Below are 144,179 nucleotides of genomic sequence, written 5' to 3'. Positions count from 1 at the left end.
ATTGCCTTGCTGCTCAGGCCTCATATCTAACTTCATCATGTTCAGGTTCGCATTACCAAAGGGAAGTTCTGATTCTGGTACTTCAATCGCGAGAATTTGGGCATTGAACCGCAAAGCAAGGGAAGTCATAAGGAATGTAAAAGGAATGGAACCATGATGAGGATGAAAAAGATATTGAATGATCAAATACGATATCAAAGATGAAAGATAAATGCGAATATCGGATGCAATAGAATGCATAATACGCATCATGAAGGGAGTAAGATCGGTCTTATTCCCAACCCTTGGATAGATATTAGATGTAAAGATGTGATAAAGAATACGATATTTTGAAAGTAAATTATAAGTGGGGAGAGAGTTACCAGACTTCCATTTTGCATTAAATCCACATAGCACCCTGTGTAATAGTAGTTCTTTCTGAAGTGTACATATCTTCAAAAAGAGGTGCTATGGGTAACCCGTCATCCGCCATCTCAATGTCTATAATGGATACTATGATGGAGGGTGTGACAGTGATAGTTTCTTCCAGAAATTGAATATTAAATGATAAATTTTTTGTAGAAACTTCATTAATGGATGCGTACATCCCTTGTGCAATGGACCGGTAAGTCACCCCACCCCATTTAAAAATCTTCTCCTATCCTACCTCGGAGAGTAATTCAACAAGACTGATCGCCCAATAATAATGCTCTGAGAGCAAAAATCTCATACATTCTCCGGATCATCCTCCGGTGTGTGTATGAACCACACAACCCGAGGAGTGGAGAGAGATGAGGAATTAGAATGCGTTCTACGAATCATACGTTTAATTCGATGTTACATGGAAGAAAATCAACAAGGAATAGTAAAGTGGGTGAAGGGTTTGAGTAGATCATATTTTTAAAGAAAACCCACCAAAATAAGAGTTCAAGATTCAAAGAAAATGTAAGATTTACAAAAAAAAAAAAAACACAACTAAGATCTTAAATCTGGAAGAAAATAACAAATAAATCAATTATAAGAGGACTATGGAGATGGGTTGGCCGAAGGAAGCACCAGTGAGCCGAAGAAGAAGAAGTGAAAATGAGCAATTTGGGGTTTTTCCCCCTTTTTGTTCAATCCACACCCGATTCGGCTAGCCCGAGTGGGTGCTCAGCTAGCTGAATCGGTCAGTCAGCTATGGGTTGGCTGAAAAATCCCAAAAAATTAATTTTTATTATGTTATTCTTTTTATGCATATATATATAAAAGAACCATGAAAAAAATAAAAATAATAAATAAGATGCAATTAATTAATGTAGCATAATCTAATATCATTTTTCAAATTCGAGAATTTGACACTGTTAGCAGTTTAGTCAGAATGTCTGCAAGCTATTTCTCAGTATTATTATATTCTAGCATGATAGTCTTTTTTTCAACTAATTCTCGAATATAATGATATCGTATGTTGATGTGTTTTGTGCGAGAATGTTGAATAGGATTTTTGGATATATTTATAGCACTGGTATTTTCATAGTATAAATTCGTAGTAACTTGATCGATACCATAATCTGCTAACATACGTTTCATTCACATCAGTTGCGTGCATGCATTCCTTGTCGCAATATATTTAGCTTCTATAGTGGATAATGATACTGAGTTTTGCTTCTTGGTCATTCAAGAAACTAGGCAATTTCTAATGTAAAAGCATCAACCACTTGTGGATTTTCTGTCATCCACATTACCTGCCCAATCAGCATCAGTATATCCAACAATTTGTAATCATGTATCATGAGGATAACATAATCCTAAATTAGTTGTACTAGCAACATATCTAATTATTCTCAGACAAATGAGATTCTTTAAGATTAGATTGATATCTAACACATAAGCCAATGTTGAAAGAAATATCAAGTCTATTGGTAGTTAAATCTAATAGGCTACCAATCATGTTATGAAAAAGACGGGGATCAACACTTTTAGCTAAACCATCTTTAGAGAGTTTAAGTGTTGTACACATGGGTGTCTAAAAGTTTTTACCATCCTCAAAACCAAATCTTTTTACTAGATTCATAACATATTTGGTTTGAGAGATAATTATCCCGTCTTTAAGTTGTTTTACTTGAAGACTGAGGAAATAATTTAGCTCATCAACCATACTCATTTTGAATTCTGACATCATTAAATCTACAAATTTAGAGGAAATGTTAGTACAAGTTGATCTATAAATAATATCTATCATCTACATATATCTAAACAATCAACATGTCATCATTACATTTTTTGATAAATAGAGTTTTATCGACACTTCCTATTTTAAATTTTTGACTAAGAAGAAATTTAGTCAGTTTTCATACTATGCTCTTGGGGCTTGTTTTAAACCATACAGAGCCTCTTTAAGATGGAATACATTATTAGGAAGTTTGGGATCTTCAAAGCCCTTAGGTTGTTCAACATATACTTCCTCATTTAAGTCACCATTTAAGAAGGCACTTTTGACATCCATTTGATATATTTTGAAATTTTTATGGCATGCAATGAAAATAAATAATCTGATAGACTCAAGGCGAGCAATTGGAGCAAAGGTCTCATCATAGTCAATTCTTTCAATCTGCGTGAAACCTTGCACAACTAGTCATGCCTTATTTCTAATAATATTTCCTAGTTCATCAGTTTTATTTTTAAAAAACCATTTAGTTCCAATAACATGTTTGTTAAAAGGTCTAGGAACCAAATAACACATATCGTTTCTTACAAACTAATTTAATTCATCTTGCATTATTATAATCCAACTTTCATCTACTAAGGCTTCATTTACATTAATCAGTTCTATCTAGGAAGTGAAGCAAACATAATTACATATGTTTTCCAACTGTCTCCTGGTTTGAACACTACTATAAGGGTTACCAAGTATTTGATTAGTTGAATGATCCTTAATTAATCTTAAGTCAGTTAAATCTGACTTTGATGATTGTTTAGATTGATTAATAATAGTTATTTCATCATCTTGATCAAGTTTGGGTGTGATAGTTTGATCATCAATAACAACATTTATAGATTCTTGTATCACACCAATTCTTTTATTTATAACACGAAATGTTCGACTGTTTAGAGCGTATCCTAAAAATATTCCCTCATCACTTTTAACTTCAAAATTTTTCAGATTTTTTCGGTCTCGTAAAATGAAGCATTTGCTTCCAAAAAAGAGAAAATATTTAACAAAAGGTTTTTTTTTATCAAACTAAAGTTCATAAGCTGTTTTATTTTTGTCCGCTCTTATGTAAACACGATTAAAAGTATAGAAAACAGTATTAACAACTTTACCCCATAAATTTTTAGCTAATTTTAAACTATTTAGCATAACACTAGCCATCTCTTGAAGGACTTTGTTTTTCCTCTTAGCAATGCCATTTTACTGAGGAGTTTTAGGATCAGAAATCTCATGTAATATTCCATGGTCATTACAGTATTTCTCAAAATTGATATTTTTAAATTCAGTACCATGGTCACTTCTTATTTTAATTACAAATAGTCCTTTTTTCAATCTGGATGCGTTTAATTAACTTTTTGACTTCGTCAAAAGCATTTGACTTTTCTCTTAAGAATGCTACCCATGAATATCTAGTATAGTCATCTAATACAACTAGAAAATATTTCTTTCTGCCTCTACTCTCCGTTTAAGTTGGTCCAACTAAGTTCATATGGAGTAGTTCAAGAGGTTTAGTAGTGGCTAAGGAGTTCATCTTTTTGTGACTACTCCTAATTTATTTACCTATTTGACAGACACCACATACTTTATGTTCTACCTTTTTTAATTTGAGTAGATCAGGTAGATGATCTCTCTTGCTTAATTTATGTAAGTCTTTATAGTTTACATGTCTAAGACATTGATGCCAAAGTTTAGTTTTGTTTGTTTGGACCATTTAACAAGAGTGATTTGTAAAGCGAGAGTCATCAATGATATATTAATTTTCAGAGGTTCTTCGACCATTTAATATCATATACCTTGATTATTGATTATCTCACATCTGTGATTTGAAAATTTTACACTATGCCTATTATTACAGATTTGAGATATGCTCAGCAAATTATATTTTAAATCTTCAACATATAGTACATCTTTAAAGATTAGTAGATTTGGAAGTTTTACCTTACCTCTTTTGATAATCTTGCAGTTGCTACCATCTCCAAATGTAACTAAGATGTCATCGATTTGGTTGATGTCTGATAGAATCACCTTATCACCTATCATGTGTCTCGAACATCTACTATCTAGGTACCATCTTAAATGGTTACTTACTTTAAAAGCTGTGTGGATAACAAGACACTTATCTTTCAGAACCCATTTCATTATAATTTTGGGTTTAGGAGGATCTCATAATATTCACTGTGTTTAGGAGTAAGAGTTTTTCTTATTTCTACTTACTCTTTTATTTTCAAAGTTGGATTTCAAGAACTCTTTTAGTAGGTCCACAATCTTATCTACTAGAGGCCAATTATTATTTCTCCTTTGATTTTTATGTAGTTGGCATTAGGTTCTGAATTAGAAGACTTTTGAAAGGATTTTTCATTCTTCTTTACTTCCTTTATATTTTTTCCTTTAGACTTTGAAGATCCACCTTTTACAAATATGGGAGCAAAATTTTTAGATTTTTCTGTGCGACCTTTGATACATCCCAAACCAGATTTGTCACTACTTCTACAAGATGCAGTTAATAATTTTTCAAGTTTTTGGTTTCCTTGTGTGTATATCCAAGTATCTTTTAAAGTCTTAAGGGAAGTAAGTTCTAATTTTAAATTCTCATTTTCAGTTTTGAGATTTTGAATTTTAGAAAATTTTAAACTTAAATCTAGTTTAATTTTCTCAAAACAATAAGAAAATCAAGAAAATGAGATTTTTCCAAAACTAAATTTTCAAGTTCTAATTTCCTCGCTTTCATCCACTGTCTCGGGAGCCTTACTGCGCCTCTTCTTCTCCAATGTATGATGCAGGTCAGAGGCAGCTGGCATGGCTATTCTCGAGGCATGGGAAGGTGTGTAGTTCGGCACCTCATGAGTCTATTTGTTCCTCTGGGAGCCGACGCGTGCTGAGATGGCGCAGAGACTTCAGCAGGTATCCGAGCAACAGCCTCCTCAGCTCCCTCGTTGGGAGGAGGGTTTTGTCTCTCCAACATGTACCTTATCTGATCAATATTACTGGTCAGTGCTTCAACTTGATGCTCCAGAGAGACAAGCCAACCTTCTCGGCTTCGGGACCGCTGCACTAGACCTACGGGTGCAGAATCAGTCTGAAGTTGGGAGGATGAGTCCTGATGGTCCACAAACTATTCTGCTAGCGTAGGATTGGGTGCAGCAGTAGTGGTATGGGCCTTCTTTCACCCTTTCACCATTCTAAAATCACTGTAAAAGATGGAAATGGCTTTGATGTCACTTCCTATAGACGGTGCCCAACTGTTGATGCAGAAATCTGGATGTCCTCCTTAGACCACTAGATACCTGCAAGAGAAGACAAAGATGGAGACCCTGACTACAGCAGGGTACCCTTCGATGCCAAAGTCAGACAGGAAAATTGGATCTAGTAGAAAATAGGATTTTTTTTGAAGTGAATTGTGCGTACCTTTTACTATAGAGGAAGCCTTATTTATAGCCTTTGGTCTCAAGGATATTTATAGTAATGCCTCTTGGGTGGTGATTGCATATCACAGAAGAGAACTTTGTCCGGACGTGTCATGATTAATCTCCCAAGATCTTCGACGGAGATTCTGGACAAATCTTTTTGATGAGATCTCCAAGTGGTCAGAATTAGTAGAAACATGCAGTAGGAGACTGAGGTCGAGCATCCGAGCTGACCTTCATAGTCATGTTAAATAGTATTTTACTGACTTGGATTATCTGATGGGCCATGGTCGAGCTTTCCCTTAACATTAGGTAGATTGCCGACCTTGTCGAAAGCTTCAGCGAAGAGGATGTCAGCCGAGTTGCCAGTGTCCACCAATATCCGAAATACATTTCGGTTGGCTATTATTATGGTCACCACCAATGCATCATCGTGGGGGTGGTAGACACCTTGGGTGTCCTGTTCGGTGAAGGTCAGCTCATAGGATGCTATTTTTTGTTCTTTCGGAGGTTACTGGTGACGTGGACCTGATGCTCTGAGTTGCTGTGGTTGATACTTCGAGCATGAGCTCTTCGTTCTCGGTTCGAGTCTCCACCTCCGACAGGTCTGCCAAGATGGTGCAAATTTTCTCAGTAGCTTCATTATTGATGGGCTGCTCATCCTTCTACTTTATCCTTTCTTCTTTTTTGCTGAGGTATTCTCACAAGTGTCCATTGTGAATGAGGGCTTCGATCTCTTCTTTTAAATTGAAGCAGTCGTTGGTTTAATGACTGTGGTCGCGATGGAAGTGACAGTACTTTTGCTTGTCCTACTTGTTGGCATCAGATTTAATTTTGTTCAGCCATTTGAGGATTCATTTGTCCTAAATTTTCATGACCTGCTCAAGCGTCGTATTGAGGGGGGTGTATGAACTGAACCTACTCTCAGGTCGCCTAGTAGTTCGCTAACTTCTGGTCTACTTGTCATCTTTCCTTCTCTTATTGTTGGTTGAGGTTGGCTCCTCCTTAAGTCGCCTCTCTCTGGCTGAGCTTCCCTTCTTCTGAGCGGCCTTTCACAAGTTAAAAAGTTCTTCAGTGTTGGAGTATTTCTGGGCCCGATTTAGGAGGTCAGTCATTGTCGTTGGAGGGTTTTTGTCGAGCGAGAAGAGGAATCTTCCTTCCCTTAGGCCTCCCATCATGGCAGTTAGAGCGATTTCTTCCGAATGTCCCTGTACTTGCATTATTTTCAGGTTGAAACGTTTGATATAATCTTTTAGCAGCTCGTCTTCTCTCTGAACAATATTGAGGAGATAAGAAGCCGGGTTGAGCCTCTCCCTTCCTCCGATGAAGTTGGTGCTAAATGCCTTGTTAAGCTGCGTGAAAGAGCTGATCGATTCTAACTTCAATTGCCAGAAGCACTTTCGAGTGCTCCTGTCAGGGTTAAGGAGAATGCTTGACACATGACTGCAGTTGATGTGCCATGGAGTTCCATCTAAGCCCTAAAGAATTCCAGTTGCTCAGCTGGGTCAGTGGTCTCGGAGTATGGGGCGATCTGGGGCATTCAGAACCTCCGTGGAAGCTGGGCATGCATGATGTTGGCAGTAAATAGTGGTTCAGTTTCTTCCAGTATTGCCTCCATTGAAGTCGGAGCATTTGTACAGTAAGCTTGTCGTATGTCGCCAATCTGGCCCCACAGGTCATTAAGATCGACTTCCCAGGGATCTTCGCTTTTGGTCATCACCTCTATTACCGTCTTGGGAGCTTTGTCACGCCTCTTTTTTCTCCAACTTATAATGTAAGTCGGAGGTAGCCAGTGCGGTGGTGCCCGAGACATGGATGGGTGCCGGCTTAGAGATTTTGATATGCTTACTTTGAGAGTCGGCGTGCTCCTCGGATGACTCAAGGACCTCTGTAGCTACTCGACTTATTGCCTGCCTGGTCCCCTGGACAGGAGAAGGTCGTAATTGCTCCAACATTCACTTCATAGAGTTCATGTTGCTATTTAGTGCCTCAACTTGTAGTTTGAGGGATACAAGTCATCCCCCCAAAAAAATAAAAAATAAAAAATAAAATAAAAATAAAAATAAAAATAAATTTCGAGAACGCTGCATCGGTCCTATGGGTGCAGAGTCAGCCTGGAGTTTGGTAGAGGAATCCTAATGGCTGACAGACTACTTTGGCTGTGGGAGATCGGGTGCAGCGGTGGAGGCTGGAACTTTCCTTTTCCCTTTTGCCATTGCAAAACCTTGATGAGATGGTAATGGCTTTGACGTCGTTCCCACAGATGGCGCCAAATTGTTAATGCAAAATTGTGCATACCTTTCACCATTAGAGATGCTTCAATTTATAGTCAAGGAGAGGCGGTGATATAGAGATATCCCTATTTAGTAGGGACATAATGTAGAGGGACTCAGATCTCGTTCTTATCACAGGGATCCCCCGAGATCCTCGGCTAGGATCTTGGGCGGATTCCGTCTTGAGACAGATAACTAGATTTTTGGCTAGGACTTCGAGTGGATAACGTCGTCATCAGGTCAGACCTTTCAAGGGTGAGATCATGCCGACCTAGGGTAGCGCTCTCCTGGGGTGATGCCGTTTCGAGGTTATGCTGATCTGAGGCTATGTTGACCTAGGGTCATGTCGACTTGGATTCTTGGTGAATGGTGGCCAAGGCCAGTGGCCTTGGGTTTTCTGATTTGCCTTTAAGAGTGGTCGTGGAGTCGAGTCCGAACTAGTTTTCTGTTTGGAAGTAATGTCTTAAACCGCATTGGCTTTTGATCGAGCTCTCTTAGCCCATGATCTTCCAATCTGACCTAATCTTCATTGGCTGATCCATTTTCCCCATAAAAAAAAATCTATAAATAGCAAGAAATTCAATAAAGAAAGTCGTCTCATATAAATCCAACAAACCAATCAAATTATCTTTATCTTTCCTTATTTTAGCTCTATCCTAAGAGTAGCAATAATCTAGTAGTGGTAATCTTTAGCTACAATTCAAGTCTAAGCTTTTGCGCTGGACTATTGCCATTCTCATTCTGAAATGCAGTTGTTCCCTATGACTAACTGTAAGTATTTCCTTTTTTGTTTGATTGCATTTATATATTAAAGCCCTTTTGTATGAAAGGCAAGAAGCAACCCATCATCAGAGGAAGAACCCCACCCTCCGAATATTACCTGATCACCTTACAATTCTATCATAAGTAGCCAAATAGGTGACTGATCTTCTCATATCTCGGTCATATATGCCCACATTCGATGTATCCGACTCTCTTGGCATATGGGATCAAGTTGTTCGGTTTGAATTGAGTCGTACAATTAGTTCTACCATGCCCACACTTGGCACTTGGAGTCAAGTTGTTCAGTTTGAATTGAGCTGCATAATTGATTTTGGCATGCCCGCACACACCACACATGACCAAAACCAAACTGAGTGCCAACATGGATGCCATACCAAAGTGACAAGTTGTTGCTATGTAAGGAGCATGCTCATGTGAAAGTTCATATGCAAGATTACTAAACAGGAGTTGACCATTGCGCCAACTCTCAGTGCTACTAATAGGCGCGGTTTGGGTGGATCTCAGGTGGTGGAAGCCTAATTGTGGGGCCTAATGTGATGTATGTGCCCTATATCCACACTATCGATTCATTTTGACAACTCATTTTCGAGCATGATCCCAAAAACAAAAAAGATCCAAATCTTAGGTGGACTATACCATAGTAAATAGTAGTGATTAAATTCCCACCATTAAAAAGTTCATTGTGTTCATCCCTATTTCTACCCATTCCTACGAGAGCCAATCAGGAAAGGTTACGTGTAATCAACAGGGAGTTGCATGGTGTATTTGAAGATCTTAAGAGATATACGGAGAGGATTTTGTGGCAATACAGTTGGTGTTTATCGAGCAACACCATGTCATCTATTAAGAGAAAGTGGGTAAACGAAGAGTGGTCATGCTGAAGCAGTTATCATGACATATGACAGGTTTAGAAGCAAGAAAAATAAATAGTGTTAAGCAGTTATAGCAACCGTTAGAATGTGGGAAGTGTCTATATGAGCGATCTAATGTTACAAATAATGAAGGAAGTCAGTAGAAGAAATTGTCTCATACCAACCAACCCAAATCTATCTTTCAATTATCAGTCAATTATATTTCTTAGTGTAATATTTTGAAAAGGCGAGCTTAAGAAATCCTACAGGGGGGGGGGGGGGGGGGTGAATAGGACTATGCCAAATAAAAATTAAAGTGCCAAAATATTAAATAAATTAGAAACCTTAATCGCACTGGTATTGAAAAATTGATTCAAATTAATTATAGTGGTTCGGTGTGTACAACAACTGTTCTCAAACAGTCACACCTACTCCACTCCCAATAATCACTATCTACGTGATATTGGCTTTCACTATAAATAAGGTTTTCACGGAGTCACCTTAAAACCTGATACAATTGTGATTTTAAAGGGTTATCACAAACAAAAATCCCTCATTGAGATTTTCTGGCTATCTCAGAAAAACCAACAAATGAGATTTTCTGACTATCTCAATAAAACCAAACAAATAAATGTAAAGAATATTTATCTTCTCCTTTGAAGATATATCAGTCGATGTAGCCGTAGAACCGCTTCTCTTGTAGTAGATTGTTCAATGTTCAGTCATATAGACAATGGTTCAAGGTTCTAGATTGATTTCAAATAGATTCAAACTAAAAGCTACTTGTTTGAATTCCTTTAGATCTCAAATAAGAGTATTTACTCTCTTTATAAAATAAAATTCAAAGCATAAGAGATTAATGAATTAAAACAAATAAGCTATTAAAAATTTATGAATACTGTGTAATAGTTTAAGTATAATAGGGACTTCTCTCTCTCTTGATGAAGGATTTCATGTACTTGAATTATTAATTTTAGATTGAGAGAATGCCTCTATTTATAGGTAGAAAAGTTATTGCTTTGACTCGTCTAAGACATTCTTTGACTCATCTAAGAACTGGATTCCGTTCCAACAAATTTTCAAATTTGAGCGTGATAAGATAAAATAAAATTTCGACTGGTCAAAGGCCCTGCTCAACTAGTCGAGGGCCCTGTTTGACTGGTTGAGCAAGGTCCTCGACTGGTCGAGGGTGCCTAAAATCCAAACTAATTCAGTTATTGGACTTCAAGTTGAGCGACCCTCGACTAGTCGAAGGCCCCTCTTCAACTGGTCGAAGAAGTAACAGAAAAATCTATTTTTCTGCAATTTAAACTTGGACTGGTCAAAGATTCCTTAGACTGGTTGAGCCACAACTTAGATTACTCGAACCTAAGTTTAGACTAGTCGAACTTTAGCCTAACATAAGTATAGAAACCCATTTAAGTTATGTTTTGAAAGAACCTAAGCCTAAGGTCTTTTTAGGGTCTGTTATATCTAAAAAGACTGAACTTTGAAGTAGATTGAATGCTTAAACATTCTGGAACTTGTTCTTCTCCTTGATTCAATAGAGCTTGTAGTTGAAGATGGAGCTTGATCTTCTACTTGAACTTTAGTAGAACTTGAACTTAATCATCTTGAAATCAGTAGAACTTGAACTTTCCATCTTAATCCACTTCTTGACTTGAACTTCGGTAGAGTCTTGAACTTTCCATCTTGATCTACTACTTGACTTGAAGTAAAGTCTTGAACTTTCCATCGTAGTTTCTTGAACTTTCCATCTTGATCCACATTAGACGAACCACTTCATAAGCTGTTTTGTCTAAATGAAATTTGACAAACAATGGAGTGCTTTATACAACACACCACTTACATCTTTACTTTTACCTACTATTACATTCCTTAGTTGTCATGCCCCAAACCCGGAAATCGGATTCATAGGAATCTCGATTGCCGAATCCAGTGCCAACAGCCTCTGTAGTACCCCATTCTCGGCTCCTAATATTCATACGCCAGATTCCGATCCTGGGATCCCACAAGGAGGATTTATTTTTAATTTTTTAATTTTTTTTTATACACTTAACTCGTAATGAGCATAACCACAAGTATACCCAAATCATAAAGGCAACATCATCATCTCATATCCATTAATATAATAATTTGAATACAATGCTGAAAGGGAAATACATATATCGAACTCAAAGCTCTAGAAGACAGCTACACGCTCCAAGTTCAACACTGCTGCAACCTAATGCCACCTACACGCATCTATCGTGCATAAGCTTATAGAAAGCTTGGAGGGTGGTGAAAGTGTGTGCACAAGATAAGTGCTAAGTAAGCAATATCAGAGAAATCAGAGTAAGCGGAAATATACTGATAGGCTCATAAACTATACAATATTAGAAATACTGGCAAATTCATAAAAATCATACAAAATCAGAGTAATACGAAAACATACTGATAGGCCCATAAATACCATTAGCCTTATCCAGGCTATGCGATGCATAAGTATAATAAAAACAATATCATAAACTGATGAAGCAATGCAGATCAGATATGCAATGCGGAGACAGCAAGCCAAATATTAGATGCCGATGATGCAATGCAATATACAAATCCTGATGAGTCTATGAATATCGTCAGTTGTATCTAGGCCGTATAAATGAAGAAACATAGTAGCCCAAAATGTCATATGCTGCAGATGTAATGCAATATATGGTGCGAATGAAATGACTAAGCTGGAGTGAAGTCGGGATGATAGTACGTAGTATCGCAGGCTATGGGGTTCATCACAAGGGACTTCTATCTAAACCAGTCCCATACCTAAATTTGAATAGTCAGACTCAATGTGGTAAACTCTTGATCTCAGGTTAGTCGCGCGCCCAACCGAAATCCTGGCCATGCGAAGGTAGATAACAATTAGTTGCACACCATCAGCCCGAGTGGATAGTGAATGAAACAAATGCACGAGTATGCAACTCCTACTCAATAAGTCCACATATCAGTACGGTTCCTCTTTGGAAAATCACCGGGGTCTATTACACTCCAAACCAGATTGCCGCCCCATCGCACGCAACAAGGTGAGTGGAAGAGACCTCACTATCCGCCTGCCAATATCGGGCTCCACTTGTCGATAGCGGACCCATTCCTTGAGTTGGTCAGACTCAGCCTAGCATTGCCCCCTCCTCTCGGGCAGGTAAGGCCATACCCCCTTCTAACCGACCACGACACAGTGGGAGACGCTGCCTAATGGTATACGACCCTCATGCGCTCATGCATCCACTCGGTCTAGACATTAGAGCAACCTCTTGAACCAAGAGGGTTTCGAGACTTTCACCCAAGGATATCTATCGCACCCCATGTAGAACAGATTTTCTGTGTCCCATCTGGCCATCCACGAAATACCTGTGGAGGCTACAGCCCTGATGTCGCTAAGGCGTACGATGGCCATGTCACACAAATGCGAGATGCATGAGTCACACAATCCAATCATGCATCAATCCTATACATGTCATGCTCTCATGTGGAGAAACTCCGCCTATCAGGGAGCCCCATAAACAACCTGCCCTATGGTATATGCAATGGTCAATCACATCTCATAACAAATATGCAGATGATGCATATGGGCATGTATTATGATGCTATGCTGTCACATACTCATAATCGATATCAATAACTGGCATCAACAATCGGCCTCGACAATGTAGACATTTAACCAACATTGCCCCTAAGGAATGGCCATATAGAGCCAAACATATAATAGGCCCACGGCCTCACACAAAGGCCTAATATATAACACAATAGGCCTTACTCTAGGGCCACATATACACAACAGGTGGACCCTGCTCATGGGCCTAATACATATCACAATGGGCCTTGCCCATAGGCCATGAATACATCACAATAAGCCTTACCCATGGGCCATGAATACACCATAATGGGCCTTACCCGTGGGCCATGCAACACGGGCCTAATACATGTCACAATGGGCCTTGCCTATAGGCCATGAATACATCACAATGGGCCTTGCCTATAGGCCATGAATACATCACAATAGGCCTTGCCCATGGGCCTCAAATACATCACAATGTGCCTCAACTACAGGTCGCATATACATTATATAGGTCTCAACAATCGGCCTTGACAATCGAAATCGGCCTCAACAATCGAAATCGACACTTGGAATCAGCCTCGATACTCGGCCTCGACAATCGGAATCGGCCTCGATAATTAGTACCGATAATCAACATCAATAATCAGCACCGATGATCGGCACCGACAACCAGGATATATAAATAAGGCGGGGTTCATAGATGGACAACCAATCAACCATAATGTAAGGATCAACTTTCGGCCGTGGTTATATCAAATCTAATAGCACGGAGCCATCCGTCTATGGTGAATGGGGTCCACTTATTTGAGTTAACCCACGAAGGGAATGGGCTTAACAAGGCCTAAGGGAAGGTCACAATGAGGACATCTAACCGTCATTGCCCATCAATGTGGACATCTAACCAACATTGCTCCCAAGGAGTGACCTACATAGGGCCAGACATATAGTGGGCCCATGGCCTCACGCAATCACGATGGGCCTCATTTATGTCCCATCGGCTTCGTCATATGGGCCAACATACATCACATTGGACCTCGAATACTCAATAGGTGGCCTTGCACCTGGGCCTCAGATATATCATATGAGCCTCATCGCATGGGCCTTAATACTAGGCCTCATATATTGAGTGGACCTCATTACATGGGCCTAACAATACAAATGAGCGGACCCCGCCCATTGGCCAAAATACATCATGATGGATCACACCAATGGGCTTCATGTATATCAAATTGGGCCGCACCAATGGGCCTCATGTATATCAAATCGGGCCTCAATGGACGGGCCACAAATACATCAAGATGGGCCTCAACAACAGACCTTATAATACACATCAAGGTGGGCCTCAACAATGGGCCCTATAAATTCTCAAAAAAATGAGTTAAGGATCATTTGGACCATATCACAAATAGCAATGGAGAAAATGATTTTTACCATTATAAAAATTTCAGGGCCCACCATCAAGTTCATTTTCCATCCAGTCTGCTAGTAAGGTCATAAAGACCTGGTTGGGAGGAAAAACAAATATCAATTTAGTCTAAGACTGCTGTGGTCCAAAAAGGACTCCAATGGTAGGTGTTCATCTCTCCACTATTTTCTGTGGTGTGGTCCACCTGATAATTCTGCTTCATTTTTAGTCTTAAGCCTAAGACGGGCTTGCCAATAGGATGGACAGTGTGGGTCACCCAAAAGATGGACGGTTTGGATGGAACACAACCATCAGGTGGGGCTGTAAATGGCACCGTCCAAATGGATGGTGCAGATGAAATACATACACTACGATGAGTCCCACGAGAACTTGCTAATGTCAACTTCACAGCTGCGAGCTGTGTGAAATATGCCAACCAAACCGTTCATCAGGTGGGTCCCACGTATGTGGCCCACCATAAAGTATTATTAATACAATAAACATTAGTTAATATAATATTATATATTATATACTGCATAATGGCAGTTATGTTGATTTCTCCATTCTACTCTAAACTGTAACTCTGAAAGATAATATATATATATATATATATATATATATATATATATATATATATATATATTAAAGGTGGGTCCCACATAGGAGTGGCCCGCCATTCATTTATACATATAAAATATATAAAGTATATAATAATATAACTGCTGCAAGTGCAGCTTTCCTGCATTTAAAGGTAGAGGTGGGTCCCACGTAGGGCCCACCACAACATTTAATATATATATATATATATATATGATATTATATTATATTATAATATAATACATAAGATATCATATTATATATCATATCATATACTATAATATATTAATATTATATTTAACATTTACAATGTCCAGGCCATGCATCATTCGTAGCCCCACACGTGAGGTGGGTCCCATCGTCTAGTGGTGTGGACGGTAGAATAAAACACATGCATCATGGTACGGCCCACCGCCCGTGGATGGTGTGGAATACAGTACATACATCAGTGGGTCCTACGTGGGGCCCACCATCATGTTTATTTACCGTCCAATCTGTTGATAAGGTAACACAGACCTGAATGAAGAAGAACAACAAATTTCATATCTGATCTAAAACTTCTGCGTCACCCAAAAGGGTTTCAAGGGCAGACGTCCAATTAACACTATTTCTTGCCGGGTGGGCCACCTGAGTTCCACAGATGGTTGATTTTTGGAGGGCTCACTTCCCTAAGGATCCCCATCAAAATGCACGGTGTTGATGTTTTACATACATCACGGTGGGGCCCACGGCTGGGACCCAATGGTCCCTGCCCATCTCGCCTACGCAGGAGCGCAGCAGGCAGGCAGCAGGACGCTGCGCAGCGTCCTCTGGCGCCAGCAGCAGCACCTGCTGCCTTCCTTTTATATTTTTTTTTTGAAAAGGAGTTTTTCTGCAGTTTAGCTTAGTTAGAGCCCACATTAGGGGAATCCAACCTAGCTATTGATTTTTATGGCCCAAGACAGACCCATCGAGACCAATATTCGACATATGTTGAGGTACAGAAACATCATAGGAAATTTCAACGTTAGACAACACTATCTTCTATTCTATAGCCCACTAGAGAGTTGGATTAGCTTCATTTTTTGGCTCAAAGCCTAAAATGATCTGGAGAATGGAATGAATGGCGTGGATTAAATTAATGCATTAAGGTGGGGCCTATATGAGTGGCCCACCCAAAAATCTAAAAACCAACTGACGTTATATTTATATATGTATTTTTTTAGCTTGTTAGTACACACCCATGTCAGTACACGCACTCCATGTTAGCCATAGCCTACTTCACGCCCAGTGTCCAGGGACGCTGGACGGCATGGGTAAACACAGCATCACGGTGGGTCCCACATTTACGTGGCCCATGTTTTATCCAGGTGGGCCCACATGAACGTGCCCCACCTAATGGGTCTGATATTTGTGTTTTCTCATACTCTATAAGGTAGGGTCCACATGATTTGGACGGTTTGGATAAGACATACATCAAGGTGGGGTCCATCCGAGTGGGCCACACATCACACAAAAAAATGAGAGAGAGAGATAAGCACCCACCTCTAAATCGACTCCTTCCTCAATTCCTCGGGTCCTCAAGCCTTTTAGGATTTTTTTCAACGGTGGAGATGAGCTTCTAATAGCAGGATTGAGGGGGATCTAAGGTGAATATGGCTGAAAATGGGGGGGCTGCCATGGACGTTTTCAGCTTCTCTCTTGCTAGGGGAGAAAAGGAAGAAGAAGAGAGAGAGAGAGAGAAAGAGACAGAATAATTAATTCATGTAAGGCCATAAATGCTATGGTTGACTCATGGGGAAAATAAATGTCATAATTGCTTGTAAGCATTTATTACTTAGCATGGGGTGATGACATCACCCCATGATAACCTAGGAAATGGTGCTATTGTGATATGTGGGCCCCGTAAATGTATGGTCCATAGCTATTACAATGCGCGAGCTACAACTCATGATCTAAGCATCGCATTGATGAACGAGATGTGGCGTTGAATCGCGGCGTCGGCACGGTCGCAATGGCATAGGTCTCGGGTTGAGCGGACTTAGATCAACAGGATGTGACTCAATATTGCACGCAAACGCCGATAATAGACCGTGGGTCGCTGAAATTCGATCGGGAGGACCGCGGAAGGCTATGAAATGGTACAGGCTAGGATACGGGTCTTACATTAGTGAAATTCATAATAGTAATTAAGTAGTTGTTAACTTTAGCTATAATTCGAGTCTACGCTCATATGCTGGATTCAGTTCAAGTGATAAGCAAAGTTCTCCATCTAGAGAGGTGTTTAGTTATTGTTCTCTGTAACCAATTGTTCGCTTGTACCCCAAGTGCAGAGTTGCAATGTAGTAATAATCTTAGTGAGACTGAGGTCAAACCCATAGGGACTAAATATGTGTAAATTTCTGAACTAATTAAGAATTTGAACTATAGGTTAAATTAAATCTGAAAATTGAAAGCGATTGTTATGAAGTAATATTATCGATAAAAGAAACACTAGAGCGTTAAATATCCACTTGTAATTATCTTAATGCCATCTTACTTGATCCAATCAATACTTCAACTGGAATCGAAGTCCTAATCTATCTAGTTGGATGATAGAGCGGTTAAAACTTCATAATTAATTCCAATATAAATCTGGACATTCATAGTATTGGTTTAACATATAACCGTCTTATTGAATTGATTGTAGGGAGTTCAAAGTATCTACCATACCTGTAGTTAATGGTAGATCAAAGAATTTTATGGATTAAACAATCACAAATAGAGAAGAAAGCATTCAGAGAGTTCCCAAGCATCCACTGTGCCCAGAGTTGATGATAAATCAAAGTAATAATCAAAATACTTCTTAATTTCAAAACCATGACTATAAATTATCGAACATGAAGATCATAACTTGAATCAAAGTATGAAATACATTAAAATAAACTATAAGCTTCACCTCTTAGCTCTAGCTAAGAGATTAGCCAACTAAAGACATGATTAAGCTAAAAACTCTTAAGAAAAACATGTAAAAGTAATTAGAGAAGAAGAAAGAACTCCTTGGAAGTTGCTACACCCCTTGCTCTACTCCTTTAACCCTAATTCGTACTTAGAATGCCTCAGAGAACTCCTTTAAATAGGTTTTTTCGTTCGACTTTGCAAACCACCTCAAATTTATACACTCTGCGCAGCTTTGATGACACTTTCGATGGGACTTCGATGTCATCGAAGGATCGGAGCTGAGTTGGATTCAAATTCAGAAATTGCACGTCGTAAGTCTTCAATGTCACACCCAGCCTTCGATGTCATTAAACTAGCTTCGATGACATCGAAGAAGTGTTTGATGGAATCGTAAATTGTCCAGAAGTGTCTAACGAGTTGAGTCCAAAATTCAGAAATTATTGATGCCTTCGAATTGGCTTCGATGCCATCGAACAACTTTGATGGGTTCGAAGGGTCTTCGATGAAATCAAGAATTGTTGTCAATTGTCCAGAGACAAAACTTGATTTTCTCCTAAAATTCTTATGTGATCGAGGCTCCTTCAATGGCATCGAACACTTTCGTCGATGTCATTGAAGTGTGTTCAATGTCATCAAACAGTCAAGTTCAGTAGCTCTTGAATTATGCACTTTACAAATTTGATTTTTTTCCTTCTTCACTTTGTTTCCTTGGATCTTGGACTCTTGAAATCTTCATTCTTGGCCTCCAAAGATCCATCCTTGCCATAGTAATTCTTGAGCACCAAATTCCATGCGTTTAACATCATTTTCACCTTGAGTTGTAGAAATCACCTCGCAAGACAAAACATGCATAAATAGATCGATTAAATGCTATCATGTTCATAAAACCAAGGTATAAATAAGGAAAAATATGCAATATTTCTCACTCAACACCGATCGTATGATTTTTTTTTTGTTTGTACTGAAGAGAAAAGGTCCTTTTGTATGGAAGGTAGAGGTGTGACTCATTTTCAGAGGAGGAACCTCACCCTTTGACTATTGTCTGATCATCTTAAATAATGTTGTGTAAGTGGCTAAATAATTAGCCAATTTTATTAGAACTCCGTCATATATGGTTGATTTTCGATATATTAATATATCTTGGTGCTTGGGGCCATAATTATTCAGTTTGAATTGAATCGTACATTTAATTTTGACATGCTCACATTTATCACGTGACCACATTTAAAATTAATCTATGTTCACAACACCAAGTGCAGGGTCGCGATGTAGTACTAACTTGGTGAGACAGAGGTTGAATCCATATAGAATGGGGAACACAGTTTCAAACTAATATAAATCTAACTTGGTTATCTAGGTTTTTAATCTAGTGATGAAGAAAAATGTTTTAATTGATAAAGACAAAAAACTAAGGATTCAGGAATCCACATATAACAATCTCAATATTCAATCTACTTGATTCAATGATAACTCAATTGGAATCGAAGTCCTATCCTATCCAATCAGATGATGGAGAATTTAAAATATAATGGAATTATGAACTTTTAATTAATTTACTTCCCAAATATCTGTCTAATTATAATTATCTAAGGGAATTCAATCATTCCCCATGCCCATAGATGATGGTGTACAATGACTTTTACATATCACACAATTTTAAAGCCAATAAGATCATATCAAAAGCTTTCACAACATCTATTGTAATTTTAGTTATAATAAATCACACAAAACTAGAAATATATCTTTATGTAAACTAAAACTTGATGGAAGTTCAACATATACTTGAATAAAAGCAAACTAAACATCAAAATAAACTACAAGTTTCATCCCTTAACCATAACTAAGAGATTAGCTTGAGAAGACCAACATCCTAGAAGAAAAATAAAAAGATCAACTAGAATCCGTGAAGAAATCGAAGTGGAAAAACGTTGTCGGTGCTCCACCTAGGCCTTCTCTCCCTTTCCAAACCCTATAAGATGATTTAGAATAGCCTAGGGACTCCTTTAAATAGTTTTACAACTCAAATTTTCACACTACCTTAGAAACGTTTGCAAACTGCATCTAATTTACGCACCCTGTGCATCTTTGATGACACCTTCAATTGCACCTTCGATTGCATCGAAAATCGTTCAGAACTGTCCAGAGAGTTGAGCCCAAGATTCCTAAATTGTCTATGCCATCGAAGTGACTTTGACGCCATTGAAGTCTATTTTTGAAATTATTTTAGAAATTCTCTTTTTAAACTCAGAGTTTTAGAATATGATTTTTCTGGCCAATTTTTAGGATTCCTTTTATTCACTTTAAATCTTCGATTCTCTTCATTCCTCACTTGGTTTCTCTGGATCTTTTGCATGTGAATTCTTCATTAATGAATTCCAAATATGTAATTCTTTATTATCTTCTTTTGAGCTATAAATCATCATTTTAAGTACATATTCATCATAGGTTGCCGAATCAACTCGCATGACAAAAATGTATATAATTAAATCGAATTAACACTTAAATGCCAAGATAACAAATGTAATTAAATGGTTAAATATGCAATATTTGAGTCTCAACAATCCACAACACATGGGGCGTTGAGAATGTTTATTTGCCATCCAACTAATTGATAAGGTCAGAAGGACCTAAATTAAGAGATCACACAAATACAAGCTTGATTCAAAACTTTTATTACCCAGTAAAAGTTTTTAATACTCAATTACCAATTATTATTATTATTATTATTATTATTATTATTATTATTATTATTATTATTATTATAGTGCTTAGTTTTTAAATCTTCCACTAAAATGAGTCTTCAAAACATATGGACGACCTGGTTATAAGGCACATACATCAAGGTGGGCCTCACCAATCAGGGATCGCACCTACCTAGGTGGATCCGAGGGGAAGCAGATTGGATGGTGTACCACACATCACAGACCTAGCTGGTATGTGTAAGTGTGGTGCGAAGACTAGCAGTGATGCTCTTTCAAGTCAGGATGTACAAACGGTTTAAAGATATGGCGCCACAATGATATATTTATTTTATCCACACCAGTTATCCATTTTTGTGATCATTTTAGAGTATGAGCCCAAAAATGAGTCATATCCAAAGCTCAAGTGGACCAGACCACAAATAGCAATGGAGACATTGATTAGCACCATTAGGGCCCACCATAATGTTTATTTTCCATCCAATCCGTTTATAAGGTTACAAAGACATGGATGAAGAGGAAAAGCAAATATCATATTGATTCAAAAATTTTATGAGCCAAAATGGTTTTAATGGTAGACATTCAATCCCCCACTACTTTTTGAAATGTGGTCCACCTGATTTTTGGATCTGTCTTATTTTCTAGCTTAAGCCTCAAAACTCTAGGTGGGACGCAGATTAGCTATTGACAAGTTGAGTAGAGAGACTCGCTACTGAAGTGACGTCACCAAGTTCTGTGGGACGCGCAGTGATGTATGTGTTGTATCCACATCGTCCATCCATTTAGAGATATCAATTTAGGGCATGATCTAAAGAATGAGTCATATCGAGAGCTTGAGTGGACTTCACCACAGAAAACAGTGGAGAGAGTGACGCCCACCATTAAAATTTTCTAAGGACCACAAAAGTTTTCAATCAAGCTAAAATTTGTGTTTTCCCTTCTTTCATGCCTGTCTTAACTTCTAAACACGTTGGATCTCAAATAAACATCATAGTGGACCTTAGGAAGGTTTCAACAGTGGACGTCACTCTTCCTACTGTTTTCTATGGTGGGGTGTACTCCAGATTTAGATCTGACTCATTCTTTGTCTCATGCCCTAAAATGATCTCTCCAAATGGATGGATGGTGTGGATACAACACATACATCATGGCGGGTCCCAAAGAACTTGGTGATGTTACTTCAGTAGCGACTCTCGCTACTCAACCTGTCAGTATCTAATCCGTGTCCAACGCAATGTGAAGTTTGTGAGAAATCCAATCCGTACATCCGTTTTTCAAGATCATTTTAGGACATGCTACCAAAAATAATGTGCATCCAAAAATCAAATGGGCCACATGGGATTTAGTAACAACAGTTGAAATATTTATATGGCCATAAAGGTTTTGTATTGGTCTAAGTTTTAGGTGTTTTCACTTCATCCCAGTAAAAATGACCTTATAAATGATTTAGATGTCATATAAACATCAAGGTGGAGCCTAGGAAGATATCAACTATAGGAATTCTTTTCCCCACTATTTCATCTTGTGCGGCCTAGTTGAGTTTTGTATACTCCTCACTTTTAGTCTTTATCCTTAAATGAGCTTGAAAAATGGATGGACGGGTTGAATTTCTCATAAACATGATAGTGGACCCAACTTGCATCCCAGCGCAGGAACTTCCTGCGAAAGGCTTTCGCAGGAAATCCACGTCCGGGAAGCAGGGATCCTTAGATTCTTTTTTGGGCACACCATCGATGCTTGCTAGTAGCGGGGGCGGCTTTGGTGGATCCTCGGATAGGAAGCGGATTGGCTGGTGTACCACACACCACTAACCTTGCTGGTGTGTTGACGTCACCAAGTTCTATGGGTCCCATCATGAGTTATGTGTTATATCCAAACCATCCGCCAAATTGGCAAGGTCATTTTGAGTAGGCCTGTACATAAGCCAAACTAGTTCAGCTCAACTCGATCTCGCTCGACTTGAACGGAGATTCGAGGCGAGCCAAGCTTCATATGACCTAGCTCATTTAAAAAACAAGCCGAGTTCGATCATAGTGGATCTTGACTCAACTCGACTCAAAGCTCGAGCTCAAGCTCGTCTCGATTCGAATATATATATATATATTATATTTAAATTTTTTTTTAAAAAGAGTTAAAACTTAAACACTACTCCACCTGTCTGTCCCTTTCTTACCCATTGCCTTCCTTAATCCAACTTATCGCTAGCTTCACAGTCTCTCTCTCTCTCTCTCTCTCTCTCTCTCTCTTTCTCTCTCTCACTGGGCTACTCGCTTGAGCTGGACCTAGTGTCTGCCTGACTCATCTTAGCCATACGACATGCACTCAGCCACTCGCTTGAGCTCTTTCTCTCTTAGCACCAACAACAAGGTACTTATATGGCTTTATCTAATATTATATATTATTATTATTATTAATTAAATAAATATTTGATTTGGGAGTTGGGTTGGGAGCGGGTTGGGTCAGATGGGTTGGGTGGCTAGGTTGAATTGGGTGTGGGTTGGGTCAGGTTGCTGGGTTGAGTCGGGTACAAGTTGGGTCGGGTTGGGAGCTGGCTCAACTCGACTCGAGGTAAGCTCGCCTTGACTCGATCCACCAGCTTGCCTCGAGCTTGACTCGATCCACCAGCTTGCCTCGAGCTTGACTCGAAAGGTTTAGCAAACAAGCTAAGCTTCAATGGTAAGCTTGCGGAGAGCACGAATGAGTTAAGCTAAGCTTGGCCCACCTCGACTCGACTTGGCTGAATGTACAGCCCTACGGATACATTCCTAGCATTGGTTGGACGAGAAGAAGGTGGACCGTAAATTGCCCATAACTTTTCATCTGAGTATCATTACTGGGCGCGCAACCTGTCAATCTTTACTAAAACGGGTCATCCAAGGTGAATTGACCAACAGAGTGGGTCGCATCTGTCTATTTCGCCAGAAAACGCATGCTTTTAGCTCAAAAATGAAAATTTTAAAAAATAATATATACTATTTTTAGTAATTTCGATTTTCGTAATATTTTTTAATTTTAGAGTTTTAGATTTTCTTCTTTTTTAGAAATAACTTTTAATCATAATATGACTCTTTTAGCATAAGTTTATTTGGAAATTTTATTTTTAGAAATTAGGTTTTAGAAGACTTTTATTAGAATTAAGATTTTTATTAGATTTAGAATTTTTCTATTTTTGATAATTATGAATTTTGATATTTTTTTCTATATTAATGGTGTGATAGAGACATACATATCAGACAATTATCAATCAAAATTTAAATTTTTAAAATTTATTTCTATTTTCTTATTTTTCCTCATGGATTCGAGGTATCTCTATGAGGAGCCCAGAGAAGCTCCATGGATTTGAAGTAGTTATCCTTGAGGAAGACGGTGATCGACCTCATCACGCCCATCCCTACGTCAATTGGTATCAGAGCGAGGACTCCCCTCGGACCAATGACAAATAACGAAGGTATGGACCAAAATCCTATGGGCAGTGATCTAGAGATTCATTATCTTTTGGAAAGAATGAAAGCTTTCCACTGGGAGAGTTAGTTGACCATGCTAGAGCTACAGAAAACTCTCGACCGTATTGCGGATGTGCTAATTTTGCCCCGAGCCCAAGGCGATGCTCAATCGCCCGTGATCACTGTACGACATAACTCCAATTTTCACGGAGCACCATCCGATGATGGTGAATCACAGGCCACCACTTTGATCGTGAAGAAGCCGTTGTACATGCCAAAGATAGAGATAAATTTACAGCAATAAAACATCTTTTGAACGAGGTGCATTGTAAACCAAAAAGTTTGTAATGTGATCATTGATGTTAGGAGCAGTGAGAATCTCGTGTCGAAAATAATGGTGGAAAAGCTGCAACTGAAGATAGAAAGGCACCCATCTCCATACATGATTGGATGGATTAAGGAGGTCAACAAAATAGAAGTAACTGAACAATGCACTGTCTCATTTTCAATTGATAAAATTTATAAAGATTAAGTACTGTGTGACGTGGTTGACATGGAAGCTTGTCACATGTTACTTGGTCGACCATGTCAATATAATGTTAATGCTACACATATAGGCTGAGATAACATATTTATATTTATTAAAGATGGTAGAAAGTTTATCCTCGTCCCTATGGGAATAGAGAACCAACCTAAGACTTCTAAAGTTGAAGAGCAATCTCTCATAACCAAACATGATTTCGTTAAACAATATGAGGAGAAGGGAGATATAGATACATTAGTTGAAAAGGAAAATTATATGGAGCCTGTGAACATCCCAGAGGATTTGAAAGCAGTGTTACAGGAGTTCAAGGCGATTGTGCTCGATGAACTCCGTAATAAATTGCCTCTCAGATGGGATATACATAACCACATTAATCTTATCTTAGGAGCAAGTCTACCTAATTGTCCACATTATCAGAAGGGATGCGAGATTTTACAAACAAAAGTAAAGGAACTGATCCATATTAGTCAAGTCAAAGAGATCATACGTACATGTATTATGTCAGCTCAAGAGCCTAATGCAAAGTACAAGAAAAAGGCTAAAAAATATCGGCGTTAGAAATTATTTGAGTACCATAAGTGAAGTCCCTTGAGTAACTCAAGGACGAGTTTTTCCCAAGTGGAGGGGTCTGATGTAGAACATGGTACCAATACATTTCTAGCATGGTTGGACCAAAAGAAGGTGGTCCTAGCATGGTTAGACCAAAAGAAGGTGGTTCGTAAATTGATCATAACTTTTGATCTGAGTATCGTTACTGGGCACACAACCTATTAATCCATACTGAAGTGGGCCATCTGAGGTGAATTGACCCATAATTTGGGTCAAATCTGTCCATTTCGCCAGAAAACACACTTTCAGCTCAAAAATGAAAGTTAAAAAAAATTACTATTTTTAGTAATTTCAATTTTTGTAATATTTTTTTAATTTTAGAGTTTTAGATTTTCTTCTTTTTTAGAAATAACTTTTAATCATACTAGGACTCTTCTAGCAAAATTTTATTTGGAATTTTTATTTTTAGAAATTAGGTTTTAGAAGAGTTTTATTAGAATTAGGATTTTTATTAGAGTTTTTGCTATTTTTGGTAATTACAAATTTTGAATTTTTTCTATATTAATGGTGTAATAGGGACATACATATCAAATAATTATCAATTAAATTTCAAATTTTTTAGAATTTATTTCTATTTTCTTATTTTCCCTCGTGGATTCAAGGTATCTCTATTAGGAGTCTAGAGAAGCTCCGTGGATTTGGAGTAGTTATCCTTGAGGAAGATGGTGATCGACCTCATCACGTCCATCCCTACATTAAATACTCCAGGTATATGAGTGTGCATCTTAGTATGCGTTCCAACTAGAAATTGTACCTTTGGGATAATAACGCTTAGACTTAAGCCCACGAACATACACTTAGACCCATGTAAATCATTTTTGCGATCATAGAAACTTAATATACCTTCGTATAATCAACTAGTTACCAAACCACCCATTGTGGTAGCTACCCATCACAAGGCTTAGACATCAGACTCTCCACTTCACTATTAAGTGCTTGATCATGGTAAACCAACTTCAAATCATCACATCGTTCCATAAATCTAGCCCGTCCACCTCTTGTCATTCCAAGCTTACATATCATCATCCATTTGATCTATTATTAATCTATTTTCTAGGATGACATAATTGGTTTGACTATATTGCTACATAATAGGAGGCTTCTTGGAAAGAGATCAGGATGAAAGTGTTCCATGACAAGAACATCATTTGGAAAAACTTTTTACAACATAACAAAGTTCTTTTGTATAATTCGAGATTGCATCTTTTTTCTAAAAAATTGAAACCTCGTTGGACTAGCTCATTTAAAGTTAAAATGGTTTATCCTCAAGGGGCTGTTGAGATAGAGAATCTAGCGAAAGGAAACATTTTAAAAGTGAATGGTCACTGCCTTGAACCATTTGTTGAGAACTTTGATTTAGAGGATATGTCCATCCCTCTGAGAGATCTTATCCACCTGGACTGAACTTCTAGTATGATGGATGTCCCTAAATCCATTTCCTACTTTCTTAGGTTAAGTTAGAATAGTTTAGGTATACTTATGTTAGTTTGTTTTTGTTTAGTGACTTGGATACCCCCTTATATGATGAAGAATTCATGCCATTCCTTTGAACTTTCTCAAGTACTCCTTCTTACTCGCTCCTCTTTTATTTTCATTTTCTTGTGTTATGATGCATCGCATATCTTTTTTACATTGAGGAAAATGTATATTTTAGGTTGGGGGTGCAATTCGATAGAATCATCAATATTCCTTAGTTTTTTAACAAAAAATTTTAATTTTTAGATTTCAAAACTCTTTTTGAAGATTGATTTCCTGTGTAATTGAGTATGTGTAAGTATAGGATGATGAAATATTAAGTAATCTTTGTAAGTATAGAGTCTAGTTGATTAGTAAATTTTTGAACAAGTTCTTTTAATGAATTGATTAATATGAATACTTAAACATTGATTGAGTCTAGTTCACAATTCACATCTGACTCATATTCTTTAAGGTTAACTTGAACTCCTAGTGTTTAGCTTGATGATTACTAAAAAAGTGTTAGGAACCAAGCCTAGAGATCCTTATCTACGTTGATATAAAATGAAGAAAAGGGCAAACTGAAAAAGAGAGCGGAATTGAAATGGGTACCTATTGCATGTGCCTAAATGACAAATGAAAAAAAAAATGAAGGAAAGAAAAAAGAAGAAGAGGTGATAATGTGAAAGCCATCAATAAAAAATTAAAAAGATGGAAAAATAAATGAAAAGGAAGATGGGTTTGGAATCAGTTACTTGTGTTGATCTGATCATTCTGAAGTAATCGTAATAGTTAACATTATGGTAGGAAGGCTGATTTTCATGAATTATAAGTTGGAATTCTTTGAGCACACTAGGAACTTGATGTTTGAATGCCTTCTATTGATTGATTGATGAAAGAGAATCTAGTTTAATGGTTTACTGGTGATATTGGGTTTTAGACTAATGAAATTTTGTCCTTATATCTCTGAATTCTATTGACATGTGCATTAGATCACATAGAATGTAGTTTTTCTGAGAGAGGTTTGAAGGTAGGTTTTGAAGTTAGTTTTTCACATGTTTTGTTCGAGACTAGTAAAATGCTGGTTGGGGGTGTCTCGAGACTTAAATATTGCATATTTATTCTCTCAACTGCATTTATTTTCCATGAATTTAAGTATTAATTTGATATACTTATATGTGTTTCATGCATGCGAGGAGATTCGGGACCCAAGGATGAAAATATGCTTAAAGTAATAGAGTTAGAGCTCAAAAGAAGACATAATGAAGAATTAAAGATTCCAAGGTCATGAAGAAGGATTTAAAGTGCTAAAGGAATAAGGGAATCAAATTAAAAAAATGAAGAAAATCGAAGATTCAAAGTAAAATTGCAAACAGAAGTTCAGAAACCTTCCATCTCATATAGTGATATTCAATGACATTGAGTGGACTTCGATGAGAGATTGATGCATCTAACATAAATGGAGAAATTTTAGATAGTTGCTGGATAAAAATCTATGTTCCTACTTAATGCCATCGAAGGAGCTTTAATGTCATTAACAAACTTTCGAAATTCAAAAAACTATTGTTGGCCAGTTTTTATCTTCTTACTTGATCCCTCATTTAATCTTCGATGCCATTGACAAGTGGTCGAGGGTAGTTCGATGGCACCGAAGATCCATCAACTATGCATGCAACTGGGTAAATTCAAAGTCAATTCAAAGTCAGTGTGAATCAAGTATATTTAAGGAGGTCATTTAGGCTATTCTAAGTACGATTTCGGGTTTGGGAGAGAGAGCAAGGAGTTGTGGAGTATCTACTTAGCCGTTCTTCTTCGCCAATCCTACGGTTCTAAGTTCTTTTTTCATATTTTTTTTAAGAGTTTAGTTCATTCATGTCTATGGTTCGCCAAATCTCTTAGCTAGGGCTAAGAGGTGAAGCTTGTAGTGGTTTTTAATATTGTAGTATACTTTAATTCAAGTATTTGGTTTGAATGTTGAACAATTCATTGATATTAGATTGAATGAAGTTTATTTTTAATTTACTTTGATCCATTGTTGACTCCTGACACTTTTAATACTTACTAAGGATAAGATTGATTGCTTATCTATTTTGCAAGGGATTGATTTGAAAATTCATTGATCTATCATACACTACGGGCACAATAGATGCTTTGAATTTCGCGTGATCAATACTTTTGTACCTTATGTGGAAACTAAATCAATTGAAGTTTAAATCTATTTTGGTTTGTAAATAATGAATTAATCGCTCTATTATTGTGAGACCTGTATCTTAGTCCATACCATTCTGTACACTCCCGTGATCCTCCCTGTCGAATTTCGGCAACCCTCGGCCTGTAATCGGTATTTGCATGCAACCCTGAGTCGCATCCCGTAAATCTGAGTCGACTACTCAAAACTTGTACCTTAACGACCGCGTCATCGCCGCGGTTCCAATTTTGCGTCTCATGCGTCAATGTAATGCTTAGATCATAAGTTGTGGCCCGCGCATTATAATGGCTATGGACTGCACATTTCGGGACCTACCTACCCCTATGGCACTTTCCCTAGGTGGGTGATGTCATGTCCTTACACAAGTAATGATGACCCCTCTTCTTAAGTCAATACCTCCCCTTACCTAGACATTTATGATGGCCTTACATCATCATGTCAAGCCATAACTTCTCTCTCTCTCTCTCTCTCTCTCTCTCTCTCTCTCTCTCTTATCTCTCTTTCCTTGCCTCTTTCTTCCTCAATCTCCATTGCAAGAGCCATGGACGTCCAACCCATCCTAAAAATCCAGCCCTCTTCCGCCTTAGATTCTCACCAATCCAACCTTTATATCATCATCTCCACCGTTGAGGAAGCTTCGTAAGGACATTAGAGCATAAGGGTAGAAGTTGAAGGGGAAGATCTTAATGTGGGTGCTCCTCTTTCTCTCTTTCTCTCTTCCCTTCTCTCTTTCTACTCCTCTCTCTCTTTTTCTTTGATGGATGTGGCCCACCTGATGGTGTATATTGATCCATGCTGCGCATCCAGTGGGCCCACACGCTGTCCAACAGTGGGACACCCACTGTTCAGTAGCTGGGCCACCTGTTGCCCGTTTTGGGTTCGGGTGAAGGGGAAAACATAGATATCAGCCTGGTCCCGGGACTGTGTGGTCCACCCTGGTGGACCCCACCTTGATGTAGGTGATCTATATCCTCACTGTCCAGCAATTGCCCGTCCAATGCATGGCCAGGATGGGGCGAGATCAACTGGGCCTCTTGCTGTCCAGTAGCAGGCGCTGATGAAAGGCAACACAAATATCAGTTTGCTGTAAACCTTGTGGCCCACCACATGGCCATCACCATGATGTATGCGTCATGTCCCCACCATCCCTATGGTGGGACCACGTTAGATGCAGGCCAGATGGGCCAGGTGCACCGTCAAGCCTGTTGTCCGGCAGCAAGCTTGGACACAGGCAGAATACAAATATCAGCTTGATTCAACTCAAGTAGGCCACGTGTACGTGGACCCCACCTATGATGTATAAGATCTGCATCTACACCGTCCATCTACAGCAAAGTTCTGTGAGCTGCACCGTACTAACAGTAGAGGCGTCCATCTTCCACCGTTTGAGCTGCTGTTCGTTTGAATGAGAAGAAAACACAAATAGTCACTTGATTTCCAAGCTAGTGGGCCACCTGATGTATGAGCCTCATCCACGCTGTCCGTCCATCTGGACGTGATTGTGGACCCCACCATGATGCAATATCCAGGCCGTCCAAGGCTTGGACGTTGCTGTCCTCTAAAAAAAATAAAAAAAAATACATAAAATAATATATAATATAATACATATATATTATTATATGGTGGGCCCCACGTGGGACTCACCTCCCTGAAATTTGATTGGCCGGTGTATCTCACACCAGCTAATACATACCTGATGTATTGACGCTATCAAGTTCTGTGGGGCTCACCATGACGTAATATGTATCCAGACCGTCCATGGGACGGTGGGCCCTAACAGCTTGAGCTGCTGTCGACATCGGTAAGTTCCGTGGCTCCATCACGAGGCATGTATTACATCTACACCATTCGTCCACATGGGCAAGGGCCCACATGCCGCATGTGTTTTATCAATGCTATCCATCTATGTGTACCCCACCCCCTAGCTGATGTGTTAACGTCAGTTCTGTGGGTTCCAGCAGCATGTAGCTGCTGTGATGATGTCAACAAGTTCTGTGGGTCCCACCTTGGTTGTATGTATTGTATATCCACTACCCATCCATTTTGATGTGGCCCACCTTTGCTGGATTTGATCCACACTGTCCGTCCAGATGGTGGGCCACCACGTGGACCCATCTGGGAATCGGATTGACTAGTATACCTCACACCAGTAGCTGACTGCTGCTGTACCACGTCAGCAAGTGGTGTGGGACCACCTCAATGTATGTATTTCATCCCTGCTGAGGGATCCACATGAGATGTAAGTGTTTTATCCCAGCCGTCCATCTGTTCTGGACGGTGGGACACTATAGTGATGCATCAGTTTTGATCCACACCATTTAGTCCAGCATGGATAGTGGGCCCCATCATAATGCATGCGTTTTATATTCATGCCGTCTGTCTAGCTGGGGCCCTGATGTATGTATTCTAGCCACGCCGTCCATCTGTATGTGGGACCGGCCATGATGTAAGTGTTTCATCCACGTCGTCCCATCCATGTGTTGGATGTGGACCCTATACATGTGGTCCAACTTGATGTATGATTTAATCCACATCGTCCATCAGGTTGGGATGGTGGGGACTCCACCATGATATGTGTTATATCCTAACCGTCTAGATCATATAGGGCCTGCCTCGATGTATGTTTTATCCACGTTGTCCGTGGGACGTGTGACCCACCTGATGTATGCATTCTGTATCCACGCCGACCATCTGGTGGGGCCCATTTGCTGCATGTGCAGGGCCCACCTATTGTGCATTGGTGTGGCCCATTGATGCGGCCCACTTGATGTATATGAGGCCCATTTGTGTGGCCCACTGATGTAGCCCACTTGATATATACGAGGCCCATTGGTGCGGCCCATTGTGATACATGTTAGGCCCATGTCATGCGGCCCATTGAGCGGCCCATTGTGATATATGTTAGGCCCATGTCATGTAGCCCATTGTGATGTGTATTAGGCCCATATCATGCGGCCCATCGTGATGTGTATTAGGCCTATGTGATGCGGCCCACTTGATGTATAAGACCATTGTGTAAGGCCCATTGAGATTGTATATGGCCCATTATGTTGTGTATGAGGCCCTTATGTGAGGCCATGGGCCCATTATATGTTTGATTCTATGTGGGCCACCCCTTGGGAGCAATGATGGTTAAAAGTCCATAATGATGGGCAATGATGGTTAAATGTCCACATTGTGACCTTCCCTTAGGCCCTTTATTAGGCCGATTGTCGAGGCCGACTCTGATCGTCGAGGCCAATTCTGATTGCCGAGGTCGATTATTGGGGTCGATTCTGGTTGCCGAGGCCAATTCCGATTGTTGAGGCCGATTATCGGGGTCGATTCCAATTGTCGAGGCCGATTCCGATTGCCGAGGCCGATTTTAATTATTGAGGCCGATTCCGATTTTGATTGTCGAGGTCGATTCCGATTGTTGTGGCCGATTATTGATGCCGATTCCGATTGTTGTGGCCGATTCCGATTGTTGAGGCTGATTTCGATTGTCAAGGCTGATTCCGATTATCGAGGCCAATTCCGATTATCAAGGTCGATTCCGATTGTCAAGGCCTATTCCGATTATCAAGGCCGATTGTTGAGGTCGATTATTAAGCCGATTGTATAGGCCGATTATCGAGGCCAATTATCGATGCCGATTGTCGATACCGATTATGAGTATGTGACAGCGTAACATCATGTATATGCTCATACGCATCATCTGCATGTTTATTATGAGATGTGGTTGGCCATTGCATATGTCATTGGGCAGGTTGTTATGAGACTCCCTGATAGGTGGAGATTGTCTCACATGAGCACACGGTATGCGCAGGATTGATGCATGACTGAATTGTATGACTCATGTATTGTGTGTTGTGATTACTATACGCCCTAGCGACATTAGGGCCGTAGCCTTCACAGGCATGTCGTGGATGGCTAGATGGGATACCAGAAATGTTTGGTTCGAGCATCTGGGCACTTTGGATGTACGTGAGTGAAAGTCCCTAAACCTCCGTGGCCAGGAGATGCCCCAACGTCTAGACCAAGTGGATACATGAGTGCCCGAGTGCCGAATACAAGTAGGCTGCGTCTCCCACTGTGTCGTGGTCAGTTAGGAGGGGGTGTGGCCTTATCCGCCCGATTCGTAGTGGGAAAAACTAGGCTGAGTTTGACCAGTTCATACATGAATTTGCTATCGACGGGCCGGGTAGGTATTGACTGACTACTGGCCAGGCGGATAATGAGATCTCTTCCACTCACCTAGATGCGCGATGGGGCGACAATTTGGTTTGAAGTGTACTAGATCCCGGTGATGATCTTAGAGATGTATAGTACTGATTTATGGAGCAAGAGTTGCATACTCAACATTTTACTCATCATTCATTCATTCACTGTCCACTCGGGCTGGTGGTGCGCAACTATTTGTTACGCGTACCTTCACAATGGCCAGGATTTCGGTTAGGGCGCGCAACTAACCTGAGATCAGGAGTTTACCACATTGTGTCCGACTATCCAAATTTAGGTATGGGACTGGTTTAGATAGAAGTCCCTTGTGATGGACCCCGTAGCCTGCGATACTATGTACTATTATCCCGACTTCACACTCTAGCTTGGTCATTTCATTCACACCATATATTGCATTACATCTGCGGCATATGGTATTCTGGGTTGTTACGTTTTTGCATTTATATGGATTAGATGAGGTTGACAGCATTCATGGACTCGCCAGGATTTGCATATTGTATTGCATCCTCGGTATCTGATATTTGTCTTATTATGTCTCCGCATTGCATAGCTGATCTACATTGCTTCCTTAGTATGTGATATTGGTTTATGTTTTTGTATTGTATAGTTTGGATAAGGCTGATAATATTTATGGACTGCCAGTATTTCTGCTTACTTTGATATCTATATGCTTGGCACGTGCATTACACACACTTACACCACCCTCTAAGCTTTCTATAAGCTTATGCACGACAGATGCGTGTAGGTGGTGTTAAGTTGCAGCAGTGTTAATTGGAGCGTGCAACAGTCTTCTAGAGCTTAATTTTTGATATATGTATTTCCCTTTCAGCACTGTATTCAATATTTATATTAGTGGATATGTGATGATGATGTTGTTTTTGTGATTTGGGTAAACTTGTGGTTATGCTTCTTATGAGATAAATGTATGTTGAAAAATCCTCCTTATAGGATCCTAGATCGGAATCTGGTTTATGCACGCTGGGAGACGAGAATGGGGTATTATGGAGGCTGTCGATATCGGATTTGGCAATCGAGAATTTTGTGAGCCCGGTTTCCGAGTTTGGGGCGTGATAATTATCTGGCTTGATAGGATAGGACTTTGATTCCCATTGAGTTATCTAATTGAATCAAGTGAAATGGAAATTGGGAATGGTTATAAGTAGATCCTTAGTGCTATAATGTTTTACTTTATTTATTTTCCATTAAAATGCTAAATTTTAATTATTACTTCTTAAAATTCAATTCCACAGTTAATTTTAATTCTAGTTCTAGTTATAAAGTGTTTTGGAGAACGTCCACGTATAAGTCCCCATGGATTTAATTTTGGTCTTACTAAGTTAAAACTACAACGCAGCCCTACATTTGGGGTTCTCATCCTTTTGGATAAATTAGTACCCTAATTTGTTTATATGTTACTAGTATGTAGTAGATATCACTAGGTTATTTGGTTAATACTCATGAAAATTTAGAAATGGTTTGTTTAATTTATACACATTTTATTATAAGTTAGTTGGATGATGAAATTGTACCTGCCGTTGTGTATGAATTTATTTTAGTATAGCACAATTGGTTGCCCATTTAAGGATTTCTATGTAGCTAGGCATAGATATAATGTGCTTTTGGAGGGAAAGAAATTCTCAAATTGTCCCGTTTAGACAGTTCGAGATAAGATAGATTGCAGTGTTTTCGGTTCCTTGTTTTAAATGCATATGCTTGTTTTGCGCTATATCTCTCCTTTTCTCTCTTTAGATATGTTTCTTAAATTTATTTTCATTGTTAAATATCCTCACTTTATGTGGATACTTGAAGTGGGAATTAAATACAAGATCAACATATCTTGAGAGACATGGGAGATACTGCCGGAATTTCAGCATGGGCATTTAAATGGGAATATGAAAGCATTACAGTCTATCCATTCTTGAATGGGTGACTGATTTAGTTAGCTAGGTAGACATACCATTAAGGAATTTTATAGAATGCCTATTTTTTTTTCCCGTGAGCTCCAATTTGTAACTTCTCAGATCATGCTATGTTGTAAGACATTACAGTGCTTGACGAATCCCAGCGGGTTAAGTTGCAAGTTAGTTGATTGACAATCCCAAGTGTAGGACTATGATGTAGTAATAATTCAGTGAGACTTGTTTGACGTTGTTTTTCTCCCACAAAGTATGGGCATGCCAGATTAGATTTGTGGCTCCAATTCGAATCGAACAATAATGACCCTGAGTGCCAAGATAAGTAGAGACGTAGTGTATGACCGAGATCTGAGGAGATCGATCGCCTATTCGGCCACTTACTCAATGTATAAATTGGATCAGGTGATATTTAGAGGGTGGGGTTTGTCCTCTAATGATGGGTTACTCTTTTGTCTTCGATACGAAAGGACTTTTCGATACAGATTAAATGAAATGAGAAAGAAATTCTTACAGTCAGCCGCTATGAACTGCTGAAGGACACCTCTCCAATGATTGAACGAAGTTCAGTGGAAGAGCATAAACTCTAATTACAACTAAAGGTTATTAACTAATTGATTATCTGTAACACCTGGGTTCCCGAAACCTGAGTACACTACTTGTTTTCCAAAAACCTAAGTGTTAACCTTTAACTGTAACTCAAATTTCACGTACAGTTTTTTTCTTTTTATCAGAGTTGGTAAACTAGCGGGATAGAAGCATCAAGTATAAGAGTGAGTTCAAATATTCGAGTGGTTACCCATAAACTTAAACAAACCAATGTCTTAACCTTTACAAACATAACATCATAAATTAAATACAAATAAAGTAAGGAATGGAGAGTCACAAGATCATCTGGCTCCTCCCATTCCACATGAACACTAGCATATGCATTATCTACGTCTCCTACACACTGAATATGGTTCGATAGTGTCAATGGCTATTCAGTGAGGTATAACCCCCAACATTTATCGTATCATCAAGATAATTAAGCATAGTTATCAGATACAGTATACAACAATTATTACACAATGATTATCATGGGAATCAGATAAGGTTCATCAGATACACATTCATTAAATAAATCACACAAGATAGTCATGTTTAAATGTATAGATGCATGCACATGCCCACAGACCTGGGGATACACATTCAGCTGGTAGAAAGTCGCTCAAGGAGAATTAGTCACCCGAAAAAGTACTCAAAGGTACACCCAAGGAGAACTAGCCACCTGAAAAAGACTATAATATATAAATCGCTCAAGGAGGACTAGTCACCCAAAAAAGTACACAAAGGTACGTCAAAGGAGAACTAACCACTTGGAAAAGACCAAAATAATATATAGATCACCCAAGGAGGACTAGTCATCCGGAAGAGTACAAAAAGGTACGCTCAAGGAGAACTAACCACCTGAAAAAGATCAAAATAATATATAGATCGCCCATAGAGGACTAGTCACCCGAAAAAGTATACAAAGGTATGCCCAAGGAGAACTATCCACCTAGAAAAGACCATAATATATGCCATGAAAATGCATGATTAGCCCAATCATTATTATTCCAATTTTAAACAATCATTTTAAGAAAGCTCAAAGGTCACTGTGGGGGGTTTGTTACTTAGCATAGGTCGACAGCTCAGGCATGGTGTCCCATTCCACCATCCCTGGCTCATGAGACTAACAAATAAGATGTTTTAAGGTAACCTACTCAACTAATGGCCAATTGTAGTCCAACGAGTGGAACTTACCATCGCAAAGTTATACAGAGACAATCAATTAAATCCACATGAGGCAATTGTTCCATAAAAGCTGCAAGGGCCAAATATTCCATTTAATGGTACGATAAGAAGGGGTTATTCCCCACAAGCCACATAAGCATAAATGATCCATTTCAAGATACAGTGAAAAGTGTTGACCTGAAAAGCCACAAAGGCGTAACGATACGTTAGATGATAAGTCCACCACAAATAAATTTCATTTAATCTATTAGATAGAATGACCACTAGTTTAAGGGTTTCCAAAAACACCAATAAATAACCGCAAGTGGCAAAGCAAGCCACGCACAATATTAAAAGCATATACACATATAAAGTGAGATATTTGAGACCATCACATATCTATGTTTGAATGTAAATCCAACGATCAATCATTATGAAGAATTACACAAATAAAACTAGCATTTATTATCAATTTCACTATGAATCATGTTAGGTAATAGATGAAATAAACAACTACGCTAACTATCAAGATGTAGACAAGCTTGAAGGGTGATCCTCACTTTAGAGTCGGCTTCACTTTTCAACACTTGTTGGAATTCGTGCACACAGTTTAGGATCGGATCCTATGTTGTCTCAGTTCGACCAAAAAGCTTGACTTTCTCCAATCCGAGTTAGATTCAAACTCACCACGAACTTGATTGAAACTAGTTACACATGAAATGAAATAGGCCCCACGAATTAGCCATAACACGACCCTAACTCGGTTGAGTCAACTTGTTCCAATGCTACAACCACACAATCTCATCTTCTTTCCTCCCTCATTCTTTCTTTCACTTTCTTCTTCTTTCTTTCTTATTCATTACATGCCCAACGGGGTTGTTGCACATGATGCAACTCAGTGAAAGCCCATCACTGATTCGATGAGTTGACTCACCGAGTCGACACATCATCACCCATTCCTCTTCTTCTACTCTTCTTCATTCTACCTCCCCTGAACTCACCATGCTAGGAACGAATTCAACCTAGCTCAACTCATTAAGTTAGTGAGCTGCTTGAACCCAACTAGTCGGTGCGACTCCACAACTTGGCAAATGCAAACACTGCCCCATTCTCAATCTCCTTCTCTATTTTCTTCCCTTTCTTCCTTCTGTCAAATATGTCCAATAGGTCTTTGAATCTAACCAATCAATGAGTCAGTGACCTGACTCTGTTTGAAATGAGTCAACTCAATGACTCACCTCCCTTCCTCTTCTTCTTCCTTTTCATTTCTTTTTCTTCCTTCTATTTTCTTTTTTGTTGAAACATCCGGCAGCATTTCTGATGCAAGCCAGACCCGGACAGAGTTGTCTTGACACAGTGCGGCACCACGATAGCGGCCAGATGGGTTGCTCAGGTCAGACCTCTCTTTCTCTGTACCTTCTTCTTCTCTACCTCCTCCTCTTTTTCGGTTAGGAAAGCCGCAGAGGTGCTGGACTCGAGCATACATAATCCACAACTTGCCCTGAACCCGGCAGACGCGGTGGAGAATAAGGCGGCTCCAATGGTGGATCAAAGTTCGATGGACTTTTCCTCATTCTACCCATGTGGACGACTCTGAATCGATCTTACGATGCTTTTGGACTATGGATTTCAAAGCTCTAGATCCCTTTCCTTGTTGGGTTCGAGCCTTGAAGGTATTGGGCGATATCCTCTTGCGGCTGCCATAAAAGGGAGAAGAATAACTCTCCTCTCGTAGCTTAGGGTTTCCGCCCTTAAACGTATAGGTTTTGAACATCTAGGATGCCCTACAATGGACGGTTCGGATGAAGTTTGCCTAAAACAGTTTCGGAAAGTGCTAGAAACCAAATCTTTCCATTTTTGGAATGGTTATGCTAGCTGGCTTGTTGTTGGAAATGGATGAACGGTCAGTAATCCCCCTTATCAATGGCTGGGATGAGAGAAGATTCTCTCACGGATTGCCAGCGTGGCAATGAGAAATGGGATTTTCATTTTGGAAACGACCGTCCGCCCGCACCTGTTTGTGGGGGAAGTTGTGTGTATGACCATGTATTCTGAAGTCTAAAACTGGGTGGGATTTGTTCAGGGTTAATCCAGATATGAGATGAACGGCTTGGATCATCCAAACATAAGGAGATGGTGGTCTTATTCGATCAGGAATATACGTTATCCTTTTAGATTCCGCTCATGTTCATGTACATGTACATGCGAACATGCCACTAGGCAAGATATAGGTTGGGTTTTGGTAGAAACTCTCGTCCTCACCTGATGGACGGTCCAGATTGGTCAGATCGACCATGGTGGTGGTCCACTGCCAAGACAACGAACTTCATCCGTTCGTGCATCGTTGGACGGAAAACAATAGAAAGAGAGGGAAATCTCTCTCTCTCTCTCTCTTTTTTTTCCAAAATACATCAGGTCAACACTTCGATGACCTAACCATTGGTCGGGTGCACGCTATTCGTGTACACAAGCAACTCAAGACTGGGGTCCACCATGATTTTTGGTGAAATCTACTTTGTCCATTCCGCTCTACCACACCTGGTAAGGCCATCAGACTATTTCTCCAGTAGATCCAACTGTTAGATGGGCCATAAATTCAGGTTTTAGGTCCTTTAATTGTGGATTTTCGTCGATCCGATGGCCATGTTGGATTTAATCTGATCATTCATGGTTGTAATGGTCCTAGGGTCTACTTAGATGGGATTCAATGATTAACTTAGTGGTTTAATGGCCTAGGTGTGATGATTAAATGACGAACCTTTAAGTTAGACTCAGATGAATGAATGATCGCGAGTTACACTAAGATCTAGGTCTATTGACCAACTATTTGTATGATTTAGATTGTCACGAATGTCTTCATTTGATTGATATGACTTAGGCGCACTAGATTTGTTTTAATTCAGGGTTAGCGATTGTCACGCCCCAAACTCAGAAACCGGGCTCACAAAATTCCCAATCACCGAATCCGGTGCCGACAGCCTCCGTGGTACGCCATTCTCGGCTCCTAGCATCCATACGCCAAATTCCGATCCTAGGATCCTATAAGGAGGATTTTCCAATGTACATTTACTCGTAATAAGCATAATCACAAGTTTACCTAAATCACAAAGGTAACTTCATCATCACATATCCACTAATATAAACATTTGAATACAATGCTGAAAGGGAAATATATATGTCAAAATCAAAGCTCCATAAGTCAACTACATGCTCCAAGCTCCATGCTGCTGCAACCTAACATCACCTACATGCATCTATCGTACATAAGCTTATAGAAAGCTTAGAGGGTGGTGTAAGTGTGTGCATTAGGTAAGTGCCAAGTATTCAATATAATGCCATAATCATACAATATCAGAAATACTAGTAAGATCATGAATCATACGATATCAGAGTATGCAATACAGATCAGCTATGCAAGAGAGGAGTCATAAAGAGTCAAATATCAGATGCTGAGGATGCAATGCAATATATAATTCCTGATGAGTTCACGAATACTGTTAGCTGTATCTAGACCATATAAATGCAAAAACACAGTAATCCAAAATGTCATATGTCGTGGATGTAATGCAATATGCGGTGTGAATGGAATGACCATGCTGGAGTGTGAAGTCGGGATGATGGTATGTAGTATCGCAAGCTATGGGGTCCATCACAAGGGACTTCTATCCAAACCAGTCCCATACTTGAATTTGGATAATCAGACTCAATGTGGTAAACTCCCGATCTCTGGTTACCCCAACCGAAATCCTGGCCATTGCGAAGGTCCATGTAACAAATAGTTGCGCACCACCAGCCTGAGTAAATAGTGAATGAATGAATGAGTATGTAACTCTACTTCACAAATTAGTACTGTACATCTCTGGGATCATCACCAGGGTTTAGTACACTCTACATGCAAATCGTTGCCCACTGACGTGCGACCATGTAAGTGAAAGAGACCTCACTATCTGCCTGGCCAGTAGTCAGCCAATATCTACCCGGCACGTCGATAGCGGACCCATTCACAAGCTGGTCAAACTCAGCCTAGCTATGCCCCCTACTCTCAGGTGGGTAAGGCCACACCCCCTCCCAATGGACCACGACACAGTGGGAGACGCGGCCTCCTGGTATTCGGTACTCGGACGCTCATGTATCCAGTCGGTCTCGACATTAGGGCATCTCCTATCCTCGGAGGTTTAGGGACTTTCACTTACGGATATCCAAAGTGCCTAGATGCTCGAATCAAACATTTCTAGTGTCCCATGTAGTCATCCATGACATGCTTGTGGAGGTCACAGCCCTGATGTCGCTAGGGCGTATAGTAATCACTATCACACAATGCAAGATGTATGAGTCATGTAGTCCAGTCATGCATCAATCCTGCGCATACCCACTACACTAAAATAGTAAAAAAGGGACTATTGAAAATTGTCTCAAATGACCAAAAAGGACGGTCATGGACCGTCGCATGGGTTGTCATATTTTGAGGCGTCGTATTACTTAAAGGATGGTCATGAACCATCATTCTTATTGACATTTAAAGGACGGTCATGGACCATCCTTAAAAAGGACTCATGAACCGTCTCTTATGAGCTTTAAAAGGCAGTCATGGACCATCTGTAAAAATGACGGTCATGGACCGTCCTTAAAAAGGACTGTCATGAACCGTCTCTTATGACCCTTAAAAGGACGTGTAAGTGCTATGGATTTATGCTCTTTTGGTTGTCAAATTTTGTGGTGCCAAAACATCAATCTATATCTTGTGTAGCTCATTAGAATATATGATCAAGACATTGCATCACCGCTCTAAACACTTTGCTTCAAGTCAAGAATGAAGAACTACTTCAATCCATTTCAAGAAATACAAGTACAAGCTACAAAGAAGTGATCTTGTTCAAGACCCAAGTCAAGTGAAATTTAAGCTACAGGAAGTACAACTCAAGATTAAGTTTAATAAAAGCCCTAGAAGATCTCAAGCTCAATGTTAAATCAAGAATAGAGATCTCAAGCTTCACAATCTTCTAAGGTCATCTATCATCTGAAGAAATGGTATTTCGATGTCCATACTTCATGTTCCAGGTATGAAAGACCATAGATTGACCTTAAGGTAGGTCATTTTGAATACATAATTCAAATTGAATCACTTTATAAGTATTTGGTCTGTTCTAAGACTAGTCCTGGACCTTGTTCGACTAGTCCTAGCACTGGCTCGACTAGTCCTAGAAAATCCAGGACCAGTCCTAAGTTTGTTGCAATTGTTCAAAATTTTCTGTTCATCTACGACCAGTCCTGGACTCTGTTCGACCGGTCGTGTGAACAATGTCGACTAGTCATTCGACCAGTCTTAGTTCTTCGACTCAAACTACAGTAACCAATCTTTGAGTCCTACGACCAGTCATGGGTATTCTACGACCAGTCGTAGACACCCTACGACCGGTCGTGTAACTGTCTGATTCAATCCCGCTTAAAAATTTAAAAATCCGTTTCATTTATGACCAGTTGAAGGGTTCCCAAGACCAGTCGTAGATGTGATTTTTGCATCGATAAATAGACGACGAATTTCAGAGTTTGATAATTCAATTCAAGGAAAATCAAGGCATCACTCTGAGATAAGTTTGTATTTACTTTAAGCTACATTGTGCATATTTAAAATTCTCTTTTGTTAGCTTATTAAAAAGATGAATTGTTGTATTCCTTCTTCTTGGAATCAAAATTAAATATAGCTAGCCCCACTGGTTTAATTTAAAATCAATTAGAACCTAGAACCATTTCAAAGTGAGTATTGGACATTGAACTTCTACATTTGAACTTCTACTCCGATTGGTTCTTCTGGGCTGCTATAAAGGAGAAATCCAGGTATTTTACATTTATTGTAAATTCCATTATTTTGGTTTTGTTTGAGGTTAAGCTAGAAAAATCTCATTGTGTTGGTTATGTGAGGAGAGCCAGAAAACTCAGAAAGTGGAGTTTTTGGATTGTGTAAGCCCAAGTTAAAAAGATACAATTGTGAATGTTTTAGGTGAACCTGTGAAGCCTATTTTGATAGTGAACGATGATATCCCCTGTGTGAGGATATTAGGAGTGGAGTAGCTATGTGGCTATTGTTTAACAGTTGGTGTACACACAGATGAACCACTATAATTTTTTGTGTCTTGTGGTTTGAGTGTTCGTTTAATTTTTCCTATCTTTTATCATTCAAAATTGTGGAATATTTGTGTAGATGTGAATGTTGTAATATTTACTTTTCAAGTACAGTGGGGAATGTTATAATAATTTAGATTTAAATTGTTACAATTTATTTCAATTCATTGCTATTTATTCATTCCTTTCTGTTTGATTTCTTGATACAAAGAACGTTCTAGAAATAAGGTTGTCCTGCCATAAACCCTTGGTTTTTATGGTGTAAGGTTGTCATTAGAACACATTTGTATCAACCCTTCAATTCTTGATTATTGAGGTTGCTTTTCATTTTTAGCATTGTGAATTGATTTCTTTTAATTGGTTATCATATTCTTTTATTCCACTGTTAAAGCTTAAATTTGGCATAGTCCTATTCACCCCCCTTTAAGGATATATAGCTTGACTTTTTTAGGACGGTCATGGACCGTCCTTTAAAAGGACCGCTATGAACCATCTCTTATGAGTCTTAAAAGGACGGTCATGAACTGTCCTTTAAAAGGATGGTTATGGACCATCCTTAAAAAGGACTGCTATGAACCGTCTCTTATGACCCTTAAAAGGACGGTCTTTGACCATCTCATATTTGAATATTTAGAAAAATATGGATGGCCTAGAGCCGTCAGAAATTTTCAAATATGAGATAGTCGATATACACCTGTTACAATATATTTCGTCGTATTCTTCCTGATATACCCCTGTTATATAATATATTTCATCATATTCACATTCACATACATCAAAACCCAAACAATATAAATCCATCCAAACATAAACTACATTCATCCAAACATAAACTACATCCATCCAAGCACAAACAATCTTATCTACATTACATTCATCCACGCATAAATATATATATGTTTAACATCATAAATAAAAAAAGGAAAAAAATCGGCAAAAATTTTCTTTTTGTGTCTTTCATCTAATAAAAAAATATTCAACCAACAAAACATTATAATTCAGAATCATGAAGAATTGCAGAAACTTCTTCCAAAAAAGTGGGCACACTTTTTTAAAATAAAAATGATCATTAAAATAAAACTAATGCAAGCAAATAATGCAAAAAAGTGTTTAAATTCAAGTTAATAGAAACAACAACAAAAATTAAAGCTTTGTAAAAAGGGGCATGTTTTAAAAGGGATACATTTTTGTTTGTTGCCATGTGATTGGGCTACATTATTACAGCAATCGGGTTCCGGTTCGGGATCGGGTTTAAGTTTGGGTTTTAAAGTTTAGGTTTAGGTTAGGGAGTTGAGATTAGGATTAGGTGTAGGTTTAGGTTTAGGGATTTGAGAATACATTTAAGTTTTAGGTTTAGTTTTAGGTTATAGGTTATAGGTTAAGGTTAAGGTTTTAGGTTTAGGTTAAGGTTAGGTTATAGGTTATAAGTTTAGGTTATAGGTTATAAGTTAAGGTTTTAGGCCATAGTTTTAGGTTTAGGTTTAGGTTTAGGTTTAGGTTATAAGCTATAGGTTTAGGGAATTGAGAATAGGTTAAGGTTTAGGTTTAGGAAATCGGGTTTGGGTTCGGGATCAGGTTTAGGTTTGCGTTTTCAAGTTTAGGTTTAGGTTTAGGTTAGAGAGTTGAGATTAGGATTAGGTGTAGGTTTAGGTTTAGGGATTTGAGAATACATTTAGGTTTTAGGTTTAGGTTTAGATTATAGGTTATAGGTTTAAGTTTAGGTTAAGGTTAAGGTTTAGGTTTAGGTTAAGGTTTAGGTTTAGGTTTAGGTTAAGGTTTTGGTTTAAGTTATAAGCTATAGGTTTAGGGAATTAAGAATAGGTTAAGGTTTAGGTTTAGGAAATCGGGTTCGGGCTCGGGATCGGGTTTATGTTTGGGTTTTCAAGTTTAGGTTTAGGTTTAGGTTAGGGAGTTGAGATTAGGTTTAGGTGTAGGTTTAGGTTTAGGGATTTGAGAATACATTTAGGTTTTAGGTTTAGGTTTAGGTTTTAGGTTATAGGTTAACGTTTAGGTTTTAGGTTTAGGTTAAGGTTAGGTTATAAGTTATAAGCTTAGGTTATAGGTTATAGATTAAGGTTTTAGGTCATAGGTTTTGGTTTAGGTTAAGGTTATAGGTTTAGGTTTAGGTTTAGGTTAAGGTTTAGGTTAAAGTTATAAGCTATAGGTTTAGGGAATTGAGAATAGGTTAAGGTTTAGGTTTAGGAAATTGGGTTCGGGTTCGGGATCGGGTTTAGGTTTGGGTTTTCAAGTTTAGGTTTAGGTTTAGGTTAGGGAGTTGAGATTAGGATTAAGTGTAGGTTTAGGTTTAGGGATTTGAGAATACATTTGGGTTTTAGGTTTAAGTTTAGGTTTTAGGTTATAGGTTAAGGTTTAGGTTTTAGGTTTAGGTTAAGGTTAGGTTATAGGTTATAAGTTTAGGTTATAGGTTAAGGTTTTAGGTCATAGGTTTTGGTTTAGGTTAAGGTTAAGGTTATAGGTTTAGGTTAAGGTTATAGGTTTTGGTTAAGGTTTAGGTTTAGGTTAGGTTAGGCTAAGGTTTAGGGAAGTAAGTTTAGGTTATAGGTTAAGGTTTAGGTTATAGGTTTTGGGATTTGAGAATAGGTTTCGGTTAAGGTTATAAGTTTAGGTTTAGGAAATCGGGATCGGGTTCGGGTTCGGGTTTAGATTTGGGTTTTTAAGTTTAGGTTTAGGTTTAGGTTAGGGAGTTAAGATTAAGATTAGGTGTAGGTTTAGGTTTAAGGATTTGAGAATACGTTAAGGTTTAGATTTAGGAAATTGGGTTCGGGTTCGAGATCGGGTTTATGTTTGGGATTTAGGTTTAGGTTTAGGTTATAGGTTTAGGTTATAGGTTATAAGTGTAGGTTTAGGTTTAGGTTTTAGGTTTAGGTTTAGGTTAAGGTTTAGGTTTAGGTTATAGGTTTTGGGATTTGAGAATAGGTTTAGGTTATAAGTATAGGTTTAGGTTTAGGTTTTATGTTTAGGTTAAGGTTTTAGGTTTAGGTTTAGGTTTAGGTTAGGTTATATGTTAAGGTTTAGGGAATTAAGTTTAGGTTATAGGTTATATAGGTTGTAGGTTTAGGTTATAGGTTTTAGGATTTGAGAATAGGTTTAGGTTATAAGAATAGGTTTAGGTTATGGAGTTGAGATTAGGATTAGGTGTAGGTTTAGGTTTAGGGATTTGAGAATACATTTAGGTTTTAGGTTTAGGTTTAGGTTTTAGGTTATAGGTTAAGGTTTAGGTTTTAGGTTTTAGGTTAAGGTTTAGGTTTTAGGTTTAGGTTAAGGTTATGTTATAGGTTATAAGTTTAGGTTGTAGGTTATAGGTTAAGGTTTTAGGTCATAGGTTTTGGTTTAGGTTAAGGTTATAGGTTTAGGTTTAGGTTTAGGTTAAGGTTTAAGTTTAGGTTTAGGTTTAGGTTTAGGTTATAAGCTATAGGTTTAGAGAATTGAGAATAAGTTAATGTTTAAGTTTAGGAAATTGGGTTCGGGTTCGGGATTGGGTTTAGGTTTGGATTTTCAAGTTTAGGTTTAGGTTTAGGTTAGGGAGTTGAGATTAAGATTAGGTGTAGGTTTAGGTTTAGGGATTTGATAATACATTTAGGTTTTAGGTTTAGGTTTAGGTTTTAGGTTATAGGTTAAGGTTTAAGTTAAGGTTAGGTTATAGGTTATAAGTTTTGGTTATAGGTTATAGGTTAAGGTTTTAGGTCATAGGTTTTGGTTTAGGTTAAGGTTATCGGTTTAGGTTAAGGTTTAGGTTTAGGTTATAAGCTATAGGTTTAGGGAATTAAGAATAGGTTAAGGTTTAGTTTTAGGAAATCGGGTTCGAGTTCGGGATTGGGTTTAGGTTTGGGTTTTTAAGTTTAGGTTTAGGTTTAGGTTAGGGAGTTAAGATTAGGATTTGGTGTAGGTTTTTAAAACTGCCTAGCTATACGTCCTAGGGGGGGGGGGGGTGAATAGCACGATGCCATATTATAATTATAACAGCGGAATAAAATAAATAGATAACCAAATAAAATAAATCAATTCACAATGCTGAAGAAAATCAACCTTAATAAATAAGTATTGAGAGGTTGATACCAATTCAGTTTTAAGGACAACCTTACACCATAAAAACCATGGGTTTATGGCAGGACAACCTTATTTCTAAAATGTCCTTTGTATCAAAAACTCAATCTGAAGAGAAATAAATAAATAACATGGAATTGAAATAAATTGCAGGAATTTAAATCTAAATTAGTACAACATTCCACACACTTGTTTGAAATGTAAATTTTACAACATTCACATCCACACATACATCCCATAAACTTGAATGATAAAAGATATTAAACTTAAGCAAGCATTCAAACCACAAGACAGAATCATAGTGGTTCGCCTGTGTGTACATCAACTGTTTCACAACAGCCACACAAAATGCTTCTCCACTCCTAATATCCTTACACAGGGGATATTAGCATTCACTAACAAAATAGGTTTCACAGGTTCACTTAAAACCTTCACAATTGTGTCTTTTTAACTTGGGCTTACACAATCCATAAACCCACACTTTCTGAGTTTTCTGGCTCTCCTCAGATAACCACATAATTAGATTTTTCTGGTGAATCTCAAATAAAAACCAAAAGAATAGAAATTTTACATAAACGTAAAATACCTGGATTTCTCCTTTTGCAGCAGCTCGGAAAAACCAATCGGAGTAGAAGTTCGAATCAATGTTCAATGTCCAATACTCACTTAAAATAGTTTTAAGTTCTAATTGATTTTAAATTAAATCAAATGGGCTAGCTCTATTTGATTTTGATTCCAAGAAGAAGGAATTACAGAATTTTTCCTTTTCAAATCAGATTGGAATGTAGATCAAAATCAAATAAAAATAAGCTAACAAAAGGAAATATTAATTATGCACAAAGTAGCTTAAAAGGAACACTAACTTATCTCAGAGTGGACCCTTGAATTTCTTTGAATTGAGTTAATAAATTCTGAGATTCGTGCTCAATTTATAGAAGCAGAAATCACGTCTACGACTGGTCTTAGGGAAACTTCGACTGGTCGTAACTTCAACTGCATTTTGAATTTTTTAGCGATCTTTGAAAACCGTTCTACGACTAATCGTGGACCACCTACGACCAGTCGTAGATGACCCAGGACTGGTTATAGACCGCATGAGTTGGTATTGTAGTTTGAGTCGAGGACCCACGACTGGTTGAAGTTCGAGTCGTGAACACACCTACGACCGGTCGAAAGACCTCCAAGACTGGTCGTGGGTTAACCAAAAAAGTCTGAAAATCTTCAACAACTTAGGACTAGTCGAGAAATTTCTTGGACTGGTCAAACCAGTGCTAGGACTAGTCGAACAAAGTCCAAGACTAGTCTTAGAACAGACCAAATTCATATATAAATATACAGTATAAATTATGTATCCGAAATGACTTACCCTAAGGTCAACCATACCTGGGACATGAAGTATAGACATTGAAACTCCATTCTATCAAATGATTGTTGACCTTTGAACTTTACAAAACTTGAGATCTCTACTTGATGTAGCTTGATCTTGAGATCTTCGAAAGCTTGACATCAAACTTCAACTTGAGTTGCTCTTGAGTCTTGAAATGTACTTGAGTCTTGTACTCTTTATTGAGGTAGCTCTGAACATTGATGTTTATAGTACATGGCTTGACTTGGCTTGAAGTCGATCATTGTACTTAACTTGAAGCACTTGTGAAGCAGTGCTTGAAACATATATAACAACATACAAACACAAGACACAAATAGAGTTTTGGCACAACAAAATTTGACAACCAAAGGAGCATTAGACCATAACACTTATAGGTTTAGGTTTAGGGATTTGAGAATACATTTAGGTTTTAGGTTTTGGTTTAGGTTTTAGGTTATAGGTTAAGGTTTAGGTTTTAGGTTTAGGTTAAGGTTAGGTTATAGGTTATAAGTTTAGGTTATAGGTTATAGGTTACGGTTTTAGATCATAGGTTTGGGTTTAGGTTAAGGTTATAGGTTTAGGTTAAGTTTTAGGTTTAGGTTTAGGTTTAGGTTATAAGCTATAGGTTTAGGGAATTGAGAATAGGTTAAGGTTTAGGTTTAGGAAATCGGGTTCAGGTTTCAGATCGGGTTTAGGTTTGGGTTTTCAAGTTTAGGTTTAGGTTTAGGTTAGGGAGTTGAGATTAGGATTAGGTGTAGGTTTAGGTTTAGGGATTTGAGAAAATATTTAGGTTTTAGGTTTAGGTTTAGGTTATAAGTTATAGGTTTAGGTTTAGGTTTAGGTTAAGGTTTAGGTTTAGGTTATAAGCTATAGGTTTAGGGAATTGAGAATAGGTTAAGGTTTAGGTTTAGGAAATCGGGTTCGGGTTCGGGATCGGGTTTATGTTTGGGTTCTCAAGTTTAGGTTTAGGTTTAGGTTAGGGAGTTGAGATTAGGATTAGGTGTAGGTTTAGGTTTAGGGATTTGAGAATACATTTAGGTTTTAGGTTTAGGTTTAGGTTTTGGGTTATCGGTTAAGGTTTAGGTTTTAGGTTTAGGTTAAGGTTAGGTTATAGGTTGTAAGTTTAGGTTATAGGTTATAGGTTAAGGTTTTAGGTCATAGGTTTAGGTTTAGGTTTAGGTTAAGTTTTAGGTTTAGGTTTAGGTTAAGGTTTAGGTTTAGGTTACAAAGCTATAGGTTTAGGGAATTGAGAATAGGTTAAGGTTTAGGTTTAGGAAATCGGGTTCGGGTTCGGGATCGGGATCGGGTTTAGGTTTGGGTTTTTAAGTTTAGGTTTAGGTTTAGGTTAGGGAGTTGAGATTAGGATTAGGTGTAGGTTTAGGTTTAGGGATTTGAGAATACATTTAGGTTTTAGGTTTAGGTTTAGGTTTTGGGTTATCGGTTAAGGTTTAGGTTTTAGGTTTAGGTTAAGGTTAGGTTATAGGTTATAAGTTTAGGTTATAGGTTATAGGTTATAGGTTAAGGTTTTAGGTCATAGGTTTTGGTTTTGGTTAAGGTTATAGGTTTAGGTTTAGGTTTAAGTTAAGGTTTAGGTTTAGGTTTTGGTTTAGGTTAAGGTTTAGGTTTAGGTTAAGGTTTAGGTTTAGGTTATAAGATATAGGTTTAGGGAATTGAGAATAGGTTAAGGCGGGTTCGGGTTCAGGATCAGTTTAGGTTTGGGTTTTTAAGTTTAGGTTTAGGTTTAGGTTAGGGAGTTGAGATTAGGATTAGGTGTAGGTTTAGGTTTAGAGATTTGAGAATACATTTAGGTTTTAGGTTTAGGTTTAGGTTATAGGTTATAGGTTTAGGTTTAGGTTTAGGTTTCGGTTTAGGTTTACATTTAGGTTAAAGTTTTGGTTTAGGTTATAAGCTATAGGTTTAGGGAATTGAGAATAGGTTAAGGTTTAGGTTTAGGAAATCGGGTTCAGGATCGGGTTTAGGTTTGGGTTTTCATGTTTAGGTTTAGGTTTAGGTTAGGGAGTTGAGATTAGGATTAGGTGTAAGTTTAGGTTTAGGGATTTGAGAATACATTTAGGTTTTAGGTTTAGGTTTAGGTTTTAGGTTATAGGTTAAGGTTTAGGTTTTAGGTTTAGGTAAAGGTTAGGTTATAGGTTATAGGTTAGGGTTTTAGGTCATAGCTTTTGGTTTAGGTTAGGTTATAGGTTTAGGTTTAGGTTTATGTTACAGTTTAGGTTTAGGTTTAGGTTAAGGTTATAAGCTATAGGTTTAGGGAATTGAGAATAGGTTAAGGTTTAGGTTTAGAAAATTGGGTTGGGGTTCGGGATCGGGTTTAGGTTTAGGTTTTCAAGTTTAGGTTCAGGTTTAGGTTAGGGAGTTGAGATTAGGATTAGGTTTAGGGATTTGAGAATACATTTTGGTTTTAGATTTAGGTTTAGGTTTTAGGTTATAGGTTAAGGTTTAGGTTATAGGTTATAGGTTATAAGTTTAGGTTATAGGTTATAAGCTAAGGTTTTAGGTCATAGGTTTTAGTTTAGGTTAAGGTTATAGGTTTAGGTTAAGGTTATAGGTTTAGGCTAAGGTTTAGGTTTAGGTTAGGTTAGGTTAAGGTTTAGGGAATTAAGTTTAGGTTATAAGTTAAGGTTTAGGTTTAGGTTATAGGTTTTGGGATTTGAGAATAGGTTTCGGTTAAGGTTATAAGTTTAGGTTTAGGAAATCAGGATCGGGTTCGGGTTCGGGTTTAGGTTTGGGTTTTCAAGTTTAGGTTTAGGTTAGGTTAGGGACTTAAGATTAGGATTAGGTGTAGGTTTAGGTTTAGGGATTTGAGAATACGTTAAGGTTTAGGTTAAGGAAATTTGGTTCGGGTTCGAGATCGGGTTTATGTTTGGGATTTTAGGTTTAGGTTTAGGTTATAGGTTTAGGTCATAGGTTATAAGTGTAGGTTATGGTTTAGGTTTTAGGTTTAGGTTATAGGTTTAGGTCATAGGTTATAAGTGTAGGTTATGGTTTAGGTTTTAGGTTTAGGTTATAGGTTTAGGTTTAGGTTAAGGTTTAGGTTTAGGTTATAGGTTTTGGGATTTGAGAATAGGTTTATGTTATAAGTATAGGTTTAGGTTTAGGTTTTATGTTTAGGTTAAGGTTTTAGGTTTAAGTTTAGGTTTAGGTTAGGTTATAGGCCAAGGTTTAGGAAATTGAGTTTAGGTAAAAGGTTATAGGTTATAGGTTATAGGTTTAGGTTAAAGTTTAGGTTATATGTTTTGGGATTTGAGAATAGGTTTAGGTTATAAAAATAGGTTTAGGTTAGGGAGTTGAGATTAGGATTAGGTGTAGGTTTAGGTTTAGGGATTTGAGAATACATTTAGGTTTTAGGTTTAGGTTTAGGTTTTAGGTTATAGGTTAAGGTTTAGGTTTTAGGTTTAGGTTAAGGTTAGGTTAGAGGTTACAAGTTTAGGTTGTAGGTTATAGGTTAAGGTTTTAGGTCATAGGTTTTGGTTTAGGTTAAGGTTATAGGTTTAGGTTTAGGTTTAGGTTTAGGTTATAAGCTATAGGTTTAGGGAATTGAGAATAGTTAAGGTTTAAGTTTAGGAAATCGGGTTCGGGTTCGGGATTGGGTTTAGGTATGTAAGTGCTATAGTTTATATCCCTATTTGTTGTCAAATTTGTGGTGCCAAAATCACTGTTATGTTATATATAACCTGCTTAAGTGAAGCTCTCTCAAGGATCAACATACATGAACAAGCTAAGCTCACATCAAGCAAAGCTCTCAAGTACAAGACTCAGGATCTTGAATGAAAGAACTGATCACAAGACAAGATCTTGAATGCAAGAGCTGCTCACAAAACAAGACTCAAGCCGAAAAGAAAGTACAAGGCAACACTCAAGTTGAGACTCAAGCTGAACTCAAGACTCAAGTTGAAAGTCAAGCTGAAATCAAGACTCAAGCTGAACTCAAGACTCAAGTTGAAAGTCAAGCTGAACTCAAGACTCAAGCTGAAACTCAAGCCACTTTCAAGATTGAGCTACTTCAAGGTTTAATCTTCATCAAGACTTCAAGGCTCATTCTTCATGGTCTCTTGTTTCAATGTCCATACTTCATGATTGAGGTTTGTTTGACCATAGGATGACCTTAGAAGTAGGTCATTTCGGATACATAAGTCGAATGTTATTTTACATGTGATTGGTCTGTTCTTCGACCAGTCTTAGGTCTGCTTCGACTAGTCCTAGACTTGCTTCGACCAGTCTAAGAAAATCCTCGACCAGTCGTAAGTTTGTTACAAATTCCGGATAAAATCTGTTAGCCTTCGACTAGTCCAGAAATTCGTACGACTAGTCTTAGTGTTTCTGCATCTTCGACCGGTCGTAGAATCTACGACTCGAAGTCCAGCGAACTTTGGCAGGACTTCGACCGATCGAAGGAAACCTACGACGATCGTAGGTGACCTACGACCGATCGTAGGAGAGCTACGACGATCGTAGAACGGTCGAGCTTATCCCGCCTAATCTTTCAAATATCTGTTATGGCTTCGACTAGTCGAAGAGCACTCTAGACGATCGAAGACACGATCTTCTCACCTATAAATAGAGCACGAATCTCGAAGAAATCATCGATTTAATTATAGTATTCAAGCCAATCTTCGTCGAACTTCGAGAGATAATTTTGTGCTCCATCTAAGCTAAGTGTGCTTATTTAATATCTTCTTTCCTTAGCTTTATTTTAATTGATTTTGTTTCGGCTATTCCAATCCGATTTGAAAAGAGGAATTGTTATTCCCTTTCTTTGGAATCAAAATCAATTAAGGCAAGCCCTATTTGGTTTAATTTAAAATCTATTAGAACTAGAACCATTGTAATCGAGTCTTGGACATTGAACTTGGACATTCAATCATCTACTTTGATTTGGTTCTACCGGCTACTACAACGAAGAAGATATTCGGTATTTTACATATTGTAAATTCCTTTCTATTATTTTGGTTTCTTTCAAGATTTGCGAAAAATCTTGTTATTTTGGTTATCCGAGGAAAGCCAGGAAAACTCGAGAGTGGGGGTTTTTAATTGTGTAAGCCCACATACAAAGACACAATTGTAAGGGTTTTGGGTGAACTGGGAAAACCTATTCGTTAGTAAACGCTAATATCCCCTGTGTGAGGATATTAGGAGTGGAGTAGCTTTTTGTGTGGCTGTTGGATAACAGTTGGTGAACACACAGGCGAACCACTATAAACCCTTGTGTTGTGGTTGATTGTTTTATTCTTCTAATTTTTATTCTTTTTGTGGGATGTATGTATGGTGGTGAATGTTGTAATTATTTCAAGCTTTGTGAGAATGTTGTAATAGCTTAGAATTTACTTTCTGCTATTCCTTTATAAGCTTGATTTTCAATTTCATTTTGAAAGTTGTTCCAGCAAGGTTGCCCTGCCATTTTTATGGTGTATGGCTGTCCCTAGAACAATACATTTTTAATTACAAGTTATTTCATTTCAGTTTATATTTAATTCTGTATTCCTCTTCGATTTGAGACTTGATACAAAGACCTTTCTAGAAATAAGGTTGTCCTACCATAAACTCTGTTTTGGTGTAAGGTTGTCCTTAGAATAACGTTTGTATCAACCTCTCAAGATCTGAATTTTGAGGTTGTTTTTCTTTCCTGCATTATTATTTAATTTGGCTATCATTTTCTTTATTATTCCGCTGTTATAAGTTTTTATTTGGCATTGTCCTATTCACCCCCCATCTAGGACATATAGCTTGGCCTTTTCAAGTGGTATCGAGCCTAATAGCTCCTTTTTAATTCTTGGATTTAATTCTGAGCTAACGATTTAAGCTATTCGGATGTCAAATTTTGATAGCCTTTCGATCACTAGGCCTCCACCCTTTGATGGCTCCAACTATGCTTATTGGAAAGCCGAATGAGGATCTTCCTCAAATCAATGGATGAAAATGTGTGGCAAGCCACGGTGAGTGAATGGAATCCTCCTATCATGGAAGTTCTGGGGTTGATGGTTCAAAGTCTATGAAAACCACACCATATTACCAATGGACCACCCTTGAAAAGTGAGAGTAGTGCAAATGCTAAAGCACTAAATGCAATTACTTGCGCACTATCACCGGATGAGTTCAAAAGAATCATTTCTTGTACCGCAAAGCAAGCTTGGGATACATTAGAAATGACACACGAGGGTACTACAATTGTCAAAAAATCTAAAGTCCAACTCCTCACAATCAGATTTGAAGAAATTCATATGGAGGAAAATGAGATGTTTATGGACTTTTACACTAGATTGAATGACATTGTAAACTCAATGTGGGGTCTTAGCGATAAAATCCCAGAAAGTAAAGTATGTGCAAAAATATTACGCTCACTTCCTGAACGGTTCAATTCTAAAGTAACCGCAATCCAGGAACTTCGTGATACGGATAATATGAGGGTTGAAGAACTAGTTGGTTCTCTACAAACCTACGAGTTAAACTTTAAAGCTCCTAAAGGTAAATCTATCGCTCTAAAATCTTCTAAATGTAGTTCAGAAGAAAATTCTGATTCAGAAGATGACATGGCTCTTTTAGCTAAAAAATTTTACAAAATTTTCAAAAGCAAGAAAAGAGTTGATTTTCAAAAATCAAATGACAAAAAGAAGTTTAGACCCAAATCTCGAAAATCTTTGAAAGATAGTCAATGTTACAATTGTCTAGAATATGGGCACTTAGCAAATAGATGTCCTAAAAGGGACAAACCCAAGAAGAAGGGTATGTTGGCTACATGGGATGAATCATCTGATTCTGAAGGTTCTTCTGAATCAGAAGATTCTGAAACCGAGTCGGGCAATGAGATTAAAGCTCTTATGACTCTAGCCAAATTCACATTTTCAAATAATGACTCTACAAGTGAAGAAAATCTTAATAGTGAATGTGAAAATGAAGATGATCTTCAAGATGCTTACAATGCCCTATATAAGGAAAGTTGTAAAATTGCTGTCAAACTTAAACTTCAAAAAGAAAAGTTTTCTAAACTCAAAAATTGTTTTGAATCGCTTGTCTTAGAAAAATCACAAATTTCAGATAATTTTGAAAAATCAAAATGCGATTTGGAATTTAAAAACTCTCAAATTGTTGATTTAAAATCTGAAATTGAGAAACTTAAAACTGAAGTTTCCTCTCTTCTGAGTTTAAAGGACACATGGAAATATGCCCAAGGTGATCCAAAGTTAGAAAAATTGTTATCCGGATCAAGAAAATGTGGCGATCAATCCGGGTTGGGCTATGATAAAAATCAACCTCCTAAACAAAAGTATACTCCTCCTATGTTTGTTAAAGGAGAGTCCTCAAACTCAAAAGGGAAAAGTACTTATCAAGATTTTTCTAAAAATTCAAAAACTTTTCAAAAACCTAGAAACAGCCAAGTCAACTTTAATCAGAATCGAAATCCACTAGCTGAAAAGATAGTTGATTTACTCAAAGAGCTCTTAAAATCTAACTCTATAGGTCATTCCTACAAGTATACACAAAAGAAGACCAACTATGTTCCTAAACCCAAAACAGTTATGAAATGGGTTCCTAAAGTCACCTGCTTGGTTGCTCACACCGCTTTCAAAGCAACAAGTCATTCAAAGTGGTTCCTAGACAGTGGATGCTCCAGGCATATGACAGGTGACAAAGCCTTATTCACCGATCTGAAAGATATGACTGATGGTTCAGTCACATTTGGTGATGGAAGCAACTGCAAGATTTTAGGCCAAGGTACGGTTCAACTTTTTAATCTTCCAGTGTTTAAAAATGTTTTATATGTTGAAGGCCTAAAGCACAACTTGCTTAGTATATCACAAATATGTGATAATAACCATAATGTTCGGTTTTCTAATCAAAGCTGTGAAATACTAAATAATAAGGGTTCTGTAATATTAACTGGACGTAGAACGTCTGAAAATTGCTATATTATTAGCGAATCCAGCTCATCTAATCAAACATGTTACATGGTCCATACAGACGAGACTGATTTATGGCACAAACGTCTTGGACATGTACATTATCGAAATCTATATCGATTGAGCAAACGAGAACTTGTAAGAGGTTTACCCAAACTTGAAATTAGATAAAATATGTGGTGAGTGCCGGATAGGCAAACAAACAAAGAACTCACACAAAATGGTGAATGCAAATACCACATCAAGACCACTCGAACTTCTCCACATGGATCCGATAGGACCTACCAGAACAGAAAGTCATGGTGGGAAAAAGTATATCCTAGTAATAGTTGATGACTTTACCAGATTCACTTGGGTAGTCTTCTTAAGGGATAAATCTGAAACCCTTGAAGAAGTAAGAAAAGTTCTCAAAAGGATTCAAACTGAAAAATCCTCTCAAATCAGTAAAATTCGTAGTGATCATGGATCTGAATTTGAGAATAGCAATTTTGAGAAGTTCTGTACCGACCAAGGAATATTACATGAATTCTCTGCTCCCAAAACTCCACAACAAAATGGAATTGTAGAAAGGAAGAATAGGGTGCTTCAAGAAATGGCTAATGTCATGTTGAATAGCATGAAGCTCTCTAAAAATCTTTGGGCTGAAGCAGTCAACACAGCTTGCTATATTATTAACCGAGTCTACACAAAAAAAGATAATAATAAGACGGCTTACGAATTGTGGTTCAATAAAAAGCCTACTGTTAAATACTTTCGAGTTTTTGGCAGCAAGTGCTATATTTTACGTGATCGTGAAAATTTGGGAAAGTTCGATACAAAGAGTGATGAAGGTATTTTTCTAGGATACTCTTTAAACAGTCGAGCTTATAGAGTCCTGAACAAAAGGACTGGTGTGATTCAAGAATCCATCAATGTTGTCGTTGATGATCATTTAAACACACCAACTTCTAATTCAGATAATGATGAAGTACTAATCATTGATAAACCCGATACTTCATCGAATCAGACTGATTCTGAGTTAAGGACTGTTAAAGATCATCCAACAACACAAATTCTTGGAAACCCTCTCACCGGTGTTCGCACCCGTAAACAACTTGAGGATATATGTAATTATGTATGTTTTACATCCCAAATTGAACCATCTAACGTAAAAGAAGCCCTGGCTGATGAAAACTGGATTGTTGCGATGCAAGATGAACTCAACCAATTCATAAGAAATGATGTTTGGTATCTCGTACCAAGACCTAAAAATAAACACATCATCGGAACAAAATGGATTTTCAAAAATAAGTCTGATGAATGTGGAAATATAATTAGAAACAAGGCTAGACTGGTGGTACAAGGTTATACTCAAATTGAAGGGATTGATTTCGATGAAACCTTTGCACCAGTAGCACGTCTTGAATCTATCAGACTATTTATATCCATTGCATGTTTTAGAAAGATAAAGATCTATCAGATGGATGTAAAAAGTGCTTTTCTAAATGGCGATTTACATGAAGAAGTCTATGTTGAACAGCCAATGGGATTTGAAGATTCCAAAAATATTGATCATGTGTATCGGCTTAAAAAGGCACTTTATGGATTAAAACAAGCACCTAGGGCATGGTATGAGAAACTAACAAAATTTTGAGGTTGTTTTTCTTTCCTGCATTATTATTTAATTTGGCTATCATTTTCTTTATTATTCCGCTGTTATAAGTTTTTATTTGGCATTGTCCTATTCACCCCCCCCTCTAGGACATATAGCTTGGCCTTTTCAAGGTATAGGTTTTCAAGTTTAGTTTCAGGGTTAGGCTAGGGAGTTGAGATTAGGATTAGGTGTAGGTTTAGGTTTAGGGATTTGATAATACATTTAGGTTTTATGTTTAGGTTTAGGTTATAGGTTATAGGTTAAGGTTTAGGTTTTAGGTTTAGGTTAAGGTAAGGTTATATGTTATCAGTTTAGGTTATAGGTTATAGGTCATAGGTTTTGGTTTTGGTTTAGGTTTAGGTTAAGGTTTAGGTTTAGGTTATAAGCTATAGGTTTAGGGAATTGAGAATAGGTTAAGGTTTAGGTTTAGGAAATTGGGTTCGGGATCGGGTTTAGGTTTGGGTTTTCAAGTTTAGGTTTAGGTTTAGGTTAGGGAGTTGAGATTAGGATTAGATGTAGGTTTAGGTTTAGGGATTTGAGAATACATTTAGGTTTTAGGTTTAGGTTTAAGTTTTAGGTTATAGGCTAAGGTTTAGGTTTTAGGTTTAGGTAAAGGTTAGGTTATAGGTTATTAGTTTAGGTTATAGGTTATAGGTTAGGGTTTTAAGTTATAGCTTTTGGTTTAGGTTAGGTTATAGGTTTAGGTTTAGGTTTATGTTAAAGTTTAGGTTTAGGTTTAGGATAAGGTTATAAGCTATAGGTTTAGGGAATTGAGAATAGGTTAAGGTTTAGGTTTAGGAAATTGGGTTGGGGTTCGGGATCGAGTTTAGGTTTAGGTTTTCAAGTTTAGGTTTAGGTTTAGGTTAGGGAGTTGAGATTAGGATTAGGTTTAGGGATTTGATAATACATTTAGTTTTTAGGTTTAGGTATAGGTTTTAGGTTTTAGGTTAAGGTTTAGGTTTTAAGTTATAGGTTATAAGTTTAGGTTATAGGTTATAAGCTAAGGTTTTAGGTCATAGGTTTTGGTTTAGGTTAAGGTTATAGGTTTAGGTTAAGGTTATAGGTTTAAGCTAAGGTTTAGGTTTATGTTAGGTTAGGTTAAGGTTTAGGGAATTAAGTTTAGGTTATAGGTTAAGGTTTAGGTTTAGGTTATAGGTTTTGGGATTTGAGAATAGGTTTCGATTAAGGTTATAAGTTTAGGTTTAGGAAATCAGGATCGGGTTCGGATTCAGGTTTAGGTTTAGGTTAGGTTAGGGACTTGAGATTAGGATTCGGTGTAGGTTTAGGTTTATGGATTTGAGAATACGTTAAGGTTTAGGTTAAGGAAATTTGGTTCAGGTTCGAGATCGGGTTTATGTTTGGGTTTTAGGTTTACGTTTAGGCTATAGGTTTAGGTCATAGGTTATAAGTGTAGGTTATGGTTTAGGTTTTAGGTTTAGGTTATAGGTTTAGGTTTAGGTTAAGGTTTAGGTTTAGGTTATAGGTTTTGGGATTTGAGAATAGGTTTATGTTATAAGTATAGGTTTAGGTTTATGTTTTATGTTTAGGTTAAGGTTTTAGGTTTAGGTTTAGGTTTAGGTTAGGTTATAGGCTAAGGTTTAGGGAATTGAGTTTAGGTAAAAAGTTATAGGTTATAGGTTTTGGGATTTGAGAATAGGTTTAGGTTATAAAAATAGGTTTAGGTTAGGGAGTTGAGATTAGGATTAGGTGTATGTTTAGGTTTATGGATTTGAGAATACATTTAGGTTTTAGGTTTAGGTTTAGGTTATAGGTTAAGGTTTAGGTTTTAGGTTTAGGTTAAGGTTAGGTTATAGGTTATAAGTTTAGGTTGTCGGTTATAGGTTAAGGTTTTAGGTCATAAGTTTTGGTTTAGGTTAAGGTTATAGGTTTAGGTTTAGGTTTAGGTTTAGGTTATAAGCTATAGGTTTAGGGAATTGAGAATAGGTTAAGGTTTAAGTTTAGGAAATCGGGTTCAGGTTCGGGATTGGGTTTAGGTATAGGCTTTCAAGTTTAGTTCCAGGGTTAGGTTAGGGAGTTGAGATTAAGATTAGGTGTAGATTTAGGTTTAGGGATTTGATAATACATTTAGGTTTTATGTTTAGGTTTAGGTTTTAGGTTATAGGTTAAGGTTTAGGTTTTAGGTTTAGGTTAAGGTAAGGTTATATGTTATAAGTTTAGGTTATAGGTTATAGGTTAAGGTTTTAGGTCATAGGTTTTGGTTTAGGTTAAGGTTATAGGTTTAGGTTTAGGTTTAGGTTAAGGTTTAGGTTTAGGTTATAAGCTATTGGTTTAGGGATTTGAGAATAGGTTAAGGTTTAGTTTTAGAAAATCGGGTTCGGGTTTGGGATCGGGTGTAGGTTTGGGTTTTCAAGTTTAGGTTTAGGTTTAGGTTAGGGAGTTGAGATTTGGATTAGGTGTAGGTTTAGGTTTAGGCATTTGAGAATACATTTAGGTTTTAGGTTTAGGCTTAGGTCTTAGGTTATAGGTTAAGGTTTAGGTTGTAGGTTTAGGTTAAGGTTAGGTTATAGGTTATAAGTTTAGGTTAAAGGTTATAGGTTAAGGTTTTATGTCATAGTTTTTGGTTTAGGTTAAGGTTATAGGTTTAGGTTTAGATTATAAGCTAGAGGTTTAAGGAATTGAGAATAGGTTAAGGTTTAGGTTTAGGAAATCGAGTTCGGGTTCGGGATCGAGTTTAGGTTTGGGTTTTCAAGTTTAGGTTTAGGTTTAGGTTAGGGAGTTGAGATTAGGATTAGGTGTAGGTTTAGGTTCAGGGATTTGAGAGTACCTTTAGGTTTTAGGTTTAGGTTTAGGTTTAGGTTTTAGGTTATAAGTTAACATTTAGGTTTTAGGTTTAGGTTAAGGTTAGGTTATAGGTTATAAGTTTAGGATATAGGTTATAGGTTAAGGTTTTAGGCCATAGATTTTCATTTAGGTTAAGGTTATAGGTTTAGGTTAAGGTTTAGGTTTAGGTTTAGGTTTAGGTTAAGGTTTATGTTTAGGTTATAAGCTATAGGTTTAGGGAATTGAGAATAGGTTAAGGTTTAGGTTTAAGAAATCGAGTTGGGGTTCGAGATCGGGTTTAGGTTTGGGTTTTCAAGTTTAGGTTTAGGTTTAGGTTAGGGAGTTGAGATTAGGATTAGGTGTAGGTTTAGGTTTAGGGATTTGATAATGCATTTAGGTTTTAGGTTTAGATTAAGGTTTTAGGTTATAGGTTAAGGTTTAGGTTTTAGGTTTAGGTTAAGGTTAGGTTATAGGTTATAGGTTTAGGTTGTAGGTTATAGGTTAAGCTTTTAGGTCATAGGTTTTGGTTTAGGTTGAGGTTATAGGTTTAGGTTTATGTTTAGGTTTAGGTTTAGGTTAAGGTTTAGGTTTAAGTTATAAGCTATAGGTTTAGGGAATTGAGAATAGGTTAAGGTTTAGTTTTAGGAAATTGGGTTTGGGTTCAGGATCTGGTTTAGGTTTGGGTTTTCAAGTTTAGGTTTAGGTTTAGGTTAGGGAGTTGAGATTAGGATTAGGTGTAGGTTAAGGTTTAGGGATTTTAGAATACATTTAGGTTTTAGGTTTAGGTTTAGGTTTTTGGTTATAGGTTAAGGTTTAGGTTTTTGGTTTAGGTTAAGTTTAGGTTATAAGTTATAAGTTTAGGTTATAGGTTATAGGTTAAGGTTTTAGGTCATAGGTTTTGGTTTATTTTAAGGTTATAGGTTTAGGTTTAGGTTTAGGTTAAGGTTTAGGTTTAGGTTATAAGCTATAGGTTTAGGGAATTGAGAATAGGTTAAGGTTTAGGTTTAGGAAATCGGGTTTGGGTTCGGGATCGGGTTTAGGTTTGGGTTTTCAAGTTTAGGTTTAGGTTTAGGTTGGGGAGTTGAGATTAGGATTACGTGTAGGTTTAGGTTTAGTGATTTGAGAATACATTTAGGTTTTAGGTTTAGGTTTAGGTTATAGGTTATAGGTTTAGGTTTAGGTTTAGGTTTAGGGTATAAGCTATTGGTTTAGGTAATTGAGTATAGGTTAAGGTTTAAGTTTAGGAAATCAGGTTTGGGTTCGGGATCGGGTTTAGCTTTGGGTTTTCAAGTTTAGGTTTAGGTTTAGGTTAGGGAGTTGAGATTAGGATTAGGGGATTTGAGAATACATTTAGGTTTTAGGTTTAGGTTTTGGTTATAGGTTATAGGTTAAGATTTAGGTTTTAGGTTTAGGTTAAGGTTAGGTTATTGTTTATAAGTTTAGGTTATAGGTTATAGGTTACGGTTTTAGGTCATAGGTTTTGGTTTAGGTTAAGGTTATAGGTTTAGGTTTAGGTTTAGGATAAGGTTTGGGTTTAGGTTTAGGTTATGGTTTAGGTTTAGGTTATAAGCTATAGGTTTAAGGAATTGAGAATAGGTTAAGGTTTAGGTTTAGGAAATTGGGTTTGGGTTCAGGATCGGGTTTAGGTTTGGGTTTTCAAGTTTAGGTTTAGGGTTAGGTTCTGGAGTTGAATTTAGGATTAGGTGTAGGTTTAGGTTTAGGTATTTGAGAATACATTTAGGTTTTAAGTTTAGGTTTTGGTTATAGGTTATAGGTTTAGGTTTATATTAAGGTTTTGGCTTAGGTTTTAAGCTATAGGTTTAGGGAATTGAGAGTAGGTTAAGGTTTAGGTTTAGGAAATCGGGTTTGGGTTTAGGATCGGGTTTAGCTTTGGGTTTTCAAGTTTAGGTTTAGGTTTAGGTTAGGGGGTTGAGATTAGGATTAGGTGGAGGTTTGGGTTTAGGGATTTGTGAATACGTTTAGGTTTTAGGTTTAGGTTTAGGTTATAAGTTATAGGTTATAGGTTAAGGTTTAGGTTTTAGGTTTAGGTTAAGGTTAGGTTATTGGTTGTAAGTTTAGGTTATAGGTTTTAGGTTACGGTTTTAGGTCATAGGTTTTGGTTTAGGTTAAGGTTATGGGTTTAGGTTTAGGTTTTGGTTAAGGTTTAGGTTTAGGTTAAGGTTAAGGTTTAGGTTTAGGTTTTAAGCTATAGGTTTAGGGAATTGAGAATAGGTTAAGGTTTAGGTTTAGGAAATCCGGTGTGGGTTCGGGATCGTGATTAGGTTTGGGTTTTCAAGTTTAGGTTTAGGGTTAGGTTCGGGAGTTGCGATTAGGATTAGGTGTAGGTTTAGGTTTAGGTATTTGATAATACATTTAGGTTTTAGGCTTAAGTTTAGGTTTTAGGTTATAGGTTAAGGTTAGGTTATAGATTATAAGTTTAGGTTATAGCTTATAGGTTAAGGATTTAGGTCCTAGGGTTTGGTTTAGGTTAAGGTTATAGGTTTAGGCTAAGGTTATAGGTTGAGGTTAAGGTTTAGGTTTAGGTTAGGTTAGGTTAAGGTTTAGGGAATTAAGTTTAGGTTATAGGTTTAGGTTATAGGTTAAGGTTTAGGTTATAGGTTAAGGTTTAGGTTTAGGTTTAGGTTTAGGTTATAGGTTTTGGGATTTGAGAATAGGTTTAGGTTAAGGTTATAAGTTTAGGTTTAGGAAATTGAGATCGGGTTCAGGTTCGGGTTTAGGTTTGGGTTTTCAAGTTTAGGTATAGGTTTAGGTTAGGGAGTTGAGATTAAGATTAGGTGTACATTTTGGTTTAGGGATTTGAGAATACGTTGAGGTTTAGGTTTAGGAAATTGGGTTCGGGTTCGAGATTGGGTTTACATTTGGGTTTTAGGTTTAGGTTTAGGTTATAAGTTTAGGTTATAGGTTATAAGTATAGGTTTAGGTTTAGGTTTTAGGTTTAGGTTATCGGTTTAGGTTTAGGTTAAGGTTTAGGTTTAGGTTATACGTTTTGGGATTTGAGAATAGGTTTAAGTTATAAGTATAGGTTTAGATTTAGGTTTTATATTTGGGTTTAGGTTTAGGTTAGGTTATAGGTTAAGGTTTAGGGAATTGAGTTTAGGTTAAAGGTTATAGGTTATAGGTTTAGGTTATAGGTTTTGGGATTTGAGAATAGGTTTAGGTTATAAGAATAGGTTTAGTTTAGGAGTTGAGATTAGGTTTAGGTGTAGGTTTAGGTTTAGGGATTTGAGAATACATTTAGGTTTTAGGTTTAGGTTTAGGTTTTAGGTTATAGGTTACGGTTTAGGTTAAGGTTAGGTTATAGGTTATAAGTTTAGGTTGTAGGTTATAGGTTAAGGTTTTAGGTCATATGTTTTGGTTTAGGTTAAGGTTATAGGTTTAGATTTAGGTTTAGGTTTAGGTTATAAGCTATAGGTTTAGGGAATTGAGAATAGGTTAAGGTTTAAGTTTAGGAAATCGGGTTCGGGTTCGGGATTGGGTTCAGGTTTGGGTTTTCAAGTTTAGGTTTAGGTTTAGATTAGGGAGTTGAGATTAGGATTATGTGTAGGTTTAGGTTTAGGGATTTGATAATACATTTAAGTTTTAGGTTTAGGTTTAGGTTTAAGTTTTAGGTTATAGGTTAAGGTTTAGGTTTTATGTTTAGGTTAAGGTATGGTTATAGGTTATAAGTTTAGGATATAGGTTATACGTTAAGGTTTTAGGTCTTCGGTTTTGGTTTAGGTTTAGGTTAAGGTTTAGGTTTAGGTTAAGGTTTAGGTTAAGGTTTAGGTTTAGGTTATAAGCTATAGGTTTGGAGAATTGAGAATAGTTTAAGGTTTAGTTTTAGGAAATCGGGTTTGGGTTCGGGTTCGGGATCGGGTGTAGGTTTTGGTTTTCAAGTTTAGGTTTAGGTTTAGATTAGGGAGTTGAGATTAGGATTAGGTGTAGGTTTAGGTTTAGGGATTTGAGAATACATTTTGGTTTTAGGTTTAGGTTTAGGTTTTAGGTTATAGGTTAAGGTTTAGGTTTTAGGTTTAGGTTATGGTTAGGTTATAGGTTATGAGTTTTGGTTATAGGTTATAGGTTAAGGTTTTAGGTCATAGGTTTTGGTTTAGGTTAAGGTTATAGGTTTAGGTTTTGGTTTAGGTTAAGGTTTGGGTTTAGGTTTAGGTTTAGGTTAAGGTTTAGGTTTAGGTTTAGGTTATAAGCTATAGGTTTAGGGAATTGAGAATAGGATGAGGTTTAGGTTTAGGAAATCGGGTTCAGGTTCGGGATCGGGTTTAGGTTTGGGTTTTCAAGTTTAGGTTTATGTTAGGTTAGGGAGTTGAGATTAGGATTAGGTGTACATTTAGGTTTAGGGATTTGATCATATATTTAGGTTTTAGGTTTAGGTTTTAGGTTATAGGTTAAGGTTTAGGTTTTAGGTTTAGGTTAAGGTTAGGTTATAGGTTATAAGTTTAGGTTGTAGGTTATAGGTTAAGGTTTTAGGTCATAGGTTTTGGTTTAGGTTAAGGTTATAGGTTTAGGTTTAGGTTTAGGTTAAGGTTTAGGTTTAGGTTTAAGTTAAGGTTTTGGTTTAGGTTATAAGCTATAGGTTTAGGGAATTGGGAATAGGTTAAGGTTTAGTTTTAGGAAATCAGATTCGGGTTCGCGATCGGGTTTAGGTTTGGGTTTTCAAGTTTAGGTTTAGGTTTAGGTTAGGGAGTTGAGTTTAGGATTAGGTGTAGGTTAAGGTTTAGCGATTTGAGAATACATTTAGGTTTTAGGTTTAGGTTTAGGTTATAGGTTTTAGGTTAAGGTTTAGATTTTAGGCTTAGGTTAAGGTTAGGTTGTAGGTTATAAGTTTAGGTTATCGGTTATAGGTTAAGGTTTTTGGTCATAGGTTTTGGTTTAGGTTAAGGTTATAGGTTTAGGTTACGGTTTGGGTTGAGGTTTAGGTTTAGGTTAAGGTTTTGGTTTAGGTTTTAAGCTATAGGTTTAGGGAATTGAGAACAGGTTTAGGTTTAGGTTTAGAAATCGGGTTCAGGTTCGGGATCGGGTTTAGGTTTGGGTTTTCAAGTTTAGGTTTAGGTTTAGGTTAGGGAGTTGAGATTAGGATTAGGTGTTGGTTTATGTTTAGGGATTTAAGAATACATTTAGGTTTTAGGTTTAGGTTTAGATTTAGGTTTAGGTTAAGGTTTAGGTTTAGGTTATAAGATATAGGTTTTGGGAATTGAGAACAGGTTAAGGTTTAGTTTTAGGAAATCGGGCTCGGGTTCAGGATCGGGTTTAGGTTTGGGTTTTCAAGTTTTAGGTTTAGGTTTAGGTTAGGGAGTTGAGATTAGGATTAGGTTTAGGTGTAGGTTTAGGGATTTGAGAATACATTTAGGTTTTAGGTTTTAGGTTTTAGGTTTTAGGTTTAGGTTATAGGTTATAGGTTATAGGTTAAGGTTTAGGTTTTAGGTTTAGGTTAAGGTTAGGTTATAGGTTATAAGTTTAGGTTATAGGTTATAGGTTAAGGTTTTAGGTCATAGGTTTTGGTTTAGGTTTAGGTTTAGGTTAAGGTTTAGGTTTAGGTTTAGGTTTAGGTTTAGGTTTAGGTTATAAGCTATAGGTTTAGGGAATTAAGAATAGGTTAAGGTTTTTGTTTAGGAAATCGGGTTCAGGTTCGGGATCAGGTTTAGGTTTGGGTTTTCACGTTTAGGTTTATGTTTAGGTTAGGGAGTTGAGATTAGGATTAGGTGTAGGTTTAGGTTTAGGGATTTGAGAATACATTTAGGTCTTAGGTTTATGTTTAGGTTTTAGGTTATAGGTTAAGGTTTAGGTTTTAGGTTTAGGTTAAGGTTAGGTTATAGGTTATGAGTTTAGGTTATAGGTTATAGGTTAAGGTTTAGGTTATAGGTTTAAGTTAAGGTTTAGGTTGTAGTTATTGGTTTTACGATTTGAGAATAGGTTTAGGTTATAGGTTAAGGGTGTGATCCCTGCAAATACAGATATGAACATGACCTGCTCTAATTGGCCAGGTCCTTACAATGCTATCCATAGGAAATAGACAGCTTCATCATGGTCATAACAGCGGTTCCCACCTTCCAGGGACCTCCGCTCAACATTCGGATAGCTCCGACGCACATCCGGGTCTGCTCCATTAATTTCAAGCAAATACGTAAACACGACCTGTCTAAATGGCCAGGCTCCTTCAATGCTGTCCATAGAAAATGGACAGCTTCATGATGGTCATAACAGCGGTTCCCACCTTTCAGGGACCCCCGCTCATCCGAATAGCTCCAACGCACATCCGGGTCTGCTCCATTAATTTCGAGCTAATACATTAAAAAATAATATAAATATATCTAAAAGCATTTGGATACCTGGGGAAGGCCTCCCATATTCATATTATTGGTTACTCATCTCTTTGTCTACAAGCCACAATCGACCAACACTTTCTATCGCTACGTGTACTCTGAAACCAACACAAATATAACTGGGAAACAATATAAGGAATAAGAAAAAATGAATTTACTTGTACACATCATTAAATGTTTCCCTATGAGGAGGTGATATTATATCTTTGATAGCCACAACTTGTATGACAGAGAAAAATGCAACCGATATAGTCTGTTTCAATTCAAAGGAGAAAAAAGATTTGTGGCTGCACCGATATTCTAGTTCATTACAAACGGCTGCCTACGTACCCAAAAAGTCAGATTGGGATCAAGCCACTACATAGTTCTTTTTAATTAACCAAGTTACTAAAGGTCATAAATTTCATATTTAACAAAGTATCATCAAACGTCGTCTCAAATCATTTCTGGTTGGTGCATTTAAAAAAATTCAAATACATAATCGATGTATATTCTTGTTACATCTCGTACTGCAATAAGAGACAACGTTCTGTCAATACTTTAGTTACATTTGAAATTGAAATCCTTTAGTGACTTGGTTAATAAAAAAACAAATGACAACAAGCCATAATTAATAAAAAGGATGTAAAAGATTAAATAAATAAAAAAGGCAACTTGATCAAAAAAGGATTTCTGTGAATAATCAAGTTTTCGTCAGACAAATTACCAAAGCATGTCCTAGAGTTCAAAAAGTTAAACAAAACTACTGAATATTCAAATTCTCATTAGGAATTTGGGCCAAACAGCAATTTCATCCAATTGAATATCTTCAAATGTCCTATCATCATTAAACAACTCTGCTATGCGAACATTGATATCATCTATTACAACTATGATACATTCTATAGGGATGCCTGTATTATCTGACACCGTCCGCCCACTAGCAACAGTCCAACCATGGATATCTCTCAATTGGCAAATTTGTTCCATCGATGGAGTTGTTGCAGAGTTTACTCAAATACTTGAGGGCTCACCAGATCGATGGTGGGCATATATATAAAATAATGGTTTCATGTAAATAATAATGCTACTTTTATCTTTAAAAATAATACTTATATCATTTGATCGCGACAAATGCAGTACCTGAGATGCAGCTGTATCAGGGGAGCGGTGAAGTAGTTAGCTTTGATGAGTAATTTGTTACTTAAGTTCAGCAAATTGTTGCTCAACAATCATATGAAATTCTTGCATTTGAGTCATTGATGCTTCAAATTTAGCCTCAATGGACATACGTGCATTTCTCTCTAATCGAGCTTCTATGATGTAGGGGGTGGCAACCTTCATAGTAGTCTTAGAAATACCCAAACCCATGCCCCTAACCCGACCTCTGCTTCACGACCACAAACCTAAACAATAATTTTTAAGATTAGTGATGTGTGTATATTATTATTAAAAAAAAACCAACGAAAATGTATGTAAAGTGAGTAGAATTGATGGAAAACCTATGAAACTGGGTCGTGGTCTAAATCCTTGTGCTTACTGGAAGGATCACTGTCAGCTATCGATAATATTTTTTCCTGTTAGAAGATAATTGTTACAATAAATCCTTCATTGTACTTAAATAAAAAAATAATTAAAAATTGAAAAAATATTCTCACCGCTGTTTCAAGATGTGTTTGTGTTGGGTAAGATCCATCAGGTCTGCTATGAGTGGCAATAAACAAGTCGGTCTTGGTGATGATAGTATTTGGATTTTCTTTTTGCTGTAATTATATAAGAAAATTAGTTAACAAGAATTTATATTCATCAATTAAATTGTCAAAAAATGTAGTACAAATTACCATTTTCTCTAATGTCTTAGCAACACCTTGTCTTCCAGTCGTGTGAGGGCATTTCACCTGTGCTCTGGAAGTCTTTCCCTTCTTATGAAGATTGATTAATAATTCTGTGGATTGTAAATTAATGAAAATGTCCCAATCCTCTTGCTTTACACCAATGGGACAATTTCTTCTTCTTTTTACATCATCATTAAATTTATCATATTCCTTTCGCAGATTGTATTTCCATACCTTCCAAGCTTTGTTTACTTTCGAAATTGCATATTCTTTTAACTCATCATCGATGTCGTACATGGCCTATTTCATTAAATTAATAATCAAACAATCTTATTGAGTTAGAATTAGAAATAAAATCAAGAACAAACATGCTCACCAAAACCATAGACCAGATATTATCTTTAATTGCACCAGGCACTTTGCGCTAATCAGCAAATGAAATTAGACAGTGTGTCCTGCCAAGTTGCCCTAAAAATATGTTGAAAGGCGCTGATGTTTCTCCGACTGGTTGTTTATATTCATTTAATTCAAATCTCTTCCTTGTATTGCTACCTTGGGCTGAAGCTGATGAACCACCAAAATTCGACATAATTCCTGCAATTTTATAAAACAAAACAATATCTCATTATTATGTAATTGACATTTTATTAATATTTTGATAGCTAAAAAATTGTAACAATCATTATTAAATAGAATTCAACTCACTTTCAAACTGATTTGAATCTTATTAGTTTCTTTTCCGTTTCCTATGACGTGAGTTACTCGGCTCACTCTCTACCCATGATTTTTCCTGTACATCTTCATCTTTTTCATTTAAATCATCGATTAATGAAAGTACTGAAGAATCTACATTCCTTCTTTCGTCAATCAAACTCAAGTGGATCTTCAAATGCATATGCATCTTTCGTCAATCTCTTAGGAGCATCCAGTACAACATGCCAGTCATCTCTAGTTGGATCCTTACAGTAGAAGACCTGAGCTGCCTGAGATGTAATGTAAGACCCGTATCCTAGCCTGTATCATTCCGTAGGCTTCCGCGGTCCTCCCGGTTGAATTCTAGTGACCCACGATCTGTTATCAGCATTTGTGAGCGATCATGAGTCGTGTCCCATATATTAGAGTCGGCTCAACTCGAAACTTATACCCTTGCGACCGCGTCGTCACCATGGTTCTAATGCCGTGTCTCGTGCATCAAAGCAACACTTAGATTAGAAGTTGTGGTCCGTGCATTATAATGGCTATGGACCTCACATTGTGGGACTTACCCACCCCTATGACACCATTCCCTAGGTGTCATGTCCTTACACAAGTAATAATGACTCAACCTCTTAAGTCAACACCTCCCCTTACCTAGGCATTTATGATGGCCTTACATCATTATGACAAGCCATAACTTCTCTCTCTCTCTCTTATCTCTCTCTCCCCGTCTCTTTCTTCCTCATTCTCCATTTGCGAGAACCATGGATGTCCAACCCATCCCAAAGTTCCAACCATCTTCCACCTTAGATCCTCACCAATCCAACCTTTATAACATCATCTCCACCGTTGAGGAAGCTTCGTAAGGGCATTAGAGCATAATGGTAGAAGTTGAAGGGGAAGACCTTGAGGTGGGTGTTTCTCTCTCTCCTTCCTTTATTTGTGGCCCATTTAATGATTGTATTTGGTATCCAAACCGTCCATCAAATGAACCCCATGGCTGTGTAAGCCATGTGGGCCCTACCATATGGTGAGAAGAAAACACAAATATTGGATTGATCCAAATCAAGTGGGCTGTCCATGTGGGACCCATGTTGATAAGATAATTCACGTCGTCCGTCCAGCGTCTCTGGACGCTGGACGTGCTTCAGTGAAGCTTGAACAGACAGGCGTCTGCACATGAAAAACAAAATTAAAAAAATATCAGCTTTATTCGAGAATTTTAGGTGGGCCACTCATGGAGGCCCCACCTTGATGTATGGATTTAATCCACACTGTCCATTCCATTCCTCGGATCATTTTAGGCGTTGAGCCGAAAGTTGAAGGCAATCCGACTATCTGGCGGGCCATAGCATAGAAAATAGTGTTGTTACCCTTGGAATCTACCCTGATGTTTCTCTACACCGAAATATGCTTAATATTAGGCTTGTTTGATCTGTTATGGGTTGTAGAATCTAATGGGTGGGGTGGATTTTTCTGATGTGGGCCCCACCTAAGAAAAACCTCAGAAAAATCAAAATTTATAAAAATATGTTAGTGTGGCGCTTCCTTCTGCTGACGTTCATCGTCTGCTACTGGACGTAAGTGGGATGGTGGGCCCCATTGCAGACCCCACCATGATGTGTGTTGAACATCGTCACCGTGCATCTGATTGGTCCCCTTTAATTAGTGGGTCACCCCAAAAATCAGCCATGCACGGGACTCAGGTGGTCCACATTTCAAAGTAGCAGGGGTTGTACGCCTACCCTTGAAACCTTTTTTTTGGGTCCCAGAAGTTCCGGATGCTTATGATATTTGTTTCTCACCTTTATCAAGGTCTGTGTGACCCTATCAACGGATGGGATGGAAACTAAACGTTATGGTGGGACCCACACTATAACGTATATGTTATGTCCAGACCGTCCATCTAATGGACGAGTAGCAGCAAGGTGTTGCTGTGCTCGGACGACAACACGTGGGCCTCACCACGAGGTATTATTATATCACAACCGTCCATCCACTAGACGTGGCCCCACCTGATGCAGGTGTATTATCCAAACCGTCCCTCAGGATGGTGGACCCTGATGAAGCATGTGTTATATCCTTCACCGTCCAGACATATTTGTACAGTGCTGAACTGATTAGGATGGGGCTGTAATGGGCGACCTAATAAATATATATATTTTATATCTAAATCGTCCACCCATTAGAAGTGGACCCCACCATGATAGCGTCCGTCCGTCCTAGTTTGAATAGCTGAAAACCAATCTTCGCGATCTTTTACAATTCTGCCACCTAGGCATGGGTTGTTGCCGCCCTATGGGACACCTTGGACGGTCCAAATCATGAAAAGTGATGATGGGTGGGGCCCACTGTCAAAACCCAGTAGTAAGCATGTCCGTCACTGGACGTTTTGCGCCAGAAGGGAACTGTTTGGATACTTTGTTATAAAAAATAAAATAGGTGGGGCCCACTTCTGATGATATTCTCGGAGATCTACTCCGTTCATCATTTTCTCAGTAACATGTAAGCCCATGGGTCAAAGTATGAAGTAAATCTGAACTCTATGTGGGCCACACTATCCACCTGTGATGAGGCACTACCAGCCGTTGAAGCAACCCTCTGTTATCCTTTACGTGCATGCATATGGAATTTTGCTTATTTATAAATTTACCACTCTCCCTTCTAGAATAGTCTGTCGTTCATTCCTCCCTATTGCACCGTCCAAAAGAAGTGAAATTTGGCGAATATCCACTGTTTTTCATGCTCTTTCCATCGGTTCAGTTTGGGTCCCAATCGCCCAAGGATGTCCAAGATACTTTCTTAATGGTTATTGTCTAATCTTGCCCATCGGGTCACTTATACACTAATCCAAGGGATGAATTTGGACGTGTACGGCTAATTTGTGGTCATCGGGCCATATATAAAGTTTTAAGCTGAACGGATGGTGGAAACCCTGTGATCAAGCTTCTGGCTGACTTTCAGGTCACTTGAGCTTCAATTTCTCAAAATTTTTGGATCACTGGCGTGTAAATTCGTCAATCTTGGTCCCCTGGGGTCCGTCCCTTGCCTTGGTGAATTATGAGCGTTAAATCCATGCTTTTAGCACCCTTTTGTAGTCCATGCTCCTAAATACATCTTGCATCACAAACATGATTAAAGCAGGGCATTAAACAGTATCATGTATGTAAAATTAGGTAATAATTGGGATCTAATATGCAATATTCGACCCTCATCAGTAGCGTGTGGGGCCCACCTTGTATTGATGTAGGTGCACACCTAGCCATCCATCTGTTGTGCTACTGTGCAAGGACCACCATGATGTATTTGTTCATCCCCACTATCTAGATGATCTAGACGGTGCTGGACGTGTTTGGAAGGTGATGAGGACTCCACCATGATGTATGTATTTTATGTCCATGTCGTCCTTCTACCGGTCCCACCTTGATGGATGTGATTCATCCACACCGCCCGACCATGTGATAGGACCCACCTGTAATGTATATTTGAGGCCCACTTGTTGTTTTATAAGACCCATTGGTGTGGCCCAACTTGATATGATGAGGCCCATGTGTAGAGCCCACCTGTTATGTATATTAGGCCCATGTGCAGGGTCCGTCTGTTATGTATTTGTGGCCCTTTTTGGCATGGCCCATTGAGTTGTATTCTAGGTCTATATGATGCGGCACACTTGATGTATATTGGCCCATTGGTGCAGACCATGTGATGCAGCCCATTTGATGTATATGAGGCCCATATAGTGCGGCCCATTTGATATATATGAGACTCATGTGTTGCGGCCCACTGATATGTATTTTTGGCCCATATGTCGTGGGTCATTGTGATGTATTCGAGGCCCATGCGATACGGCCATCATGATGTGTATTAGGCCCATGAGATGGGGCCCACCGTGACGTGTATTAGGCCCAGGAGATGCGGCCCACCGTGGCGTGTAATAAGACCATGTGATGCGGTCCATAGTGATGTGCATATAGCCCTTATATAAGGCCTAAAGTGATATATATTGGCCCACATGACGAGGCCGATGTGATGTAAATGAGGCCCATCGTGATTATATGTGAGGCCATGGGCCCACAATATGTTTGGCCTTATGTTGGTCACTCCTTAGGAGCAATGTTGGTTAGATGTCCACATTGATGGGCACTGATGGTTAGATGTCCTCATTGTGACCTTCCCTTAGGCCTTCTTAGGCCATTCTCTTCATGGGTTAACCCAAATAAGTGGGTCCCATTCGCCTTAGACGGATGGCTTCGTGCTATCGGATTTGATATAACCATGGCCGAGAGCCGATCTTTATATTATGGTTGATTGGTTGTCCATCTATAGACCCTGCCTTGCTTATATATACTGGTTGTCGGTGCCGATTATTGATGCTAATTGTCGATGCTTATCATCGATGTTGATTATCAGTACCAAGTATTGAGGTCGATTCTGAGTGTCGATCCCGATGGTTGAGGCCGATTTCGATTGCCAAGGCCGATTGTCGAGACCTATATGATGTATATATGACCCGTAGTTGAGGCTCATTGTGATATGCATTCAGCCCGTATTTGAGGCTCGTTGTAATGCGTATTCAGCACTTGAGTGAGGCCATGGTGTTGTATATTTGGCCCTTGTGTGAGGCCATGAGTCCACTATATGTTAGGCTCTACGTAGGTTATTCCTTAGGGGCAATGTTGGTTAAATGTCCACATTGTCGAGACCGATTGTCGATATCAGTTATTGATACTGATTATGAGTATGTGACAGCATAGCATCATGATACATGCCCATACGCATCATCTGCATGTTTATTATGAGATGTGGTTAACCATCACATATGTCATTAGGCAGGTTGTTATGAGACTCCTTGGTAGGTGGAGGTTATCTCACATGAAGGCATGGCATGTGTAGGATTGATGCATGACTGGATTGTATGACTCATGCATCTTGTATTGTGTTATAATTACTGTATGCCCTAGCGACATCAGGGCCATAGCCTCCACAGGCATGTCGTGGATGGCCAGACAAGACACTGGAAATTTTTTCTAGCATCGGGCTGTCATAGATGACCCTGAGTGAAAATCCCTAAACCCTCTTGGTACCAGAGGACACCCTAATGTCGAGATTGAGTGGATGTATATGAGTGTATGAGGGCCGAATACTAGGAGGCCGCGTCTCCCACTGTATCGCGGTCAGTTAGGAGGGGGTGTGACCTTACCCGCCTGAGTGAGGGGGCAATATTTAGGTTGAGTTTGACTAGCTTAAGGAATGGGTCCACTATTGACGAGCTGGGTCCAATATTAGCAGGTGGATAGTGAGGTCTCTTCCACTTACCCAGTTGTGAGCTCGAATAGGGGCGGCAAGCTGGCGCAGAGTGTAATAGACCCTGGTGATGATCCCAGAGAGGAATCGTACTGATATGTGGACTTATTGAGCAGGAGTTGCATACTCATTCATTCATTCACTATCCACTCGGGCTGGTGGTGTGCAACTATTTGTTACATGTACCTTCGTAATGACCAGGATTTTCGTTGAGGCGCACGACTAACCTGAGATCAGGAGTTTACCACATTGAGTCTGACTATCCAAATTTAGGTGTGGGATTGGTTTGGATAAAAGTTCCTTGTGATAGACCCCATAGCCTGCGATAATACGTACTATCATCTCGACTTCACACTTTGGCATGGTCATTCCATTCACACCGCATATGACATTTTGGGTTACTGTGTTTCTGCATTTATATGGTCTAGATACGGCTGACGCTATCCGTGAACTGATCAGGAATTGTATATCATATTGCATCCTTGGCATCTGTTATTTGTCTTTTTATGACTCCTTATTTGCATAGCTATTCTATATTACTTACTCTATTATCTTATGATTTATGATCTTGTTAGTATTTCTGCTTACTCTGATAATTCATGATCTTGTCAGTCTTTCTGCTTATTCCGATAATGTACGATTTATGGATTACCTGTATTTTCGGTATTGTATGATGATGGCATTGTATTGAATACTTGGCACTTACCTTGTGCACACACTTACACCACCCTCTAAGCTTTCTATAAGCTTATGCATGATAGATGCATGCAGATGATGATAGGTTGCAACAGTGTTGTGCTTGGAGCGTGCAGCGGTCTTCTAGAGCTTGACTTTCGATTTATGTATTTTCCTTTCAGTATTGTACTCAAATGTTTATATTAGTGGATATGTGATGATGATATTGTCTTTGTAATTTTGGTATACTTGTGATTATGCTTATTATGAGTTAAATGTACATTGAAAAAAATAATCCTCCTTGTAGGATCCCAGGATCGGAATCTGGCATATGGAGGCTAGGAGCCGAGAATGGGGTACTTTGGAGGCTGTCATCACTGGATTCGGTGATCGGAATTCTTGTGAATCCGATTTTTAGGTTTGGGGCGTGACATGCAAGAATAAACGGCTCATCATCTTCCTTTAAGTTCCGTCTAAACCTTCCTAGATTGACAAATATCAAATCTGTTTCGGGATCTATGAAACATTCATTCAATTTATCTTCAATATGCTCCCAATCACATTAGAAGAGTGCTACTCTAAAGTCGAAGTAGTTCAATTCAAGAATTTGTCTACTGATGCCATAATAAGTGACTTCTTCTTCTATAGGATTCCTATCCCTGGCACTTGCCTTGAAGCTAGTTAGCGCTTTCATTGAGACTCCACTGTTCTATGTTGTTTTGTTCATTTCAGAATCGCAGTGTTAAAAACATATCCATTTAATGAGTAAGTATTATATGATATGCATTTGAAGTCAGGACCATCGACAATTCTCTTAAATTGAGACATTTCTTGATTATTTAGTTGATGTCTTAACCAAGGAATGTATTCCATTGGTTTTTCTATTGACAGATTACCCTTTCGATTTTGTCCCGTACGTTTTTGGCCTTGGATGTATGTTTAGTACTTCCTACAAATTCCAAATCATAGCAATTAATTTTTTATATATATATATATAACAATGTTTATTACCATAAGCCATTTAAAAATATAAAAAAGAATAATATACTTCATTAACTTACTCCTCCCATTGATGATTTTCAACGTGATATTGCAAAACCCATCTGCGTGCTTGTTGGTATTGCACTGTAGTAAGATCATAAACTTTTCCTTTCCTATCATTCTGGGAATCACCAGCATTTTTATCATCATCATTGAATATTTTTGGTCCTTACTTATGACCTCCTATTGTATTATTAGGATAGTTTTCCATGCAGTACATCATAGATTCCTCTATAATGTAGCGTTCCGCAATACAGCCCTCTGGGTAAGCTTGATTCATCACATACTTCTTGTATGTTCTCATCATCCTGTTAAATATTAAAATCAGGTATTGATGAAAAAATATAAGCTATTTTGAAAAAGTTAATAAATTAAAATAGTTAAAGTTACCTCTCAAAAGGATACATCCATTGATATCTGACAGGTCCGCAAACTTGTGCCTTCTTCGCTAAGTGCTCAACAAGGTGTGTCATAGAAATGAAAAACGATGGTGGAAAATACTTTTCGAAAACACATAATGTTTCCACTATTTTTTTTTTCATTTCTTGAAGCTCCATATGATAAATTTCTTTAGAACATGTGACGTTGAAGAATCTTGACAATTGTATAATGGCGGCGCGCAATGACTTTTCTTTCTTGAATGAATGCATCAATAATATGGATAGTAACTACTGCATTAGAATGTGATAATCATATGACTTAAGGCCCTTGAGTTGATAGTCATCTATACTGATATGATGTTTCCAATTTGCACTATACCCTCTCGGAACTTTCAAATCACTCAAGGTTCGACAAATGAGTTCTCTTTTAGATCTGGATAATGTGAAAGGAGCTTTAGGCAATAACAACTTACCATTTTTTTCTTCTGGCCAGTATTTTGATCTTATCTTCATAGCCATAAGATCCTGACGGGCTTATAAACCATCCTTAGACTTGTCCTTCATGTCCATGATTGTTGCAATAAGGTTCTCAGTAACATTTTCTCAACATGCATCACATCTAAATTATGATGAATGGGCATATGCTCCTAATATGGCAATGTAAAGAAGATTGATCTCTTTAACCAAGCAGTAAGGTTAGACTCCTCATCTGTGGTTTTCTTCCTCTTATTTCCTATATACTTTCCAAACTTGGTTTGTATATTATTCATTTTAATCAATACCTGTTCTCCAGACAAACGCTTTGGAGCCTGCCGATTTTCATCATTCCCATTGAATTGAGATCTTTGGCTCTTAAAGATATGAGCTCTTGGGAGGAATCTTCTGTGCCTCATATAAGCAAACTTCTTTCCATGTTTTAGCCAAACAGAGTCAGTCTCCTCACTACAAATAGGACATGTTTACTTTCCTCCTGTCCTACACCCAGAAAGATGTCCATAGGCTGGAAAATCATGTATTGCCCATAATAAAATTGCCTTCATTGTAAACCTGTTCTTCCCGAACAAGTCATATGTTATAAACCCTTTCCACAATTCATTTAATTCTTCAATTAATGGTTGTAAATATACGTCGATGTCATGCCCTGGACCATTTTTTTCCGGGAATTAAAAGTGTTAACATAATAAATTCCTTCCTCATGCATAAATGAGGTGGAAGATTGTATGGAATAATCATAACAGGCCAGCAACTATATGAGATGCTCATATGCCCAAAGGAGTTGAATCCGTCTGTTGCAAGTCCCAACTGAACGTTATGTGGATCCGCGGCAAAATCACTAAATTTTCTATCTACAAACTTCCACATAGAAGAATTCACAGGATGACACATGTACGAGTCATTTTTAGCCCCCTTTGAATGCCACAACATATTCTCTACAATCCATGATACGCTATAAAGTCTTTGTAACCTTGGTGTTAATGGGAAGTATCTTAACACCTTCCATGGTACATGTGAGACTCTTGATCTTACAACACTATTCACTTTCCATCTGCTTGCTTTACATGTAGGACAACTTTCCTTATTAACATGCTCCTTTCAGTACCAAATACAATCATTATGGCATGCATGTATCACCTCATAGTTCATACCCAACGAACTGATCAATCTCTTTGCATTATAGGTACTATCTGGCAAAGAGTTCTCGCTTGGGAAAATCTTCTTGAGCAGTTGCAACAAACTCGTAAAGCTATTATCTAACCACTGATATCTAGCCTTCATGCTCATCAACTCAACTATCACTAACAACTTTGTATACTCACGTTTACACGATGGATATAGGGGTTGTACCGCATCCTCCCTTAATTTATTGTACTGAGTATCATTGTTTATGTCATCTTGAGGCTAACTACCATGTTCCTCATTGACCTCATTCATACATGTATCTAAGTCAACGGGTTGAACACAACTAAAAGTATCATTAACCAAATCAACCATTCTGGGCAACAACTCTTCATTACAATTAGTGTCATATGTACTAGGAGCCTTAGCATTGACACCCATATTAGGAAGTTGTTCTCCATGAAAAAACCAAGTTGTGTATGTCTGATCTATACCATTCATAATCAAATGCTCAGAAACTGTACTTAGTATTTTCTTCCCACACACATTACGACATCTTGCACAAGGACAACTATACCAATCAACACCTCTCGAATTACTTTTCGCAAAAATAATAAACGATTCAACGCCTTTAATGTATTCATCACTCAATATATCTTTCGTCATCCAATTCTTGCTTGGGGGCATGAAATCCATTTCTGATATCACATGCATGATCATCCATACCACATGAATTAATTAATTACAATTTCCTAAGAAGAGTGGAAATCAAAGAATCATTGAATTTAATCTAAGATTCAATTATTTACAAAGAATCACTCAAGTAACCGATATGAGACACCCTGCTTGTATATTGAGTTTTCATTGCTCGAGTGAGTTGCTTATTTTCTCCTATTGGATTCTTGAGTTCCTTATGGTAATGGTGGTAATTGCCTCTAGTATGTTATTATCTTGTTTTCTCCTTCCATAGTTTTAAGAGAAAACTAGATTTTCTAATCCATTCCAAAACTTAAAATCAGAAGTCTATTTATAGACTGTGTGAAGATACCCTTAAGAGTGTAGAAACACCCTTTCATAAAGGGTTGTGACTATTGGGTTTGAACCCAAGTGGTGCGACTCTTAGGCTTAAAAAGAAAATTTTTCAAAACAAAATATGAAAGGAAGTAGCCTTTCAAACTTAAGTGAAAAGACACATCCATAGGGCTCCTATGGCCACAGCCATGGCCGTCCCAACGGATATTTTGAAACACTATATTATTTTAAAATAATTTAAAATACAACAAACCTGTAAGTACTATGGTTTTATGCTCCTTTAGTTGTCAAATTTTGTGGTGCCAAAACCTCAATCTATGTCTTGCGTAGTTCATTGTTATAAATGTTCAACACATTACATCACCGCTCTAAGCACTTTACTTCAAGTCAAGAACAAAGAACTACTTCAAACTACTTCAAGAAATGCAAGTACAAGCTACTACAGTAGAATGCAAGTACAAGCTACAATAGTAGAAGTGATCTTGTTCAAGACTCAAGTCAGTGTACAACACAAGATGAATTATTATTCAAGCTATAGAAGATCCCATGTTCAGTGCTACATCAAGTTCAAAGATCTAAAGCTTCCTGAACCTTGTTCGACTAGTCCGAGCACTACCTCGACCAGTCCAAGAAATTCCAAGACTAGTCCTAAGTTAGTTGCAATTTTTTAAAATTTTCTGTTCGTCCACGACCAGTCTTGGACTCTGTTCAACCTGTTGTGTGAACAGTGTCGACTCGTCCTATGACTAGTCTTGGTTCTATGACTCAAACTACAACAACCAATCTTTGAGTCCTATGACCAGTCGTGGGTATGCTACGACCAGTCGTAGACACCCTACGACCAGTCGTAGAACGGTTTTATCTGATCACGCTCAAAAATTCAAAAATCCGTTTCTCCTATGACCAGTCGTAGTGTCCTCAGGACCAGTCGTAGCCGAGTTTCTGCAACTATAAATAGAGCACAAATTTCAGAGATTGATAACTCAATTCAAGTAAAATCAAGGGATCACTCTGAGATAAGTTTGTGTTCATTTTAAGCTACTTTGTGCATAATTTATATTCTCTTTTGTTAGCTTTATTAATTTGATTTGTTTCTACATTCCAATCTTAATTGAAAAGAGGAATTGTGATATTCCTTCTACTTGGAATCAAAATCAAATATAGTTAGCCCAACTGGTTTAATTTAAAATCAATTAGAACCTAGAACCATTTTAAAGTGAGTATTGGACTTTGAACTTCTACATTCGATCTTCTACTCTGATTAGTTCTTCCGTGCTGCAACAAAAGGAGAAATCCATGTATTTTACATTTATGTAAATTTTTATTTTGGTTTTATTTGAGATTAAGCCAGAAAAATGTCATTATGTTGGTTATCTAAGGAGAACCAGAAAACTCAGAAGTGAGGGTTTTTGAATTGTTTAAGCCCTTTTCTAAAAAGACACAATTGTGAAGGTTTTGGGTGAACTTGTGAAAACCTATTTTGATAGTGAATGCTAATATCCCCTGTGTGAGGATATTAGGAGTGGAGTAGCAATCTGTGTGGCTTTTTTAACAGTTGGTGTACACACAGGTGAACCACTATAACTCTTTGTGTTTTGTGGATTTGTGATTTATATTTTCTATCTTTGATCATTCAGATTTATGGGATGTATATGTGAATGTGAATGTTGTAATATTTACATTTCAAGCATTGTGGGGAATGTTGTAATAGTTTAGAATTTATTTCTTGCTATTTCATTTGTTTCCTTTCTATTTGAGTTTTTGATATTCAATTTGTTCTAGAACTAAGGTTGTCCTGCCATAAACCTTTGGTTTTTATGGTGTAAGGTTGTCCTTTGAACAACATTGATATCAATCTCTCTTTTTGAGGTTGCTTTACATTCCAATATAGTGATTTATTAATAGTACTATCTTTTATTCATTTATATTCCACTGTTATTGTTTGAATATGGCATTGTCCTATTCACCCCCCTCCAGGACATATACCTTGGCCATTTCAAGTGGTATCAGAGCCTAATAACGCATTTTGATTCTTGTTATTTGGATTTATTTCCTGAGCTAATCGATCTAAACTATATATAAGATGTCAAATTTTGATAGCCTTTCAGTCACTAGGCCTCCACCTTTTGATGGCACCAATTATGCCTATTGGAAAGCCAGGATGAGGATCTTCCTAAAATCCATGGATGAAAGTGTGTGGCTAGCCACAGTGAATGAATGGACCCCTCCTACCACTGAAGTAACTGGGATCGATGGGTCAAAATCAATGAGAGTAACACCTTATTTCTCATGGACCACACTTCAGAAAAGTGAGAGTAGTGCAAATGCAAAAGCACTAAATGCAATCACTTGCGCACTATCACCAGATGAATTCAAAAGAATTATATCCTATGATTTTGTAAAGCAAGCTTGGGATATTTTAGAAATGACACACGAGGGTACAAATCGTCACAACCAAATTTGAGGAAATACATATGGAAGAAAATGAAATATTTATGGACTTCTACACTAGATTAAATGACATTGTGAACTCTATGTGGGGTCTTGGAGATAAAATCCTAGAAGGTAAAGTGTGTGTAAAAATATTACGCTCACTTCCTGAACGGTTTAATTCTAAGGTAACTGCGATCTAGGAACTTCGTGTGATACGGATACTATGAGGGTAGAAGAATTAGTTGGGTCTTTACAAACCTACAAGTTAAATTTTAAAGCTCCTAAAGGAAAATCTATTGCCCTTAAGTCTTCTAAAAATGTTTCTCAAGAAAACAATTCTGATTTAGAAAATTCTGAAGACGATATGGCCCTTTTAGCAAAAAAGTTTTACAAAATTTTCAAAAGTAAAAAGAGCGTCGATTTTCAAAAAGCAAATGATAAAAAAAAATCTAAATCTAAATCTAAGACTTGGAAATCTTTAAAATATAGTCAATGTTATAACCACCAAGAATATGGGTATTTAGCAAACAAGTGCCCTAAAAAGGACAAACCCAAAAAGAAGAGTATGTTGGCTACTTGGGATGAATCCTCTGATTTTAAAGCCTCTTCTGATTCAGAAGATTCTGAAACCGAGTTGGGCAGTGAAGTTAAAGCCCTTATAACTCTAGCCAAATTCACATTTTCAGATAATGATTCAACAAGTGAAGAAAATTTGAATAGTGAATGTGAAAATGAAGATGATCTTCAAGATACTTACAATGCCCTATACAAGGAAAGTTGTAAAATTGCTGTGAAACTTAAACTTCAAAAAGAAAAATTTTCAAAGCTTAAAGAAAATTTTGAGTCTCTTGTTTTAGAAATATCCCATATTTCAGATTGTTTTGAAAAACACAAATGTGATTTGGAATTCAAAACCTCACAGATTGAAAATCTAAAATCTAAAAATGAAAAACTTAAACTTGAAGTCTCTTCTCTTTTGAGTTTAAAGGATACATGGAGATATGCCCAAGGTGATCTAAAGTTAAAAAAACTTTTATCCGGATCAAGAAAATGTGACGACCAATCCGGTTTGGGCTACGATAAGAATATTCCTCTTAAACAGAAGAACACTCCTCCCAAGTTTGTGAGAGGAGAAACTTCGAACTCAAAAGGGAAAAGTAATCAAAATTTTTAAAAAAATTCTAAGACTTTTCAAAAACCTAAAAACATCTATATCAACTATAAAAATCAGAACCGAAACCCTTTAGCTGAGAAAATAGTTGATCTTCTTAAGGAGCTCTTAAAATCTAACTCAGTGGGTCACTCTAACAATAACTACAATCAAAAGAAGACCCATTATACTCCTAAACCCAAAACAATTATGAAATAGGTTCCTAAGGTTACCTGCTTGGTTGCCAACACTGCTTTCAAAGCTACAAGCCATTCAAAGTGGTACCTAGACAGTGGATTTTCAAGCATATGACTGGTGATAAAGGTTTATTCACCGATCTCAAAGACATGACTGATGGTTCAGTCACATTCAGTGATGGCAGCAATTGCAAGATTATTGGCCAAGGTACAGTCTAACTCTATAACCTCCCTTTGTTTAAAAATATTTTATACGTTGAAGGGATAAAACACAATTTCTTAAGCATATCTCAAATATGCGATAATAATCATAGAGTAAGATTTTCATTGTGAAATTCTAAATAATAAGGGTTCAGTAATGTTAACTGGTCACAGAACTTCTAAAAACTGCTATATTGTTAGTGAATCTAGCTCATCTAATCAAACGTGTTACATGGTCCATACTGATGAGACTGATTTGTGGCATAAACGTCTTGGACATATACGCTACCGTAATTTATATAGACTGAGCAAAAGAGAACTAATAAGAGGTCTACCTAAATTACAAAAGATAGATAAAATATGTGGCGAATGCCAAATAGGGAAGCAATCAAGGAGCTCCCGTAAAAGGTGAACTCCAATGCCACATCAAGACCACTCAAGCTTCTCCATATGGATCTTATAGGACCTACCAGGATGGAAAGTCGAGGTGGTAAAAATACATTTTGGTAATAGTAGATGATTTTACCAGATTCACTTGGGTAGCTTTCTTAAAAGATAAGTCAGAAACCCTTGATGAAATAAAAAGAGTTCTCAAACGAATTTAAACGGAAAAATGTTCTCGAGTCTGTAAGATCCGTACTGAACATGGATCTGAATTTGAGAATAACAGTTTTGAGAAATTCTGTAGTGATCAAGGAATATCGCATGAATTCTCTACGCTTAAAACTCTTCAACAAAATGGTATTGTAGAAAAGAAAAATAGAGTGCTTCAAGAAATGACTAATGTAATGTTGAATAGTATGAAGCTATCTAAAAATCTTTGGGCTAAAGCTATTAATACTGCTTGTTATATAATTAACCGGGTTTATATGAGTAAATTTAATAATAAAATGGCTTATGAAATGTGATTCGATAAGAAGCCTATTGTCAAATACTTTCGAGTTTTTGGCAGCAAGTGCTATATTCTACGTGACCATGAAAATCTGAGAAAGTTTGATACTAAAAGTGATGAAGGGATCTTTTTAGGATATTCTTTAAATAGTCGCGCATATCGAGTACTGAACAAAAGGACCAGTGTTATTCACGAATCTATAAATGTGGTTATAGACGATCACTTGAATACACCTGCCCTAAGTTCAGATAATGATGAAGTTCTTTTAATTGATAAATCAGATACTTCATTAAATCAAACTAATTCTGAATTAAGGAATGTTAAAGATCATCCAACCACTCAGATTCTTGGAAACCCTCTCACTGGTGTGTGCATTCGTAGATAACTTGAAGACATGTAATTACGTATGTTTCACATCCCAGATAGAACCAGCTAACGTAAAAGAAGCTCTTACTGACGAAAACTGGATAGTTGCGATGCAAGAAGAGCTTAATCAATTTGTGAGAAATGATATTTGGTACCTTGTTCCTAGACCTAAAGATAAACATATTATTGGTAGTAAGTGGATTTTTAAAAATAAGTCTGATGAACATGGTAATATAATTCGAAACAAAGCTAGACTGGTTGTACAAGGGTACACTCAAATTGAAGGAATTGATTATGATGAAACCTTTACCCTAGTAGCTCATCTTAAATCAATCAGACTATTCATATCCATTGCTTGTTTTAGAAAATTTAAAATTTATCAAATGGATGTAAAGAGTGCCTTCTTAAATGGCGATCTACATTTAGAAGTGTATGTTGAACAACCAACGGGTTTTGATGACCCTAAGAGTGTTGATCATGTCTATCGCCTAAAAAAGGCTTTCTATGGTTTAAAACAAGCTCCCAGGGCATGGTATGAAAAGTTGACTAAGTTTTCACTAAGTCATAACTTTCAAATGGGAAGTGTTGATAAAACTTTGTTTGTTAAGAAACATAATGATGATATCTTAATGGTTCAAATCTACGTTGATGATATTATTTATGGATCTGCCTGTTCTAACATGACTGTTGAGTTTGCAGATTTAATGAAATCTAAGTTCAAAATGAGCATGGTTGGGGAATTGAACTATTTCCTTGGGTTGCAAGTAAAACAGCAACCTAATGGTATTTTTATTTCTCAAACCAAATATGCTCTGAACTTAATCAAAAAGTTCAGATTTGAGAATGGTAAAAATTTTGATACTCTTATGAGTACAACCTTAAGACTCTCAAAGGACTCTATAGGTAAAAATGTTGATCCTAAGTTATATCGTAGTATGATTGACAGTTTACTTTATTTAACTACTAGTAGACCAGATATTGCTTTAAGTGTTGGTATTTGCGCTAGATATCAGTTTGATCCTAAAGAGTCTCATTTAACTGCTGTTAAGTGGATTATGCAATATGTCGCAAGTTCAATTAATTTTGGTCTTTGGTATCCATATGATACTATGTTTAGTTGGCAGGGTATATTGATGCTGATTGGGCTGGAAATATCGATGATAGAAAATCAACCAGTGATGGTTGTTTTTATATGAGAAATTGTTTAGTTTATTGGTTTAGCAAGAAGCAAAGTTTTATATCACTCTCTATGGCTGAGGCTGAATACATCGCAGCTGGAAATGCTTGTACTCAGCTTGTTTGGATGAAACGTATGTTAAGTGATTATGGAATTACACAGGATTCAATGGTTCTCTATTGCGATAATTCCAGTGTTATAAATATTTCAAAAAATCCAATCCAGCATTCACATACCAAGCACATTGATATTAGGTATCATTATATTTGTGAATTAGTGGAAGAAAAAATAATCTCTTTAGAATACATTCCGATCGAGACTTAACTTGCTGACATTTTCACTAAATCGCTCGACAAAAGCAGGTTTAATAAATTAAAATTTGATCTTGGTATGTGCATTCAAAATTGATTATTCATGCATATATGTATCATAGTGTATATATATTTGATAATTTATTTAGTTAAATTTTAAATTTTTATAAAAAATGCATATTTTTATTGATACTCGACCAGTCATGGGTGTACTTGACCGGTCCTGGTACGACCGGTCGAGGACAGCTCAAGACCAGTCGTGGAGCGCACTGTCCTCTTTTATTTGGGGAAAATCTTCATCGTCCTCATTTCTATCTTGCTTTCCAATAAGTCATGGCATGACTAGTCGAACCCTACTGTGTGATTCGTCATGGTTAGTGCATTTTATCAGTCTTACTTGTAGATTTATGGTCCATTTGCTTCAATCTCATCATTGGAGTGCTTGATTTCAAGCTTTGTTAGGTTATTTGGGATTTTCTTCTAAAATTTTTGATTTTGAGAAAACCCATTTCTCATCTTTTGCATCTCCTTAGTTCTTTGAATTTCTTGTTACCAATGGATGCTAAAGGGAAAAAGAAAATGGCCCGTGGTCCATCTTCTTCGAGATCTACTCCAATAACTTGCCGCTATCTTCGGTCACCTGAAAATGATCCCTCATATGTATGGGATTTGTGTTTGCGCAAGGTTATTGTTCAAAGAGCTGTTGATCTTAACCACATTGCTCATTTTGGTATCATTCCACTCCTCCAATCTGTAGGATGTGATAACATCTTACATTGGGGTGGGCCTGCATACCAATCTATTGTTCAGTCCATGTTCGCATGTATCTCTGATTTTTTTGCTGAGAATTTAACATTTAAGATAGATGCTAAAGAAGGCCCTTTTGATGTAGATCGTCATCTAATATCTTCCCTTATGGAAATACCTGTTAATGATGAGGGTATTCCGATTCATATTCTAATTGAAAAACCCTCAGAATCAGAAAAACGAATGCTCACTAGAGCATTATGTAATATGGATGTGCAATGGACTCATAAAGGGAATGCGCTCCGCTCATAGTACTTGTTACCTAGATACAAAGTCCTCCACAGAATCTTTACTTCAAATCTGTATCCACGTTCTGGTAATAAAACAGAACTGACTTCCTTTATGGTTCGTGTTTTGCACTCTATCGTCTCTGGTACTAAAGTTTATCTTCCATCTTTAATATGTCATTCCATGATTCAGTTTTGTCTTCATCCAGGTCATAGTGATATTCCATTTGCCTATCTTATGACTGTTTTAGCTTCTCATATGTTGGTTACTATGCCTGTTAGAGAGGCTCCTATCCATCATCTTATTTTTAACAACTCAAATATTAACAAGATGAAATTGGAATTGGCTCCTAGCCAAGTGGATGTTGGTGGTGATGGAGTTGAAGCTGGGAATGAAGAAGAAGCTGATGATCTTCCTCCTGATGACATAAACATGGATGATATTTTTTATGAAATTGAGTCTGATTCTGCTAATGATCCTGATTATGAACCATCTGAGTTTGATGCGCATCTGCGTGCACTTGAGGAGAAGGTAGAGAATATAAATGTTGCCCATGATTTATGATTTAAATATATGCGCAAGTATCTTAGGTGCTTAAACAAGGACCTTCATCAACTTGATCCTACCATACCTGCTCCTTCCTCAGAATCTGATTAAGTGATTTACTCTTTGGTCTGTAATAACTTTAAGTATACTTTTGTTGGGTTGTAAACTTTATTTAGTTTGCTGACTGTAGCTTGCTGACTTTGTTTAAACTAGTTCATGGTATGCAGATTTTAATTTGCTTATATCTTGACTCCATGATTACTCCTGTTTATTATCCTTTTCCATTTTTCTTCTTCCTTTGTCATATTGTGACAAAAAGGGAGAGAATTTTTATGGTTTTGCATATGAATTGATATGTTGATGGAATATGGACTGTGGTAGAGTAGCATTTTTTTTATATATATGTGTGCTACTCAGGGGCAATAAGTAAGGAGGTGTTCTACCTACTTCATCTTGATGTGTGATGACAACTGGTGCATGATTCTTTAACCAGGTTGTAACTGGTGTTTTTTTTTTTCTTTTATAACCTGTGCATATTTTTTTGTATTCATATTGGTTATATTATTGTTGAGTGTTTTGTCACAAATTTGATAAAGGGGGAGATTGTAAGTGCTATGGTTTTATGCTCCTTTGATTGTTAAATTTTGTGGTGCCAAAACCTCAATCTATGTCTTACATAGTTCATTGTTATAAATGTTCAAGACATTGCATCACCGCTCTAAGCACTTTACTTCAAGTCAAGAACAAAGAACTACTTCAAACTACTTCAAGAAATGTAAGTACAAGCTACTATAGTAGAATGCAAGTACAAGCTACAACAGTAGAAGTGATCTTGTTCAAGACTCAAGTCAGTGTACAACACAAGATGAATTGTTATTCAAGCTATAGAAGATCTCATGTTCAGTGCTACATCAAGTTCAAAGATCTAAAGCTTCTTAAACCTTGTTCGACTAGTCCTAGCACTGCCTCGACCAGTCCAAGAAATTCCAAGACCAGTCCTAAGTTGGTTGCAATTTTTTAGAATTTTCTGTTCGTCCACGACCAGTCCTGGAATCTTTTCGACCGGTCGTGTGAACAGTGTCGACTCGTCCTACGACTAGTCTTGGTTCTACGACTTAAACTACAGCAACCAATCTTTGAGTCCTACGACTAGTCGTGGGTATGCTATGACCAGTTGTAGACACCCTACGACCAGTCGTGGGTATGCTATGACCAGTCGTAGACACCTTACGACCAGTCGTAAAACGGTTTTATCCGATCGCGCTCAAAAATTCAAAAATCTATTTCTCCTACGACCAGTCGTAGTGTCCTCAGGACCAGAAAAATATCATTGTGTTGGTTATCTGAGGAGAGCCAGAAAACTCAGAATTGAGGGTTTTTGAATTGTTTAAGCCCTTTTTTAAAAAGACACAATTGTGAAGGTTTTGGGTGAACTTGTGAAAACCTATTTTGATAGTGAACGCTAATATCCCTTGTGTGAGGATATTAGGAGTGGAGTAGTAATCTGTGTGGCTTTTTTTTTAACAGGTTGTGTACACAAAGGTGAACCACTATAACTCTTTGTGTTTTGTGGATGTGTGATTTATATTTTCTATCTTTGATCATTCAGATTTGTGGGATGTATATGTGAATGTGAATGTTGTAATATTTACATTTCAAGCATTATGGGGAATATTGTAATAGTTTAGAATTTATTTATTGCTATTTCATTTATTTCCTTTCTGTTTGAATTTTGATATTCAATTTGTTCTAGAAATAAGGTTGTCCTGCCATAAACCTTTGGTTTTTATAGTGTAAGGTTGTCCTTAGAACAACATTGATATCAATCTCTCTTTTTAAGGTTGCTTTACATTCCAATATAGCGATTTATTAATAGTGCTATCTTTTATTCATTTATATTCCGTTGTTATTGTTTAAATTTCGCATTGTCCTATTCACCCCCCCTTTTTAGGACATAGCTTGGCCATTTCAAAACCTTACCATTAATCATCGGAGATAAAGATGGGTTGATGATGTACTCTTTGATTTGATTAATTCATTTTATTTCCAGGTCCAATTAATCCATCACTCAAGAAGGTTCATAGCTCTCATGGCTTTAAAGATAAACTTCACTTGATGGTGTTAAAAGATTTTGGGAGAAACTTTCATCCACATTCTCCAGCACCCCAAGTTCCTCTGGATATACCACGGAGTAAATCATGGCTTAAGAGGATGTTATTTGGAATAACTTTTATTTGGAATGAAAATAGCTAATGATGATGGCATTGTTAGGAGGATGTGAAAACAATATTGTTATTGTCGATTTTAGAAATGTAAGGAAACATGGGAAAATGATGAAAATTTTCTATAAAACTTTAAGAGCTGTTAAAATATAAATATTTACACATATAGGAATACAATAGAAAAAGAAAAAAATTGCATGTATAATAAATTTTATTTAATAGGGCTAAAGAGCATGTGCTATAGTAAGAAATAAGTTAAATAATAACACAATAATCACTTAAATCTCATAAAACTAATGGTTGTTATCCAAAACTAATAGCCCCAACTTTGATGGTGGGTCCACTACAAGGGGTGTTACCCTTACCATGGGCCCACATTGATGTATTTATTCTAAATCCACACCATCCATCTATTTTTCCATGTCAATTTATAACAAGAGACTAAGCAAATCCAAAGCTCAAGTGAACCATGCAATAGCAAAAAATGGTGATTGAAAACCCTACCAACCAGTCTATAAGTTCACAAAAACCCCAAATGGGGTAGCGATGGTCAATCACCATTATTTCCCATGGTATGGTCAACCTAACAATTCGATTTGCTTCATTTTAAGGCTCATAACAAATGGACAACATGGATATAGAATACATACATCAAGGTGGGCCGCACCTTCTTGGGGGAGGCCATTGACACACTAAAACACTCCCAATAAAAAGACAAACATCATGGCAGGCCCAAGAGCCTTTTTATTTCCCAACATATATCCATAAATAAGTCGGTAATGGAGTCGTCACTAACTAATCCGAGTCCATTTTGTATGGACTATCTCAAGACCACGTGAGGGAGGAAAAATGACTTGATTTTAATAGCAAAATCACAGCCCACATGATGGAAGGATCATCATAAATGCATGCAAAAGCAAGATCACCTGTATGAAAGGATCCTCCTAAATACAAATTGATCTAGCACATGTATATAGGTGCAAGATCAATCTTCCCATTATATTTGATTTACCATCTAGATCAACTAGGGTGGCCCATAGAATTCAAATTGCCAAAAACGTAACTTTGTTCTACTTGTTTCTATGAAATGCAAAATCCCCCATTTTTCTGAATCTCATAAATATACAAGACAATTCCACTCCATCCATCTATTTTGAAAGACAACAATGGAACAGGAATTGATCCAAAAATCAGGTAGGCCACAACAACGAAAATGTCATCCATTATAATTTTATTGAAGCTTACCACTGAGATAAAATGTAGGCACAAGTATCATCTTGATACAAAACTTTTGTCACCCAAGGCATTCAATCCCCATTGTTCCATGTGCCATGAACCACATGAGTTTAGGGTCTGCGTCATTTTTAAAATCATGTTGTATTATGATATTGTAAAATAGATGGATGGAGACGATTGGTCACAGACATCTCTTTGGGCCCCACACAATCCTAACTACTGGAATATCTCTATGTCGGTTCACAGGCAATAGTTCACTTCCTATTTAGATTCAAGGACAAGAATATATCTAACAGCTTATATCCTACCTTATCAACCCGTCATTAAGCAATCCCAAGCTAGACTAACCTTAGACTCCATTTAAACCCAACTCACTTGGATGAGTCAGTTAGATATGACCTTGATCCGGCTTATTTGGACTTGGACCTAAACCCAACAAATACGGTAGTCACGGTTTTAAGACTCGCTCGAGTCCCATTTGACTTATCTGAGTCGACTTAGTAAGACCTGAACCAATTTAATATCATGGGACACCTGAATAAGTTACCCCAAACTAGTGAGCTGGATTGATTCCCCTTGAGTTGATTAGATCCGATTTGTCCGAGTCTTAAATCCATGATACAAATGGATTCCACTCGGGCTTAAATCTGGACCCGATTTTTAAATCGTTCAGTTCAAACTCTGCTCTACCGTACTTGACCTAACCCATTTGAACAACGACATCGGACCATAAAATCCATGATGCGAATGGGGTTGAGCGATTGGATGTTTCTTGTTAATGGTTGTTGCTAAAATCTGTAAGCCCTAAAATCCCTAAATCCCTAAATGAGGGTCCACATTCGAATTGAAAATCCACAAATTACTAAATCCCCAAATTCATAAATCAACATTGAGCTTGAGAGAGATTGAGAGGGAGAGAGAGAGAGAGAGAGAGAGAGAGAGAGAGAGAGAGAGAGAGAGAGAGAGAGAGAGAGAGAGAGAGAGACCTCGCGTTTGTGAATAGGGAGGGCCTTGGACCACTGCTCGGCCAAACGAGGATCGGCAGGGAAATAGATGGGGAGTTGAGGATGGGATTGTTTTTCTCAGGAGTCGAGATGGAAAGAGATTGAGAGAGAGTCGAGCTGGAGAGAGAGAGAGAGGTGGGGAGAAGATAGAGAGAAAGGAGTGAGAGGGCTCTTTGGAGGGGCGCTGGAATGAAATGGGGGCGCGAAACGGGGGCGCTGGAATGAAATGTGGGCGCCCACTTGACATGAAATGTGGCCCCACCCTAATGGTCGGTGCTCTGTGGGCCCCACCATGATGTATGTGTTTCATCCATTCTGTTCATCCATTTTTACAGATCATTTTATTGCTTGATCCCAAAAATGAGAGGGATACAAATCTCATGTGGATCACACCACATGAAAACAGTAGTGATTGGATATCAATCATTAAAATCCTCCTATGGCCCACTATATTGTTTATTTGACATCTAATCTGTTGATTAGGTCATATAGACCCAGATGAAGAGAAAAAACAAATATCAGCTTCATCCAAAACTTTTATGGCCCCCAAAAAGTTTTTAATGGTCGACCCTCATTCAACACTGTTTCCTGTAATGTGGTCCACTTGAGATTTGGATATACCTCATTCTTGGACTTATACTGTAAAATGATTTGTAAAAATAGATGGATGGCATGGATGAAACACATACATCATGGTGTGGCGCACATAGCGCCGACCACCAGCCATTGGCGGGTGTTAGGGGAGTAGCCAATTCTTTCCCTATTGTTATATCCTATGGGCCCCACTATGATGTATTTGTTATATCCACACCATCCATCCATTTTGAGATATCATTTTAAGTCATGAGCCAGAGAATGAGGTAGATATAAATCTGTAGTGGACCACACCATAGAAAACAGTGAGGAGAGTGATTTCCCTTGTTGAAACAATATTAAGGCCCATCGTAATGTTTATTTAAAATCCAACTTGTTCAAAAGTTAAAAAGTACATTAAATAAGGGAAAACACAAATATCATATTAATATAGATAAAACTTTTGTTGCCTTTAGAAGTTTTTAATGGTGGGCGTCACTGTCCCACTGTTTTTTGTGCTAGGGACCACTGGAGCTTTGGATTTAACTCGTTCTTTCGATATTGCCCTAAAATGATCTCTCCAAATGGATGGAAGGTGTGGATATAAAACATACATCATATGGTGAGGCCAAAAATGAGAGGTATATAAATATCAAGTGGACCACACCACATGAAAACAATAGTGATTGGATATCCATCATTTAAATCCTTGTAAGGCCCACTATACCATTTATTTAGCATCCAATCTGTTTATTAAGTCATACATGCCTAGATGAAGGGGAAAAATAAAAATCATCTCGATCCAAAACTTTTATGGCCTCCAATATGTTCCCCTTATCTGTGGTGTGGTCCATTTAATCTTTGGATATGAATCATTTGTGGTCCATATATATATATATATATATATATATATATATATATATATATATATATAGACACACACACACGTACACACACCCGAATTGGAGTCAGGTTTCGGATCGAGTCGAGTCTAACCAGATCGAGTTTCGAGTCAAGTCAGGTCGAGTTACTAGATAACTTGAACTCGACTTGGTTTGAGTTCGGATTGGGTGAAGCCTACTCAGTTCGAACCGACTCACCCATTCGGTTCAGATCGAGTTGGGTCCGAACGAGTCGAGTCAGTCGAGTCATCTCATGCCCAGCTCTACTACTTACTATAATAGCCTTATGTCAAATGTCTTGATTCATCAAATATTAGACATCATATCCCACCAACCACTAACTTTAATTCTAATATATGTGACCCAATGCATTTATGCTGGTATGATAAAATTAAAAATATCTCAAAATATTTATTGAATATTATTATCCACTTGCATACATATGCAATGTTTTAAACACAATCTAAAACGCACGTTGGGACCAACCTGACCCGAAATTGACCACCAATGTGGGCCATTGCTTGTACTTCGGAAAAAAAAAAAAAACACTTTAACCACTAGGTTATGCTAATTCTCTATTTTGTGTGGATCTCAAATGAAGTAGAATTACAACCTAAAATTGACCAGAATAGTTTCAAAAGATTGCTTATGACAAAAAAAAAAAAAAAAACCAAAAGATATCACACCTGGTTTCAAATCACTATTAATTTGTGCAACATACGACCCATCTGCAGCCTAAAACAGAACTACTTCACATGCCTTAACATGGATGCAGTCCATTTAATCTTTGGATATGATTTATTTGTGTATTATCTAAAGGCTACAAAACTTTTTATATCAAGATGATATTTGTGGTATCAATTTGATCTTTGTAGTTTACCTTCATCTAGATCTTCTTTACATTATCAACAAGTTGGATTGCAAATAAACATTACTAAAACCTTACGATGGGCTCTTTTTAATTTTTAATGGCAAGTTACTATATTATCATTCTTTCCAGTGGTGTGGTCCACTTAAGATTTAAATCTACACAATTTTTTATACCTGGCCCAAAAATGGGTTGGAGAAACATAGGGGCGACAAGGATATACAACACATCATCACAATCTCACTTTTGTTATCTAACTTTTCAATTTTTCTTGTCAAAATACAAAATCTAGTTTTCTTTTTTAAAAAAATATATATTTTTACAATTTGTCAATTTTTTCACAATTTTGTTTAATTTCTTAAATTTTCTTTTTCAAAATATCATTTTTTTAATCTCACTTTTGTTATATAACTTTTCAATTTTTCTTCTCAAAATACAAAATCTTGTTTTCTTTTTTAAAAAATTATATATATTTTTTCAATTTGTCAAAATTTTCACAATTTTGTTTAATTTTTTTAAATTTTCTTTTTCAAAATATCATTTTTTTATCGAAATCTTTAAAAAAAAATAAATTATCAACAGTTTTTTTTTTTCAAAATTTAAAATTTTCTTAAACATTGTTAATTATTTTTCTAAGCTTCTCAACTTTTTTTTTTTTTTCAAATTCATAATTTTTTTGAGCTTCTTAATTTTTGACTTGAGCGGTTTAGGACCGTCTCTAATAGAGACGGTCTTTGATAGGGCTATAAGACGGCCAAGGACCGTCTCTAATAGAGATGGTCTTTGACAGTCTCAGATTACACGTAAAAGATGACTGATGATCGTATCTAATGCAGACAGCCAATAACCGTCTCAGATGACCGCATATAAGACGGTCAAGGAGTGTCTCTAATGTGGACGGTCTTTGACCGTCTCAGATGACCGCATATAAGACAGTCGAAGACCGTCTTAATTGATTTGTGGATGTTCAACATTTTAAGACAATATTAGGGATGGTCAAGAGCCGTATAAAATTCTAGAGACGGCTTACGGCCGTCTCTAAACCGTCTTTAAACCAAGGAATTTTAGAGACGGTCCTGGACCGTCTCAAAATCTGTCCTTTTTTTTTTTTCCATTTTTCACGTAGTGACCGTGCACTCATATGGGATAACTCCACCTATAAGGGAGTCCCATAAATCGTCTGTACTATGGCGTATGTAATGATCAATCACATCTCACAATAAACATGCAGATGATGCGTATGGGCATGTATCATGATACTATGTTGTCACATACTCAATCGGTATCAATAACCAGCATCAACAATCGGCCTCGACAATGTGGACATTTAACCCGCATTGCCCCCAAGGAATGACCAGCATAGAGCCTAACATATAGTGGACCCATGGCCTCACACAAGAGCCTAATATACAACACCATGGGTCTCACTTAAGAGCTTAATACACTTCACGATGGGCCTCTCACATGGGCCTAATATACATCACAATGGGCTCTATCGCCTGGCCCTCAAATGCACCACAATGGGCCTCATCACATAGGCTTCATATACATCACATTGGGCGTTAAACACGGGCTGAATACACATCAAAATGGGCCTCAAATACGGGCCGCATATACATCACATTGGGCCTTAAACATGAACTGAATACACATCAAAATGGGCCTCAAATACATAAATTGGGCTTCAAACATGGGCCGAATGCACATCACAATGGGCCTCAAATACGGGCCACATTTTCATCACATTGGGCCTCAAACACGGGCCAAATACACATTACAATGGGCCTAAAATATGGGCCGCATATACCTCACATTAAGCCTCGTTAATCGGCCTCGACAATCGGAATCGAAATCGGCCTCAACAATCGGCCTCGATAATCAGAATCAGCCTCGACAATTGGAATCGGAATCGGCCTCAACAATCGGCCTTGATAATCGGCCACGATAATCGGAATCGGTAACCGGCCACGACAATCGAAATCGACAATCGGCCACGACAATCGAAATTCCCAATCGGCAATGAAAATCAGAATCGGCAATCGGCCATGAAAATCAGAATCGACAATCGGCCACAACAATCGGAATCGGCCATCGGCCACGACAATCGGCCATAAAAATCGAAATCGGCAATCGGCCATGAAAATTGGAATCGACAATCGGCCACGACAATCGGAATCGACAATCGACAATGAAAATCAAAATCGACAATCGTCCATGAAAATCAGAATCGGCAATCGGCCATGAAAATCAGAATCAGCAATAAGCCATGAAAATCGAAATCGGCAATCAGCCACGACAATCGAAATTGGCAATCGGCCACGACAATCAGAATGAGTAATCAGCCATTAAAATCAAAATTGGTAATCGGCCATGATAATCGGCCTAAATGAGAATGGGCCTAACAAGGCCTAAGGGAAGGTCACATGTGCACATTAAACCATCATTACGCATCAATGTGGACATTTAACCAACATTGCTCTCAAGGAGTGGCCCACATAAACATCATTATATACTTCATGGAAAAATCACATGTCACATCGGGCCTTGAATACACAACAGGTGGGCCCTGTTCTAGGGCCTCAAATACACAATATGGGCCTCATCACACGGGCCTCATATACACAACAGGTGGGCCCTGCACCTGGGCCAAAGATACATCATGATGGGTCTCATGGATGGGCCACAACATACCAAATTGAGCCCCATTATATGGGCCGCAAATACATCACTGCGGGCCACACAAATAGACGGCATAGATATACAATACACACAACATGGCGGGCCACATACATGGGCTTAATATACATCACCAAGGGCCACGACCCATGAGCCAATGTATATAACATCGGGCCATATCAACGAGTCGAATCGAATGGGCCGAATCAAATGTGTCGGTACAAATGGGCCAAATCATTTAGGCCAATCAAATGGGCCGATACAAATGGGCCGAGTCAAATGGGCCGAGTCAAGTGGGCCGCTCCAATGGGCTCATATACATCAAATGGGCCCATCATGTGGGCCCAAAATACATCATATCGGGCCTTATCAAGTGGGCCCAAAATACATCAAATTGGTCATACCAAATGGGCCTCAAATACATCTCATCAGGCCTCATCAAGTGGGCCCCAAATACATTAAATGGGCCATACCAATGGGTCATACCAACTACACCCTTCATCTATTGCTAGAGATCATTTTAAAGCATTATTTAAAAATCATATCCAAAGGATAATCTGTACCATACCACAAATAATAGTGGTGATAAAGATTTCCATTATTAAATTCTAGTGGGCCCCACCATAGGGATTATTTCCCATCCAGTTTGTTCATAAGGTCACAAAGACTTGGATTTAGAGGAAAGACAAATATCATATTGGTTCAAAACTTCTGTAATCCCAAAAGGGATTTCAATGGTAGATGGTTAAACCCACTGCTTACTGTAGTGTGGTCCACCGAATAACTGGATCTATCTTATTTTTAGTTTTAAGCCTTTAGGACGAACTCACCAAATGAATGGACGGTTTGGATGCAACACACGCATCAGTGGTGGGGCCGTGTTGCACCCAGCACGTCATTAAGGTGGCTACTCAAAGCTCTTGCCCGTCCCAACAAGAGGGATGGACGGTTGGAGATCAGGTCAGCTTCGTCTAGCAACTGGACGGTGCAGATAAAATCATACATCATGGTGCAGTCCATGTAGTGGCCCACCTCTATTATATAGTATATCTATATCTCTCTCTCTCTCTCTCTCTCTCTCTATATATATATATATATATATATATATATATATATATATATATATTTACACACATCAGAGGTAGGGATTGCCACCGTCCACACCTCTCTGGACGATGGTGATTTACACGTTACATGTGGCTCCCAAGTGGGAATGGCCCACCAGAGATGCAATATAATATAATATAATATATTATATTATATATATAACATATATAATATATATAATATTAATATATATAAGATATATATATATATATATATATATATATATATATAAGGGTAGCCCAGATTCCACTGTCCAGATGAGTCTGGAAGGTGCAGATTTTTTTATTATTATAAAGGTGGGTTCCACGTGGAAGTGTCCCACCAGTAAAAGGTATTATATTATATTATATACTATAACAATACACACACACACACACACACACACGTATATATCTGTATACGTGTGTGTGTGTGAGAGATTGAGGGCAGCCAGCGTCCAGCGTCTTTGGACGCTGGACGGACAGCCAGGATGAAAATTCATTCATCATAGTAGGCCCCACATGAATGGACGGTTTGGGTGGCCCTACGCAACATGGTGGTCCCACGTCAGGTGGGCCACACTCTTGGATCAAGTTGATATTTTTATTTTTCCTTCATTCGAGCCTGTCCAAAAGGACTGCCATGTGGGTCACTCGGTGGATGGCATGGATAAAGATATATACTTCATGGTGGGCCACACACACATACAAGGTGGGTCACACACCGATTCATCATCATCGCCATACAAGGAGAGAGAGAGAGAGAGAGAGAGAGAGAGAGAGAGAAACAATGGTGCGCCACTATGGATCCCTCATGATTACATCACATACATCAAAATGGGTCTCACCTACAAGTGGGCCCTAAAATAAGGATCAACGGTGGATCACCCACCTATCGGCCTCCTTCTTTAGCTCCTTGGAAAGGTAATCGCCTTAGTTTCGATCTCAACGGAAGATGATGAGGTTTTGATGGTTGAGATGGGAGGTGAGAGAGGGAAAATGGGCCACACTTGTTTGTGGGAGAGAGAGAGAGAGCTTGGACGTTGGAAGCTCTCATGAGAGTTGGGGAGTGAAGATAGAAATGAGAGGGAGGGAGGGGAGTAATGGATGAAAGGGATGGATGGCATGGGTGATGTAAGGAATGAGAATGGTAAAGCATGGGTTTGTTTGAATTTGTGGTAAAAGAGGGATGGGTAGGGAGAGAGAGAGTTGACTTGTGGAGAAGAGGGAGTGGGTATTTTGTACTTAGGATAGGGTGAGGTGGTATTGAGGTATGGTGGTGTACTTGACTTGATTTGATGTGATAGGTCATAGAGATTCTCTCAGAATTCACAACGCACGGAATTTCTTTAGAATGAACACGGGCCCACATCTCCTGGCCCAGGTATCAGATTGGTGTGCGAGTCATGGCATTGGAACCGCGGCGACGACGCGACCGCTAGGGTATAAGTTTCGGGTCGAGCCAACTTCGATATACAAGACTCAACTTAGGATCACGCGCAAACATCGGATACAGGTTGAGGGTTGCTGAAATTTGACTGGGAGGACCATGGAAGCCTACGAAATGGTACGGGCTAGATATGAGCCTCACAGTGATCCCATAGCATTAAAGTTTCATTTAAGTAGCCTATAGAGCTTTAATGGGTACTCGGGCGATGGTGCATAGTTTTCACGTGTTCCAATGCATATGCATACATTAATTAGGTATCCCAGATAACACCCGAGTATAGGAAGTACAGGGTGTTACAATCTACCCCCCTTAAAGAAAATCTGATCCTATAGATTTGATGCTTCTAATATGATTAGGGACAATGACAACATAATTTATGGTGATTTTAAGTATTCATTATTTTCTTATGAAGGTTGTTTGTGTGTATAAATACGTATCACTATCTATCAGAACTAGAGTCGTTACAATCTACCCCCCTTAAAGAAGAATCTTGCCCTCGAGATTTGATAGCGCACATCTAATTATTATGGTACAAGTGGTAGGGTTATCCTAAAGTTACAATAAGATTTTCCATTTTCAGTGTTCGAGCTAACACGAATGGATGGTTGTAGTGAGTTTGAGCCCGATACATCAATCCTTTGCTTGCACAAAATAGTGGAATCACCAGTATCATCTTCCAATCCTAGTAAATCTCGATCTTCTTCTTGATCAAAGCATTGAGATCATTAGAATTTGCTAGGAAATGGAATTTGGATCAAACAACGCGACTTCGCTTAAATATGGTTTCATCAACCCATGATCTCCATTATTCTAGACTCCTGGGGAATATCAAGCAATCTTTTATTTTCCTAATCGATAATTTTATGTGGCCCATTACGCTTTCACTGTGCACTCTGATTATCTAAGCACTACTCGAAATTTCAAGATCACAATTTTTACATGAAACCTGAGTTTGAAATTTTGCTACATTTATTTAGGATTTCGAATCTAACCCTAATATGTGCAACTTAGGGTTGAAAATTTACCCAAAATTCCATAACTTCACCGCTAATTAATTTTGTGTGCTCGAATTTATAGGAAATATTATTTCTAAGTAAGGGATGTATTAGGGAATTCAAATTATAATTCCTAGTGCAATTTCTTAATTTTAGGGAGTGCTTATGTCTGTTTGATGTATAATATGGTGGGTAAGGGATTTCCTACAACACCCAAGTTCATTTCCTTTATTGACATTGTGACCATGTCATTTATAATTAAGAGAATTTTTATGAAAGTTCAACTTATGAGTCTCTAAAATTTATTTCTCGAGAGTCAAATTTAAGAAGTGTTTTTGTCATCCTTTAAATACATTATAGTAGGAATTTGTTTTCCCATGGTACTTTGGTTGAATTTCTAAATTCAAGTAACTATCCTAGTAGTTTACATGGAAACCAACGTTCTTGTTCCTAAGTTCATATGACTTGTCCTAAAATTTTCAAAGGAGACTAAAGTCTCAAATTTCTATGTTTTCAATTTTTCTTAACCCTAGTGGAATTTCTCATAAATTCGAATGGCATTCTTAATAACTTTCTAAGGGAACCTAAGTTTGGTTTCGAACTCCAGACACTTAGTAGTTCATAATGGGAACCTAAATTTAATTTCTATGTTCAAACAACTAAACTCAAACTTTCCTATGGGGCCTAAGGTTTTGCATCTCTATGTTCACAATTTTCATAATTCATAAGTAATTCCAACCAACTCTTAATGGCTATCCTAATGATTTCAAGGGAACCTAAGTTTGGTTATCTACATTCCCCGACTTTCCTAATTCTAAGAGAATTCCACATACATTCAAATGGTTAAATAATTTCAAATGGGACCTAAGTTTAGGTCTCTACATTCTCAAAATTTCCCTAAGTTTAGGGGAGATTCACCTAAGTTCCAATACCTAATTCCAACATTTTAACTTAAGACATTTAAGGTTTGTATAAGTTCTTTTTCCCAAAGGCAAGGTTTGTTTAGAAATTGTCTCTGATACCATCTTGTAACACCCCGGTTGCCGAAACCCAAGTACAGTACTCATTTTCCAAAAACCCGAGTGTTAACCTTTAACTGTAACTCAAATTTCACGTACATTTTTTTTTTCTTTTTGTCAGAGTTGGTAAACTAGCGGGATAGAAGCAAATCAAGTAAAAGAGTGAGTCTAAATATTCAAAATCAAATATTCGAGTGGTTACCCATAAACTTATACAAACTAATGTCTTAACCTTTACAAACATAATAACATAAATTAAATACACAAAGTCAGGAATGGAGAGTCACAAGATCATCTGGCTCCTCCCATTCCACATGAACACCAGCATACGCATCATCTACGTCTCTTGTACACTGAATACGGTTCGATAGCGTCAATGGCTATCCAGTGAGGTATAACTCCCAAGATTTATCGTATCATTAAGATAATTAAGCATAGTTATTAGAGACAGTATATAACAATTATTACACAATGATGATCATGAGAATCAGATAAGGTTCATTATATACACATTCATTAAATAAATCACACAAGATAGTCTTGTTTAAATGCATAGATGCATGCACATGCTTATAGACCAGGGGATACACATCCAGCTGGTAGAAAGTCGCCCAAGGAGAATTAGCCACCTGAAAAAGTACTCAAAGGTACGCCCAAGGAGAACCAGCCACCTGAAAAAGACTATGATAAATAAATAGCCCAAGGAGGACTAGTCACCTGGAAAAGTACACAGAGGTATGCCCAAGGAGAACTAACCACTTGAAAAAGATGAAAATAATATATAGATCGCCCAAGGAGGACTAATCACCCAAAAGAGTATACAAAGGTACGCCAAAGGAGAACTAACCACCTGGAAAAGACCAAAATAATATATAGATCGCCCAAGGAGGACTAGTCACCTAAAAAAGCACACAAATGTACACCCAAGGAGAACTAACTATAAGTGTCATAGTTTATAGCCCTGTGTGTTGTCAAATTTGTGGTGCTAAAGACACTACTATGAAGCTTGCATATATGAAGAACAATGCTCTACTCAAGATCAATTTCGATTAACAATCACTGTTCACAAGTCAAGACTCGAGAACGTGAGATTGTTATCAAGATCTCAAGATGTATTCAAGTTCTACCTCAAGATCTCAAGAAGCTTTCAAGTTTGAGCTCCATCAAGACTTCAAAGGTCACATGTCTCCTATGTTCAATGTCCTTACTTCACTTTTGAGGTATGACTGACCTTAGGTTGACCTTTAGAGTAGGTCATTTTGGATATATAATTCATATGTTTTCTATAAGTGAGTTTGGTCTGTTCTAAGACTAGTCTTGGACTTTGTTCGACTAGTCCTAGCACTGCTTCGACCTGTCTAAGAAATTCCATGATTAGTCGTAAGTTTGTTACAAAAATTGAAAATTTTCTGTTAGGCTTCGACTAGTCCTGGGGACTATTCGACCAGTCGTAGGAACAGTGTCGACTGCATCTTCGATCTATTGTAGAGCTACGACTCAATGTATAGCGCTGAAAATTGACCTCCTTCGACTAGTCGTGTTAATCTACGACTAGTCGTAGGAGACCCACGACCAATCGTAGACCACCTACGACCAGTTGTAAAACTATCAAATCTTATCGCGTCTAAATTTTTCAAATATCTGTTGGTTCTACGATCAATCGTAGAGGTCCTTAAACCAGTCGAAGGTGTGATTTGCTCACCTATAAATATAGCACGAATCTCAAAATAAAATATGAACTTTAAGCTAAATTAATTCGATCTTCTGAGAGATAAGTCGGTGCTCCATATAAGCTAAGTGTGCATATTTAATATTCTCTTTCTTTAGCTTTCTTAATTGATTTTGTTTCTTGCATTCCAATCTAATCTGAGAAGAGGAATTGTTGTTTTCCTTTTTCTGGAATCAAAATCAATTAGAGCTAGCCTTTTTGTTTTAATTTAAAATCTATTAGAACCTAGAACCATTATAAAGTGAGTATTGGACATTGAACTTTGACATTCAAATCTCTACTCGACTTGATTCTTCTAGGCTGCTACAACAAAGGAGAAAATCAGGTATTTTACAATTTGTGTAATTTACATTATTTGGTTTTGTTTGAGGTTAAGCTAGAAAAATCTCAAAGTTGTTGGTTATCTGAGGAGAGCCAGAAAACTCAGAAGTGAGGGTTATTGAATTGTGTAAGCCCTTTGAAAAAGACACAATTGTGAAGGTTTTGGGTGAACCTGTGAAAACCTATTTGATAGTGAATGCTAATATCCTCTGTGTGAGGATATTAGGAGTGGAGTAGCATTCTGTGTGGCTGTTATTTAATAGTTGGTGAACACACAGGCGAACCACTATAATTCTTTGTGTTGTGGATGTGTGATTTATATTTCCTATCTTTTATCATTCAAAATTGTGGAATGTATGTGTGGATGTGAATGTTGTAAATTTTACATTTCAAGCACAGTGGGGAATGTTGTAATAATTTAGATTTACATTACAACATTATATTTTTGTTATCTCTTTATTACGTTATGCTTCTGTTTCTCTATTTGTTCTAGAAATAAGGTTGTCCTACCATAAACTTTGGTTTTTGGTGTAAGGTTGTCCTTAGAACAATTTGTGTTTCTATTTCTGTATTTTAGGTTACTTTCCATTCCTATTCTGTGATTGTTATCTATTCTTTATTTCATATTCCGCTGTATTTATTTTTAATTTGGCATAGTCCTATTCACCCCCCCCCCCCCCCCCCTCTTGGACATATAGCTTGGCCATTTCAAGTGGTATCAGAGTCTAATAGCTCACTCTTATTTCTTTTATTTGGATTTGATTCCTGAGCTAACGATCTAAGCTATATATAAGATGTCAAATTTTGATAGCCTATCAGTCACTAGGCCTCCACCCTTTGATGGCTCCAATTATGCCTATTGGAAAGATAGGATGAGGATCTTCCTCAAATCAATGGATGAGAGTGTGTGGCAAGCCACAGTGACTTAATGAAACCCACCTACCACTGAAGTGACTGGTATTGATGGTTCAAAATCAATGAAAGTAACACCATATTTCTCATGGACCACCCTTCAGAAAAATGAAAGTAGTGCTAATGCAAAAGCACTAAATGTAATCACTTGCGCACTATCACCGGATGAGTTCAAAAGAATTATATCCTGTGATACTGCAAAGCAAGCCTGGGACATATTAGAAATGACACATGAGGGTACTACAATTGTTAAAAAATCTAAAGTCCAACTCCTCACAACTAAATTTGAAGAAATTCATATGGAGGAAAATGAAATCGTAACGCCCTGAAATTCGGGGGTCGAGCATAACTCAGCTCCCAAGTTTCAAAACATCACTTATGCAACATTTGTAATGATGGATGTATGTTGTCTGTATGAGTGCATAAAACATGGAATAGATTAAGCCAAACTGCAAACATAATTCAGGGATAAGTGAAAGTCGCAAGCGGAAGACTTAAAGAAATATATGTGAATATGTACAAGTCCCTGTGACATGTATGCTCTGCCAGGTCATAATTACAAGTGTTTGTTTCAAAAATATACGCATCAAAAGGAAATCATCTATTACAAAGAAAACCCAGAATCCCCGTAGATCAGGACACGGCTCACATGAACCCGCCTGAGAACTGCATAAAAGAAAATGCATCCTTGTCATCCTCATACTCCTGCTCTGCCTCAAGGGTCGCATTATCATCTACATCTAAGACAGAGTCTGGTTGGTGTTGAAAAATCATCCCAGAATGTGGGAGTGAGTGATCAACTCAGTGGAACTATACAGTAAAAGTTAGCATGTTATCAAATCAATCAAGCAGTAATGATAAGGCAATACAATCAAACACGTCCTAATAACTCTTGTTAATGCAAGGATGTATGTAGAAATGATGCATGCTCTCGCCTGCACTCCCTCAGCGTCTTCATCTTACGATACGCATGACAACCTCTCGCAGTGCCAACGACGCCAACGCACATGCAATGTGGTGCATGAACATGATTACCAAGTTGTTATTAGTCCTTTTCATACAGCAGGATTGGGAAGCTAAGGTACCTTCCTCATATCAATTCCCAAACGGTGATCCATTTTAGGGTCGTCAGTCCTAGACAATCTCATACGATCATATGGTTCTAGGTCGCTGCAAAGGGCTTATCACCAATCAATGCATGCCTATCATACCTTAGTTACTACCCTAAGGCTCGTCGTCTCAATGCAGTATCAAGTTATGCTCGAGGTCACTACAAAGGGCTCATCACCAATCAATGTAGGCCGACAGCACGAATATAGTGTCCCATACCACCATAATCGGCTCACGAGTCTGGTGTGCTCACTGGTCACTACGGGGAGGCTCGTCACCCCAGCGTAGGCCGACAACTTTTTCTACGGTGTCCCATACCACCATGCCCGGCTCATGAGTCTTAGTGGATCTAGGTACAATGGTTAACCGGATTGCATTGGTAAGTTTGGTATCCTAGATTCAAACAATAGCGTCCATACATGGTGTACATCCACCGGGACAATCGGGTTACTTGACGAACTTGACTAGCCCGAGTGCACGTTGAGTTGAACGACATAGAGTGCGTAAACACTCCGTGTGGCCAAACCACTGCCGACAACCCTAATATGACTCGGTTTCGTCAAACACGTCCTACGTGGCGAAAACAACCTCGGCCACGAACTCAAGGTTTGTTACCAATTCCCTGGACTATTTCATAGTCCCAAACATCTTCAATTATATCATATATTCACACTAACAATTTAGAACAGTAATAAAGCAACAATTCTAATCATACAGTATGTGAGCATTTGATGAATATCAACTTAACATGGATTTACATATAAGTAGTACTTGAAGTTAAACAACAAAGAATGTAAATTGCATGTAGGAAATCATACATACCAATAGGATAGTTGAGAATCTCTTCTTAACGCTCGTAAACAGAATAATATCTCACACTTGATCATGCAGACATTTCTACAAACACTTAAACTACATATTCCAACATACATGACGTATGTTGGTGATAACACACATTTGGACAATTCCTTTCACTAAGGAGTTGACACACATATAACTAGCACAAATACACGACAATTAATCATGGCAAACACATGTTCATATTTCATACGTACACGATACTTTTTACATATACAAGGAATACACAAATCTCAATATATATCATATATATCACGAACGCAATATAAACTTCGCATTTGGCATGTGAAATTGCACCCACAACAATAATAAACCATTAACCAACATTGAAAGCCTTGAAAACGATAACCTATACGAATATAGTCCGCACCTTAAACCAGAAAAAGCGCATAGATCTGATTCAGACGATAAGTCTTCGTCAACGGCGACTAGATAACCTAAGGCATGAATAGAAATGAGCTACATCAACACTTAGACTATTCTAAGCTCTAAAACAGACTAGGGTTTGATTGACTTACCCAAGAATGAACTTAGAATCGCCGGAATAACGATTCAGAAGTGATGGTTTAAGGATGCAGAGTAATAAAGAAGCTAAAAACATTTCCCCATTTGAAATTTGGTTTTAAAACCAAAAAAAAGGGAATTCCCAAAAGGGCCCTCCTTTTTTCGATTTTAAATTTTTTTTTACCATTTTTTCCTAAACCTTAGAAAAATAATTAAAAAAGTTTAAATTTATTAAATCTTTAAAATTTAAAACCCAAATTTTTGGGGAAAAAAAACAAATTTTAAACCCTTCCCCCTTTTTTTGGGTTCCCGTTTTGTGAAACCCCAAAAGTATTTATTGGGTTTTTTATTTAAACCCGGGGAAATTCCCCGGCAATCCCCAAGGGGCGGGTTTTTCTGGGCCCCAAAAGGCCGGGGCCCATTTCCTTTTAAAATAAACCCTTTGGGGTTTTACTTTTCCCCTTTTCCCAAAACTGTAACCCTAAATCTAAAAGATTTTCAATTCTGCAAACTATATCTTTTTCCCCCATTTTCCTTGGGTTCAACCCGGCCCAAATCCCGGGACCATTTTGGTTCCCCCCCCGATTTTAAATTTCTTTCCCATTTATCCCAAAAAAAACAAAATTTAAATAAAATTAAAAATTTTGTTTTTAAAAATTTTTTTTTAAATCAAAAAATTTCCCAGTTTTAAGTATTTATGGTTTTTTTTTTGGGAAACAACTCATACCCAATAAATAAACCCAAATGAAAATTTTATTTAAAAAAAAATAATTCTTTTTTCAATAAAATTTAAAATTAATTTTAAATTTTAAAAAAAAGGAAACCCCTAAAAAACAAATTGTTTTGTAAAAAAAATTTAAAAAATAAAAAAAAAATCCGGGGAATATGGTGCTCAAGTGGGCTATTGGAAAACCATTTTAATTTTAAAAAAAATAAAAAATATAAAAAGGAAAAAAAATGTTAAAATAAAAAAATCTTTTTTTTTTTTTTTTTTTTTTTTTTTTTTTTCCCCCCTTTTTCCCCCCCCCCCCTTTTTTTTTCCCATAATTGCAAAAAACCCCCTTTTTTCTTTTTTTTAACAAAAAAATTTATTTTAAATTCCATTTGAAAATATGGTTAATAAAGGTAAAAAAATTTAAAAAACCCGGGTTAGGCAACAACAAACCAACACTTAAAAATTTTCCAAAACCTTAAATATTAATTTAAATTTATTTGGAAAACAAACAAATTGGGTTTTAATATTTAAGTAAATTAAAAACATGTGAAAATAAATTTCTATTTTTCCATTTTGGTTTATTTTTTAAAGGTTTTTTTTAGGGGAAATTGGGGAAATAAAATTTGGTTTTTAGATTTGGGGAAATTGTATTTATTTCCACTATTTATGTTGCTCTAACATCCAAATTAAAAGGTAAAATTTTAAATTTAAAGGATTACAAGAAATTTAAATTTTTGGAAAAGAGGGTAAATTGGTTTTTAAAATAAAAATTTATTTTTTTAAAGACTTTTTTTTTCCTTTTTTTTTTTTTTTTTTTTTTTTTTTTTAGATTAAAAATTTTTTTTTTTTTTTTTTATTTGGGTTTTTTAAAAAAAAAATTCAAATTTTGGAAAATTACAAAAAAAATTTTAAAAAATTTATGGGGTTTAAATTTTTTTTTTCTTTTAAAAAATAAACCCCAAAAATCTTTAATTAGACTCACAAACACTTAATAAACCATTATCAAAATTAAATTTTGTTTTAAAAAAGGAAAAATTTTAAAAATTTTTAAAAAAAAGGGGGAATTTTATTACAAAGAAACTTTTTTTTTTTTTATTTTTTTTTTTTTTTTTTCCCCCCAAAAATTTTAGAAACTTTTTTTTCCTTTTTTTTCCCCAAAAAAAGAAATTAATTTTAAAAATATTTTAAGGTTTTTTAATTTAAAAATTTGGGAAAGGAAGGGGCCGGGGAAAGTTTTTAAAAATTTTTGAATTAAAAATTTTTAGCAATTTGGGCAAGGGAATTGGTATTTAAAATTTGAAAGGGCCAAGATTTTTTTTTCAAAAATTTTGTAAAGGAAAATTTTAAAAAAAAAAGGGTTTTAAAAAAAAAGTTTGTTGAAAAAATTTTTGAAATTTAAATTTTTTTTAAAAACTTTTTAACCATTTAAAAATGGTTTAAAAAATCATTAAAAATTAAAAGAAAAAGGGTATTTTTTAAATTTAAAAAAAATATTTAAAGCAAAAAGGTTTTTAAAAAAATTTTGAAAAATTCTTTGCAACATACATACCAAGGTTAAATTTCAATTTTTAAAAAAGTCCCCAAAAAAAAAAAAAAAAAGGGTTTTTAAAATTAAAAATTTAAAACCTTAAAAGTTCCCTTTTAACAAATTTCCCAAAAACCCTTTTGAAAATTTAAAGAGTTTTTCAAAAAACAAAATTTCCCAAAGGGTTTTTTAAAAAATAAAGAAAAAAATATATGCAACCCAAAAAATTAAAAATTTTTAAAATTTTGTTTAAAGTTTTAAAAAAAATTTAGCTCAATAGAAAAAAATCTAAAAGGAAAAAAAAAAAAGGTTTTTTCCCAACCAAAAGAAAAACAAATTTCCGAATTTGGGAAATGGCCAAATTCTTTATCATAAAATTTCTTAAAAAAAATTTTTGGGGTTAAAAAAAATAAAATTTCTAAAAATAAACTTTTCAAAAAAAATAAAATGAAACTTTGACAATTTTCCCAAAATTTTTGAAAAAAAAAAAGGGTTTAAAAATTAAAAGGAAATTGTGCACATGGCCCTGAGGGACCAAAATATCTTTAAAAAAATTTTGGAGAACTAACGTGGCCCCAAAGCCAAAGTTTAAAAATTAAAACCAAAAATTTAAGGGTTGAAAGGGAAATTAAAAAGGTTTACCCCTCAAAAATTTTAAAAAGGGGTTAAATCAAAGGGAAAAAAAAGGGTTTAAAAAAAATTTTAAAATTAAACCCTTTTAAAAAAAATTTTTGGATAGTCAGGTGTTACCAGGAAAACCAAATACATTTTAAATTTGGTTAAAAAAAATTTTAAATTTAAATGGGTTTTCTTTTGAAAAAAAATTTTTAAGGTTAAAACCAACAAGGGAAAAAGGTTTTCCCAAAATTAAAACGAAATTTAAAGACGGTAAAAAAGTTTAAAATTTTTTTCCCTTTTAAAAATTTCGGTGATCTTTCAGGAAAAAAAAAAACCCTTTCTGAGATTTTTTAAAAGGTTTAGAAAAAAGTTGGGAAAAAAAAAAAAAAGCTTTTAAGGATCACTCACTACTTTTTACATTTCCCCCAAAATTAAAATTTTTTAAAAAAAGAGTAAAAAAGGGTTTAAAACAAAAAATTAGGGTGGTAAAAAAAAAAATTTTAAAAAAATTTTCAAATTTGAAATTTATTCTTTTAAATTTTTTTTACAAAAATTTGTTTAAAAAATTCTAAATAAGCACTTAAGGTTAAGGGTTTTTGGGAAAAAAATTTTGGGTTTTTAATTTTTCCTTTATTTAAAAAACCCAAAACTTAAAAAAAAAGCATTAAAAAATTTAAATGAATTTGATTAAAATTTTATTTAAAAAACAAATAAAAAATATATCATTATAATGACAGTTATGAAGTAGAAAAATGGGAAAATGAAAAAGTTTAAATTTACTTTTTTAAATTAAAACCTCTTTAAGTTTAAAAAATTTGGGAAAACAACCAATTAAAATCAAAGTTTTATTAAGAATTTAAATTTGGGAAACTGGTTGTAGGACCAAGAAACTTTTAAAATTTGGATATACTTTAATTGCACTATATTTTGTTTGATTTGAAAATCATTTGTTTGTTTTTAAAAAATTTTATTTTTGGTTTTCAAAAAAAATTTCCCTTATCTTTAATGATTAAATTTATTTGGAAATGGTTAAACTGTTTTTGGGAAAAACTTTAAAAATTTGGATTAAAGAGAAATTTTTTTTATAAATTTTTATTTTTTTAGAAAAATTTTTAAATTTTTTTTAACAATTTTAAAACCATTAATTTCGGGTTTTTAAAAAGTTTAAATTTTGGAATTTTATTTTTAGGAATCCCAAATATTTAAACAACCAACAAGGGGTTTTTAACAAAATTTGTTTTTTTTTTTAAAAAAATTTTAAAATTTAAATTTCATAGGAATTTAAAAATTTTGAAAAATTTTTAAAAATTTTTTAAAAAATTTAAAAATTTAATTTAAATTTGTTTTAATTTGATTGGTAGATGATTAGTGATTATTCTTTACAGATTTCATCTCCTATTTATAGAATCCGGGCAAAAATTTTGGGAATTTTTTTTAATTTTATTTTTAATGGGAAAAATTTTTTTTTTAAAATCTTAAGTTGCCAATTTTCTGCCCCATTTTTTAAAATTTTTGTTTTCCATTTCCTTTTTAGTTTATCTTTTGTAAAGTTATTGAAATTTTTTTCTTTTTAAAATTTTAATTTAAAAAAATTTAAAACCCTTTTTTTAATTTTTTTTTTTTTGGTTCTAAATGAAAAAATTTTCCTTTTTTTTTCCCCTTTTCCCTTTCACCCCTTTTCGACCCGGGTTTAAAGGGGAAATCCAAACGATTTTTATTTTAACCCTTTAGTTAAGTTAATTAGGTCGATAAATTTTTCTTCTCTTTGATTTTAAATTTTCCCTTTTTTTCATGGTTTTGCCCCTTTTCGGGTTTTTGAAAAATTTATTTTTCCATCCTTTTCAAAAGCATTAAGGTGTTCGCATTTGAAATGCCTTAAGATTTTCTGCTTCCTGGGTCTTTGAATATATAAGAATATCATCTATGAATACTATGACAAAACAATCTAGGTGTGGCTTAAATACTTTGTTCATCGATACTGCTGGTGCATTTGTTAGTCCAAACGGCATCACGAGAAACTCGTAGTGGCCATAACGAGTCCTAAAGGCCGTCTTTGGTATGTCTACTTCTTTAATTCTAAGCTGGTGATATCCTGACCGCAAATCTATTTTGGAGAAAAACTTGGCTTCTTTCAACTGATCGAAAAGATCATCTATCCTAGGAAGTGGGTATTTGTTTTTAATGGTAACCTTGTTTAGTTGGCGATAATCAATACATAACCTCATCGAGCCATCTTTCTTCCTTACAAATAAGACTGGTGCACCCCACGGTGATGTACTCGGCCGAATGAAACCCTGCTCCAATAACTTTTGAATCTGCTCCTTCAGTTCCTTCAACTCTACTGGTGCCATACGGTACGGTGTCATGGAGATTGGAGAGACTCCGGGCATAAGATCTATACCAAATTCGATCTCCCTTCTTGGAGGCAACCCTGGTATGTCTTGAAATACATTGGAAAACTCACATACGATTGGAATTTGATCGATACCTACTTCATGTGGTTCTTCCTCCAAAAGTGTTAAGAAATCACATGACGGTCCATTCTTTTGCTTTCCAAGAAACTGGAGTCTCGGTCGCCCAGGAATAGAGAATGTCACGGTCTTCTCAAAACAATCCAACTTTGCATGGAACGAAGCTAACCAATCCATTCCCAGAATAACATCGAACTCTTGCATGTCTAATACGATAAGGTCGGCTAACAATACGGAATCTCCAACCATGACAGGGCAAGATCTACATATCTGATTTAACACTACGGAGCTTCCTATTGGTGTAGCAATTACTAAATTCTTATCTAGGAGTTCAGGAGATAAACCCAATGTATGCACGAAAAGAGTCAAAATAAAAGAATGTGTAGCTCTTAAATCAAATAAAACTTGAGCGGGCGAGGAATAGATAATTATGGTACCTTCCACCACTGCTCCATTAGCATTTGCGTCTGATGGTACTATAGTAAACACACGACCCTGGGCTGGTTGTCGAGAAGCCTGACCTTCCTGCCTCGGCTGATAGTGTTGTTGTTGTGGGCGTTGCTGCTGCTGAGGGGGTCTTTGTTGCGAATTTCTCTGATACTGTTCCGGTACTTGATGATATGGGGGTCTCTGGTACTGCGGTTGATGTGCTTGAAACTGTGGCTGAGGTCTCGGGTGCATCTGAGGGAGCGCCTGATAATGTGGTTGCTGAGGTGGTTGTTTACAAAAACGCGCAGAGTGACCCTCTATTCCGCAGTTATAACATTTACCCGTAAATCGGTTCATTGGCTGAGCAGGAGTTGAGGTATTTGTTACCATCGTCTTTAGTTTCTTAGAAGCATCACCCTGTGTTTGAGATGTATTCGATGCAGCCCTAGCATTGCTCTTCGCTTCTCTCTTTTGGTTACGACTTTTCCAGAATTCTTCGTTGTCTCGCTCTATCATTAGAGCCCGTTCTACTACATCGGCATACAATCTAAGCTTAAGTGGAGTCAACTTGTTACGAATTGACCCTCTCAGACCTCGTTCAAACTTCTTAGCTTTGCGAGCTTCATCCTGAATCATAAATGGGGCAAAACGGGATAATTCAGTAAATTTAGACTCATTCTGGCCTACAGTCATCTCTCCCTGTTCTAAGCTTATGAATTCCTCTGCTTTTTGCTCCTGTACACACTCAGGAAAGTATTTCTCATTGAATTTCTCACAGAACATATCCCATGTCCATGCAGTATCTTCTTCAATTGTTCTAGCAATTGTCTCCCACCAGTGGTCGGCCTCTCCCTCTAACATGAAAACCGCAAGTGTAACCTTCTGCTCCTCATCACATCCTAAAACAGTGAATATCTTCTCTATTTGCTTTTTTCACTTTTCTGCCTCCATAGGGTCCGATAAACCCTCAAAAGTAGGCGGCTTCAATCTCTTAAATTTCTCTATTAAGCCCCCAATGCCATCCTGCACAACTTGGGCGGCTCCTCTATTATCACGACGAATGTGTTGTCCAAGAATGGTTGCCATGTCACCTAAAGCACGAAAGACCCCATCCAGTGATTGGCCACTTTCGGTGGTCCCCGGTGTGGCTGCCACACGACTAGCTCGACCTCTACCTCTATTTTCACGCCGGCTCCCAGACATGTTCTAAATCAAACAATAAGCTTTAGATATCACATAAGGATGGATCACTAAAAGACAATACTACAAGTTAAGTTTTGATCACAACAACACTCGTAGGGGATATATCCTAATTTTCAAAGTGACTAAGTTTTCAAGTAAAACCCTAGGTCCTCAATGATTCTAAACTTGAGCTCTGATACCAATCTGTCATGCCCCGAAATCCGGCACCTGGGTATATCCAACCCCGATTCCGTACCCGCAGGCATGACTTATGTTTTGTATGTTTACACTTCATATTCCACGCATATATTGACAAAATAACCTCATTCATAAAATATAACAATCCAAAATTTTAATAATTAAACATTTATTTAAAGAAAAATGTCCATGTTCCGACTATTCAAGATTATCATCAAACACATATCATCGTAATGTTGTCATACTAAATGTTCATTACACTTATTTAGAAAATGGTAAATAAACAAAATAAATAAAAGAAAATCTCTTTAAGCTCCTCCATGTGATCCTGATCCTGAAATTTTAAAATCCCAACAGGGTAAGCTGCGAAGCCTAGTGAGTAATCTCAACACAGGTTTCAAAATAATCTCATATAACATGAATAAAAGTATTAAAAGATACAATATCTATTTAGGTAAAACAACAAATGAGGAGATCTAATAAACACCAAATTTCAAGGTAAATTCAAAGAAACATGAATGAATGAAATCAACATATGATATACTCCATAATAAAGGTGTGGTTTATTCTTTTTAACACCAGGGCCAGTTTACACCGGTTGGCCAACACCCGCGCCAATACAACACCTAGCCTGGCAATGGGAACCTCTTGCATGACATGCTCACCCATCCAAAGGGCACTTGGTGAGGGACCCATTTGTACGTTAGCTGGTCAAACTACTACCCTACCGAACCTGGCAGTGGGAACCTTTTGCAATCCTGACATGCTCACCCACTCAATGGGTACAGTAGATGTTCCAAAAGGTACCAATTGGGTTTCTGGGACTTTCAACCCAAGGGTCTTGATCGCCCCACCTATTTACGCTTTAGGGATTTTCAACCCAGAGGACTTAATCGCCGCACCTATTTTCTGGTGTTCCAAAAACTGTTCGAAGTATATATAATTTTAATAGTTCATGAGCAAAATATTTCTAAGGACAAATTGTTTCTAATCATTGTAACTTGTTTGTACATGATTTAAAGTTCTTATGTGAAAATATATTTATGCAATGCAATCCGTCAAATCCGATTCGATGGTTTGGAAAAGTATATTGAACTTGAAGTTTTTTTTTTTTTTTTAAGAGATGCTCTAAATTCAGATTTTCTGAAAATTACAACAAATGAAAATAATAATAAAAGAATTATTATTGCATGGGTAAACAAAATATAAGATTAAAGTTGATTCATAGCTTGCTAATTAAAATAAAGAGAACTATAAAAAATCATGTTGAATAAACACAACAAACTATAAATCAAGTAAATAAATCAATAAGAGAAAAATGCACAATTATTGAATTATTTGCATAATAATAAAAATAAAGGAAACCAAGTGGAATATAAGAAAATATATAAAGAAAAATATCAAGTGAGAGAAACTCACTTTTTCTTAAAAAGAAGTCTTTTCTTTTTCTTTTCTTTTCTTCCTCTCTCTTCCTTTTTCTCTCTCCTCTTTTCTTTCTTCCTTTTTCTCTCTCTTCTCTCTCTCCCTCTCTTTCCAACGTGAATGTCCAGCAATACCTTTTTTTTCTCTCTCTCTCTCCTCTCTTTCTCTCTCTCTCCTCACGTCACAGCACCTCACCTCACCTCACGTTTCACCACCTACCACCCTACTCCTATTTATAGTGATTTATTTCACTGGCTATTAAACACGTGGGGGAGAAGGCAACGGTTGTTGCTTCGGTTTTCATCTCATTTGGTCACGTTTTTTTTTTTTTTTTCTTTTAGATTTAAATAACGTGCACCATTAATATCATGTAATGTGTCATGCATGCCACGTGTGTGGCACATGTGTCACATGTGTGTGGTCCATGTATGTGATGTATATGATGCATGTATGCCACATGTGAAAGGTATGTGTGCATGATGTGTTTGGTGCATGTGTGTGGTTGGGATGTATTTGATGGTACATGGATGATGTAGATGGATGGATGGATTAGTGTATAATAGATGGACGGATAGATGTATGGGTAGATGGATGGATAAATGTACGGCTAGATGAGATCGGGGAATGGACTTTGTTATGTACCTGTGGATTATTGGTGAGATGGACGGTCAGTTTAGATGGATGGTAGATGGATGGATAAGTATTCTGATGATTTCAGCATATGGACGGTTTGATGGTTGTATTGTTGGATGGATGGTTAAATATATGGTTGGATTTATTAGTTAACGAACAGTTGGATTGGATATGTCCAAATTAATGGTTGAGATTGAACCAATTGATCTTGTAGATCGACGGTCATATCAGGCTAATTGGGTACATTGGTCAATGGTTAAAATTTGATGGTCAAGATTTATTTGGGTTATTACAACCGCAATCCAGGAACTTCGTGATACGGATAATATGACGGTAGAAGAACTAGTTGGTTCTTTACAAACCTATGAGTTAAACTTTAAAGCTCCTAAAAGTACATCCATTGCTCTCGAATCTTCTAAAGTTATTTCTCAAGAAAACTCGGATTTAGAAAATTTTGAAGACGATATGGCTCTTTTAGCAAAGAAATTTTACAAGATTTTCAAAAGCAAGAAAAGGGTAGATTTTCAAAAATCAAATGATAAGAAAATATCTAAACCTAGATCTAAAAGTTGGAAGTCTTTGAAAGATAGTCAATGTTACAACTGCCAAGAGTATGGGCACTTAGCAAACAAATGTCCTAAAAAGGACAAAACAAAAAGAAAGGGTATGTTGGCTACTTGGGATGAATCATCTGATTCTGAAGCTTCTTTTGAATCAGAAGATTCTGAGAGCGAGTCGGGCAGTGAAGTTAAAGCCCTTATGACTTTAGCCAAATTCACTTTTTCAGATCATAATGATTCGACTAGCAAAGAAAATCTGAATAGTGATTATGAAAATGAAGATGATCTTCAAGATGCTTACAATGCCCTATACAAGGAAAGTTGTAAAATTGCTGTTAAACTTAAACTTCAAAAAGAAAGGTTTTAAACTCAATGAATGTTTTGAATCAATTGTTTTAGAAAAATTCTAAATTTCAGATTGTTTTGAAAAATCAAAATGCGATTTAGAATTCAAAACCTCGCTGATTGAAAATTTGAAATCTGAAAATGAGATACTTAAAAATGAAGTATCTTCTCTTCTGAGTTTAAAGGATACATGGAGGTATGCCCAAGGAGATCCAAAGTTAGAAAAACTATTATCTGAATCAAGAAAAAGTGGCGATCGATCCGGATTGGGCTATGATAAGAATACAACTCCTAATCAAAAGTATACTCCTCCCAAGTTTGTGAAAGGAGAGTCCTCAAACTCAAAAGGGAAAAGTACATATCAAAGTCTTCTAAAAATACAAAAACTTTTCAAAAACTTAAAAGTAGCCATGTTAACTTTAAAAATCAGAACCAAAACCCTCTTGCTGAAAAGATAGTAGATTTATTCAAGGAGCTCTTAAAATCTAACTCAGTAGGTCTTTCTTACAACATTAGTCAGAAGAAAACCAACTATACTCTTAAACCCAAAACAGTTCTGAAATGGGTTCCTAAAGTTGGTTGCTCACACCGCTTTCAAAGCTACAAATCATTCAAAGTGGTACCTAGACAGTGGATGCTCAAGGCATATGACTGGTGATAAAGGTTTATTCACCGATCTCAAAGACATGACTAATGGTTCAGTCACATTTGGTGATGGCAACAATTGCAAGATTATGGGCCAAGGTACTGTTAAACTCTATAACCTTCCTTTGTTTAAAAATATTTTATATGTTGAAGGTCTAAACATAACTTGCTTAGCATATCTCAAATATACGACAATGACCATAGTGTACAGTTTTCTAACCGAAGCTGTGAGATTCTAAACAACAAGGGTTCAGTAATACTAACTGAACGTAGAACGTCTGAAAACTGCTATATTGTTAGCGAATCCAGCTCATCTAATCAATCGTGTTACATGGTCCATACAGACGAGACTGACTTATGGCACAAACGTCTTGGACATGTACACTACCGAAATCTATATAGATTGAGCAACCGGGAACTTATAAGAGGTTTACCCAGACTACAAAAATTAGATAAAATATGTGGTAAATGCCAGATTGGCAAACAAATAAGGAACTCACACAAAAAGGTGAATTCCAATACCACATCAAGACCACTCGAGCTTCTCCATATGGATCTAGTAGGACCTACCAGGACGGAAAGTTGAGGTGGCAAAAGATATATTTTGGTAATAGTAGATGACTTTACCAGATATACATGGGTTGTCTTCTTAAGGGACAAATCAAAAACCCTTGAAGAAGTTAAAAAAGTTCTCAAAAGGCTTCGTACCTCCAGGGTGGATTGTGAATTTAGTGCGGTGTGCCTCGTCCATAATTTCCTTCTTTAATTCAGCCACATTTGGTATACATAATCTTCCTTGGAACCTTAATCCACCATCAGTACCAACTTTCCATTCTGACTTACCACCTTTTTCAGCTTCTATTACCTTAGCTTGTATCCATGAATCTTGTTGTTGAGCTTCTATAACCTTACTAATTAAGGAAGGTTGAGCGGCTAGGTTCAAGAGACGAGCTACAGACGTTTGCGGATTCAGTTGGATGTCAAAATCCTTCACTGTATCTAACATTTTCCATCGCTGAATCATGAGGTGAGCGATTACTCCGTGTGGCTTACGACTTAAGGCATCTGCTACTACATTGGCTTTACCTGGATGATATTGAAGGGTGAAGTCATAGTCCTTCAAGAATTCCATCCACCGATGCTGCCTCATATTTAATTCTTTCTGAGAGAAAAGATACTTCAGACTCTTATGGTCTGAAAATAGCTCAAACTTCTCCCCATATAGATAATGCCTCCATACTTTGAGAGCGAAAACCACGGCTGCCAACTCCAAGTCATGAGTAGGAAATAGCTCGAACTTCTCCCCATATAGGCGTAAGCTACAACCTTACCTTGTTGCATAAGGACGCAACCTAAACCTCTATATGAAGCATCACTGAAGATTACAAACTTTTCACCACTCGAAGGAATGGTGAGGACAGGCGCTGTCGTCAACCTAATTTTTAACTCTGAAAATGCCTGATCACAAGTATCATCCCAAATGAATTTTACACCCTTCCTGGTCAATTGAGTTAACGGTGCCGCAATTCGAGAGAAGTCTTTGATAAATCTTCGATAATACCCTGCTAAACCAAGAAAACTACGTATTTCGGTCACACTCGTGGGCTGTTCCCACTTTAATACTGCTTCTACCTTTGATGGGTCTACTGATACACCCTTCTTCGAAACTACATGGCCCAAAAATTTCACTTCCTCCTTCCAAAAGTCACACTTTTCAAATTTAGCATATAATCGGTGTTCCTGCAGGGTTTGAAGAGTGACTCTAAGATGTTGCTCATGTTCTTCCTGGGTCTTTGAATATATAAGAATATCATCTATGAATACTATGACAAAACAATCTAGGTGTGGCTTAAATACTCTGTTCATCAGGTCTATAAATACTGCTGGTGCATTTGTTAGTCCAAACGGCATCACGAGAAACTCGTAGTGGCCATAACCAGTCCTAAAGGCCGTCTTTGGTATGTCTACTTCTTTAATTCTAAGCTGGTGATATCCTGACCGCAAATCTTATTTGGAAAAAAACTTGACTTCTTTCAACTGATCGAAAAGATCATCTATCCTAGGAAGTGGGTATTTGTTTTTAATGGTAACCTTGTTTAGTTGGCGATAATCAATACATAACCTCATCGAGCCATCTTTCTTCCTTACAAATAAGACTGGTGCACCCCACGGTGATGTACTCGGCCGAATGAAACCCTGCTCCAATAACTTTTGAATCTGCTCCTTCAGTTCCTTCAACTCTACTGGTGCCATACGGTACGGTGTCATGGAGATTGGAGAGACTCCGGGCATAAGATCTATACCAAATTCGATCTCCCTTCTTGGAGGCAACCCTGGTATGTCTTGAAATACATTGGAAAACTCACATACGATTGGAATTTGATCGATACCTACTTCATGTGGTTCTTCCTCCAAAAGTGCTAAGAAATCGCATAACGGTCCATTCTTTTGCTTTCCAAGAAACTGGAGTCTCGGTCGCCCAGGAATAGAGAATGCCACGGTCTTCTCAAAACAATCCAAATTTGCATGGAACGAAGCTAACCAATCCATTCCCAGAATAACATCGAACTCTTGCATGTCTAATACGATAAGGTCGGCTAACAATACGGAATCTCCAACCATGACAGGGCAAGATCTACATATCTGATTTAACACTACGGAGCTTCCTATTGGTGTAGCAATTACTAAATTCTTATCTAGGAGTTCAGGAGATAAACCCAATGTATGCATGAAAAGAGTCGAAATAAAAGAATGTGTAGCTCCTGAATCAAATAAAACTTGAGCGGACGAGGAATAGATAATTATGGTACCTTCCACCACTGCTCCATTAGCATTTGCGTCTGATGGTACTATAGTAAACACACGACCCTGGGCTGGTTGTCGAGAAGCCTGACCTTCCTGCCTCGGCTGATAGTGTTGTTGTTGTGGGCGTTGCTGCTGCTGAGGGGGTCTTTGTTGCGAATTTCTCTGATACTGTTCTGGTACTTGATGATATGGGGGTCTCTGGTACTGCGGTTGATGTGCTTGAAACTGTGGCTGAGGTCTCGGGTGCATCTGAGGGAGCGCCTGATAATGTGGTTGCTGAGGTGGTTGTTTACAAAAACGCGCAGAGTGACCCTCTATTCCGCAGTTATAACATTTACCCGTAAATCGGTTCATTGGCTGAGTAGGAGTTGAGGTACTTGTTACCATCGTCTTTAGTTTCTTAGAAGCATCACCCTGTGTTTGAGATGTATTCGATGCAGCCCTAGCATTGCTCTTCGCTTCTCTCTTTTGGTTACGACTTTTCCAGAATTCTTCGTTGTCTCGCTCTATCATTAGAGCCCGTTCTACTACATCGGCATACAATCTAAGCTTAAGTGGAGTCAACTTGTTACGAATTGACCCTCTCAGACCTCGTTCAAACTTCTTAGCTTTGCGAGCTTCATCCTGAATCATAAATGGGGCAAAACGGGAAAATTCAGTAAATTTAGACTCATACTGGCCTACAGTCATCTCTCCCTGTTCTAAGCTTATGAATTCCTCTGCTTTTTGCTCCTGTACACACTCAGGAAAGTATTTCTCATTGAATTTCTCACAGAACATATCCCATGTCCATGCAGTATCTTCTTCAATTGTTCTAGCAATTGTCTCCCACCAGTGGTCGGCCTCTCTCTCTAACATGAAAACCGCAAGTGTAACCTTCTGCTCCTCATCACATCCTAAAACAGTGAATATCTTCTCTATTTGCTTTTTTCACTTTTCTGCCTCCATAGGGTCCGATAAACCCTCAAAAGTAGGCGGCTTCAATCTCTTAAATTTCTCTATTAAGCCCCCAATGCCATCCTGCACAACTTGGGCGGCTCCTCTATTATCACGACGAATGTGTTGTCCAAGAATGGTTGCCATGTCACCTAAAGCACGAAAGACCCCATCCAGTGATTGGCCACTTTCGGTGGTCCCCGGTGTGGCTGCCACAGGACTAGCTCGACCTCTACCTCTATTTTCACGCCGGCTCCCAGACATGTTCTAAATCAAACAATAAGCTTTAGATATCACATAAGGATGGATCACTAAAAGACAATACTACAAGTTAAGTTTTGATCACAACAACACTCGTAGGGGATATATCCTAATTTTCAAAGTGACTAAGTTTTCAAGTAAAACCCTAGGTCCTCAATGATTCTAAACTTGAGCTCTGATACCAATCTATCACGCCCCGAAATCCGGTACCCGATTCCATACCCGCAGGCATGATTAATGTTTTGTATGTTTACACTTCATATTCCACGCATATATTGACAAAATAACCTCATTCATAAAATATAACAATCCAAAATTTTAATAATTAAACATTTATTTAAAGAAAAATGTCCATGTTCCAACTATTCAAGATTATCATCAAACACATATCATCGTAATGTTGTCATACTAAATGTTCATTACACTTATTTAGAAAATGGTAAAGAAACAAAATAAATAAAAGAAAATCTCTTTAAGCTCCTCCATGTGATCCTGATCCTGAAATTTTAAAATCCCAACAAAGTAAGCTGCGAAGCCTAGTGAGTAATCTCAACACAAGTTTCAAAATAATCTCATATAACATGAATAAAAGTATTAAAAGATACAATATCTATTTAGGTAAAACAACAAATGAGGAGATCTAATAAACACCAAATTTCAAGGTAAATTCAAAGAAACATGAATGAATGAAATCAACATATGATATACTCCATAATAAAGGTGTGGTTTATTCTTTTTAACACCAGGGCCAGTTTACACCGGTTGGCCAACACCCGCGCCAATACAACACCTAGCCTGGCAATGGGAACCTCTTGCATGACATGCTCACCCATCCAAAGGGCACTTGGTGAGGGACCCATTTGTACGTTAGCTGGTCAGACTACTACCCTACCGAACCTGGCAGTGGGAACCTTTTGCAATCCTGACATGCTCACCCACTCAATGGGTACGGTAGATGTTCCAAAAGGTACCAATTGGGTTTCTGGGACTTTCAACCCAAGGGTCTTGATCGCCCCACCTATTTACGCTTTAGGGATTTTCAACCCAGAGGACTTGATCGCCGCACCTATTTTCTGGTGTTCCAAAAACTGTTCGAAGTATATATAATTTTAATAGTTCATGAGCAAAATATTTCTAAGGACAAATTGTTTCTAATCATTGTAACTTGTTTGTACATGATTTAAAGTTCTTATGTGAAAATATATTTATGCAATGCAATCCGTCAAATCCGATTCGATGGTTTGGAAAAGTATATTGAACTTGAAGTTTTTTTTTTTTTAGGAGATGCTCTAAATTCAGATTTTCTGAAAATTACAACAAATGAAAATAATAATAAAAGAATTATTATTGCATGGGTAAACAAAATATAAGATTAAAGTTGATTCATAGCTTGCTAATTAAAATAAAGAGAACTATAAAAAATCATGTTGAATAAACACAACAAACTATAAATCAAGTAAATAAATCAATAAGAGAAAAATGCACAATTATTGAATTATTTGCATAATAATAAAAATAAAGGAAACCAAGTGGAATATAAGAAAATATATAAAGAAAAATATCAAGTGAGGGAAACTCACTTTTTCTTAAAAAGAAGTCTTTTCTTTTTCTTTTCTTTTCTTCCTCTCTCTTCCTTTTTCTCTCTCCTCTTTTCTTTCTTCCTTTTTCTCTCTCTTCTCTCTCTCCCTCTCTTTCCAACGTGAATGTCCAGCAATACCTTTTTTTTCTCTCTCTCTCTCCTCTCTTTCTCTCTCTCTCCTCACGTCACAGCACCTCACCTCACCTCACGTTTCACCACCTACCACCCTACTCCTATTTATAGTGATTTATTTCACTGGCTATTAAACACGTGGGGGAGAAGGCAACGGTTATGGCTTCGGTTTTCATCTCATTTGGTCACGTTTTTTTTTTCTTTTAGATTTAAATAACGTGCACCATTAATATCATGTAATGTGTCATGCATGCCACGTGTGTGGCACATGTGTCACATGTGTGTGGTCCATGTATGTGATGTATATGATGCATGTATGCCACATGTGAAAGGTATGTGTGCATGATGTGTTTGGTGCATGTGTGTGGTTGGGATGTATTTGATGGTACATGGATGATGTAGATGGATGGATGGATTAGTGTATAATAGATGGACGGATAGATGTATGGGTAGATGGATGGATAAATGTACGGCTAGATGAGATCGGGGAATGGACTTTGTTATGTACCTGTGGATTATTGGTGAGATGGACGGTCAGTTTAGATGGATGGTAGATGGATGGATAAGTATTCTGATGATTTCAGCATATGGACGGTTTGATGGTTGTATTGTTGGATGGATGGTTAAATATATGGTTGGATTTATTAGTTAACGAACAGTTGGATTGGATATGTCCAAATTAATGGTTGAGATTGAACCAATTGATCTTGTAGATCGACGGTCATATCAGGCTAATTGGGTACATTGGTCAATGGTTAAAATTTGACGGTCAAGATTTATTTGGGTTATTACAACCGCAATCCAGGAACTTCGTGATACGGATAATATGACGGTAGAAGAACTAGTTGGTTCTTTACAAACCTATGAGTTAAACTTTAAAGCTCCTAAAAGTACATCCATTGCTCTCGAATCTTCTAAAGTTATTTCTCAAGAAAACTCGGATTTAGAAAATTTTGAAGACGATATGGCTCTTTTAGCAAAGAAATTTTACAAGATTTTCAAAAGCAAGAAAAGGGTAGATTTTCAAAAATCAAATGATAAGAAAAGATCTAAACCTAGATCTAAAAGTTGGAAGTCTTTGAAAGATAGTCAATGTTACAACTGCCAAGAGTATGGGCACTTAGCAAGCAAATGTCCTAAAAAGGACAAAACAAAAAGAAAGGGTATGTTGGCTACTTGGGATGAATCATCTGATTCTGAAGCTTCTTTTGAATCAGAAGATTCTGAGACCGAGTCGGGCAGTGAAGTTAAAGCCCTTATGACTTTAGCCAAATTTACTTTTTCAGATCATAATGATTCGACTAGCAAAGAAAATCTGAATAGTGATTATGAAAATGAAGATGATCTTCAAGATGCTTACAATGCCCTATACAAGGAAAGTTGTAAAATTGCTGTCAAACTTAAACTTCAAAAAGAAAAGTTTTTAAACTCAATGAATGTTTTGAATCACTTGTTTTAGAAAAATTCCAAATTTCAGATTGTTTTGAAAAATCAAAATGCGATTTAGAATTCAAAACCTCGCTGATTGAAAATTTGAAATCTGAAAATGAGATACTTAAAAATGAAGTATCTTCTCTTCTGAGTTTAAAGGATACATGGAGGTATGCCCAAGGAGATCCAAAGTTAGAAAAACTATTATCTGAATCAAGAAAAAGTGGCGATCGATCCGGATTGGGCTATGATAAGAATACAACTCCTAATCAAAAGTATACTCCTCCCAAGTTTGTGAAAGGAGAGTCCTCAAACTCAAAAGGGAAAAGTACATATCAAAGTCTTCTAAAAATACAAAAACTTTTCAAAAACCTAAAAGCAGCCATGTTAACTTTAAAAATCAGAACCAAAACCCTCTTGCTGAAAAGATAGTAGATTTATTCAAGGAGCTCTTAAAATCTAACTCAGTAGGTCTTTCTTACAACATTAGTCAGAAGAAAACCAACTATACTCTTAAACCCAAAACAGTTCTGAAATGGGTTCCTAAAGTTGGTTGCTCACACCGCTTTCAAAGCTACAAATCATTCAAAGTGGTACCTAGACAGTGGATGCTCAAGGCATATGACTGGTGATAAAGGTTTATTCACCGATCTCAAAGACATGACTAATGGTTCAGTCACATTTGGTGATGGCAACAATTGCAAGATTATGGGCCAAGGTACTGTTAAACTCTATAACCTTCCTTTGTTTAAAAATATTTTATATGTTGAAGGTCTAAACATAACTTGCTTAGCATATCTCAAATATACGACAATGACCATAGTGTACAGTTTTCTAATCGAAGCTGTGAGATTCTAAACAACAAGGGTTCAGTAATACTAACTGAACGTAGAACGTCTGAAAACTGCTATATTGTTAGCGAATCCAGCTCATCTAATCAATCGTGTTACATGGTCCATACAGACGAGACTGACTTATGGCACAAACGTCTTGGACATGTACACTACCGAAATCTATATAGATTGAGCAACCGGGAACTTATAAGAGGTTTACCCAGACTACAAAAATTAGATAAAATATGTGGTAAATGCCAGATTGGCAAACAAATAAGGAACTCACACAAAAAGGTGAATTCCAATACCACATCAAGACCACTCGAGCTTCTCCATATGGATCTAGTAGGACCTACCAGGACGGAAAGTTGAGGTGGCAAAAGATATATTTTGGTAATAGTAGATGACTTTACCAGATATACATGGGTTGTCTTCTTAAGGGACAAATCAAAAACCCTTGAAGAAGTTAAAAAAGTTCTCATCATTAGAACCAAATGGATTTTCAAAAATAAGTCTGAAGAACTTGACAATTTAATTAGAAACAAGGCTAGGCTAGTGGTACAAGGTTACACTCAAATTGAAGGTATTGACTATGATGAAACCTCTACACCAGTAGCACGTCTTGAATCAATCAGACTCTTTATATCCATTGTGTGTTTTAGAAAGTTTAAGATTTACCAAATGAATGTGAAAAGTGCATTTTTAAATGACGATCTGCATGAGGAAGTTTATGTTGAACAACCAATGGGTTTTGAAGACCCTAAAAATGCTGATCATGTATATCGTCTTAAAAAGGCACTTTACGGTTTAAAACAAGCTCCTAGGGCATGGTACGAGAAACTAACAAAGTTTCTATTAAGCCATAATTTTCAAATGGGATGTGTTGATAAAACTTTGTTTATTAAAAAACATAAGGATCACATCTTATTAGTACAAATCTATGTTGATGATATCATTTATGGATCTACCTGTATTGACATGATTATTGAGTTTGCAGATTTGATGAAATCTCAGTTTGAAATGAGCTTGGTTGGGGAATTGAATTATTTCCTCGGGTTGTAAGTAAAACAAAAACTTGATGGAATGTTCATTTCTCAATCTAAATATGCTATGAATTTGATTAAGAGATTTGGATTTGAGAATGGTAAGAACTTTGATACTCCTATGAGTACAACCTTGAAACTCTTAAAAGATTCTGGAGGTAAATTTGTGGATCCGAAATTATATCGTAGTATGATTGGTAGTCTATTGTATTTAACTGCTAGTAGACCAGATATCGCTTTAAGTGTTGGTATTTGCGCTAGATATCAATCTGAACCTAAAGAGTCGCACTTGACTACTGTCAAGTGGGGTATCCACATGAAACTAGTGTTCAATTAGCTGGGTACTCGGATGCTGACTAGGCTGGTAATCTTGATGATCGAAAATCAACCAGTGGTGGTTGTTTTTATATCGAAAACTGTTTAGTTTCTTGGTTTAGCAAGAAACAAAGTTCTATATCACTTTTAACAGCTGAAGTTGAATATATCGCAGCTGGTAATGCGTGTACATAGCTTGTTTGGATAAAACGTATGCTAAATGATTATGGAATTAAACAGGATTCTATGTTATTATATTGTGATAATTCCAGTGCCATAAATATTTCAAAAAATCCAATTCAGCATTCTCGTACTAAGCACATTGACATTAGATTTCATTATATTCGGGAATTAGTAGAAGAAAAAGTTATATCTTTGGAATATATCCCTACCGAGAATCAACGTGCTAATATTTTGACTAAACCGCTCAACAAAAGCAGGTTTAACAAAATGAAATTTGATCTTGGTATGTGCATTTTAAAATGATTAATTATGCCTATTTGTATCATAGTGTATATATTTGCTAGTTTAGTTTTTAAATCTTGAAAAATATGCAAAAATCAGATTTTGTAGCCTGTACTCGACCAGTCGTGCTACGACCGGTCATGTATATCCACGACCAGTCGTGAATCACGTGGATTCACTTAAAATTTGGGGAAAACATCTTCTTCTTCATTTCAACTTCTCTCTCCAATGAGCCGACACACGACTAGTCGAACCCATCTTCCAAAATCTTCAAGGTTAGTGCTCCATTTGCATTTTACTTATAGATTTGTGTCTAGATTGCTTCCATTTCTCTCTTGGAGTTGTCTATTTCGAATTTAGTTGAGATTTGAGAATTTTCTTTTGAAAAATCTAATTTAAGAAAACCCATTTCTCAATCCTTTGCAACTCCCTATATTCTTGAAATCTTTGCTGCATATGGCTTCTAAAGGAAGAAAATCTACGTCCTGTAGTCCATTTTTTTCTTCCAGGTCAGCCCCTATCACTGAGCGTCATCTTAGGACTCCTGAGGACGATCCATCTTATGTTTGGGACATCCAATTACGTAATGTTATTATTGAGCATCCAGTTAATGTTAATCATGTTGCTCTTTTTGATATTTTTCCTATGCTCTAATCTGTAGGTTGGAATAACTTATTGCTTTAGGGTGGGCTTGCATACCGGTCCATTGCCCAATCCATGTTTGCATGCATATGTGCTTTTTCTCTGAAAAATTTAACTTTTTCTATCTCTACAAGAGAAGGGCCATTTGAAGTTGATCGACATTTGATTTCAGCCCTTATGGATATTTCAGTGAATGATGAGGGTATTCCTATCTATACTTTATATGATAAACCCTCTGTCGCTGAAAAACGTATGCTGACTAAGGACTTATGCAATTTGGATGTACAATGGACGCATAAAGGGAATGCGTTTCCCTCAAGGTATTTGTTACCCAAATACAGAATTCTTCACAAAATCTTTGTGTCTAATTTGTATCCTCGGTCGGATAACAAATCTGAATTGACGTCCTTCATGGTTCGTATTCTTCATTCAGTTGTTAAAGGTGTTAACATTTGTTTACCATCCTTGATTTGTCATTTCATCATTCAGTTTCATTTCCATCCTGGTCATAGTGACATTCCTTTTGGATATTTGATGACTGTGTTGGCTACACATATGTCTGTCGACATGCCAGTTGGAGAGGCCCCTATCCATCATTTGATTTTTAACAATTCCAATATCAATAAGATGAAACTAGATTACCTTCCTGGCCAAGGTGATGGTGTTGGCGATGCGGAAGCTGAACATGAGGAAGAAGCTGGTGATCTTCCTCCTGATGATATTAATATGGATGATATTTTTGAAGAGCTTGAGTCCAATTCTACAAATGATCTAGATTATGAGCCTTCTTCATTTGATGCACGTCTAAGTGCATTGGAAGATAAATTTGAGGTTCTAAATGATAAAATGGAAAACATGTCTATTGCCCATGATTTACAGTTCAACTATATTCGCAAATATCTTAGACGCTTGAACAAAAGCATGCATCAACTTGATCCTTCCATTCCTGCTCCTTCATCTGGGTCAGATCAGTATTTTTAAGTTTATTGGTTTGTAATAACTTTATTACTCCTAACTTGTTTTGAGTTTGTCACTCTCTTTAACTTAACTTAGTCTATGAATTATGTATGTTGCTTATGCTATGCTAGCTCTCATATTTCTCATTGATTATTTCTCCTCAGCCATCTATTTTGTGCTTCCTTTGTCCTATTGTGACAAAAAGGGGGAGTATGGATATGTTAAAGACATGTATATATGGATGTTGTCATGAGGAGGGAGTAGCATTGTTTTGTATGATGTTTTATGAGTATGTTACTCAGGGGGAGTATGTGCAGTGGTGTGCAGAGGTGGACTGAATATTGATTTACAAGTCTGCAGGATGCTGCTTATAATAACCGGTGCATGATTCTTTAATCAGATATTCTGTGTTATGAAACATATCTTGAAAGTGTGTTTTTTCACTAATTTGACAAAGGGGGAGATTGTAAGTGCCATAGTTTATAGCCCTGTGTGTTGTCAAATTTGTGGTGCCAAAGACACTACTATAAAGCTTGCATATATGAAGAACAATGCTCTATTCAAGATCAATTTCGATTAACAATCACTGTTCACAAGTCAAGACTCGAGAACGTAAGATTGTTATCAAGATCTCAAGATGCATTCAAGTTCTACCTCAAGATCTCAAGAAGCTTTCAAGTTTGAGCTCCATCAAGACTTCAAAGGTCACATGTTTCCTATGTTCAATGTCCTTACTTCACTCCTAAGGTATGACTGACCTTAGGTTGACCTTTAGAGTAGGTCATTTTGGATACATAATTCATATGTTTTCTATAAGTGAGTTTGATCTGTTCTAAGACTAGTCTTAGACTTTGTTCGACTAGTCCTAGCACTGCTTCGACGTGTCTAAGAAATTTTTGGATCAGTCGTAAGTTTGTTACAAAAATCAGAAATTTTCTGTTAGGCTTCGACTAGTCCTGGGGACTGTTCGACCAGTCGTAGGAACAGTGTCGACTGCATCTTCGATCTATCATAGAGCTACGACTCAATGTACAGCGCTGAAAATCGATCTGCTTCGACTAGTCGTGTGAATCTATGACCAGTCATAAGAGACCTACGACCAGTCGTAGACCACCTACGACCAATCGTAAAACTGCCAAATCTTATCGCGCTTGAATTTTTCAAATATCTGTTGGTTCTACGATCAGTCGTAGAGGTCCTTAAACCAGTCGAAGGTGTGATTTGCTCACCTATAAATAGAGCACGAATCTCAAAATAAAATATAAACTTTAAGCTAAATTAATTCAGTCTTTTGAGAGATAAGTCGGTGCTCCATATAAGCTAAGTGTGCATATTTAATATTCTCTTTCTTTAGCTTTCTTAATTGATTTTGTTTCTTGCATTCCAATCTAATCTAAAAAGAGGAATTGTTGTTTTCCTTTTTCTGGAATCAAAATTAATTAGAGCTAGCCCTTTTGTTTTAATTTAAAATCTATTAGAACCTGGAACCATTATAAAGTGAGTATTGGACATTGAACTTTGACATTCAAATCTCTACTCCGACTTGGTTCTTCTGGGCTGCTACAACAAAGGAGAAAATCAGGTATTTTACAATTTGTGTAATTTACATTGTTTGGTTTTGTTTGAGGTTAAGTTAGAAAAATCTCAAAGTTGTTGGTTATCTGAGGAGAGCCAGAAAACTCAAAAGTGAGGGTTATTGAATTATGTAAGCCCTTTGAAAAAGACACAATTGTGAAGGTTTTGGGTGAACCTGTGAAAACCTATTTGATAGTGAACGCTAATATCCTCTGTGTGAGGATATTAGGAGTGGAGTAGCATTCTGTGTGGTTGTTGTTTAACAGTTGGTGAACACACAGGCGAACCACTATAATTCTTTGTGTTGTGGATGTGTGATTTATATTTCCTATCTTTTATCATTCAAAATTGTGGAATGTATGTGTGGATGTGAATGTTGTAAATTTTGCATTTCAAGCACAGTGGGAAATGTTGTAATAATTTAGATTACATTACAACATTATATTTTTGCTATCTCTTTATTACGTTGTGCTTCTGTTTCTCTATTTGTTCTAGAAATAAGGTTGTCCTACCATAAACTTTGATTTTTGGTGTAAGGTTGTCCTTAGAACAATTTTTGTTTCTATTTCTCTATTTTAGGTTACTTTCCATTCCTATTCTATGATTGCTATCTATTCTTTATTTCATATTCCGCTGTATTTATTTTTAATTTGGCATAGTCCTATTCAACCATCCCCCCCCCCCCCCCAGGACATATAGCTTGGCCATTTCACTAACCACCCAGAAAAGACCATAATATATGCCATGAAAATGCATGATTAGTCCAATCATTATTATTTCAATTTCAAACAATCATTTTAAGAAAGCTCAAAGGTTACTATGGGGGGTTTGTCACCCAGCATAGGCCAACAGCTCAGGCATGGTATCCCATTCCACCATCCTTGGCTTATGAGACTAACAAATAAGATGTTTTAAGGTAACCTACTCAACTAATGGTCAATCATAGTCCAACGACTGGACTTACCATTGCAAAGTTATACAGAGACAATCAATTAAATCCACATGAGGCAATTGTTCCATAAAAGCCGCAAGGGCCAAAGATTCCATTTAATGGTGCGATAAGAAGGGGTTATTCCCCACAAGCCACATAGGCATAAATAATCCATTTCAGGATACAGGGAAAAGGATTGACCCGAAAAGCCACAAAGGTGCAACGATATGTTAGATGATAAGTCCACCAGAAATAAATTCCATTTAATCTATTAGACAGAATGACCACTAGTTTAAGGGCTTCCAAAAACACCAATAAATAATCGCAAGTGGTAAAGCAAGCCACGCACAATATTAAAAGCATATACACATATAAAGTGAGATATTTGAGACCATTGCATATCTATGTTTGAATGTAAATCCAATGATCAATCATTATGAAGAATTACACAAATAAAACTAGCATTTATCATCAATTTCACTGTGTATCATGTTAGGCAATAGATGAAATAAACAACAATGCTAACTATTAAGATGTAGACAAGCTTAAAGGGTGATCCTCACCTTAGAGTCAGCTTCATTTTTCAACACTTGTAGGAATTCATGCACATAGTTTAGGATCGAATCTTATGTTGTCTCGGTTCGACCTAAAAGCTTGACTTTTTCCCAATCCGAGTTAGATTCAAACTCACCCCGAAATTGATTGAAACTAGTTACACATGAAATGAAATAGGCCCCACGAACTAGCCACAACACGACCCTGACTCGGTTGAGTCAACTTGTTCCAATGCTACAACCACACTATCCCATCTTCTTTCCTCCCTCATTCTTTCTTTCACTTTCTTCTTCTTTCTTTCTTATTCATTACATGCCTACGGGGTTGTTGCACATGACACAACTCAGTGAAAGCCCATCACTGACTTGATGAGTTGACTCACTGAGTCGACACATCATCACCCATTCCTCTTCTTCTACTCTTCTTCATTCTACCTCCCCTGAACTCACCATGCCAGGAACGAATTCAACCCAACTCAACTCACTAAGTTAGTGAGCTGCTTGAACCCAACTAGTCACTGTGATTTCACAACTTGGAAAATGCAAACACTGCCCCATTCTCAATCTCCTTCGCTATTTTCTTCCCTTTCTTCCTTCTCTCAAACATGTCCAACAGATCTTTGAATCCAACCAATCAATGAGTCAGTGATTTGACTCTGTTTGAACCGAGTCAACTCAATGACTCACTTCCCTTCCTCTTCTTCTTCCTTTTCATTTATTTTTCTTCCTTCTATTTTCTTTTCTGCTGAAACATCCAGCAGCGTTTCTGAAGCAAGACAGACTTGGACCAAGTTGTGTTGATTCAATGCGACACAACAACAGCGGCCAGATGGGTTGCTCAGGTCCGACCTCTCTCTTTCTCTGTATCTTCTCATTCTTTACCTACTCCTCTTTTTCCGTTAGGAAAGCTGCAGAGGTGCTGAACTCGAGCATACATAACCCACAACCTACCCTGAACCCGGTAGACGCGGTGGAGAAGAAGGCAGCTCCAATGGCAGATCAAAGTTTGATGGACTTTTCCTCGTTCTACCCCTATGGATGACTCTGAATCGATCTTACGGTGCTTCTGGACTATGGATTTCAAAGCTCCAGATCCCTTTCCTTGGTGGGTTCGAGCCTTGAAGGTATTAGGTGATATCCTCTTGCGGCTGTCATAAAAGGGAGAAGAATAACTCTCCTCTCGTAGCATAGGGTTTCCGCCCTTAAACATATAGGTTTTGAACGTCTAGGATGCCCTGCAATGGACGGTTCGGATGAAGTTTGCCTAAAACAATTTCGGAAAGAGCTAGAAACCGAATATTTCCATTTTTGGAATGGTTATTCTAGTTGGCTTGTTGTTGGAAATGGATGAACGATCGGTAATCCCCCTTATCAATGGCTAGCATGAGAGAAGATTCTCTCACAGATTTCCAGTGTGGCAATGAGAAACGGGATTTCCGTTTTCGGAAACGACCGTCCACCTGCACCTGTTTGTGGGGGAAGTTGTGTGTATGACCATGTATTCCGAAGTCTAAAAGTGGGTGGGATTTGTTCGGGGTTGATCCCGATATGAGATGAACGACTTGGATCATCCAAACATAAGGAGATGGTGGCCTTATTCGATCAGGAATGTACGTTATCCTTTTAGATTCCACTCGTGTTCGTGAACATGTGAACATGCCACTAGGCGAGATATAGGTTGGGTTTTGGTAGAAACTCCCATCCTCACCTGATGGACAGTCCGGATTGGTCCAATTGACCATGATGGTGGTCCACTAGCCAAGACAACGGACTTCGTCCGTTCGTGTATCGCTGGACGGAAAACAATAGAAAGCGAGGGAAATCACTCTCTGTTTTTTTTTTTCAAAATACATCGGGTCAACACTCCATTGACCCAACCATTGGTCAGGTGCACGCGGTTTGTGTACACAAGCAACTCAAGAGTGGGGTCCACCATGATTTTTGGTGAATTCTACTCTGTCCATTCCACTCTACCACACCTGGTAAGGCCATCAGACTATTTCTCCAGTATATCCAACCATTAGATGGGCCATAAATTCAGGTTTTGGGTCCTTTAATTGTAGATTTTCATCGATCTGATGGCCAGGTTGCATTTAATCTGATCGTTCAGGTTGTAATGGTCCTAGGGTCTACCTAGATGGGATTTAATGGTTAAATTAGTGGTCTAATGGCCTAGGTGTGATGATTAAATGACGAACCTTTAAGTTGGACTCAGATGAATGAATGATCACGAGTTACACCAAGATTTAGGTCTATTGACGAACTATTTGTATGATTTTGATTGTTATGAATGTCTTCGTTTGATTGATATGACTTAGGCATACTAGATTTGTTTTGATTCAGGGTTAACGATCTCATGGCACTAAAGTTTCATTTAAGTAGCCCGTAGAGCTTTACAACTAACTAAGTGGAGATGTATGGTAGGTTGTTATTAACCATGATTAGACAATCGAGATGGGTAGATTAATGGGTAGTCGGGCGATGGTGTATAGTTTTCACGTGTTCCCATGCATATGCATACATTAATTAGGTATCCTAGGTAACACCCGAGTATAGGAAGTATGGGGTGTTACGGTCTACCCAACTTAAAGAAAATCTCGTCCTCGAGATTTGATGCGTCTAATATGATTAGGGACAATGACAACATAATTTATGGTGATTCTAAGTATTCATTATTTTCTTATGAAGGTTGTTGGTGTGTACAAACACGTACCACTATCTATCAGAACTAGGGTCGTTACAATCTACCCCCCTTAAAGAAGAATCTCGTCCTCGAGATTTAATAGCGCACATCTAATTATTACAGTACAAGTAGTAGGGTTATCCTAAAGTTACAATATGATTTTCCATTTTCAGTGTTCGAGCTAACACGAATGGATGGTTGTAGTGAGTTTGAGCTCGATACATCAATCCTCTATTTGCTCAAAACAGTGGAATCGCTAGTATCATCTTCCAATCCTGGTAAATCTCGATCTTTTGCTTGATCAGGGCATTGAGATCATTAGAATTTTCTTAGACATGGAATTTGGATCAAACAGCGCGACTTCGCTTTAATATGGTTTCATCAACTCATGATCCCGATTATTTTAGACTCCCGGGGAATATCAAGCAATCTTTTATTTTCCTAATAGATAATTTTACATGGCCCGTTATGCTTTCACTGCACACTCTGATTATCTAAGCGCTACTCAAAATTTCAAGATCACAATTTTTACATGAAACCTGAGTTTGAAAATTTTCTACATTCATTTAGGATTTCGAATCTAACCCTAATATGTGCAACTTAGGGTTGAAAATTTACCCAAAATTCCATAACTTCACCTCTAATTAATTTTGTGTACTATAATTTGTAGGAAATATTATTTCTAAGTAAGGGATGTATTAGGGAATTCAAATTATAATTCCTAGTGCTCTTTCTTAATTCTAGGGAGTTCTTATGTCTGTCTAATGTATAATATCGTGGGTAAGGGATTTCCTACAACACCCAAGTTCATTTCCTTTATTGACATTGTGACCATGTCGTTTATAATTAAGAGAATTTTTATGAAAGTTCAACTTATGAGTCTCTAAAATTTATTCCTCGAGAGTCAAATTTAAGAAGTGTTTTTGTCAGCCTTTAAATACATTATAGTAGGAATTTTTTTTCCCATGGTATACTTAGGTTGAATTTCTAAATTCAAGTAACTATCCTAGTAGTTTACATGGAAACCAACGTTCTTGTTCCTAAGTTCATATGACTTGTCCTAAAATTTTTAAAGGAGACTAAAGTCTCAAATTTCTATGTTTTCAATTTTTCTTAACCCTAGTGGAATTTCTCAGAAATTCGAATGGCATTCCTAATAACTTTCTAAGGGAACGTAAGTTTGGTTTCGACGTCCAGACACTTAGTAGTTCAAAATGGGAACCTAAATTTAATTTCTACGTTCAAAAAACTAAACTCAAACTTTCCTATGAGGCCTAAGGTTTTGCGTCTCTATGTTCACAATTTTCATAATTCCTAAGTAATTCCAACCAAATCTGAATGGCTATCCTAATGATTTCAAGGGAACCTAAGTTTGGTTATCTACATTCCCCAACTTTCCTAATTCTTAGGGAATTCCACATACATTCAAATGATTAAATAATTTCAAATGGGACCTAAGTTTAGGTCTCTATATTCTCAAAATTTTCCTAAGTTTAGGAGAGATTCACCTAAGTTCCAATACCTAATTCCAACATTTTAACTTAAGACATTTAAGGTTTGTATAAGTTCTTTTTCCCAAAGGCAAAGTTTGTCTAGAAACTGTCTCTGATACCATCTTGTAATACCCTGATTCCCGAAACCCGAGTACAGTACTCGTTTTCCAAAAACCCGAGTGTTTACCTTTAACTGTAACTCAAATTTCACATACATTTTTTTTTCTTTTTATCAGAGTTGGTAAATTGGCGGGATAGAAGCAAATCAAGTATAAGAGTGAGTCCAAATATACAAAATCAAATATTTGAGTTGTTACCCATAAACTTATACAAACCAATGTCTTTACCTTTACAAACATAACATAAATTAAATACAAATAAAGTCAGGAATGGAGAGTCACAAGATCATCTGGCTCCTCCCATTCCACATGAACACCAGTATACGCATCATCTACGTCTCCTGCACACTGAATACGGTTCGATAGCGTCAATGGCTATCCAGTGAGGTATAACTCCCAAGATTTATCGTATTATCAAGATAATTAAGCATAGTTATTAGAAGCAGTATATAACAATTATTACACAATGATTATAATGGGAATCAGATAAGGTTTATTAGATACGCATTCATTAAATAAATCACACAAGATAGTCTTGTTTAAATGGATGGATGCATGCACATGCTCACAAACCTGGGGATGCACATCCAGCTGGTAGAAAGTCACCCAAGGAGAATTAGCCACCCGAAAAAGTACTCAAAGGTATGCCCAAGGAGAACCAGCCACCCGAAAAAGGCTATGATATATAGATCACCCAAGGAGGACTAGTCACCTGGAAAAGTACACAAAGGTACGCCTAAGGAGAACTAACCACCCAGAAAAGACCAAAATAATATATAGATCGCCCAAGGAGGACTAGTCACCCGGAAGAGTACACAAAGGGATTTTCCTCCGGTACCATTGGGTTTAGGGATTTTCACCCAGGGACATCTATGGCGCCCGTATACTAGAACCAAACATTTTCGGTATCCAACCCAGCCATCCACGATGTGTCTGTGAAGGCTATAGCCCTGATGTCGCTAGGGCATATAGTAACTACAATCACACAAATGCAAGTGCATGAATCATACTATCAGTCATGCAACAATCCTGTGTGTACCATGCATTTATATGGGGCAACTCCGCCTATCAGGGAGCCCATAGACAGTCCGCCCGATGGCATATGATATGATCGGTCACTCCTCACATCAGGCATACATATGATGCGGATGATCATGAATCATGGATCTATACTAAACATGTATAAAGAGATGAGCTTTGTGCATAACGGAGATGGGCCTAGATGGCCTACTTACCATAAGTATGGGCCTATCAGTGGGCCTTAGGGAGAGTTATAATGCGGACATTTAACCAACATTATCCATTTAATGTGGACGTCAAACCAACATTGCTCCCAAGGCGTGGCCCGTTACAAAAATCAATACATATACCATAGTGGAATTACACCATATTGGGCCTTATGCATGTTCTATTGGGCCTTGACCCGTGGGCCTCCAGTACATCAAATGGGCCTCATAATATGGGCCTAATATAAATCAAGGTAGGCCTTAACAAAGACCACCAATACATGAAGATGGGCCTCCACAATGGGCCTTAAATTATCTCCAAAACAGTTGGATAGTTGGATGAAACGCATACATTATGATGGAGCCCACACTAATAGAGGGTGTGGCTTACAATACTTATATAAGTGGGGCCCATCAAAATGCTCATTTTCCACCCAGCCTAAGGCCCAATATAATGTTTATTTTCCACCCAACTTAAGGCCCAACATAATGTTTATTTTCCACCCAACTATTCATAGGGTCATGTGGACCAGGGTAGAGCCCACTGTAGTTTTTATTTATCATCCAATCTATCCATAAGGTCACGTGGGCCTGGATAGGGCCCACTGTAATATTTATTTTCCATACAAAATGGGCCCACTATAATGTTTGTTTTCCATACAACCTGTTGATAGGTCGTGTGGACCAGGGGCCCACTGAAATGTTTATTGCCATCCGACTGCTCATAAGGTCAAGTGGACCAGGGTAGGGCCCACTGGACTGGGGCCCACTGCAATGTTTATTTTCCACCCAAAGTACCGTGGGTTGGGCCCACCATTTATTTACATCCAATCTGTAGGACGGTCAGGAGCCCACCGTGACGATTTTATTTTATTTTATTTTATTTTTTATTTTATTTATTTATATATGTATAAATATATTTATATATCACATGGACAGGGGGCCCACCGTGATGTGGTCCACAAATCCAGCCCACTCATTATGTGTGCCCCACTTGGCTGAGGGTACAGACCAAGTTTCAACCGCATCCAAATTTCAGGTAGGCCCCACCAAGTGTTTTTATATGTTTAGACATGTCTTTACATGATTTTAGATGGTGTGGCACACCTAAGTTCCTTATAAGTCTGATTTTTGGTGTGGACGGATGGTCCATAGGGACCCATCAAATGCACGGTGTGGATGGTTGAAAGGCATCAAGATGGGGCCCACAACTGGGGCCGTGAGCCCAGTCCGTCCGTCCGTCGTTGGGCGCAGGCAGCGCCTGTGGCGCTCTGACAGCAGTAGCATCTTCTTTTTTTTTAAAAAAAAAAAACCGATTTTCTGTGGTTTTCCACAGACAGGGCCCACATCAGCCAGATCCACACCATTCATTGGCCCTATGGCTCGATACAAATCTATCGAGACCAATATCGAATAGTTTTCTGATGTACAGCAGCATCGGGGTGTATTTCAATGGTAGGAAACTGGTTTGCTATGCTATGGCCCACCATAAGTTCAGATTGAGATCATTTTTCGGCTCAACGCCTAAAATGATCTGAGGAAGAGGATGGACGGCTTGGATTTGACTTATACATCAAGGTGGGGCTTGCATGAGAGGCCCACCACTTCTTCTCTCTTTTTCTCTTTTTTTTATATACGCCCATGCCAGTTAACACTTCACTTCACTGTTGCCAACGTCCAGCGTCCAGGGACGCTGGACGGCATAGATGAACACATTGCTGTGGTGGGTCCCACGTAGATGTGGCCCACCGACATATATGCATATAATATATATATTATATTATATATATAATACATATTATATTATATATATTATATAAAATATAACATATATACATATATATATATATATATATATATATATATGCATTGGGTCCATCCAAACAATGGATGGTGTGGATCATCACCTGCAATAGAGTGGGCCACACCGTCTGATGTAGATGGACGGGGTAGATGTAACACATATTCGTAGGATCCACACCATTACAAAGAAAGAGAGAAAGAGAGAGATAGAGAGAGATATACGGTGAGATAGAGGAACCCCGCCACTATGGGCCCTCTTGATTAAATCACACCAACAAGTGGGCCCTAAAATTTAAAATAATGGCAAATCACCCACCTCGTTGGCCTCCTTCTTGATCCCTTGGCTTTAAATGCACCTTGCCTATGCCTTGGATGGTGGATGATGAGAGATTAATGGTGTGGATGAGAGATGGGAGGGTGTAGATGGAAGATGGAAGGTGGGCCACACTTGAGAGGGAGAGGAAGCTTGGACGTTTGAGAGGCTTGAGTTGCTTGGAGATTTGAGAAATGAGAAAGAGAGAGAGGTGATATGGATGGGTGAGGTGTGATGGATGATGGTTTGGGTTGAAAAATTGTAAAAGGGGTATGGTTGTTGTTGAAAATAGGAAAAAGAGGAGTGGTGAGGTGGAAAGAGGGTAGACTTTTGAAAAAGGAGGGAATGGGTTGTAGTACTTGATGTATGGGATGCATTTATGGTTGATTGATGGGACTAATTATAGAGATTCCCTCGAAATCCGCAACGCGCGGTGTTTCTTCGGAATAAACGCAGATCGGCATCTTCTTGCCTGGGTATCGGTTCGGTGCGCAAGTCACGGCGTTGGAATTGCGGCGACGACGCGGTCGTTTTGATACAACTTTCGGATCAAGCCGACGTTGGTACACGGAACCTGGCTTAGGATCATGCGCAAACGCCGGATACGGTGCGAAGGTTGCCAAAATTTGACCGGAAGGACCGCGGAAGCCAACGGAACAGTACGGACTAGGACACGGGTCTTACATACTAGACAACACATCATATTCTGGATTTAATTAAGTTAAGCAAGTGCAGAATTCTAAAACATGTCTATATAAGTATGCAGATGTTTCACAAGGTTTCTTCCAGAGTATGAGTACATAACCAGGTTCAATATAATATATACATGTATCATTTTAAAATGAACAAAATGTGTAAATATAAATGTGTCCAACTAAGCCTAGATGCCCAGTGATCCCTGTGTAATGATATGTGGCCCAGATCAGCCCGCCCGAGAGTTGGAAGTAGGAGAATTCCTCCTCCTCATACAAGAAGTCCTGTTCCATTGCATAGACGTCATCCGTACTTGCATCTATATCAGAGTCTGGTTGGTGTTTTAAAACGTCGTCCTAGAGTAGGAGTGAGTGATCAACTCAGTGGTTCTATAAGGTAAAAGTTACACATGCCATCAAGTCAATCAAAGAAGTAATGATAAAGCAATCATAACAATCACTTCCTAAATACTCTTTTTAATGCAAGAATGGAGTGTAAGTAATGATTCTTGCATTGCAAGTAATGATACATGCCCTCACCCATCAATGCTTCCTCAACACGCGACTCCAATCGCTTGTTTTGCATATGACAACACTTCCTCAATGTGCAACTCCAACGCCTTTTTGGCGCATCCTAACTAATGCAGTGTGATGCATGGTCATGTTAGCCAAGTGATTAATTATGCTCATTCATACAGTAAGTTTGGGAAGCTAGGGTACCTCCTTTTCTTAAATATTGACCCCCAAATTGAACGTTAGGGATTAGACAACCACATCGGTCTTCTTCCTGTGTTCTAGATCCGTCTAGGTTCGTCACTCTATATAAACACATACGATAGGCAAGTTGCAAGAGGTGGTGCTCGGGGTCATTACGGGGAGGCTCGTCACCCCAGCGTAGGCCGATAGCACGAACACGGTGTCCCATACCACCATGCCCGGCTCATGTGTCTTGTAGATCGTGGTACCATGGTTAGAAGTGGATCTTTACATTGGTGAGGGGCACCTTAGATTCAAGCAGTCGCGTCCATACATGGTAAACACACGATAGGTCAACCGGTTCTTGAAGCAAGCTCGATTGGTATGGGCGCACGCTGATCTAATCGACATGGAATGCATAAGCGCCCTTCGTGGCCTAACCACTATCGGCAGTCATCGTACGACTCATATTCATCGAGTTTACCTAAGGTGACAAGACTAATTCGGTCACCCAAACATGGATTTTTTACCGATTTCCTAGACTGCGTTTGTAGCCTCAATCCTATCCAATGCTGCTAACAACTACATGAGAGACCTATCCCAGTATTTAACAACCAATCCAAGTGGATTTCTCACTTGGGCATTTCATCAAACACATAGACCATGTTACCAACCACTTGCATTTTATCTATTAATTACATAACGAAAAATATACATATGCATAAGACAATAAGGAATCCTATATTAATACTTGTAATAAATACAAATCATCAACTATTTCTCATTTAGACAATTTATCAAACACAGACTACATTAGTTACAACACATGTTTTATCAATTCTTTAAATAGAGAAATCCATATGCATATAACAATGATGAATCCTGGATTAGTAATCATGGCAAGCACTAATCATTTTCAATTTCTCATTTAAACATTTCAACAAACATATAGGTTGCATCGTTTTTTTATCGCAGTTCATAGGTGTATCTCATAGAGAAATCGATGTATTTAAGACAATACAGTAGCAATCAAGGCAAGCATTAATCATTAGCTATCCTGAAAGCACTGATAAATCGTAACCTAAGCATTTATAGTCCACACCTTTCATTAGTACGCTCAACTCGGACTTGGTCCAAATTCTACGTTTTCAAAAATGGAACGTCGAGCACTTAAATAATGAAACTGGTTAGCTAGGTTGACGTAAAATTATCCGAAAACTCTACATCGATATTAGGGTTGGTATTTCTTACCTGAAATTGTAGCCAAAAGAGGTTTGGTAGCACAAAGGAGTGGTAATTAGGCGCGTGGATTCATGAGAGAAGATTTCCTGCAGGGATCTCCCAAAGTTCCCCTTGTCTCTTTTTTCTTTTCTCCTCTCTCTCCCTCTAGGGTTTGTGAAATTCGTATATGGGAGAGAGAGGGTGAAATGATGGCTATTTATAGCCCCAGATGTGGTGCAAATGGTCCCACATTGTTTATACGCTGTGGGCAGCCGTTTATGACGAACAGGGCTCATAGGGAGGCCCACGACCCATTTATGTCATAGGGTATGCTCCCAGGCAATGAATCCATGCTAGGACACGATTTTGGTGCGATCGGCTAAGCCGATCGACCGTGGAGAGCCCGTGTCAGATTAACGATCATACATGTCCAATCGGGGCCACTGTTATACAAATAGGTGCAGGGAAATTTTCTTTCTCCATTCGTGAAGTTTGGTCACAAACTAACGGTCTAAATTCTTCAACTTTGCGTAAGATCGAACGACCTAATTAACTTAAGTTTCAGTTCATTTTCTAAGGATATTCGCATTTCTCACACTCTTAACTCACGGCTCAAGTTGGGCGTTTCTAGACACTATCTGGGCTTGATTCCCGCGATGGTTGTCAAGTCCAGCAGGACGAACGTCGTCTTATAGTTTCGTAGTCATCAGACCCCCAACGTGCGGTCTAGATCCGTTACTGAGTTTCAGTGTACTATTCCCTAGAGTGACAGGCCCTTGGGATTTCTCCTACGTTTTCAAATAGTATTAGTCCAGTGGTACCCATGATTTTTGGCCTTCTCATTTGTGAAAATGGTGGCCCAAGCTTAATCCACCAATTACTTAACTAAATTCCATCTAAGTTATATAACTGCACGCGGTCTTTAGGTTGTTCTGCATGAGGTTGTACTCGATCTTTGTACGGATTTTTCCAGGATGTTACAGTAATCATTTACTTTTCTTGTTAAGAAAAGTACATTCATAGTGTAATTTTTACTTTCCAAGCTTGCAAATTTACATTTCTTAGTGTAATCTGTAACAATAACCAATGTGCCGGTAATTTTAGCTATAATTCGAGTCTATGCCCGCACGTTGGACTCAGCTCATCCATCAGAAATGTGTTCTTCAACTGATCCTTGTGATCGACTGTAAGGATTTCCTTCTTGTTTCATTTTCTCTATATTGAAAAGTCCTTTCGTACGAAAGGCAAAGGTGTAACCCATTATCAAGGACGAACCCTACTCTTTGACTATCGCCTGATCCAATTTACACATTGAGCGAGTGGCTTAATAGGTGACCGAATCTCT

General features: G+C 37.4%; 1 protein-coding gene and 1 long non-coding RNA gene across 7 annotated transcripts; one reads left to right on the top strand and one right to left on the bottom strand.

Moving 5' to 3' along the window:
• Positions 1-46,646: 46,646 nt before the first annotated feature.
• On the top strand, positions 46,647-64,849 carry LOC131223934 (uncharacterized). Of its 6 annotated transcripts, none has more exons than XR_009160789.1 (6): positions 46,647-46,707; positions 50,879-50,968; positions 58,942-59,011; positions 60,135-60,179; positions 63,173-63,229; positions 64,804-64,835. It is a non-coding gene; the product is annotated as an uncharacterized LOC131223934 (long non-coding RNA). The 6 variants fall into 6 exon arrangements; XR_009160786.1 differs by lacking the exon at positions 64,804-64,835 and adding an exon at positions 64,073-64,244; XR_009160785.1 differs by lacking the exon at positions 60,135-60,179 and having other exon boundaries at positions 58,942-58,999; positions 63,186-63,229; positions 64,804-64,849.
• A 5,823-nt stretch (positions 64,850-70,672) lies between these two features.
• Positions 70,673-113,837, bottom strand: LOC131224339 (uncharacterized). The gene is made up of 3 exons (XM_058219857.1): positions 113,153-113,837; positions 112,491-113,038; positions 70,673-70,738 (listed from the first exon to the last, which is right to left on the bottom strand). Exons 1-3 carry the CDS (start codon positions 113,835-113,837, stop codon positions 70,673-70,675), a joined length of 1,299 nt encoding a protein of 432 aa, XP_058075840.1.
• Between the last annotated feature and the right edge of the window lie 30,342 nt (positions 113,838-144,179).

This window comes from Magnolia sinica, chromosome 13 (genome assembly GCF_029962835.1).
Source record: "Magnolia sinica isolate HGM2019 chromosome 13, MsV1, whole genome shotgun sequence".
Classification (NCBI taxonomy): domain Eukaryota; kingdom Viridiplantae; phylum Streptophyta; class Magnoliopsida; order Magnoliales; family Magnoliaceae; genus Magnolia; species Magnolia sinica.
The sequence above is the reverse complement of the archived record's forward strand: the minus strand, read 5'-3'. Positions and strand labels throughout refer to the sequence as shown.

Excerpts from the sequence above, each read along its gene's own strand:
- LOC131224339 (XM_058219857.1), bottom strand. The coding sequence starts at position 113,837 with ATGACTGTAGGCCAGAATGAGTCTAAATTTACTGAATTATCCCGTTTT. Across the intron at positions 113,039-113,152 it reads TAATGGAGCAGTGGTGGAAG|ATAAGAATTTAGTAATTGCT; the intron begins GTACCATAATTA and ends CTGAACTCCTAG. Across the intron at positions 70,739-112,490 it reads GGGGTGCACCAGTCTTATTT|ACGCCTGTCTGTTCAAGCTT; the intron begins GTAAGGAAGAAA and ends TTTCATGTGCAG.